This window comes from Eumetopias jubatus, unplaced genomic scaffold, assembly GCF_037043125.1.
Source record: "Eumetopias jubatus isolate StellerSeaLion01/CBP00866 unplaced genomic scaffold, mEumJub1_p1.0 scaffold_10, whole genome shotgun sequence".
NCBI lineage: Eukaryota > Metazoa > Chordata > Mammalia > Carnivora > Otariidae > Eumetopias > Eumetopias jubatus.
The window spans coordinates 98,802,988-98,938,672 of NW_028274816.1; the positions used below are offsets into that span (position 1 = coordinate 98,802,988).

Genomic DNA, 135,685 nt, shown 5'->3' on the forward strand with positions numbered 1-135,685 from the left:
TCACCTTCAGTGTTGCTACGGGAACGGGACCCAGACCGGCAACCGCACCTCAGCAAGAAGGCGAGGGTGGCATGCAAGGCCCCTGGAGTCCTTGCTGAACTTCACCTTTGGAGCACAGGTCTGTCAGCCTGGCCCAGCTCACAGGGAAGCAGCAGCTCGTGCAGCAGGACCATCGGTGATGGAGGTTGGCCTCTGCCTGTCTGGTTGTGTCATCATCGATGTCCAGGTCCCCTGTCCTGGGCTTTCTGCACAAGCGTTCCATTGCCACACAGGCCCCATGAGAAACCGAGGCTCACAGCCAGCTGTAAGCTCCCACCAGAAGCCCGCACCCCACGGGCTGGCCACACCCCCCCCCCACGGTGGAGGCACAGAGGACGGCCCCACTGAGTCCCCATGTGGATCGTTGTTCCATTATTGCATTACTAGCGTCTCAAGGGCAGAGTTGCCTTCAGCTTAGCAACCTCCTCAGTGGCAGCCTCAGGAGAGCCATCTGGGACACAGCTGGCTGAACCGGAACCAGGGGGCCCGGGTCTGCATGTCACCTGCGCCACCCTTTAGGTGCCGCTGTGACCTCGAGCCCACTACCTAACCTCTTTGGGCCTCAGATTCATCATCAGTAAAAAGGAAAGTGGGGATAATGCTAATATCTGCCTTAAAGGATTGCTCTGAGGACGAATTTAGATAATGCCCTGAAAGCGAGGAGCAAAGCAACCGTTTAAAGAGAGAAAAAGATAGTTTACCACCATCGTAATCTGGTTTGCGAACAGAGCACAAGGAAGGGTGCAAAGGAAGACTCAAAGTGTCCACAGGGGTGTCTGTGTCAGGAGGTGTCCTCTGGCCTGTCCGCCTGGGTCAGCCCACGTGTGGAGGGCTACCAGGCCCCACCGATGTGGCCTTTGGCTCCTCCAAGATGGGAGAACACACAGAAAGCCAGATGTTGGTCTTATAAGAGCTAGTTTTCTGACTGTTGCTTTATTTCTTTCTCCCGAAAATTCGAGAGTGTTCCCTGTGGATTAAGCTCCTTCTATCTATGGACTAGAATTGCAGGTTCCTGAGTTTAAAGGCATATGGCTGCAAGAGTAAGCAAGTGCTGCCTCAGGGCCGAGAGGCTTGGCTGGCCTCTGGGGGTCAGGGATCCGGACATCCCGAATACCTCTTGTGACCTTGATTACCAAGAGGGAATCGTGAGCTGCACTCCAGGGCTGCTATTCAGGGCTAGTGGCCCTGAGAAGGGATGTGAGTATCTGGGGCTCCGTGGGCCCGAGGCTGAGCTAGACTCTGGCTCTGGCACCCCCTTGCTCACCCCGGTGCCTGGTGCAGAACCCGGTCCACAGCGGATTCACAAGAGACCCTGGGTGAGTGAATGAACTTGGGCAGGCCTGTTTAACTGAACTTTAGTTGCCTCTCCTACAAACGCGCCCACGGGAGAATATCTGCGCTTACTCACTAAGCCGTTGTGGAGAGTAAACAGGACCACGTAGAGTCCAGTCTGGGGTCACACAGGCAGGAGTGAATCCTAGCTCGGCACGTTCTTAGCTATGTGATGTCAGGCAACCTCTTTGAGCCTTAGTTTCTTCATCAGCAAAATGGGAGTAATAATGAAACCCTCCTCACAGGAGTGGAGCTCAGTGCTTGACACACTATCTAAGACCTTATTAACATGATACATTATTTTTGTCCTGCTTAGGAAAGTGCTTTGGAAACGACAAAATACGTTGCATATATGAATGACTTTTTCTGTCCAAGGATCTCAATTCAGAGAACCAAATATATTTGGCTAGGGAAAACATTCATGCAATAAACCAAAATAACAATGATCATAATAATGGTAGGTAATCACGTTATTATCTATTACATGTCAGGCTACTTTACACACATCATTTCCTGGGAGCTCTGGGGTCGGTTCCTTCCCGTTTTATAGATAAGGAAACCCAGGCACAGAGAGGTTGAGTTACTTCCCCAGAGTCACAGAGCTAGGAAGCATGGCAACTAAGATTTCAAAGACCAGGGTCCCAGGTCATCTTTTGTGAACCTGGAACCTTCGGAGATTTGGCCCCAGCCTCCTGGGCAGGCCTTGTAAGAGGAGCTCTCCCTGCCTGAGAGTAGGGGTGGGGAAAAGACTTTGGAGAAGCAGGTCCCTCCTCCATCCTCCAAGCTCCAGGCTCAGGATTCTGATCCAGCCTCACCTTTCCCCAGCAGCCCAGACCTCATATGCTCTTACGTAACTCTGTGTTTCCCGCTCCCCTGCCCCCACGCTTTATATAAGACAGCTCAGCAAACACTGGAGGACCCCACTTGAACTCGCTGTTGTTCTCCTTGACGCTGGAGCCTGTCTTTGAGTGTGCGTGCATGCGTGAGCATACACTCATGCACATGTGCCCGTGTGTGTGATTTGTACATGCGAGTGTACTAGTCATGGGATGGAGGGCACCAATACACATGTGAGGACACAGACATGTCTTCATTGGCCTTTTTTTTTTCTTGCAGTGAGAACAAGGCTTCCCCACTAAGGCTTTCCTTTTTCAACAAATTCAGGCAACTTAACTCTTGAATGCCCTGCTCTTGCCCTGGTCACAGGGAGCAGCAGATCCATGTTAGTAGAGGAAAGTTCTCACAGTGCTGATTCTCACTTGGTCAGCCAGGAAAGTGTCTAAGCCTCTATTCCTCCTGGAACTCCCACTTACCAGTCACTTGGGGTTTTAAGGGAACCCCTGCGGCTGTCTGAGCTGAGTCCTGCAGGCATTGGGTCAGCCAGGCTCCAGACACCTGTGCCAAACAAGGCCAGATACACAGGCTACCCACATCATTCAAGGCTGCTCTCCCCAGATGGCGCTGGACTACCTGCCTGTCCAAGCTATCAACAGAATGTTCTCCACATTGTAGGTTTTGCCCCATGGACACTTCACAAGTAGTCTCTGGCCCCTTTACTCGCCTCACCTGTCAAACTGGACGAATTCTCCCAGGTCTGAGATTGGGGTGGGGAGGTGGGTGGGCAGGTGACACGTCCCAATGATGAGGATTCTGACTACCCAGGAGGGCTCAGGAGCCAGGAAGATTCTGGATTCTTCCTAGTCCGAGACCATCTATGCTTTTGTTGAGATACTGCCCCCTCTCCCGGGGTGCAACTCGGTGCTGAAGACAGGGGACTGTGTTCCCTTCACTTCTCTTCCCAAAGCCAAGAAAGGCTTCAGCCATCTTCCTTCTCATTCACCTTCACTTCCACGGGTGGCAAAAGAGAGGCTAGGGAGAAATCCATTAGAGCCCTCTCCCCCACCCCCAATCTTCCAAGCACCAAGGTGCCTGCCTGGGGTTAGGACAATGGGGTCTATACATAAGCTACAAAGCCCAGCGTTCCTTCCTCCTATCTGCCCACCCACCCCAGCCCACCCCAGACCAGACAGCAGAGCCACCCATTCCCTCTTGGCCAGTGAGTGCCCACTCCCTCTTGGCCAGTGAGTGCCCATGTTCTTAGGCATTAACACTGCTTTGAGTTAATTGTGCATCTGCAAGAGATGGCAGGGTTCTGGGCAGCAGGGGGCAACTCATAATGGGAGGTTCGAAAATTCCCTCCACAGGGTGGCATTTGGAAGCCTTTTCTGCGTTTTAAACATCCTGGGTCCTTTGCACCACAAAGCCTTCACCTGAACTTGCTTTCCCCGCTCCCCAGACAGCAAGGGCATATTTTCAGCGCCCCACTACTCCTCGTTCACACTCGACAAGGGTGGGGTCCAAACCAGCCCTTAGAGGAGGCTTTAGGCCCTGTAATGTAACTAGATCTAGCCACCCCCCCCATTAAATTGTATTTGTTCACAGTCCTGAGGTATTAATTTTGCTGTTCGCCCCTTTTGCACTTAAGTCACTGAATTTTTTTTTTTTTAATCTCACGGAATAGATTAAAATTTCCCAAAGATTTAAATATTCTCCCTGCGGGACCAGCCCTATCCCCTCCGGAGCTATAGCCTCCTTAGCCTCGGGGGACAGGGGTCTCAGGAGCCCCGGACCTGCCCCTGGGCTCCGCAGTCAGGCAGCCAGGCGGCCCAGGGGGTACACACCGCCCTCCCGCCCCTGCCCCAAGCAACAACACATCCCAACACTTGCACACACACCCCGCCGAGGTGCGGGTGGGAAGCCGCCGGAAGCCAGAAGGCTGCAGTTTTATCACAAGGTTTCTTTTCAAAAGCTAAATCAGGCCAACAAGCTCAGCGACTCGGATTCTCCAACGACTTCCCCCACCCCGCCCCACCTACAGACACCCCAAACTCCCACGCACGTGACCTCGGCCCCGGGCGGCCTCGCACGACCTCTCCCACCCAGCCACGCCGAGGCGCACACAGGGCCAGCCGGGTGTGGAAGTCCCTCCCCGCGCCGCTGCCTCGAGACCCGCGGTGTCCCGGTCCTGGCGGGGGGAGGGGGCCCGAGGTCCGTGGCTGTCCCTCGCGCGGCCGGCCCGGCGGCGGCAAAGCCCGCGCGGGGCACGAGGGTCCTGGTCTCCCTTCTCGTCTGCTTGAGGGCCGGGCTGGCGGTGCGCGGGCCGGGGCGGCCTCAGTACAGCCCCAGGATGGCGGCGCCCACGTCCTTGGAAGGCCGGCGCTCCTGCACCAGAAAGTTGATCATGCTCTCCGACTTGATGAGCAGGTTGCAGCCCAGGAAGAACACGCCGAAGACCACGGTGAGCGACAGCACGCAGAGCACAGCGATCTGCGCCACGCGCGACACCCACAGGCTGCGCAAGTCGGGCGCCAGCCCCGCGGGGACCCCGTCGCTGGCGGCCAGCGGCGCGCCCCCCTCCCCCCCCCCGGCAGCAGCCCAGCCACGTGCCCAGCCCGTGGCTGCGGTTCCCCAGGGCTGCCCCGCCGCTGCCGCCCAAGGCGCCCGCCGCCTCCAGGCCGCTGTGGTTCAGGAAGGTCGCATTCATCGCCGCTCGGCGCCCGGGGTCTCGGCGCGCGGGCCGGGGCGCACGGGGAGGCGGGCGGGCGCCCGCGCTCCCGGAGACGCTGGGCTCTGGCTGCGCGCGGGGAGAGGGGAAGGGGAAGGCGGGAGGCCGCCCGCGCGCCGGCACCCCTCGCGCCCCCTGCCCCTGGGCGCCGGGCGGGAAGCGGCGGCCCGGAGTGAGGAGCAACAGGCGGCGCGCGAGCTGGAGCCGGGGAGCCGATCGCTCGTCTCGCTCTCCGGCTGCGCTGCGCGAGCGCCCCGCCGCCCCTCCCCTAGCAACGGCCCCGCCCCCTCGGCCCCCCCCCCCCGGCCCCCTCGCCGCACCCCTCCCCCAGGCCCCGCTGCTCCCCCCTCCCTGCCCCCGAGTGCGGGCGCTGGAAGGGGTCGGAGAGGCGGGCAGCCCCGCCCGCGGGCCGGCGGCGGTCGAGCCCCGGGGGGCAGCGGCAGACTGTTTCGGGGTGGAAGATCTCCCCAAGGCGCCCATTCCGGGATTCGGTCCTCGTAGCCGTTAAGTTCTTCCTGAAGTCGGCCCTAAATCTCTTCTCCGCTCTTCCCCTCCTAGTAAATCTTCCTAGACATCAGGAGTAGCCGTGACCCGCGCGCGGCATTGGCTTCCCTCGCCTCTCTCTTCGCGCCGCCGCGGCGGTGGCGGGGGGTGCGGAGCGCTCCCGCAAGCCTCTCCCCGCTCCTCCCCGCCCCTCCCCGCCCCTCCCCGCTGTCCCTGGGCTGCAGGCTGTGGCGGCGGGGCGTGCTGCCTCCTTCCCACCTTGCCCCTACCCCGCCTCACTCGATTTTTTTTTTAATTTTAATTTAAGAAGAAGTTTATTTCGGTTTCCCCCCCTTCATTCCTTTTTACAAAAAACGCATCATTGTAAACTAGAGAGTATGGATTAGCAAAATTAAAAAAATCTAAGACCTCGTAATCCCACCACCCAGAGTCGTCGACCGTTACCAGCTTGGTATAAAATCTTCTGGGCTTTTTTCTTTGTGTGTCTCAATACATACGTATATTCAAATAAGGATTCACTGTTCATACCCACTGTTTTGTCCCTATTGTTTTGCAACCTTTTGTCATTTGTGTATTTTTAAGTAGTGATAAATATTCTTCTACAACAGTGGTTCTGAATATCCTGGAGGACTTGTTAAGACCCAGATGGCTGGGCCCAGACCAGAGTTTCTGAAGCAGTAGGTTGGGGATGGAGACCCCAGGATGTGCATTTCTAACAAATTCCCAGGGGAAGCTCTTGGTGCTACTCCTCCGGGTTGTGCTTTGAGAACCACTGATCTGTAATAGCAGTTTAAGTGAAGGGATGGTGTTTCAAGGTAGAAACTACACAATCTATTTTACGAAGGTGTTTATTTTGGGGTATTTTAGTTGTTCCCCCTTTTTTGTGTGGAAAGCAATATTACGGTCAAGACCCTGTAACAAAGTCTGTGCAGACTTTTCCATAGTCTAATTGTTTCCTTTATATTTTGAAAAATGGACCTGCAGAATCAGAAGGTTACATCCTATCAAATTGTTCTGCAGAAATATACCAGTGTAGGGGACACCTGCGTGGCTCAGTCGGTTGAGCATGAAACTCTTGATTTTGGCTCAGGTCATGATCTCAGGGGTCCTGGGATCCAGCGCTGCCTTGGGCTCCCCTCTCGAGGTGGGGGAGTCGGCTTAAGGATTTCTCTCCCTCTCCCTCTGCCCTTCCCACCCCCCCACCTCATGCACCTGTGTGTTCTCTCTCCTAAAATATATATAAATAAATCTTCTAAAAATGAATTGGAAATATACCAGTTTACACTCCAGCCCTGTGGGGAAGGGGGGCATTGCCCCCGATCCTGGTTATTGTCATTATTTTAGAAATCTGCCTGACTTTATGGGATGTGGGATGGTTTCTCACCCTGATGTAATTTGCATTGTTTGAGCTGTGGAGAAGAAGGGAAAGCGTTTAGCAGTCTTTTCCATAGTCCAGGCAGAAGATGCTGCAGGAGGCTTGGATGCTGCTCTTGGTGGCAGAGGGAGAGACCGGGGCATGGAAAGGCTTGGCGAGTGGGAGTGAGGGGACTCACGACGCCCCAGGGTGAAGCATCTCAAAGCCACGGCCCCACCATTAGAACTAATTCACGTGTGTGTGCCTCCTGGGAAGCTCTTACGTTTTTCATTTTAGAGACAAGGAAACTGACACACACACAGACACAGGAGAGATTGGGGGAAGAAGACCTGGCTCACCCTCCTGGGTCCTGGAAGAACCGCCTGGCACAAGGGTCTCCCGGCCCTGACCACCCCTGAGAGCCGGGATAGAACAGAGAGACAACAGGTTTCTGGCCAGATATTTTGCCCTCTGCTTTTGGCCAGTGGATTTCTTTAGAGAAATGCTTGGCTCTGTCCTTTGCCCAAGGTTCTCCCGAGACCAGCCCCTGAGCTTGGATATGCCCTGGACATGGAGTCTGTGCTCTTGACTCGATGCCGCGGGCGCGGAGGTCAAGCTGCCTGCTGTGCAGAAAGCAGGGGTGGGAGGAGGAATGCTGGGGACCAGAGAGGCCTGCCTACACCAGCAAGAGGCTGTGAGGGGACTGATGGCTGGCCTTTCCTTTATTAAACCCCTACTGTATGCTCGGGGCGTTAAATATATTAGTACCTCACTGAATTCTTTTTTTTTAAGATTTTATTTATTTATTTGACAGAGAGATAGAGAGAGCGCACAAATAGGCAGAGTGGCAGGCAGAGGGAGCGGGAGAAGCAGGCTCTCTGCTGAGCAGGGAGCTGGACGTGGGGCTCGATCCCAGGACCCCAGGATCATGACCCGAGCCGAAGGCAGCTGCTTAACTGACTGAGCCACCCAGGCGCCCCTGTACCCCCCTAAATTCTTACACCAGCCCTTGGGTTCCACTGGATTGTCTTCTTGAGATGAAGAAACTCAGAGTGGTTAATTGGCTTACTCAAGATCACACAGCTAGTTAAGTATCAGAACCAGAATTTGAGCCCAGATCTGTCTTGTTCCAAAGCTATGTTCTTAAGTATTCCTACCCTCCCCCTTCCATCATCCCTGAGCTGGTTTCTGTAGCTACCTGGGGGAAGAGGAAGATGTTGTCTTTGACCTGGGGCCGGGAAAGCAGAGAGAGAACATGGGCTTGTGGAAATAAACAAAGACCACCCAAATGAGAAGACGCAAAGGCTGCGTTCCGAGCCCACTACCCCAAGGGAGTCAGCTACCAATCACTTGAGTTCAGCCGAGAATTGAAGGCCTGCAGAAGAATAGGAAAGCTTTAGAGTGGGACAAAGGGAAGGCTTCAGGTTCTGATCAGAGGCTCTCTCGGCATGGAGAAGCTTTAGGTGTGCTAACTAGAAGGGGGGTACCCTATGTGATTGGTTAGGGGAGCCTATTGGACTTTTCCCAGTTTGTCCTACATTGGACGTGGGGGCAAAATTAGGGAGGCTGTCAGCTAGCGGTCCAGTCTGGGCTGTGTTTGGGCCAAGTGCTACAGGGGAGGCCTCGTGGCTGCTCCGAGAGGGGTTCGCCTCCTTAGCTGTTGCTGCAGGGAGCGGGTCAGAATTCTATTTTTACAGGTGGCGCAGCCATTGTCTGTGGGTATATTGAGTCTGTCAGACTGCTCGCCAGAGCTCTGGAAGAGGGGCCTTCCTGGCTCGGACCTGGACCGAGGCTCCTTATCTCATGCTCCTTCCTTCTGCTTCTCCTTTCTGCCCTTTCTGGAGCCACCGGTCCCAGTACGTCTGGTGGCTATTTGATGTGCATTAACTCTTAATTCTTTATTTTTTTAAGATCTTATTTATTTATTTGACAGAGAGAGCACAGCGAGAGAGGGAACACAAGCAGGGGGAGTGGGGGAGGGAGAAGCCGACTCCCCGCTGAGCAGGGAGCCCGATGCAGGACTTGATCCCAGGACCCTGAGATCATGACCTGAGCCAAAGGCAGCCGTTGACCCGACTGAGCTACCCAGGCGCCCCATCTCTTAATTCTTATGACAGCCCCGAAAGGGAAGCATCTTAGTTATTACTGCTGCATCACAGCTTATCCCCAATTGTAGCAAACATTTACGACTTCACACAGCTTTCGGGGGGCCCGGAAGCTGGACGCAGCTTAGCTGGGAACTTCCAGTCAGTGTCTCATGAGGTTGCAGCCAGGGTGGTGGCTGGCGCCACGGTCGCCTGAGAGCTTGCCTGGGGGTAGAGGATTGGCTTCTGAGAAAGCTCCCTGACATGGCACTTGTCTCGAGACCTCAGTTCCTGTCCATGTAGACCTTTCCACGGGGCTGACATACAGCTGGCTTGCCTCAGAGCCACTCTTGAAAAATGCGCCGGATGGATGGTGAGCAACTGGTGGGAGGGAGAGGGGCAGAAGAGTGAGGCTGCAGTGTAAAATGTGTTGGCTCTCTTTGTTATTTAAGTTTCACAGCCACCTTAGGGAGAGAAACCATTAGCCCCATTTGACGGATGAGAAAATGGAGGCTCAGGAAGGAGAGAGATTCTGCCGGAGGACACAGAGCTGGTTGGTGACTGACACAGCCAGAATGCAACCCTTTGCTACCTTAAAACCTGACCCCGGCTTTTTCCAGCACTTGGTGTGTGGACGGGTCTGGGGGGGCTTCATTGCTAGGGAAAGACCCCCCCCCAGTCCCCAGAGCTTGTGGGAGGCCTCGGGAGCCTAAGAAGTTGTCTGTCACCTGGGCTGCCTTCTCTGCTCCAGAGACAAGGAAGCCAGGGCCTCTGGGCCCAGCTGCCACCCACACAGAACTATTTTTACCCTCCACCTCAGTGACAAGTCGGCATCTTCCAGCTCTGGAAAGGCCATCTGGGCAGTCTGGCTGTTCCAGGAGGAGCCTCGACCCTGAGGCCAACGTTTATGCCCTGCTGTCCCCTGCAGCTGTTTCTAGAGGAACCTTTGGCTTTCTGGCATGTCATGGCTGCCCAGGGTCAGTCAGGTGCCTCCCTCGCCTGGATTCAGGGGTTAATAAAACCTCCTTAATTAGTATCACTTACTAGATGGACCTTTCTGAACTAAAACGTTTAAATCTGCAGATATTTTAAATTTTTCACATTTCAAACAATGTTAAAACGTGTCCTGGGCATAAGCCATTTTTTTTAAGGATTTTATTTATTTATTTGAGAGAGAGTATGAGCGGGTGGGGGGAGGGGAGGAGAGGGAGAAACAGACTCCCCACTGAGCAGGGAGCCTGACGTGAGGCTCGATCCCAGGGCCCCCGAGGTCATGACCTGAGCCGAAGGCAGACAGATGCTCAACCTACTGAGCCACCCAGGTGTCCCCTGCATGAGCCATTTTAATGATGAGATAAGAATGATTTTATTTTGCATCTTCAAACTACACACACACACACACACACACACACACACAGATGAAAAATGTAAATGGATGGCCATTGTATAACATACTTCAGGGGGAAGTCTAAGAACCTTTGCACATAATTCATTTTCTGAAGTGGTCTCAAACAACCCCCTAGGATCCTGATTACACTATTCATTTGTTTGGCAAACTCTCCCTGGAGCGGGCAAAGGTTGCCTTCTGCCAGGTTCCTATCCAAATGATCTCATGTTTCACACTGGCAGAGGGGAAGTTAATAATGATTTACTGCATCGCTCACAGAATTAAAATAAACACAGTTGCCCGGTTCAGCGTTTGTCCCGCACACCAAGTGGAGGGCAGTGGAGGGCCCCCAGGCAGCTCAGGCCATGGGAGCTTTACCCACAGCAGCGGGAGAGACACCTCAGAGGTGTCTGCGCAGGAGTAGAAACGGCCAGTTCCTGTGTACGCACCTCGGAACAGGTAACCGAGACAGGTATCACAGGGATCGTGGAGCTTCACGGCCCGCCTCTCGCCACCCGCCACCTCACCTCCCACCACCGGTCTGATTTGTGTTTTAGAGAGTACCTGGATTTTGGAGATCTAGGATCTGTTTCTGCCTCTGCCCCTAATTGGCTACTGTGACCGTGAGCAAGTCAGCCATCCTCCCTAGGCCTTGACTGGCTCATCTATAAATCAAAGGACCTGGATCAGATAATCTTCAATAAATCTACATTTACAAAAACAGGTGGTGGGCCAGATGGGCCATAGTCTACCTTTGCTTTACATTTCCTGTGGGGTTCAGAGAGCCTGGGGCCCAAGATCTGTGCCTGGTCTGCACCTAAAGCCCTGCCTGGGCCTCCATGATCCCATCCATAAAATAAGGAGCACGTTAATACCTGCATTCTACAAACTGCTCAACAGAGGTGACACTGACCTAAAGAGGTCTGATCAATACAGCACTTCTCGGGGACTTTAATACATTGGTGTGCATTGTCAATTTCCTGGGGGGGGGGGGATGCAGGATGCTTGGTTTAACTAACACAAAGTAATATTTTTTGCACCATGTACCACTCAGCACGGCTTGGGAAATGCCCCGTGAGCTCCCTGAACTCTCATTTCCTTCCCTGTAAAACAGGGGTGACCATAGCGCCTGCCCCCTGAACTGTCAGGAAGGCTGAATGGGGTAATGCCTGGAAACGGGCCTGGCACAGAGTAGATGTTCAGTAAATGCTGGCAGCTATTATTTATAATAAGGTTCTTCCTTTCCAGCTCTGACATTCTGGGTTTCCAACTGCAGCATGTAATTAAACTCCAAAGCATCTGGCTTCCCAAGTTGAAAGAACAAGCCCAGAGGAAGGAAAAAGGAAGAGAAAGATCCTTCTGGCTTGTCCATTTGTGCACCAGCCTCACTGCCCAGTTGTCACAACAGGGGAACATAGCGAGATGCCAACCCCTAACGACAAGGCTTGGGGGGGATTCTGGGGTTCTCTGCTTAGCTCAGATGCTGTGGAGCGTATTTCAGAGGCAGACTGGGGGGAGGTGGGATCAGTGCTGCTTTAGAGTCAAACAGGAGAACCCAACAGCATCCCCCGCATGGATCAGCTTCCCTTTCCCACTGTCTCGGGCACAGTGATCCCGACCACTTTCCGGTATGTGTGACATGCTGGGGGAGCAGTGAAAGGGAGAGCTGAGTCAGAAAAGGTAAATAGGAGAATTCAGGCCAAGAAAGGCAATCCGCAGAGAAAGAGCATCTGCTATGTCTCAGAAGCCCACAGGAGCGCCGGGCTGTGCTGGCGGGGACCCAGGGGTGGGGTGGTAGTATAGAGGGCCGTCAGGAGAGAAGGCTAAAGAGGGGGCGGGCACCAGGACCCCAGAGACTTTATCAGCCATACACGTCAATTACACTCCCCTGTATCACACACACACACTCACACTCACCGTCTTCTGTAGTTTTCAAAATTTGACCGTGAACATGTATACCTTTTATACGAAGCACGTTCATGTATACGAAGGAAAATAATGCTTTTGAAAAAGAAAAGAAAATGATCACCTCACAACCATGTGGAGGCCAGTTTGGAGGACTGCAACTGACCAGGTAAACGGTAATGATGAGTCACTCCACTCACAGACATCTCCCCAAAAGGATGGAAATCGGATACAAGTACCTGTGTGCGCGTGCTAACAGCGCGGTCGGCCGTCTATGGCCCACGGGCTACATTTGGCCACCCCCTGTTTTTGTAATAAAGTTTTAGTACAACAAACAAACAAAAAATAAATTCTTTCATGCATCCTGGCTGCTTTTGCACTACAACGGAAGAATTAAATCATCGCAACAGAGACCTCAGGTGCCACGAAAACTAGAACATGCATTATCTGGCCCTTGACAGGAAACACTTGCGAACTCCTGGTTCTTAATGATGAAAAATTGGAAGCAACCTAAATGTCCGAGAAAAGGGGTTGGTCAAACTACGAGAGTGCATTCCTGCAGCAAAGAGAATGCCAGGCCCTTGTTGAAAAATGATGCTGTGGCACAGTGACTCTCAAACTTGGCCGCACACTGGAACCCCCAGGGAGTCTAAAAGTCCCCTCCCTAGTCCAGCCCCATCCCTGATGTCTGGGCGGAGTGCAGACATCAGTATTTGTTAAACTTTTCCAGGGGGTTCTAACGCGGAGCCGCTGTTGCAGAGGAATATTCACTGACATAGAAATATGACCACTCTGTATTGTTGAGGGGAAAAAGCGCATAATCTAACAGTCTACCCTATGGCCGCTTTTTGGTCATTTTTATTGGTCATCTCTGCACGCACTCACTTCCCGGCCTCGCCTAGAGGAACAAGAGATGCCGAAACATCGACAGCGCTTGTCTCAGGATGATGTGGCTATGCGACATTTTAATTTTTTTTCTTTTTGGTTACCTGTATTTTCTATGTGTTTTACAATGAACATTGTATCTTGTACCAAGTATGAAAAAAGATCATCCGCTTAAAAAGTATACCTCTTGTTTTTTTTATTTTTATTTATTTATTTATTTATTAAGATTTTATTTATTTGACAGAGAGAGACAGCAAGAGAGGGAACACAAGCAGGGGGAGTGGGAGATGGAGAAGCAGGCTCCCCGCCGAGCAGGGAGCCCGATGTGGGGCTCGATCCCAGGACCCCGGGATCGTGACCCGAGCCGAAGGCAAGACGCCCAACGACTGAGCCACCCAGGCGCCCCAAGGATTATTGTTTTAAGAAACACACAGAGAGATAATATGTGAATAACAGTTGACAAAGTACAGAGAAGCACCCAGCAGCAGGGACCTATTATGAAATACGGCTGGGAGTGGGGAGAAGAGACTGCTGGGAGTCTTACCCCCAGCTCGGCCATTAGCTCACTCGAGTCCCTTCACTTCCCCAGGCCTCAGTTTCCCCATCTATGAAATGAAGCCGATGGGCCCAATGTTTAGCTTTGGCCTCCTTTTGCTTTGTCTTCACATGGGCAGCCCCGGGAGCCTTTCCCTGGTACCCGCATCCACCCCACCATGTGGCCGTAGGAGCATAAACTCAGCAGGATGGGCAGAACCCCAGAGCTGTTGGCCCCTGCAGAACCTAGAAAAGAAGAGGCCACCTCCCTTGGAGGATCAAGCTGCGTGATCCCAGGTGGGATGTTTTCTCCAGGAGAGAAGCCTCTGGAGGACTTCACTTACCCATGAACCATGGGCATGAGTTATCTGCTCACTGGCTGCTTTGACCTTGTTCTGATTAACTGGGCATTCTGGTGAGTTCTCTTCGGTCTGGTTATCTGCTGAGGACTCCAGTGGAGGTGGGGTACTGCTGCCTCCTGACACAGGCCTGTGGGCACAAATGGACCACGCACTGCATGGCTAGAGGTCACTTACCCCTCGATTCCTTGGTGCTGGCCTCTGCCCACTTGCCCTTCAAGCACCATCGCTATGGAGTATCAGTCCTAACACGGAGCCTCACGCAGTGTAAATGCTCAGCAAAAAAAGAGGGAAGACTTCCTTCCTGGACCGTCAGCGATGCTTAAAATTCTCTTGAAACACCAGGAGCTTTATCTTCAGAAGGTTCAGCTGAAATACCCACCACCTGCTAGCAACACCAACCAGTCGAACACATAACCTGAATAATACCCCAGCCCCAAAGAGAAAGAAAGACAATGCTGTTAAAATGAGCAGTACAGAGTAACAACTAAACCCACCATGTTGGTGTCAAACGTGGGTTTAAATCCTTGCTCTACCTCCCACTAGTTCTGTGACCTTGGATGAGTTACTTAACCTCCCAGCGTTAAAATTAAAAATGCTGGTGCCCAGCAACCCACACTTCCGGTATATGGGCCGCTGCTGCCGTCTAGTGGCCACTGGGTAGATTGCACAGCGGATTGGCCTGAAGACCATGACAAGAGTTTTGTTTTCCCCACTTGGGCATCGGCCTGACGCGGGGTTCTCAACCATGAGAGACCCACAACTCCCTTTTCATAGTATTATATTGTGTGTAACCGTAATATACCTGACAAAGGTATTGACATATACTAAACGACATATTTGTAGTGTACGATTTGATCATTTTTGACGTATGTAGATGCCCCTGAATCCAACATCGTAATCAAGATAGTGAACATCTCCTCACTCCCAAAAGTTTCCTTGTGCCCCTCGGTAATTCCTCCCTCTGCCCCTTCCTGCTGCCCCATCCCCAAGCAACTACTGATCTGCTTTCTGTCATTCTAGATTTACATTTTCTGGAGTTTCTCATAAATGGAACCATGCAGTATATGCCTGTTTCTTTTTGGTCTGGCTTCTTTCAGCATTATTTTGGAAATTTACCCATGTTGTTGTGTGTACCGATGCGTCATTCCTTTTGGTTGCCGAGTAGTATTCCATTATACCAACGTACTACAATGTGTTTCTCCATTCAGAAAGGTGGTAAATTTAAACATCAATAATAATGCCCTAAATAGAAGAGAAACTGAAGGAAAGTAATAAAATAATGGGTAAGTTCTGTGTAAATGCTCAGGCATGATCACACTGGAACATAGAACATGTAGTCAGATACTTCACCTGTACATACAGTTACAACACGACCCCACTTTGCTCTAAAACCCAGCGGTCGGCCACTCCGAGGGTACAATGCTGAGTGGCCTGATGCATGGGGGCTGAGAGTGGGCGGAGAGGGGGGACACAGGCAGATTTCAGCTCAGTGAAAAGATTTATTTCTCACAGGGCTGACCATCAGGAAGGCATGTTTCCTTTTAAATGATCAGCATTTGGCACAGCTAGATCTAACCCTAAACATGCATGCTCTTGACTAACAATGTTCAGGCCCCAGAGAGATACTTCACATCTTACTCTAGATAGATGGGGGGGCGGGGGGGAATGCATCTGCATGGAAAGGTTTAATGAAAGCTTAACAGGACCCCCGCTAGGTACTATCTCGGATTGCAGAGAGACTGAGCAGAGATGTACTTAGGTAAGAGAAAAAGACGAATTAATGAACTTGTCAGATCTTTCCTCTCGGCCCGAATGCAATAGATTTGAACACAAAGAAATGTCCCTTTCTAGTAGTACCGAGTGTACAATTTCTTCTTGCTTCATGTGCCTATTCGTGGTTCTGGGGGTACACATGAATTTGTACAGTATTTGCCTCCGTTGTAAATGGAAGCTGAGGAAATGTTTGCACTATCACATAAATCACATTACACATTACTCAAGTTTAAAAAAAAACTTTTTATTTATTTATTCATGAGAGACAGAGAGAGAGAGAGAGAGAGAGAGAGGCAGAGGGAGAAGCAGGCTCCCAAGGAGCAGGGAGCCTGACGCGGGACTCGATCCCAGGACCCTGGGATCATGACCTGAGCCGAAGGCAGACGCTTACCCATCTGAGCCACCCAGGCGCCCACATTACTCAAGTTTGTATATATATCTAGACTTTAAACATAACAATACTAATTCTTTACATTGGCAGCGAGATGGACATTGAATGCTAGAATTATGAATTTTAACATTTTCATTTAAAAAGTTACTTATTGGGATGCCTGGGGGCTCAGTTGGCTGAGCGTCTGCCTTCGGCTCAGATCATGATCCCAGGGTCCTGGGATCGAATCATGCATCGGGCTCGCCTGCTTCTGCCTCTCCCTCTCCCTGCCTCTCCCCCTGCTTGTGCTCTCTCTCTCAAATAAATAGAATCTTTTTAAAAAATGAAAGAAAGAAAATAAAAAGTTACTTATTTGGGGGGGGCACCTGGCTGGCTTCAGTCGGTTAGAGCATTTGACTCTTGATCTCGGAGTCATGAGTTTGAACACTACACTGGGGTTAGAGATTACTAATAATTAATTAATTAACTAAAAGTTACTTTTTAAAAAGATTGATTTATTTGAGAAAGAGAGCGAGAGAGAGAGGGAGGGAGGGAGAGTGTGCAAGCGAGCAGGGGGCAGAGGGAGAGGGAGAGACATCCTCAAGCAGATTCCCTGCTGAGCAGAGCTGAAGCAGGGCTCAGTCCCAGGACCCAGAGATCATGACCTGAGCCAAAACCAAGAGCTGGACGCTCAACCGACTGAGCTACCCAGGTGCCCCCAAATTTACTTATTTTTAAATAAAAATTTAAGTGAAGTGTATAATTTAAATAAAATTTAAGGTAAAGTGTAAAAATTAAGTTACTTAATAAAATTTAATTCAGGGACACCTGGGTGGCTCAGTCAGTTAAGCGGCTGCCTTCAGCTCAGGTCATGATCTTGGGGTCCTGGGATCAAGCCCCACTTCGGGCTCCTTGCTCAGCAGGGAGCCTGCTTCTCCCTCTGCCTATCACTCTCCCTGCTTGTGCTCTCTCTCTCTCTCTCTCTGATAAATACATTTTTTAAAAATTTAAAAAATAAAATAGAATTTAATTCAGCTTTTAAAGAGTAGAATCATATATTTGAAGTTGTGTCTATTTGATATAAAAATTTGATATTTATTAATTCTCATCTGTACTTTGCCTTTTGAATTATTAGATACTTTCCAATATGTAAAAAGCCTAAATTTGGGGGAAAACATTGGAAAAAACTAATAAAACATTTTTACGCAAATTTCTATTTTTGATGAAAATATATTTACGTTTTTGTTCTTTGAATACAGTTGTGTTTTTAGTCCTTAAATATTTTTTTAAAATCTTTGTAATCGTAATGTAATTAGTGATTTTGCTGAAAGGAAAAGAAGAAAAGTAAATTTCATAGACTAGTCATCATCATTGATGAATTAGGTATATGTTTATCACTCACTTGAACATTGTTTTTCGTTTTTATTTGAGAGAGACAGCGCGGGCATGGGGGGGAGGGTGGGCAGAGGGAGAGGGAGAAGCAGGGTCCCCGCTGAGCAGGGATCCCCCTGCTGGGCTGAATCCCAGGAAGCAGGGATCATGACCTAAGCCTGAGCCGAAGGCAGATGCTTAACCAGGCAGATGCTTAACTGAGCCACCCAGGCGCCCCTCCTTCCCATATTGTTAGCCCAAGCCGCAATGTCCCGCTGCCCTGCTGGGAAGGGGAGTCTGGAGGCAGAAGTACAGGGCAGCACTGTCCACCTAAAAGCTCTTCCTACCTTCTTACTGTCAGCCCCTGCCCTCCTATTTCAGAGGGTAGGGTGGCCACCAGTCACAGAACTTTCCTTTGCCTCCTTTCTGCTACAGTTGGTGGGAGTATCTCTCAGACTTCTTTGGTGATGAATGACACTAAGATGGGCCACCTTAATGGGGAGATGACAGATTGTTTGGTCACCACTTCCCAGAGGGTTAAGCCTACGCTCTCTACCAGGCAGGTCTCTCTTGGCTGCAAGTGACAGAAACTCACCTCTGCAGGAAGGGACGTTTAACGAATCGTAGGATCGCAGGAAGGGCAAGAGTGTGTTTAGGTCTCAGAAAGGGTGGACTCTAGGATTGGAATCTTGTCTGGACTCTGCTCCCTCTTCGGGGAGGTTTATACTCTCAGATGGGCTGTATCCACATGATTCCACACTGTCCGCTTCTGGCCTCACCCTTGAAGGCTTCCCGTGGGAAGCTGAGCTCCTCCCCTTAGTTTCAATTCAAAATGTAGTGGTGGCGCCCTAGGCACACCCTGTCCCCTGGAAGACAGGGCCCTGTGACCAGCAGTCTCCACTACTACCCAACGGGGGAAGGAGCTCCCCACAAAAGCAGTACCGTTCACTGAAGGGAAGGGAGGTGGGCAGCCAGCAGGACCAGAGCAATCTGCCCTGCCCCACCCAGGGATCTTCATCACAGTTATCACCGGTCCTTCCAGACCCATCTGTACTTTCTGCAGGAAGCTTGAATGGGCCTCAGTTTGCATGGTTAAGACCAGAGTATTTCCAGGAGAATGATGACGTCCCAGAACCGGGATTCCAGAAGGCAGGCTGGTCCAGCACTCCCACCTTCTTTAGGACATGGGGAGCTGTGAACTGGGCAGGGTTAGAGTATAGCTCAATTGGAAGGCCCTGGCCTTTCTGGGACCTGGGGTCAGAGAAGGCTGGGAGAGAGGTAAGCTTTGGAAGGGGAGGTGGGAATGCACCAGCCAGAAGGACTTTATTCCCCCATGGAAACCCCAAGAGGGGACTTCATGGGCAGAGATAGAACTCCCTGCTTCCCAAGGCTCAGTGACACCTGTCTCTGAAGGAACCTGTGGAGTCAGGGTAGAGTAGGGTTGCATGAGACATACTTATACTAAACAATTATTGGTGGCTTGTCCGAAATTCTAATGCAATCGGGCATCCTGTAATTTTATTTGCTAAATCTGGCAACTCTAGGGTAAGAGAGAGAAGCAAAAGAATGTTCACAAGCTCAGGCTGGTATGGAGTGAGTCTTAGAAGATATCTGTGAGGTAACAAGGCCATCAGGGTTGCCATCTTGTCCAAGCAGAAGTCGCCTGACTCTGAAGCCCGTGGATGGAGGAACCCAGGCCTTTGCCCTTGGGAACATACACTTAGTTTAAGGGGAAAGATACACACACACACTAACTGACAGAAATAGCCCCATTCTTTGCTTTCATTGCATTGACAGTTTTGAAGAATAGAGGCCAGTTATTTTATAGATTTTCCCTCAGTTTGGCTTTGTCCAACATTTCCCTGGGATTAGATACAAGTTATGCATCTCTGGCCAGAATACTATACAAGCGGTATGTGTCCTTCTTAGGGTATCACATCTAGAAGCATATATTCTTTCTCTGTCTCTCACTGGTGGTGTTAATTTTGATTGCAGGTTCCAAAACCTGTCCTGTTTCTTTGCTGCATACTTGCTGTTTTTCCCATGCAACTAATATAGGATCCGTGGGGAGACACTCTAAGAGCATGCGTAGATCCAGTTCTTCATCAAGCTTCCCACCACCTCAGATTTAGCATCCATTGATGATTCTTGCTCAAACCAATCTTTGATGGTAGCAGAATGATGATTTTCCAACTTCAGGACTACCTCCACATTTATCACTCACCCTTTTATTGTCAGGAAGAGTCCCCCCATCCCCCTTATGTGTCTATTTATTACTCTTAAGGATTCATGGATTCCTATCTCATTCAATAGATTATAATCTATCACTATCTTTATTTTGATGGTCAGATTGTCCCAGACTACCTTAGAAACCATTGTGCATTAGTTCTGGAGATATGACACCAAAAGCACAAGCAACAAAAGAAAAAATAGATAAATCAGTCTTCATCAAAACGTAATTCTTTTGTTTCAAAGAACACCATCAAGAAAGTGAAAGGTAGCCCACAGAATGTGAGAAAATATTTGCAAATCATGTATCTGGTAAAGAACTTTTACAACTCGATAATAAAAAGACAACTAAAAAATGGGCAAAGGATCTGAATACTAGACATTTTCCCAAGGATCTACAGATGGCCAATGAGCACCTGCAAAATCACTAGCCACCAGGGAAATAGAAATCAAAACCACCACATGATACCACTTCACACCGATTAGGATTAAGATTAGAAGATTTTTGATCAGAAAGTGTTGGTGAGAATGTGAAAAAAATTGAACCTTCATATGCAGACACTGCTGATGGCACAGCCAAAATGTCTGGCAGTTCCTCCAAAGTTTAAGATTTATTTATTTATTTATTTATTTATTGGAGGGGTGGAGGGGTGGAGGGAGAGAGGATCTCAAGCAGACTCCCGGCTGAGCGTGGAGCCCAGCCCTGGGCTCCATCCCACGACCCTGAGATCATGACCTGAGCCAAAATCAAGAGTCGGATGCTCAACTGACTGAGCCACCCAGGCTCCCCAGTTCCTCCAAAGTTTCAACCTTAAGTTACTCTATGACTCAGCAATTCCACTCCTCGGTACATGCCCAAAGAAATGAAAACATTTGTCCACATAAAACTTTCACGTGAATGTTCATAGCACCGTCATTCATAATAGCCCCAAAGTAGAAACAACCCACACGTCTATAAAATGGTAAGTATAGAAACAGACTGTGGTCTATCCACACAATGGAATATTATTCAGCCATAATGAGATCCTGATACATGCTACATCATGAATAAATCTTGAAAACATTGTTAAGTGAAAGAAGCCAGACACAAAGGCCTCATAGTCTATGACTCTATTTATGTGAAATATCCAGAAGAGGCAAATATAGTCTATAGAGACAGAAAGTAGATTTGCGGCAGGAGGGAAGTGGCACAGGGAGTGACTGCTAACAGGTATGGGGTTTCTCCTTGGGCTGATGAAAATGTTTTACAATTGACTGTGGTGATAGTTGTAAAGCTCCGCAAACACACTAAAGAACTACTGAATTGTACACTTTAAGTGAAGTGATGGTATGGCATAGTGAATTGTGTATTGTGAATTTTATCTCAACAAAGCTGTTACCAAAAATAATGTTCCAGATTTGGCCAGTGGGTGCCCCTTGGAGCTGATTCTCTTGTCCCCTTGACATGCTCCGATCCATATTTTGAGTGTTGCCTTACTTTGCAGCACAAGATAATCCAGACTTACCTCATGCCCTTTCCTACTCCAGTGTAGGAATTAACCTTTCCCCCGGAAGTCCTGCTTCCTGTTTGGGGGAAATGCAAAATCAAGATCGTATTTCCTTTAATCATCATGACAGCCCTATTAAGTAGGTATTAGAGTATCTTCCTTTTACAAATAGGGCCCAGAGAGACCCAAGTAAATTGTTCAAGGTCACACAGCAGCCCTGTCTGAAAGTAGGCAATGTGAAGCCAGAGCCCTTGCTCCTCACTCCTCCCCCTGCACAGAGAGCGTGAAGGCGAAGGTTATTTCTTCAGTGAGGTCACTTTTACTTGCTTTATGATATGCACCTTTGCGTGGAAATGAAAGCGTAGAACCCATAAACAGCTTCCTAGGACTTGCACAAGGCAGGGTATGCCCTTGGGAAAAGTCATGTGTCGTGTATCTGGGGGTGTGGGGTTGGGGGGAGTTCGCCGTCCGGTGTCCTGGCCCTTCCTCTGCAAGCATATGCTAAAATCCACACACACAAACACCAGTGAAGTACAGTTCTCATTAACCTCCTTTGCCATCCCCTCCCCCCACACCGTACCCAAATACTGCCCACAGCTAGGTGCCCATTACAAGAGTGAGAGTAGCTAAAAGGAGTGAAGATCTATAGATGGAAGGGGATCAGCCTTGGTTTTTCAATGTTGACACCGGGCAATGTGTACATGAAGATTCATGATAGTCTTCTCTCTTATTTTGTAAATATTTAAAGGTTTCTGTAATAAACGAGTATACAATAATAAATAAGAGGAAAGAGAAATAGCCAGGTGGGCAGCTGTGTGTGAGCGAGGACATATGGCTTCTCTCTCCAGATTCCTCAGGCGCTCAGAAAAGACCGGCGGCACATCTGGGAGAGCCTCAGAACCACGGACCCTCGATAGCACCTTCTCCCCTCCGAACATGACGGGGACACTACTCATGTCCTTGGTCAGCTGCCTCATTGCCATAAGTCAGGCCAGCCTCATCAATCGCTGTGACTTGGCCAGGGTGCTGCACAAGGAGGACTTGGATGGGTTTGAGGGCTACTCCCTCAATGACTGTGAGTGCTGCTTCACACACTCCCCCTCCCCCATTTCTCCTCCTCCTCTGGTCATGCCCTAGGTGGCCATCTTTCTCCCTGTCATTCATTTTTCAAAGCCAAGTTCAAAAAGGAGCCCTCCCCAAGAAGCCCTTCCCAACATTCCAGATTCAGTCCACAATTATTCGCTGAGCATTTCTTATGTACCGGGATCTATTTTCGGTGCTGGGGATGGAGACATCAACAAAGCCCCTTCCTCCATAGTGTTCACATTCTAGGGGGAGAGGCAGACAAGATGCAAACACACAACTATATATGAAGTACTTCCAGTAGTGATAAAGGTTATGCAGAAGAAGAAAGCCGGGGCCGTGATAGGTGATGTTGTCCTAGAAGGGGAAGTCGAGGAGGTGACATTGAGTGGCACTGGTCACCCAGGGTCTGGGGAAGAGTGCTCCAGGCAGAGGGAGCAGACAGTGCAAAGGCTTCATCCTCCTCCATGGTAGGAATAACTCCCTTTTGCCCAGAATTTGTGCACACCGGCCTTGTGCTGTCTTATTTCTCCTTTTATCTTGTTTTGTGGCCTTTTAAGGTAGGTATCTTCATTCTCCTACTATAGGCCCCTTGAAGGCAACATCTACATTTGACCCAGCTAAGTGTCCCGCACTTGGCTTTGCACAGTTCCTGACACACCGTAGGTGATCATTAAGTGCAGGAAGCATGGATGGACAGATAGGTGATGAGTGGTTGTACTGAGGGGCGGGTGGGTGGGACGAAGGGTGCGGGGAGAAGCACATGGGTGTTTCTAGCCCACTTGCCCCATCCAGCCTCTTAGGCCTAGTTCCTTTCTTCTGCTTCCTGATCTCCCTCTCTCCTCCATCCCACTCCTCCCTCAACTCGGCACCCTCTGAAAACCCTCTGCTCCCTGTTCAAAGGGCTGTGTCTGGCTTTGGTGGAAAGCAAATTCAACATATCAAAGGTAAATGAAAATGCGGACGGCAGGTTTGACTACGGAATCTTCCAGATCAACAGCCACTCCTGGTGCAATGATTACCAAAGTCACTCAGAGAACATCTGCCACGAGGACTGTCAAGGTCTGGCCAGGGCCCCAGGGTGGGAGAGGGAGGACCAGGCTCTACTCACAGGACTTCTCTTCCCACTCAAAGCCTGGGAATATCCCCAGAGGGATGGCCCCAGGAGTCCATTTCACCCAGCTTTTCATGCAATGGAAATTATTTTGATGCCCATGTTACAGATGAGCAAACTGAGGCTCATAGAACCAGTGCTGAATGCCAGGCTGGTGGCCCTGAAGGCTCAGCTCTAACCATCTAACCACTAACTTTGGCTAATGATCTGATTAAAGGCCAAGTGCAAACTCCCCACCTCAAAGCCACTCCAGGAGGCTCCATAGGTCAATGACTTGGACCTTCTCCCCTTCCTTCATACGCTGATTAATATCCCTGGACTCTTCACCCAAAGAGCCTTTCTCATCAGCCAAGATTACCTGGGTCTCTGTGCTCCTGTTTTGACATTTCCTTTCCCTAGAAATCCTCAAATGTGGGCTGAACCACCATCTACCCTAGTTAGGAAGTAAGATGATAAACAGTCGTCCTGCCCCCCCTGCCCTCACCCCCAACACCCCCGACCGCCATTGTAGGGATGTCTAAATGGTCCTCTGGAAGGGAGGTCCTCTTGCTTAATCTGGAAGTACTCAGCCCCTGGGTGGTGCGTGCCAGCGCAGGGACAGCCCGTGTCTGCCTCAGTCTTTGGGATTGTCCTCTGTGTTCTGACAGGTACTCTCTCTCTCTCCCTTTCAGACCTACTGAGCCCCAATATTCTCTCAACCATCAGCTGTGCAAAAAAGATTGTGTCCGGAGCAGGGGGGATGAAGAACTGGTGAGGAGGACACTGTGGGACTAAGTTAGTGGGCAGAGCCCCAGGAAGGATGTAATGACAGAGAAAGGCACACTAGGCAAGGACTAGACCCTTTCATAGTCTAGAAAGATGTGGAAGAGTGGCAGGGCTTGGGACTCTGACTTACAAGACCTGGGATCTGGGTCTTTCTCTGATGTATTAAAACTCTTTTGGGGGGCGCCTGGCTCAGTCAGTTAAGTGTCTGACTCCTGATTTTGGCTCAGGTCATGATCTCAGGGTCGTGGGATTGAGCCCTGCATCAGGCTACCCGCTCAGTGGGGAGTCTTCTTGGGATTCTCTCTCCCTCTCCCTCTGCTCCTCTCCTCATTCGTTCTTTCTCTCTCTCGAAAATAAATAAATCTTTTAAAAATTAAAAAAAAGAAAACTCTTTTAGATGCGGTAACAGAGTAACTTGAGTTAGGTGAGGGAGGTGTATCCTGAGGGGACCAGGTGTCTCACTGAGCAGACACAGGTGCGGCTGGACTTCAGGAAGAGAGCGCAAGCAGAGCTGGAAACTGTCAGCAACCTTTTCCTGGCAAGTTCCTGCTTCCTGGTGCATTTGTTTCACTACTTCCTTCATAGAGCAGCATTCTCTGCTCCACATTCCACAAGACTGACTAAGGCTGCCCCAAGTTGATGGGCTAATGTCCTAAGCGGCCACAGAGACTGCCCAGGCTCAGTCCCAGTCCAAGTGCCCGGGATAAAGAATCTGATTGGTTCAGCTTGGACCCAGTGTCCCTGCTTAGTTCAATCAGCTGGAGGCCTGGGAGGCCTGGGAGCAAGTGAGCTATACCATCACAGTTGCCACAGGGATCCCTCTCCCTGATTGGCAGCAACATTCTTTTTTTTTTTTTAATTTTTTTATTTTTATGTTAATCACCATATATTACATCATTAGTTTTTGGTGCAGTGTTCCATGATTCATTGTTTGTGCATAACACCCAGTGCTCCATGCAGAACGTGCCCTCCTCAATACCCATCACCAGGCTAACCCATCCCCCTACCCCCCTCCCCTCTAGAACCCTCAGTTTGTTTTTCAGAGTCCATCATCTCTCATGGTTCGTCTCCCCCTCTGACATACTCCCCTTCTCTTCCTCTCCTGTTATCTTCTTCTTTTTCTTTTTTCTTAAAATATGTTGCGTTATTTGTTTCAGAAGTACAGATCTGTGATTCAACAGTCTTGCACAATTCACAGTGCTCACCGTAGCACATACCCTCCCCGATGTCTATCACCCAGCCACCCCATCCCTCCCACCCCCAACCACTCCAGTAACACTCAGTTTGTTTCCTGAGATTAAGAATTCCTCATATCAGTGAGGTCATGTGATACATGTCTTTCTCTGATTGACTTATTTCACTCAGCATAACACCCTCCAGTTCCATCCACGTCGTTGCAAATGGCAAGATCTCATTCCTTTTGATGGCTGCATAATATTCCATTGTGTATATATACCACTTCTTCTTTATCCATTCATCTGTCGATGGGCATCTTGGCTCTTTCCACAGTTTGGCTATGGTGGACATTGCTGCTACAAACATTGGGGTACACGTACCCCTTCGGGTCCCTACATTTGTATCTTTGTGGTAAATACCCAGTAGTGCAATTGCTGGATCGAACGGTAGCTCTAATTTCAACTGTTTGAGGAACCTCCATACTGTTTTCCAGAGGGGTTGCACCAGCTTGCATTCCCACCAACAGTGTAGGAGGGTTCCCCTTTCTCCACATCCCCGCCAACATCTGTCGTTCCCTGACTTGTTAATTTTAGCCATTCTGACGGGTGTGAGGTGGTATCTCATTGAGGTTTTGATTTGGATTTCCCTGATGCCGAGCGATGTTGAGCACTTTTTCATGTGCCTGTTGGCCATTTGGATGTCTTCTTTGGAGAAATGTCTGTTCATGTCTTCTGCCCATTTCTTGATTGGATTATTTGTTCTTTGGGTGTTGAGTTTGATAAGTTCTTTATAGATTTTGGATACTAGCCCTTTATCTGATATGTCATTTGCAAATATTTTCTCCCATTCTGTCGGTTATCTTTTGGTTTTGTGGACTGTTTCTTTTGCTGTGCAAAAGCTTTTTATCTTGATGAAATCCCAATAGTTCATTTTTGCCCTGGCTTCCCGTGCCTTTGGCGATGTTTCTAGGAAGAAGTTGCTGCGGCTAAGGTCGAAAAGGTTGCTACCTGTGTTCTCCTTTAGGATTTGGATGGACTCCTGTCTCACGTTTAGGTCTTTCAACCATTTGGAGTCTATTTTTGTGTGTGCTGTAAGGAAATGGTCCAGTTTCATTCTTCTGCATGTGGCTTTCCAATTTTCCCAACACCATTTGTTGAAGAGACTGTCTTTTTGCCATTGGACATTCTTTCCTGCTTTGTCAAAGATAAGTTGACCATAGAGTTCAGGGTCCATTTCTGGGCTCTCGATTCTGTTCCATTGATCTATGGGTCTGTTTTTGTGCCAGTACCATACTGTCTTGATGATGACAGCTTTGTAATAGAGCTGGAAGTCCGGAATTGTGATGCCGCCAGCTTTGCTTTTCTTTTTCAATATTCCTCTGGCTATTCGGGGTCTCTTCTGGTTCCATACAAATTTTAGGATTATTTGTTCCATTTCTTTGAAAAAAGTGGATGGTATTTTGATGGGGATTGCATTGAATGTGTACATTGCTCTAGGTAGCATTGACATCCTCACAATGTTGGTTCTTCCAATCCATGAGCATGGAACGTGTTTCCATTTCTTTGTGTCTTCTTCAGTTTCTTTCCTGAGTATTTTATAGTTTTCTGAGTACAGATCCTTTGCCTCTTTAGTTAAATTTATTCCTAGGTATCCGAATAAATGAATCTGAATTCCTGTATGAGTTTTGGGGTGGAGTCTTTTGGGTTTTCCACAGAAAGTATCATATCATCTGCAAAGAGTGAGAGTTTGACTTCCTCTTTGCCGATTTGGATGCCTTTGATTTCTTTTTGTTGTCTGATTGCTGTGGCTAGGACTTCTAATACTATGTTGAATAGCAGTGGTGAGAGTGGACATCCCTGCCGCGTTCCTGACCTTAGGGGAAAAGCTCTCAGCTTTTCCCCATTGAGAATGATATTCGCTGTAGGTTTTTCGTAGATAGCTTTTATGATATTGAGGTATGTACCCTCTATCCCTATACTCTGAAGAGTTTTGATCAAGAAAGGATGCTGTACTTTGTCAAATGCTTTTTCTGCATCTATTGAGAGGATCATATGATTCTTGCTCTTTCTTTTGTTAATGTATTGTATCACGTTGATTGATTTGCGGATGTTGAACCAGCCTTGCAGCCCAGGAATAAATCCCACTTGGTCGTGGTGAATAATCCTTTTAATGTACTGCTGGATCCTATTGGCTAGTATTTTGGTGAGAATTTTTGCATCCATGTTCATCAAGGATATTGGTCTGTAATTCTCTTTTTTGATGGGGTCTTTGTCTGGTTTTGGGATCAAGGTAATGCTGGCCTCATAAAATGAGTTTGGAAGTTTCCCTTCCATTTCTATTTTTTGGAACAGTTTCAGGAGAATAGGTATTAATTCTTCTTGAAATGTCAGATAGAATTCCCCTGGGAAGCCATCTGGCCCTGGGCTTTTGTTTCTTGGGAGATTTTTGATGACTGTTTCAATTTCCTTAGTGGTTATAGGTCTGTTCAGGTTTTCTATTTCTTCCTGGTTCAGTTTTGGTAGTTGATACATCTCTAGGAAAGCACCCATTTCTTCCAGGTTATCTAATTTGCTGGCATAGAGTTGCTCATAATATGTTCTTATAATTGTTTGTATTTCTTTGGTGTTGGTTGTGATCTCTCCTCTTTCATTCATGATTTTGTGGATTTGGGTCATTTCTCTTTTCTTTTGGATCAGTCTGGCCAGGGGTTTATCAATCTTGTTAATTCTTTCAAAGAACCAGCTCCTAGTTTCGTGGATCTGTTCTACTGTTCTTTTGGTTTCTAGTTTATTGATTTCTGCTCTGATCTTTATGATTTCTCTTCTCCTGCTGGGTTTAGGCTTTATTTGCTGTTCTTTCTCCAGCTCCTTTAGGTGTAGGGTTAGGTTGTGTATTTGAGACCTTTCTTGTTTCTTGAGAAAGGCTTGTATTGCTATATACTTTCCTCTCAGGACTGCCTTTGCTGTATCCCAAAGATTTTGGACAGTTGTGTTTTCATTTTCATTGGTTTCCATGAATTTTTTTAATTCTTCTTTAATTTCTTGGTTGACCCATTCATTCTTTAGTAGGATGCTCTTTAGCCTCCATGTATTTGAGTTCTTTCCGACTTTCCTCTTGTGGTTGAGTTCTAGTTTCAAACCATTGTGGTCTGAAAATATGCAGGGAATGATCCCAATCTTTTGTTACCGATTGAGACCTGATTTGTGACCTAGGATGTGATCAATTCTGGAGAATGTTCCATGGGCACTAGAGAAGAATGTGTATTCCGTTGCTTTGGGATGGAATGTTCTGAATATGTCTGTGAAGTCCATTTGGTCAAGTGTGTCATTTAAAGTCTTTATTTCCTTGTTGATCTTTTGCTTAGATGATCTGTCCATTTCAGTCAGGGGGGTGTTAAAGTCCCCCACTATTATTGTATTGTTGTCAATGTGTTTCTTTGCTTTTGTTATTAATTGCCTTATATAATTGGCCGCTCCCATGTTCGGGGCATAGATATTTACAATTGTTAGATCTTCTTGTTGGATAGACCCTTTAAGTAGGATATAGTGTCCTTCCTCATCTCTTATTACAAACCAGAAACTACTTAATTAGTCCAGACAGATCTCAATTAGTAATATAATACTGCAGTAGTAGAGGGAATATAGGACTGTTGTAGTACAGGGGATATGGGACTGCTGTAATACAGGGAATATGGGACTGCTGTAGCACAGGGAATATGGGACTGCTGTAGTATAGGGAATATGGGACTGCTGTAGCACAGGGAATATGGGATTGCTGTAGTACAGGGAATATGGGACTGCTGTAGCACAGGGAATATGGGACTGCTGTAGTACAGGGAATATGGGACTGCTGTAGTATAGGGAATATGGGACTGCTGTAGCACAGGGAATATGGGATTGCTGTAGTACAGGGAATATGGGACTGCTGTAGTACAGGGAATATGGGACTGCTGTAGTATAGGGAATATGGGACTGCTGTAGCACAGGGAATATGGGATTGCTGTAGTACAGGGAATATGGGACTGCTGTAGTACAGGGAATATGGGACTGCTGTAGCACAGGGAATATGGGACTGCTGTAGTATAGGGAATATGGGACTGCTGTAGTACAGGGAATATGGGACTGCTGTAGTACAGGGAATATGGGACTGCTGTAGCACAGGGAATATGGGACTGCTGTAGTACAGGGAATATGGGACTGCTGTAGTACAGGGAATATGGGACTGCTGTAGTACAGGGAATATGGGACTGCTGTAGTACAGGGAATATGGGACTGCTGTAGTATAGGGAATATGGGACTGCTGTAGCACAGGGAATATGGGACTGCTGTAGTACAGGGAATATGGGACTGCTGTAGTATAGGGAATATGGGACTGCTGTAGCACAGGGAATATGGGACTGCTGTAGTATAGGGAATATGGGACTGCTGTAGCACAGGGAATATGGGACTGCTGTAGTACAGGGAATATGGGACTGCTGTAGTATAGGGAATATGGGACTGCTGTAGTACAGGGAATATGGGACTGCTGTAGTACAGGGAATATGGGACTGCTGTAGTATAGGGAATATGGGACTGCTGTAGCACAGGGAATATGGGACTGCTGTAGTACAGGGAATATGGGACTGCTGTAGTATAGGGAATATGGGACTGCTGTAGCACAGGGAATATGGGATTGCTGTAGTACAGGGAATATGGGACTGCTGTAGTACAGGGAATATGGGACTGCAGTAGTAGAGGGAATACAGAATTGGCCTTGCCTCTGGGCCATGGGTCATGTTTAAAGGCTACAGGAAAGCCCTGGAAAAGACAAGAGGAAGTTGAAACCAAATTTGGGCTCCTTTGCTTGCATTGGTCAATTTGGGTTCACTGTTTGTGGTGCTCATGGTGGAGCTTGGCTGCTGATGTTTCCCTCAAGGGTTGAAGATGATGTAAGAGCTCAGCAGCTTCCTTCCCTGTGCCTCTAAGGCATAGAGGCCAGAAGCACCAGGAAGCAGTTGTCAGGGGCAGCATAAGCAATATTCCAGGCCTGATCACAGAGGCCTGCTAGGAAGGTCTCCAAGGGTGATCTTGGCCAAGCCCAGGGGAGCCTCCAGAGAGCGCTCTAGGGCCTGATGTCCGGGACCATGCTAGAGGTCCAGGGTATGGTGTTGCATTTCCAAACGAGATAGCAATCGCCTGGTATTGCCAGGGAGAGGTGGTTACCAAACAGGAGATCCCTATCTTTCAGGACCTTCTCTGATCATTTTCTGCGGCTAATCGCCTCATCCCTTCTCCCCTCGGACCCCAACTCTCTTTCAGGCCGGCCAGCCTGCTTGTAATCCACATGACGTGCCTTTTTGCGTACCATTTTCTTCATCTCTTCCCTCACCAGATCATGTCTCCCATCTTCAAAATGATCTTCAGAACTCGCTTCACCCCACCGGTTTCCCCCAGCTTACTCTTTTATGTTCTTGCCTTTCCTTGACACCGCCACTCCTCAGCTTCCTTTTTGTTTACACTAGTGTGTCTGAGTGCTCTCTCAAATCTTGGGACTTTTCATGTCCCTCTGGCCTGTCATTCCTAATTACATTGTTTCTCAAGGACAAGGATTATATCTGTCCTGCCCTTTGACTCTCCCTAGTACAGACCAGCACTCAGCACGTTGGGTCAAAGAACAGAGAGTGGGATTGGCTGGGTCCAGATTGAGGTTTATCACTTGCTGTGTGACCTTGAACAAGCTACATAACCTTTCTGGGCTTCAGTTGTCTTATTTACAAAATGAAGATGATAATGGTCCTTTCCTCGTGGGGTTATTGACTTTGCAGAATGTCTTAGATGTGGCAAGTGCTCAGTAAATGCTGCCTGTCGGTATTATTATTCATATTCGTGTTAAATTATTAGAAACCCTGCCAAAACATGTGGCTTAAAGTGCCACTTACAAATTTTACAGTTCAGCGATGCTGTCAATTTAAATCGGTTACATGTTGGCGTCAGAAAACGTGTCTTTCCTGGCCGAAACACTGTTGATTACTCCTGTCTCGCTCATTTCCTCTCTCTTCCTTTGAGAGGCAGGTCCACGAGATCCAGTCTCACATGGGACACCTGGAGACCGGCAGACAAGCAGTCTCTGCACCATGAGTAATTAACTATGGAGACCAGAGTCCTTTCTCTGATGACACCATGCTAATGGGCTGGGTTTCCTGACCGCGTTTCTGCCTCAGGGGCTTAATGATTCAGCGCAGAATGAGTTCTGTTGTTCGGGTGGACAGAAGCACCCTCTGGCAAAGTCGCTGGCTTCCCTGATTGCACCCTGTGGAATCCCACCAGTCATACCCCCGTGACCCCTCCGCTCAACCTGACATGGCCCTATGGGAATGGACATTCTCTCCTCCACCTGTCTTCATCTAATTACCGAGCCCTTAGAGGACTGTGCTCCATACCAACTCAGAGATGTTGAACTGGAATCGGTCATTTCTTCTGAGCTGAGAACTGTGGCTTTTTTAGGAGGATTATTCAGAAACGAATAGCAATATTAATTAGTTTAGTTCCCACACCGTGGTTTCTTTGGAGAAGAGCTCTGCTTTTTGTTTCGTGGTTTCTTTGCCGTTGTAAGGAAAGGTCCTCTCTCGGAGCTGGTCAGACAGGCACCACTGGTTCCCCACACGCTGCGGAGGCCACCCCCTCACCTCCCTGCCCGGCTGTCAGCACGCCCGATTCTGACCACTCGTGCCTCCTTTCCACAGCCTCAAAAGCGTCTCTGGGTTCTGTGCCCACCTCGTTCTCATCCAAACTGTATATCAGCCGTAGGTTGGACAGGTCCACTGTCATGTCTTTCTGGGGCGAGAAGCAGTCTGGGTGCCTTTCTTCTGTGCACAGATTAGTGTCCAATCGGCTCTGTTTGCCTTCCCAACATTCCCGTTGTCGTATGATGAAAAATGGAAAAGCGGTAATTTCGACTGTTTATCAAAAGGGATAAGGAAAGTGAGTGTATTTATCATATCTTTATCTCTGTGGATTCTTTCCTGGGCCTTTCCTAGTGATATTTGGTCTATTTTGGGGACATCAGCGTCAGCCTGCCCATTCTTATGGAAAGCCTTAAGGGAGCACTTCTCTGTGTTTCACACACTAATCTTCCCCTTTGCTTTTTTTTTTTTCTTTTAACCTCATTACTGTAGGGAATTCAATTGGCAGCCTTTTTACTAGATATTTATAACTCGTATCTGGGAATAATCTCAAAGGAAAAGAGACCTCATTCTGTTTCAGAAGATCCTGCATTTTGCTTATTTTGTTTCTAAAGGCAAGAAATTTATTTCTACAGATTTATCTAGCTTTTTTAAAAATTGGCATTGTTATGGCTTTAACAGCTACATGTGTGTATGTGTTTAGAAAAACATTTACAGAGTACTTAGTATAACTTGAATTTTTTCCAGTTACTCACTAGTATATGTGTTTTTCTCCCTTTAAAATGTGTTTCTTTGAATTTATTGGATATGGAAAAAAGATGTGTTTAATGTATCCTTCTAATTTAAGTTCGCTGTCTCTTCCAGCAATTATTCTTTTTTCTCTTTTGTGCAGTAGTAGAAAACGAAATCCAAGCAAGCATAGACCAGATATTCAGCCATCTAGAACGTCTGGAGATTTTGTCCAGCAAGGAGCCCCTAACAAAAGACAGAATGCCAGACTGTGAGTGCACTGACACCCTCAGCCCGTGAGGGCTAGCCCAGGGGAGGCTAGCGAATATTCTGAAAGATCCATTTACACATTGAAAAACGAGACTCTGTAAAGATAAAGTTCCCCTAAAGGGCACGATGCCATTTCACTGATGCTTCCTCAAAATAAAAACCCTGTGAGGTTAGTGGCTCAGAAGCCTCATGTCTCCTTACGTTGGGTCATTTTGATATTGCCTGCCTACTTGAAGCCTACTGCTGTCGGAGAGGTTGGCTCTGGCCTTTGGTTCCCGCTGCCTTCTTGGGTTGAAATGAAATCTTGCCCTTAATCACTTCAGTCAGTCTGTTTATAATGAGATGCCAATCTTACGTTTGATACTCCCCCATGAAATTAAAATGAAAGCCCCCTCAACACCTCCACCCCAGCCCCTGCTCCCAAAAGTTTTATGAAACTTTGTTGATGCTTTACTCGAAAGATGCCCTTGGGCTTCTTCTTGGGAAGCAATATAGTCCATGGAAGGTCAGGGAGAGGTCCTTGAGCCTGCTTCCTGTCACCTGTTGCCTGTCATGCATCCAGACTCAGAGACCAGCAGAGCTTAAGTAAAGCTGCTGGAATCTCGTGGGCTACCACCCGACTGGAACCACAGGCTGCTGCTTTTTTTTCACCATCCTCGATCAAAATCAGGAGATTCTGTTGGAGATATCGCGAAGCATTGTCAGGAGAAGCAAGGAAGCATCTTCCTTGAATACAAAGCCTGGCCACTGCAGCGTGCTGCCTTGGGTTCCTGACATGTAGTCTCTCTCTCCATCAATTCCAGGCGTGTTGACCAGTTAAAGTATGATGTCCAGCACTTGCAGACCGCTCTCCAAAACTTCCAGCATCGGCGATACGCAAGGGAACAGCAGGAGAGACAGCGAGAGGAGCTTCTGTCTCGCACGTTCACCGCTAACGTAAGCCAGGCTCCGGGGTGGGGATCTGCAGGTACCTGGCAGCTCCCTGGAGCTGCAGCTGGGGTCTTGGAGCTTCATCCTTTTCGGGGGTGTCTGAAGCCGACCGAGGAGGAGGAGACCCACTGGAAGTGACAGTGGCCTTCGTGCATTGCCGCCAACACTAGACCTAGACAGGGAATCTCTTTGGCGAACACAGAAGCCCGAAAAGGAAGCAGTTACACTGAGGGAACGGGCAGAGGTGAAAATGACCTGGTTGGACTGAGAGGTGGAAGTTCATGTGGTGGAAAGGTTTTTTTCTGATCAGATAGAGACACGATGATGAGAACGGAGACCATTTGTCAGGAGGCAGCGTTCCAAAGCTGCCTTTCGGCGCTCAACATGGCTCTGTGTCTGTAGCTCCAGGATCGGATGCATGAAAATGTTTTTGCCTCGAATCTGAGCAGCAGTTTGGAGGAATTTGTTAACAGATATTTTGTTTTGGATGGATTGCTTAACTTTGAGCCTGTTTGAAAGTGGCCTGTTGGCCTGCATGTTTGATTTGGGGGACACCCTTGGCCCTGCCCTTGGATCTCGATAGGATCATTTCCTGCACACGGCTATAGAGCACATTGGCCTTTTTCATGTCCTGCATCATATATTTCCACCAAGCGAGGTGGGTTTGGCGGCCTTTGTTTTGTTTTGTTTCGTTTTACAGAGAGGTTCATTTTCTTTTCTTTTTTTTTTTTTAATTTTTTATTGTTATGTTAATCACCATATATTACATCATTAGTTTTTGGTGCAGTGTTCCATGATTCATTGTTTGTTCATAACACCCAGTGCTCCATGCAGAACGTGCCCTCCTCAATACCCATCACCAGGCTAACCCATCCCCCTACCCCCCTCCCCTCTAGAACCCTCAGTTTGTTTTTCAGAGTCCATCATCTCTCATGGTTCGTCTCCCCCTCTGACATACTCCCCTTCTCTTCCTCTCCTGTTATCTTCTTCTTTTTCTTTTTTCTTAAAATATGTTGCGTTATTTGTTTCAGAAGTACAGATCTGTGATTCAACAGCCTTGCACAATTCACAGTGCTCACCGTAGCACATACCCTCCCCGATGTCTATCACCCAGCCACCCCATCCCTCCCACCCCCAACCACTCCAGTAACACTCAGTTTCTTTCCTGAGATTAAGAATTCCTCATATCAGTGAGGTCATGTGATACATGTCTTTCTCTGATTGACTTATTTCACTCAGCATAACACCCTCCAGTTCCATCCACGTCGTTGCAAATGGCAAGATCTCATTCCTTTTGATGGCTGCATAATATTCCATTGTGTATATATACCACTTCTTCTTTATCCATTCATCTGTCGATGGGCATCTTGGCTCTTTCCACAGTTTGGCTATGGTGGACATTGCTGCTATAAACATTGGGGTACACGTACCCCTTCGGGTCCCTACATTTGTATCTTTGGGGTAAATACCCAGTAGTGCAATTGCTGGATCGAACGGTAGCTCTAATTTCAACTGTTTGAGGAACCTCCATACTGTTTTCCAGAGGGGTTGCACCAGCTTGCATTCCCACCAACAGTGTAGGAGGGTTCCCCTTTCTCCACATCCCCGCCAACATCTGCCGTTCCCTGACTTGTTAATTTTAGCCATTCTGATGGGTGTGAGGTGGTATCTCATTGAGGTTTTTATTTGGATTTCCCTGATGCCGAGCGATGTTGAGCACTTTTTCATGTGCCTGTTGGCCATTTGGATGTCTTCTTTGGAGAAATGTCTGTTCATGTCTTCTGCCCATTTCTTGATTGGATTATTTGTTCTTTGGGTGTTGAGTTTGATAAGTTCTTTATAGATTTTGGATACTAGCCCCTTATCTGATATGTCATTTGCAAATATTTTCTCCCATTCTGTCGGTTGTCTTTTGGTTTTGTGGACTGTTTCTTTTGCTGTGCAAAAGCTTTTTATCTTGATGAAATCCCAATAGTTCATTTTTACCCTTGCTTCCCTTGCCTTTGGTGATGTTTCTAGGAAGAAGTTGCTGCGGCTAAGGTCGAAAAGGTTGCTACCTGTGTTCTCCTTTAGGATTTGGATGGACTCCTGTCTCACGTTTAGGTCTTTCAACCATTTGGAGTCTATTTTTGTGTGTGCTGTAAGGAAATGGTCCAGTTTCATTCTTCTGCATGTGGCTGTCCAATTTTCCCAACACCATTTGTTGAAGAGACTGTCTTTTTGCCATTGGACATTCTTTCCTGCTTTGTCAAAGATAAGTTGACCATAGAGTTGAGGGTCCATTTCTGGGCTCTCGATTCTGTTCCATTGATCTATGGGTCTGTTTTTGTGCCAGTACCATACTGTCTTGATGATGACAGCTTTGTAATAGAGCTGGAAGTCCGGAATTGTGATGCCGCCAGCTTTGCTTTTCTTTTTCAGTATTCCTCTGGCTATTCTGGGTCTCTTCTGGTTCCATACAAATTTTAGGATTATTTGTTCCATTTCTTTGAAAAAAGTGGATGGTATTTTGATGGGGATTGCATTGAATGTGTAGATTGCTCTAGGTAGCATTGACATCTTCACAATGTTGATTCTCCCAATCCATGAGCATGGAACGTTTTTCCATTTCTTTGTGTCTTCCTCAATTTCTTTCATGAGTATTTTATAGTTTTCTGAGTACAGATCCTTTGCCTCTTTGGTTAGATTTATTCCTAGGTATCTAATGGTTTTGGGTGCAATTGTAAATGGGATCGACTCCTTGATTTGTCTCTCTTCTGTCTTGTTGTTGGTGTATAGGAATGCCACTGATTTCTGTGCATTGATTTTATATCCTGCTACTTTACTGAATTCCTGTATGAGTTCTAGCAGTTTTGGGGTGGAGTCTTTTGGGTTTTCCACATACAGTATCATATCATCTGCAAAGAGTGAGAGTTTGACTTCCTCTTTGCCGATTTGGATGCCTTTGATTTCTTTTTGTTGTCTGATTGCTGTGGCTAGGACTTCTAATACTATGTTGAATAGCAGTGGTGAGAGTGGACATCCCTGCCGCGTTCCTGACCTTAGGGGAAAAGCTCTCAGCCTTTCCCCATTGAGGATGATATTCGCTGTAGGTTTTTCATAGATGGCTTTTATGATATTGAGGTATGTACCCTCTATACCTATACTCTGAAGAGTTTTGATCAAGAAAGGATGTTGTACTTTGTCAAATGCTTTTTCTGCATCTATTGAGAGGATCATATGATTCTTGCTCTTTCTTTTGTTAATGTATTGTATCACGTTGATTGATTTGCGGATGTTGAACCAGCCTTGCAGCCCAGGAATAAATCCCACTTGGTCGTGGTGAATAATCTTTTTAATGTACTGTTGGATCCTATTGGCTAGTATTTTGGTGAGAATTTTTGCATCCATGTTCATCAAGGATATTGGTCTGTAATTCTCTTTTTTGATGGGGTCTTTGTCTGGTTTTGGGATCAAGGTAATGCTGGCCTCATAAAATGAGTTTGGAAGTTTCCCTTCCATTTCTATTTTTTGGAACAGTTTCAGGAGAATATGTATTAATTCTTCTTGAAATGTCTGATAGAATTCCCCTGGGAAGCCATCTGGCCCTGGGCTTTTGTTTCTTGGGAGATTTTTGATGGCTGCTTCAATTTCTTTAGTGGTTATAGGTCTGTTCAGGTTTTCTATTTCTTCCTGGTTCAATTTTGGTAGTTGATACATCTCTAGGAATGCACCCATTTCTTCCAGGTTATCTAATTTGCTGGCATAGAGTTGCTCATAATATGTTCTTATAATTGTTTGTATTTCTTTGGTGTTGGTTGTGATCTCTCCTCTTTCATTCATGATTTTGTGGATTTGGGTCATTTCTCTTTTCTTTTTGATAAGTCTGGCCAGGGGTTTATCAATCTTGTTAATTCTTTCAAAGAACCAGCTCCTAGTTTCGTTGATCTGTTCTACTGTTCTTTTGGTTTCTAGTTCATTGATTTCTGCTCTGATCTTTATGATGTCTCTTCTCCTGCTGGGTTTAGGCTTTATTTGCTGTTCTTTCTCCAGCTCCTTTAGGTGTAGGGTTAGGTTGTGTATTTGAGACCTTTCTTGTTTCTTGAGAAAGGCTTGTATTGCTATATACTTTCCTCTCAGGACTGCCTTTGCTGTATCCCAAAGATTTTGGACAGTTGTGTTTTCATTTTCATTGGTTTCCATGAATTTTTTTAATTCTTCTTTAATTTCTTGGTTGACCCATTCATTCTTTAGTAGGATGCTCTTTAGCCTCCATGTATTTGAGTTCTTTCCGACTTTCCTCTTGTGGTTGAGTTCTAGTTTCAAAGCATTGTGGTCTGAAAATATGCAGGGAATGATCCCAATCTTTTGGTACCGATTGAGACCTGATTTGTGACCTAGGATGTGATCAATTCTGGAGAATGTTCCATGGGCACTAGAGAAGAATGTGTATTCCTTTGCTTTGGGATGGAATGTTCTGAATATGTCTGTGAAGTCCATTTGGTCCAGTGTGTCATTTAAAGTCTTTATTTCCTTGTTGATCTTTTGCTTAGATGATCTGTCCATTTCAGTCAGGGGGGTGTTAAAGTCCCCCACTATTATTGTGTTGTTGTCAATGTGTTTCTTTGCTTTTGTTATTAATTGCCTTATATAATTGGCTGCTCCCATGTTCGGGGCATAGATATTTACAATTGTTAGATCTTCTTGTTGGATAGACCCTTTAAGTAGGATATAGTGTCCTTCCTCATCTCTTATTACAGTCTTTGTTTTAAAATCTAGTTTGTCTGATATAAGGATTGCCACCCCAGCTTTCTTTTGGTGTCCATTAGCATGGTAAATGGTTTTCCACCCCCTCACTTTCAATCTGGGGGTGTCTTTGGGTCTAAAATGAGTCTCTTGCAGACAGCATATTGATGGGTCTTGTTTTTTAATCCAATCTGATAGCCTGTGTCTTTTGATTGGGGCATTTAGCCCATTTACATTCAGGGTAACTATTGAAAGGTATGAATTTAGTGCCATTGTATTACCTGTAAGGTGACTGTTAACTGTCTGTTGTCTGTGTTCGTTTCTGCTCTTTGCTGCTTTTAGGTTCTCTCTTTGCTTAGAGGACCCCTCTCAATATTTCTTGGAGGGCTGGTTTCGTGTTTGCAAATTCCTTTAGTTTTTGTTTGTTCTGGAAGCTTTTTATCTCTCCTTCTATTTTCAATGATAGCCTAGCTGGATATAGTATTCTTGGCTGCATATTTTTCTCATTTAGTGCTCTGAAGATATCGTGCCAGTCCTTTCTGGCCTGCCAGGTCTCTGTGGATAGGTCTGTTGCCAATCTAATGTTTCTACCATTGTAGGTTACATATCTCTTCTCCCGAGCTGCTTTCAGGATTTTCTCTTTGTCTCTGAGACTCGTAAGTTTTACTATTAGATGTCGGGGTGTTGACCTATTATTTTTGATTTTGAGAGGGGTTCTCTGTGCCTCCTGGATTTTAATGCCTGTTTCCTTCCTCACATTAGGGAAGTTCTCTGCTATAATTTGCTCCAATATACCTTCTGCCCCTCTCTCTCTCTCTTCTTCTTCTGGGATCCCAATTATTCTAATGTTGTTTCGTCTTATCATATCACTTATCTCTCGAATTCTGCCCTCGTGATCCTGTAGTTGTTTCTCTTTTTCTCAGCCTCTTTATTTTCCCTCATTTGGTCTTCTATATCGCTGATTCTCTCTTCTGCCTCATTTATCCTAGCATTTAGTGCCCCCATTTTTTATTGCACCTCATCAATAACCTTTTTGATTTTGACTTGGTTAGATTTTAGTTCTTTTATTTCTCCAGAAAGGGCTTCTCTAATAACTTCCACGCTTTTTTCAAGCCCAGCTAGTATCTTTAAAGTCATGATTCTGAACTCTAGGTCCGACATCGTACTAATGTCCGTATTGAGTAGGTCCCTGGCTGACGGTACTACCTCTTGTTCTTTTTGCTGGGGTGATTTCTTTCGTCTTGTCATTTTGTCCAGAGGAGAATAGATGAATGAGAGAACAAAATGCTAACAGGTTTACAACATCCCCAGCAAATATACTGTATACAAATCAGAAAAGACCTGAAACCAGGGGAAAAGAAAGGGAAAGAAAGAAAAAAGAAAGAGAAAAAGAAAAAAAAAGATAAAAACAAAAACAAAACAATACAAAAAAGGCAGAATATGATCAAATATGATCAGGCTAGTGCATAGATCAGTGCCACACACTAGATTTTGGGCGTATTTTGGTCTGTTAGAAAAAAGTGCCTCCTAAAATTTTAAAGGAAGAAAGACATATATGTACAAAATAAGGGTTGATACAATGAAGGGATGGAAGATGACTGTAAAGATGAAAATTATAAAAGATCTTATAAAAGGACTTGGGAAGATAAGTTGTTTGAAAAAAGAAAGAAGATTTAAGAAGAAAAAAAAAAAAGGAAAAAGGGAGAGAATGTGATCAGGCAGGAGACTAGAACAAAGCCATACACTAGTGATTTAGGGTATATTTTGATCTGTTAGAAGAAACTGTACCTCAAAATTTTAAAGAGAGAACAACATATATATATGCCAAAAATAAGGGTAACTACTATGAAGGGATAAAATATGACTCTAAAAATGAAAAATAAAAAATGTTTTGTTTTTTTTTTAAAAAAGGGATTTATAAGATGTTGGTTGAAAAAGGGAAAAATAAAAATAAAAAAAAACAGTCAACAAAAATTAACTTTGATGAAATAATGAATCATGGTAAAAAAAAAAAAAAAAAAAAAACCATGAATCTATGTGCAGTATTCCCCTAGCGCTGGAGTTCTCCTATTCTCCTTGATCGATCAACTTGGTCTTGGCTTGCTGGCTGTTCGTGCTGATCTTCTGGGGGAGGGGCCTGTTGCTGTGGTTTCCAAATGTCTTTGCCGGAGGTGGAATTGCCCCGTCCTTGTCGGTCCGGGCTAAGGAAGCTGCTCCGGTTTGCTCTCAGGAGCTTTTGTTCCCTGCAAGCTCTCGGTACAGCTTTGGAGGACCAGGGTGAAAATGGTGGCCTCCCAATCTCCACTCGGAGGAGCTGAGAACTCGGGGCCCCGCTCCTCAGTGCGCCCCCAGAGAAAAGCAGTCACTCCCGTGTCCCCGGTCTCCGGCCGCACTCCGTGCTCACCCGGCCTATGATCGAGCGTTGCTATCTCTGGCACCCGACCCCGCGCGGAGTCTCCAAACCCAGCAGATCCCTGCAGTGCGTTCCCGCACTGCTCCTCCCCGGGCAGGAAGGGGAGTCTCCCCGGATCTGCTGCTTGTTGGGTCCCTGCTGGGGGAGCCGTGCCCCAACTGGGCCGCAGATCACAGTTTATGGCAACCCCGAGCTGAGAGCTCGCGCCTCTGCTCCGTCTCTGCAGCCGGCTTCCCTGCTCTGATACCTGGGAGCTCTGGCGCACTCAGGCACCCCCGGTCTCTCTGTGACCCCAAGGGTCCTGAGACCACACTGTCCCGGGAGGATTCCACCCCCCGCTTAGCCACTGCAGCGACGTCCCTCCGCCGAGCCAACTTCTAAAAGGTCCGATTTTGTGCTCCGCGGCTCTAGCACTTGCCAGAAGCAGCCGGCGGAGGCCCCTCCCCCGCCGTCTATCCTCGCGAATATCGCCTCGGATTCACTTCTCCGCACGCCCTACCTTCCAGTAAGTGGTCGCTTCTCTGTTCAGAGAGTTGTTGCTACTCTCCTGTTCGATCTCCTGTTGAGTTCGTAGGTGTTCAGAATGGTTTGATCCCTATTCAGCTGGATTCCTGAGACCAGACGAAATCTAGGTCTCCTACTCCTCCGCCATCTTGCTCCGCCTCCTCTATTCATTCACTTTTTCGAGAGGTTCATTTTCTAATGAGGTCTTAGCGTTCTGAGCCTGCCGTTAGAATTCAGATCAGTCCACATTTCACAGAGGTTTGTCTCTTTGCCGTGTCCCTGCTGGCAGTAAATTTCCCTGAGTATTTCAGAATGTGCCTGCATAGATTTTGCTTTTCTAGGGTAAGTAGTCACATATCAGTGGTTAACAATTCAAAAGTGTAATGAGGATGTGCTGGTGGTAGAGCGGTAAGCATAGTTCCTTTCCTTTTTTTATTTTTATTTTTTGTAGTTTCCAGGTTTTCATAGATGCCTTTCAAAAGCATAATGAACTATACAACACACTAAAAGGTTTGTGGGCTTTTGATAGTCATGGCATTGGGTATTCAGGCCTGTTTTAGGCCAGGGACGATCACTTAGAATTATTTTGTTTCTTATCAGCTTGGTGTGGTGTGGAGCACACGGTGCCCTTAGTAAAAATTGACTTGCCAAATGAACTACTTGCTGGTCATTCTGTGAGCTAAAACTAGGATACGTTTTTCCGAGTGATGATGCCCCATTAGCTATTAGAGGGTAAGAAAGATTTGTATATAAAAGGCATTCTGCAGATGCTGGTCAGATGAAGAGAAGTCGCTCATTGATTCATTCAAACGCTGGGGTCTTTCGCCCCCCCTGAGCATTGGCCATGTGCAGAACACTGTTGAATATGCTGAGAGTCAAGCTTGGGAAAAAAGGCAAAGCCGGGGCTCCTCCCTGGGAGACGCTCCTGTGTGAGTCGCAGGGACGGAGAGCAGGTGCGTGGGAAATGATTCCGAACTTGTGCAGCAAAAAAAGAGGTGGTTCAGCCTCTTGGTGGTGATTGAAGGAGGTGAGAAGGGCACTGCTTGCCAGGCTGAAGAGTGTGCCATGGTCAGGAGGCAGGAAAGCGGAACTACGGCCAGTCCCGACTGGCTTCTGTATACAGCCCCCTTTGGTGTAAACTTAGAGCCCCAGGACCAGTCTCAGGGTTTGTCTCCACTGGGTGGTTAAAGAGGGCAGGCTCCTCACTCAGTAGTGAGATGCAGGCCCCGCTGGACTTAGCAGCTCTGCCTGATCTCAGACAAGCTGTTCCACCTCTCTGGGTTTCAGTTTCTTCACCTCTAAAATGGGGACACTGTAGTAACTACGTCGTCACGTTAGAGTGACGATTAAGTGAGCTTAGGGTAATGCGCACACAGAGGGGAAAGCACTTGATCAGTGTCTGTTTTTCCCTCCCTTCCTTTCTTTACAGCCGTTTCTTGCCCGCTTAGGAGAATTGTCATTCAGGCTACCATTGGGCCTTCCTTGGAAATGGGCTCCTATATCCTGAGTCTCAATCTAATGGCAGGGATAAACTGTAGATAAAACAGCTGCAGAACCAAAGCAAACCTTTAATACTAATGTGTTAAGGGAAAGCCAAGGAGAGGAACACGTGGACCAAGCTAAGTTCATAGTCAGGGAAGTAGTCAGAGAAAGCCTTTAGGAGAAGGCCAGCGAGGCCTTGAAGGCCTGATGTTGTCTGTCCTAGGCGGTGGTCATGGTAGAGAGGCAGGAATGAACGGGCCTTGTGTAGCGGGACTTGTTTGCAGAGTGCCAAGTCGGAGGGAAGTTGCTCTTCCTCTGAGCGAACAGAGGCCACCCCAGGTCTTGGCTTAGCTTTCTCCTCTCTATTAGGTTCCTCTGATTCTTGCACCATTCCCTCTGGCTGTTCCTCTGGCTTGGCCTTGGCCAAAAGGCAGAGCGGCCAGATGCGGTAGGACCCCAGGAGCTGACCAGCCAGCAGAGCTAATCCAGTGCCTGCGTCTCTTTCACAGGACTCTGATACCACCATCCCAACGGATGACTCGCTGCAGTTCAACTCCTCCCTCCAGAAAATTCACCACAGCATGGATGACCTCATTGGAGGAGGGCACAGTATTCTGGAGGGACTGAGGGCCCAGAGACTGACCTTGAAGGTGGGGGCCCTTCTGGGGGACAGGGAAAAGGCCCTTTGTTTTGGCCTCATCCAATGGTTTGGTACCTGCGTTTACATTGTGGTTCCGTATCCTCACATTTTGAGATTTCGATGGAGTCTGGGATCCTTCCTATCAGAGCTGAATTATTGTGAGTCCACGGGTCACCACACTCTCTTCGCCAGCAGTTATTTCTTGTGCTTGCAGCGAAGCATAATTTAGCATCTCTCGGTGTCTAGGTCTTTTTCCATTTACCGAACCTGTCATGAAAGTGACTGCTACAAAAGGAACCAAAAAGACCAAGAAATTCCACAATTTCAGAAATGACAGAATCCGCGATTCCAAGAAGGCAGATGCGGCTGTATGGGGCACCTCCCCTTCCCATGGCTTCCCGGAGGGCCCCCCCCCCCCGCACACACAGACCGCCTTGGAACCGAGACCTTTTGTGCTCCTGTAACTGAGCCCCCGTGGGTGGGGTCTTAGGGCCGCCCTGGTAGACCAGCAGCAGACGGCTTCTAGAGCACCGGCTGTTGACCCACAGCACCGCTAGCACTCTCGTTAGTCACAGGTGTTTCTAGAAGCCCTGCCCCATTGGCTGAGACTCAAACCTACCCCCACCCCACCCCCAATCCCGGGAGTGGTTTACAGAAACATTACACAGATTCTGATGTCAGTCGTGGTGTTTCAGCCTCAGCCCTTTTCCTGTATCAGCCCTGTTGGATAATGGGGTGTGGGCTGTGCCTATTATCAGGGTGTGGTCCCCTGTGAACGAAGCACTCCCAGCCACTGAGCTGTTAGAAACAGTCAGTCGGAAGTGTGAGCTTTATCTTAGTTTTTGTTGCACCATGTTGAGCCTGTCAGCTCCGCAGGACTTCGGTACGTGGCTGGACAGCCCCTGCCATCTTTACTAAGGAGAGGGTCGGGCGAGCCGTGAGGGACACTTGACCTCCTGCCACTGGCCATGGTGCTTCGGATGGTCTAGAAGTGTGGTCTCTGACAGCTTCACAGGTGCCCCTCTTTCCGAGAGGCCACCTGCCGTAGTCTCAACTGATAAGTGATGACTCATCTGCCCTTTCTTTGGAAAACTGTCTATATCCCAGAAAAACAGTAAAACCGTTTTGTTTATTTATGTTAGAGAGTGTGTGCAAGAGCAGGGGTTAGGGGGAGCTTGCAGACGGAGAGGGAGAATCTTCAGCAGTCCCCATGCCCATCCGGCGCTTGATCCCACGACCCTGAGATCATGACCTGAGCTGAAATCAAGAGTTGGGACACTTACCAACTCAGCCCCCCAGGCGCCCCAGTAAAACCCTTTTAGAATAAGACTCACCGCACTGCACTAACGTCGACCTAGTGGGGATTAGTTAGAGCTTCTTGTGAAACCCAGTGTTCATTTCCCAGCAAAGTCTGGTGTCACGGGGGAGTCCAAGCAGCATCTGCCCCTAGGCTGTCCCCAGAAGGATAAGCCGGGAAGCCTGAGAGGCGGGTGGGTTTAGAATGTGAGTTTTCTAACACTTTCCTCCACGCACCTACCACTGCCTACCTTCCTTTTGTCTCCTGATGCGCGCCACCCACCTCCCACCCCACTTCCGTTAGGGGTTTCTCTGCCTAAACCATTGGAAAGGAACATAGAGAGCATGAAGGAACTGGGCCGTGATTTGGAGAAATTTGTGTTTGGAAAGGAATACCTTTTTTTTGAAATTTATGTTAATTTTCAGGTGATTGTAGAAGCTTGATACTTGCACTTTGTACAGTGATGAAATAATCTGCTCTCAGAGCTAAGCAGACTCTTTAGTGAGAGCCTAAATTTTACCATCACTGTCGTGGAAAAAACACATCTCTGGCCTCCTCTGGCAACGGTTAAGTTGGACTTGAGAGATCCCTCTCAGGCTTGTTCGTCATTGCCTGGGCTGAACCCAGGTTTTGAATTCCTGTCCTCACGTCGTTTTCACTTCTGCCTCTTGTCTCTTGCTCGTTAATGCATCGTTGGTTTAAAAAATGCACGGAGGGCGTTAGGCTAGGTGCCATCCATAAGGAAGCGGTGGGTGGTGTGTGTGGAAGTAGGTTAGGGTCTGCCCCAGGAGTCATTTATACTTGTTACTTCGTAAGAAATTGAGTGTGCTTAAAAACAAAACTTAGAAAGCAGAGAGGAAGGGCACGCTGGGTGGTGTGTGCTGTTGATTTAGGAGTAAAATAACCCTTTGGGTTTTGGTGGCGTTTATGTAAGGGGTGGCTGTGTTGGTGTGTGTCCTTCCATGTCACCCACGTCAGACCCTCTGGTAAACATGGATGTTGACCCACACGTTACACACCAAAGAATCCCAGAGGTTTCTACTCTACAAGGTGAATGGCCTGACAGCCAGGATTTCGGAGTTAGGGAGCAGAGGAAGAGTTTTTTGATGTTGCCCTTTCAAAAAAAGTACATAAAACATTCCAACATCAAAAAATTTTCTTGAGGTATAATGTCCATACAGGTGTACAGATGTAATTTGCCCGGGTCATTGAATTTTGGCAGATGCACACCCCTTTGTAATTCACACTGCTCTCCAGACAGAGACCATTTCCATGGGCCCTGGACAATCCCTCCTGCTTTTGCCAGCCAGATGATTCCTCCTTCCAGGGAACCATTGTTTTGATTATCTCACCATAAAGTAGTTTTGCCTCTTACTGAACTTCATTTAAATGGATTCGGAAGCGTGGCTTCCTCTCAGGAGTGTTTTCCAAGCTCTTTCATATTGTTCATGTCGGTCATTAGGTCCTTTTTTTTTTTTAAAGATTTTATTTATTTATTTGACAGAGAGAGAGACAGCGAGAGAGAGAGAGAGCAGGGGGAGTGGGAGAGGGAGAAGCAGGCCTCCACCGAGCATGGAGCCCGATGCGGGGCTCGATCCCAGGACCCTGGGATCATGACCCGAGCCGAAGGCAGCCGCTTAACCAACTGAGCCACCCAGGCGCCCGGTCATTAGGTCCTTTTAATTGTCAAGGAGTATCCCCATCATGCCGATTCACTGGACATTGTTTACCCATTCTCTGGTTGACGTACACCTGGATTATTGCCAGTGTTTGGATATTCTCCTGTGTTTTCCATCAGAAGCTTTATGTTTAATTCTGTGATCCATCTCAAATTCATTTTTGTGCATAATATGAATTGAGGGTCTTCTCACACACATATACGTATATGATACATAGGAGACGTGTGTGTGTATACATGTCCATGATACGTATGTGAGCTAGAGTCCATTGTTCCAGCACATTTGTGGAAAAAACTTTTCTTGCCTCCCTGCTTTGCTCTGGTACCTTAATCAAAAGTCATTTGACCGTAAGCGTCGATCTATTTCTGATTAATGCTGCATTTTATATGCTTTAGGCATGACCAGGAGACTGTCTATTGGTAAAGTCCCATTCCTTGGCAAGACGAGTTGATCGTTGTTTTTCGTTCTCTGCTTGTCTGCCCCAGGGGACTCAGAAGAAGATCCTCGACATCGCCAACATGCTGGGCTTGTCCAACACCGTGATGCGGCTCATTGAGAAGCGGGCTTTCCAGGACAAGTACTTTATGATTGGTGGGATGCTGCTCACCTGTGTGGTCATGTTCCTCGTGGTGCAGTACCTGACATGAGCCAGCCACGCCCCGAGGCCACCATCGTTCCCACGAGTGAGAGTCTGCGTGAAAGCGTGTGCGTGAGCGAGAGAGGGGGGCCCAGAGGCTGCCTTCTGAAATGTATGCCCTTCTTAACTGTGAAGACCACTTGGAAGTAATTGTGATCTGTAACCTAGTGGGAGTTTCAAACCTGCTCTGTGTTCTGTGATACCTTGGAGGGGGCAGTTAGTGCCACCACGCTGCACAGCGCTTAGGCAATGAAAAAAGTACCTGTTCTCTTTCTCTCTTTCTTGCCCTCACTGGGGGAGGAAGTGACGGTAAGGGTAAGGGAGGAAGAAGGAAGCAGGAAGGAGAGGATGGCTTTGCTGGTTTTGTCCACATAGCTGCCGCGCACCCTGGGAAGCCTTTCATAGTGAGCCTTGCAGATAGGACCGTCCACTTGGTCATCATCTGGCCTTTCTGGCCCCTAATGGGTAGGTCAGAGCAGAAGCAAAACGGAGGAGGGGAAAGAGGCCTTCTTTCCCTACATCATTGTAACATGGATTTCCATGCTCTTGGTACTAGCTGCCCCCATCCCCCAGGGACATGCAGATGACTAACTGCCGATACTTGTCACCCTTCCCTGGAAGCAGCTACCTAGAGGAAACAGAGGCACTGATGCTATTGCAGACAGCAAGTAAGATTTTCCACATTAGGGTGTTGGGTGTTGCTCCTTTCTAAAGTGAGGCCAGTATTATTCCCTGAGAATGTTTGGTCTTGAGACTGAAGACCCTAATCACTGGTTTTTTTTTCCAGTGGTTAATAGAGCGGGTGGTTTCTGCAGTTCCAGGACTGCAGCCTGGCATCATGCCCAGGCCCTGGTGGGCCTTTGCCCCTGAGAATGTCGCTGTATGCGGAGGTTAGTGTTGTGTCCATTAAAGCGTCTTCTGTAGTTTTAGCGTCTCTGATTCTCTGGCTGTCTTCCCTTCCCTGAAATCTAGCAGCTGCCAGCCAGGCCCCCATTCTGCCCAACCATTGTGGGCAGGCACCACCCTGGAGATGTCCCTGGCGTCCTGTGAGTCTCTGTTGTCAGGGACCGGCACCTTTTTCTCTCTCTGGCCAACCGTGGATCAAGGCTGCACCAGGACCTGGTGTATTGTGAAATTTATTGTAAAGCCAGCCTCTGTGTTGTGAGTGAGCACTGCAAGTTCCAGAAAGACCTGGTTGGCATGTGTTTTCATGTGTCACAGGCCCTACCAGCCCCTAAGCTCACTAGCCTTGTGGCAAGACATAAAATAATACTTGGAATTTCCCGGAACTGGAACCCGGGTCAGTATTAATCCACCTGGGATTTTCCTGCCTCACCTGCGTCCTATATGTGTTTTTTGTCACCTGGACGGTCACCTGTCTTCTCTTCCTTTTCTGTGTGTGTTCCATTCCACCTCCCTTATTTACCTCCCACCTGTTTCTGTAGCAGTTTTGTTGTTTTTAGGCGTACCTGCTGGCGAATGTGTCTTAGTTGTCACAGATTTTCAACATGAGTTTCCCCTGGTACTGATTTCACACTTGGTGGGCTGTTGCTCCTACCCCTCTGTGCTAACCGAAGGCCCTGGATTTCCAAGGAAAGGGGGATCTGGGACCCCGTCATAAAAGGGTTGCGGGTCCTTCCAGAGTGAGAACGGTGGCCTGGAGGGGAGACAGAGGAGTCTGGGCGTCTTCAGACCTAGGTCTGACTTTGGGGAGGTGAAATTTCCAGCACCTCCTAGCTCCCCTGCCAGCACAGGGATCTTAGCAGTCCATAAAAAGAGTTCCGTAAAATGGATTTTTAAACTGCACAGATCCAGTTGTCCTATCCCTTGGGCATCTAGGGATCCTGCCGAAGAGCACCCTTTAGAGGAAGGTGCATAAGGAACAACTAAGCCATTTGGAGCTGGACTCGGGGCGGGGGTGGGTGTGGAAACTCCCCCAACACCCCATCCTGCATGGCTGATGTGATAGATCTGTTTGTTAGGTACACCAGCGTGCTTCGACACTTGCCCTCCCAGTGAGCGCTGGTCTTGGTGAGCCAGAGGTAAGGCTTTCTGTCCTGCTGCACTTTGAGAGCCATTCTCCCGACTTTGTAATAAAAATTATGAAGACAGTTTGTGGGTCTCTACCACCTGGGGCTAGGAAACAGCCCCCACAGTGTGTCTGGAGACCCAGAGGCACTGAGATGGCACAAGCTGGCTTTCAGGGCCTTGTGAGAAACACACCTTGGCCTCACTGGGTGCTCCTGTCTCCACAGCAACCCCCCTCTTCCCCCCCCCCCCCCCCGCCAGAGCCTAAGGAAGTGGTCCAGGCTAGGGAAGGAGCACCCTCTAGTGGAGCTGGGGTGAAGCCTTAAGTCAAGCAGGTGAGAGAATCTCCAGGGGACAGCATCTTTGACCCTGTACGGGATTTGGGTGTGCCTGTGGCAGTTGAAGACAGGTGGGTTGTCAAAGAACTTGGGATTATCTTCATTCCATGGAAGTTTACTCCAGGTGTGACCACTTTAAGAAAAACCAAACTCAAAGACCCAAGTAAGTAGGAGAGTCTTGATTTTTATACGAGGCTTCACTGCTGGGATTTCCCAAAGTTTTTGCCCTGATGAATTCAAGTGGGTTTGATTTGCAGATTTGGATTGACACCCATTGTTTTTGAAACACGTCAGTTAAATAAAGTTGGGATTGATATTTTTTTTAGAAAAGTATCTTGTATAAGTATGGCCCCTTTTTTAAAGTTTCCAGGCCGGAGATTCTCAAACACTGCTCCGTGGCCAGGGGCTAGGCTGGCTGCCTTAGAAGCAGCGGGAAGCTTTTTTAAAATTATAGATTCCTGGGGGCCTATCCCAAACCTTCTAAATTAGAGTATTTTTTAAGTCTCTAAGGTAACTCTGATGTGTGTATTTTGGAACCACTGTCTTTTAGACATAAGGCTTTTGGCTTAATCAAAGATGATACCATTTGAAAATAAATGCTGAACTGGGCGGGCATATATGTGTAAAGAACAAAACTTATCGAGTCCAAAATAAAGTCTCATTTGTTTATATCCTCTCTTATTCCAGAAAAGATTTGAGGAAATTTACAGGAACTGACTAAAACAGTGCAATATGAAGAAATGAAGACCAAGAGCAAATCAGAGTAGAGTGTCATTACTAAGAAAAAAAAACCCAAATGCAAGTCATGAAGCCCTTCCAGAATTGTTCTGGGTCTGCTTCTGAACCCCAGCAGCCAGAGCAAAGAGAGAAGCATGATCCGTCACTGTGTCAGTGCGGGTGGGGATGCCATTTGCTCAGAGGAAAACCCGGACCCTTACTACTGCTAGCTTGTGTGTGGCCCTTCCTGGAAGTCAGGTCTCCCTCCCCTCTGCTCTTCACAAACCCTCCGAATCAGGTCATGTATTATCCCCATTGTGCAAGTGGCTGAGATTCAGTGACCTTCTCCAGGCCCCACATCTGTCTGGCTGTATAGCCCAAGCTCATGACCATGGTACTGAGGCGCCTCCCGTGCCCGGGATGAGGGGCAGGAGATGTAGGCAGGATGCCAGGATTGCGTGTAGGCTGTAAGGCACTTGAGCCTCACAGGGCAGGTTCTCTGTCCTAAAGTATTTTCCTAACTGAATTCGGGAGAGGGCATTTGTGGGGAAGTTTCTCAAGTGGAGAATGCGCGCTGTACTCAGGCCTCGCCACTAGGGAGCGACATAACCCTACCTGTGGCTGAGCTGTCCAGCACGGGGCTCTGGGCCTGAGGCCTCGTTTGTTTGGAAGAGGAGGAAACAGCCATACCCTTGGGTTGGTTCCTTTTACATACAAAATTCCCTGCCGAGTGGTGGTTCTGGGCTGTTGCTTGGGGTTCTCAGGATATGGCCACAAAAGACCTGAAATCTATTAGTTCTGATTTTCAGACTCGCCTTCCGTTCAGTCTTTCCCTCAGCACGTGGACATTCTTGCAAACAAGCATGGAAAACATTTCTCAAAGCGTGTGTTCATTCCTACTCCCCTTTTTATGTCCTTTCATTTCACGTGGCACTTGGGATAGGAGGGAGGTGGGATGGGGCCAGGGCATCTGGTAGGTCCTTGGCGCCCTCCAGTGCAGTTGGTTAGTTCCCTGCCTCAGGAACCCCTCTGTGAGCATGCCCTCCCCACCTCCCTACATCCTTCTGGCACAGGGTGCTCAATCTTGGCTCTACACGGGGATTACTTCCGGAGCTTTGTGGGTCTTACCCTGATTTGATGTAATTGGCCTGGGTGCACCCTGGGCATGAGGAGTTTTGAGGGTTGTCCAAACGATTAAAACGTGTAGACAAGGGTGAGAAAGACTGCTTTAGTCCTAGGGCTTTCTACCCGAGGTGAGGCGGTCCCCCCCGCCCCCCAGGAACTTCCCTGTGGCCACACCAGGGACCCACCGCCCTGAGCAGCGGGGGTGGGCTTCGGGAGGCTGGAAGCTTGACTCTCCCATCAGGTGGGGGAAGGGGCCAAATCCTTCCTGGCCAGTGGGGCCCCCTCATTGACTGGTGCCTCTGTGTCAGTTGAGTGGAGCAGCTCAGTGGGACGAGCCAGCCTCGCGCTGCCACCTCTGGTGCACCTCTCAGCCCTCCCCACCACCCCCTCCCCAGTTCTGCATCCTCCCCAGACCGCTTGGGCTTCTTGGAACCTTCTGTATCTTTGCACAAGATGTTTCCTCTGGCGTGTGCCACAGACTCCCCCACAATGCCACGTCCCCTCCAAGAAGCCTGTCCTGCCACCCCGCAACATACCCCTGGCACCGCACGTCTGGGGGACGGTGGCGGGAAGGGCTTCACTACGGGGACTTGTGTGCATCCTGTGTACGGAGAGGTAGGTGTTCAGTCGTGACTGGGGCTACTGGCCTGCAGGAGGGCACTTGGTGAGCCCAGCCCAGGCAGGTAACCGATTTCTGAGAAATGAGTACAATGGCTCAGCAAAGCTTTTGTGGCCAGGCCAGGAGGAAGCCAGAAGGTTCAAGGCCACTGATGCCACTAGCCGTGTGCTATGGTTGAAGTAAAAGGGTGTGGGTCTTCGTGAGCAAGAGTGCATCAAGGATTGTTAGGGGAGAGGCCAGTAGGGTGACCAGTTCCTGTTGGTTTTAAAGCTCAGGGTCCTGACTCCTCGTAACCTCCCCAGGCTGGGGCGAATCCGGATGGTTGGCCACCGTGGCTACGCTAGAGGCTGAGACAACCCTGACAGATGCAGAGCACCCAGGAATGGGGGCCTGTGACCTTGGAGGCTGACCCCTGACCTAGAGATTCCACTAGTGGGGGCTCATCGGCCCCTCCTCCTGGGCACCTGTGATGCCTCCCAGAGAGTCGACGTGGCCTTGACTGGGCCCTACAGCCGAGCCTGCCCAGCGCCCCAGTCCTTTCGGACACAGCCACCAGAGCCCGGCATGCACCTGGCACCCTGTTCAGTGTCTCAGGGCCCAGGTGGGTTGGAAGCAGCCCCTGTCTGTGCAGCTGCAGTAAGGAGCAGTGAGGGCCCGGAATCCAGGGTGCAGGCGGCAGCCTCAGCTTTGGGGTAACCCCCATCCCGTGTCCCTTCCCACAGCAGATGCGGGGCCCAAGTGACCTGGTGTTTGTAGAGACCCAGAGGTCTGGGGCCGCGGCTGCTTCCTGGAGAGCTTGCCAAGTCCGGATTCGGGGTCTTGCCCCCAGAGCTGCGGAGCTGCTTGATCTGGGAGGCGGCCCGGGGCTCAGGGTATTTGTGTGAATTTTCTGAGAGTCTCCTGCGCAGCCAAGGTTGAGAGCACTGCTCTAAATGCCTCCCAGGTGTGACCGGTGGTTATTCCTGTCTAACTGGGAGGACAGGAAGGGCTCACGTGAAACACCTGGAGGACAGAGTGACCTGCGGATGTGTCCAGGGTAAGGGACAAGAGTCTAGAGTGGCTGTCACAGTGGGCTAACTAGGAGGGCTTCCTGGGAGAGCGAGGTGCTGGCCACAGTTACCGAGCTCTGACCAGCCTGGAGCCACCAAAGGCAGGGAGCGCTGCTGGGAGGGCTGACGCTGGTGTCCCCTTGGCTCACAGCTCCCTGACACAGGTGTTGCCGCTCGGAGGCCCGAGAAGCCTGAGGCGGAGCCGGGTCGCTGATGGGCAGTAACTCCTCAGAGGCAAGCGGGTGCGCCCGCCTTGGGCAGCCGGGAGGCCATGCCACCCCCTCCCTCCCTGGTCCAGCCAGCGCAATGGGCTCCCCGTTCCTGCCCCTGGGACCGTGTGGGCAGAGCCCACTGTCTGGCTCTACCCACCTCCAGGCCTGCTCTACGAAGAGTTTCCCGTGCCCAGGGCGTGTGCAGAGACGGAGGCAAGGAATCGGGAAGTTGGACCCCTGTGGGAGGAGAAGACTCACCGCTGCCCCTCCGACCTGTCCACATTGGCGTGAATATCAGCAGATAAAACCCTGAACTCTCCTGCATGTTGTCCAAATGCTGGGTGCTGTATGCACGGGGCGGGTGTAAATTCAGTGTCCGTGAGAATTTTTTCCACGAAACTTTTTCCTTCCCCCTCCTTTACTCCCTTGGCAGAGGGCAGCCTCTCTCGGAAGCAGAGCCTCTCGGAAGAAGAGCAGAATTCCAGAATGGAAGTCATGGCCACCTCCTTCCATGAGAAAACACCTTGGAATCAATTTTCTGAGGTCCCCCATTTGGAGGGAACAGCATTTAATGAACGATGTAGAGGGCCTGAGATACTTAAGGGGGAAAAAAAGCTCAATCCTAGTATTGTACCCTCTTACTACAAAAAGTCAATTTAATAATGACAAGGGGGCGCCTGGGTGGCTCAGCCGGTTGAGCATCTGACTCCTGGTTTCAGCTCAGGTCATGAACTCGGGGTGGTGGGAGCGAGCCCCTCATTGGGCTCCACGCTCAGTGGGGAGTCTGCATGTCCCTCTCCCTCCCGCTCTGCCCCTCCCCCTGTTCACACTCTCCCCCCTTTTCTAAAATAAATCTTTTTTGTAAAAGACAGGAGATATCACAGGGTGGTGTTAGGTGCCAAGCAAGTGGATTGGACACCAGAGACCATGTTCAGAGGACAGTTTGTCTAGACAGAGGTGGGAGTGGTGACGGAGTCCTTTCTGGAGGAGGGAGGATTTGAGCTGGGTAGAGAATGGATTCGTGGCCAGAGCTGTGGTACTGACTGATATTCCTGGGGACTCAGGGAGGAGAGCTCAGTTCTCAGCTGTCTGGGTTTGGGGTGTCCTGTGGAAAGAGTGGGGAAGTATTGTGTGGGAAGCAGTAAGGGGGTGACAGGAGGCACTGGTGTGGATACCAGCAGGGGTCCCTAGCTGTCCTCCTGAAACCAGAAATGTGGGAAGGAGCCCCGCTCACGCCCTGGACTCTGGACCCAGGAGCTCAGTAAAGGGGTGCATGCTCGTACGGCATCCTCATCTGGTGTAAGTGTGCAGGAGAGGGTGTGCTGAGGCTCTCGGTGGCCAGTCTCAGGAGCACCCAGCAACCTGGACTCCTCCGACCTGGTGAGACCGCCAAATGGGCTTGGGTATGGGGGGCTGGCACTGCTGCATAGCCTGAGGTCCCCTAACAGCTCATTTTCTTGATGGTGACATGCAGATGAGACCTAGTGGAGAAGTCAGCCTGGTGTGGGGTGCGGACAGGCTCAGCTGTCCTGGGAGGACCTGACCCCCAAGGACCCTGTTGCACTTTTTGAGATGTGACCTAGGGTGATGGAGGTGGTGCCATACTGTTTGGGATGCAGATGTTAGACGTGGTTTAGAATCCTGATTTTTCCACTCTTAGCAGGGCAGGCTTGGGCCTGATCACCCTAACCTGTTTCTCTGTGTGTATCATGGGAATAATAATAATACAGAATGGTGGTTCATATGGCCACACTCGGAGCTTTGCCAGGAAGTGGCTTTGATTTGTAAGGAGGCAGAAGAGTTTATGTTGGGAATCGAGCAGGCCTGGGTATGCAGCTCAGCTCCATCCCTTACTAATTGTGTGACCTTGAGCAAGTCACATCACTCAAGCCTCTGTTCTCCTCTAGGGATGAATAGTGCCCATCTCCCAGGCCGGCTGGGGGCCAGCGAACACTGCAATGTAGCTAAAGTGCTTACTGCACAGGCTGGGCCATAAGGAGACAGTAGCTGAAGTTGTTAATCCGCATTGCAGAAGACCTGAGTCTGGTCGCTTCCTCTTCAATTTGATGTGGTGGTTAGTCAAGGATCTGATATCCCCGCAGAAAGTACCACCAGTCTCCTCCAGTTGGACTGTGTTTGGGAATAGGTATCGTGTGGATATAATACTGAGTTTGGTGTCAGAAGACCTGAATTCAGGTCCCCACTTGATTACCGCCGTCTCTTTCTCGATCTCAGTGCCCTCGTGTGAAACGGGGATGGTTCATACTGACCTTCCTCAGAGTTGTCGTGAGGACAGAATGATCGGGCATGTGGGGACCAGTGAGGATGCTCTGGACTGTGAGAAGCAGCACCCCAACTCCAAATAGCTAAACACTGAGAGCTTGTGGAGCTGGGGCAGGCTGCAGGGTTGGGTGATTCAGGGCTCGGGGCCCTCACGCCTCAAGGGCAGGCTGGGGACAGCCTCGGTTCCCCGAGGGTAGTGGAATTCGGGGGGAGGATGGAGGAGAGGCCAGCGTGATGGTTGAAAGTTCAGACTGGAATTGTTGCCCGCTCAGGTTCCTTAGTTTATTCACTCAGTAACTGGTACTTGAGCACCCACTACGTACCAGTCATGGGGCTGGGCCTTGGAGCACCAACATGATTTCACAAGGTCCCATATGTATGAGTGATCTACTGTTGTAGAGCAAAACAAAGATAAGGGACAGTTGACAAAGAAAAGGTAAAAACAGAAAGTCAACATGGGTTGGGGAGATGAGGAAGGCCCAAGAAGACCTCGAAGAAAAGGCTGCCATGGCAAGCAGGAGGCAGAGAACAAATGAGGAAAGGCAATTCTTACAAGATGGTGAAGGTGCCATTGTAGGTGCTGGGCTCTGGCACAGGCACTCTGTGGGGCCTCTGCTTTGGGCTGAAACCAGTACACGACAGCGTCTCATCTTTGCAGATACAGAGCTCACATATGTTGATGTTCGTGGTAGCATTCTCTGCTGGTTGCTCAGTTAAAGTTGTGTAGGACTTTTCTGGGGTATATTTTACAAAATGCAGCACTGAATGCTGGGTCGTTGGGGGAAAAACTGTCTCAGATGATTCTGGTTGCGGACGTACAGTAATTTCCAGGTCCATAGGTGGAAACGTGACTTTAGTCAGGTTTGGATGTTGACTCTGAACCTGTTCTGGATGGGCAAGTGTCATCTCAAGGTCCTTTGGAGGAGGAGCTATAGTCTTCTTCATGGTTGTAGAACGTGCAGCCTCTGTAATCGGTTTTGGAGTAATGATAAGCCCCAAGTCCACATGATGAAATGTGGTGCTGCGTGATGCTGGATGCTGACCTTGATCCTTACTTGGAGGTGGAGCTGTCACCTCCTGATGAAATGGATATTGAACTACAACCTCCTTAGGTGGCTCTGGAGGCTGAGCTGGGGTCTCTTGCATGGTTGGAGAAGTTTCAGTCTCTGTAGTAGGTTCTGGATTTATGGTAAGCCCCAGGTCCAAAGGTTTAACCGTGACTTTATTTAAGGTTGGATGCTGAAACTGAACCTGCTCTGACTGTGGAAATGTCACCTCAAGGTCCTTTGGAGGAGTTGTAGTCTGCTGCAGGGTTGTAGACTCTTTAACCTCTGTAGTAGATTCTGGAGTTATGGTAAGCTCCAGATCCAAAGGTTGAACTGTCACATTTGGTGACCACCAATGCTGAGCTTGATCCTGATGTGGTGTTGGAACTGCTGCCTCTTGATATATGTGAGGTTGGGATACAAGTTCCTTAGTCGGCTCTGGATGCTGATCTGGGATCTCATGCATGGCTGGAGAAGGTTCAACCTCGGCAGCAGATTCTGGAGTTATGGTAAGTTCCAGGTCCAAAGGTTTAACTGTGACTTTATTTAAGGTTGGACGGTGAGACTGAACCTGCTCTGAATGTGCAAGTGTCACCTCAAGGTCTTTTGGAGGAGATGTAGTCTTTTTCAGGGTTGTAAACTGTTCAACTTCTTTAGTGGGTTCTGGACTTAGAGTAAGCTCCAGGTCCAAAGGTTGAACTGTTACATTGGGTGATGATGGATGCTGAGCTTGATCTTGACCTGGTGTCTGAAAAATCTTCTCCTGATATACTGGAGATTGAGCTACAACAACCTCCTTAGGTGGCTCTGGAGGCTGAATTGGGGTCCCCCGCCTAGGTAGAGAAAGTTCAGTGTCCTTAGTGAATTCTGGAGTTATGGTAAGCCCCAGGTCCAAAGGTTGAACTGTGACTTCAGCCAAAGTTGGATGCTGAGTCTGAACCTGCTCTAGGTGTGCAAATGTCACTTCGAGGTCCTTTGGAGGAGCTATAGTTTTCTTCAGGGCTGTAGAATGTTCAAACTCTGTAGTGGGTTCTGGAGTTACGGTAAGCTCCAGGTCTAAAGGTTGAGCTGTGACTTCAGTCAAATGTGGTTGCTGAGCCTGAACGTGCTCTGGATGTGGAAGTGTCACCTCGGGGTCCTCTGGAAGAGATAGAGTCTGCTGCAGGGCCTTGGAATGCTCAGCCTCTGTAGTAGGTTCTGGAGTTACAGTAAGCTCCAGATCAACAGGTTTAACAGTGGCACTGGGCAAGTTTGAATGCTGAGCTTGCTCTTGTCCTAGAGGTGGAACTGTCACCTATTATGGACTGGAGGTTGTGCTACAACCTCCTTAGGTGGTTCTGGAGGCTGAGCTAGAGCCTCTTGCTGGGTTGGAGAAGGTTCTACCTCCTTAAGGGGCTCTAGAGGTAGACATGGGGCTTCTTGCAGGACTGGAGAGGATTCTACCTTCTCAGGAGACTGTGGAAGCTGAGAATGGGTCTCTTGAGAGACTGGAAAAGGTCCCACTTTGTCAGGGAGATCTAGAGGCTGAGGTGGGGCTTCCTGCTGCGCTAGAGATGGTTCTACCTTCTCAGGGGGCTCTGAAGGCTGAGGTGGGGCCTCTGGCTGTGTGGGAGAAGATTCCACCTCCTTAGGGGGCTCAGGAGATATAGCTGGGGCCTGCTGGGGGACAGGGGACTGAGCTGGGGCCTCCTGCTGGGTTGGAGAAAGTTCTACCTCCTTAAGGGGCCCAGGAGATTTAGCTGGGGCCTGTTGGTGAACTGGAGACTGAGCTAGAGCCTCCTGCTGGGTTGAAGATTCTGCCTCATTAGGGGGCTCTAAAGGCTGAGCAGGGGCTTCCTGCTGGACTGGGTATGGTTCTACCTTCTCAGGGGGCTCTGGAGGCTGAGATGGGGACTCTGGCTGTGTGGGAAAAAGTTCTACCTCCTTAGGGGGCTCAGGAGATATAGCTAGGGCCTGCTGGGGGACAGGAGACTGAGCTGGAGCCTCCTGCTGGGGTGGAGGTTTGACCTCCTCAGTGGGCTTTGGAGGATGAGCTGAGACTGCATGTTCATTTGCAGATGGTTCAATCTCCTTAGGGGGCTCTGATGGCTCAGCTAGGACCTCCTGTTGGCCTGAAGCAGGTTCTACCTCGTTAGGAGGGTCCGGAGTCTGAGCTAAGAGCTCCTGTTGGCCTGGAAGAGATTCATTTTTGGGGATCTCTGGAGACTGGGAAAGAGGCTTGAACTGGATTGAAGAAAATTCAATCTGCTCAGGGGGAACTGGAGCCTGAGCAGGGACCTCCTGTTGCACTGGAGAAAGTTCAACCTTAGTTGGTACTGGAGTTATGGAAGCCTCCAGATCTATAGGTTGAACTGTGATACTGGGCAACATTGGATGCTGAGCTTGACCGGGACCTAGAGGTGAGAATGTCACCTCATGATGTACTGGAGCCTGAGATACAATATCTGTAGAGGACTCTGGAGGCTGAGCTGGGTGCTCATACTGAACTGAAGAAGGCCCAATCCCCTCACTGGGCTTTGGACGCTGAGCTGGGACCGCGTGCTGGACTAGAGAAGGTTCTACACCCACAACAGACACTTGAGACAGAGCTGAGGTCCACTGCTGCCTTGGAGGAAGTTCAATTTCCTCAGGAAGATCTTCAGGCTGAATTGGGACTCCCTGCTGCACTGGAAAAGGTTCAAAATTTTCAGGGGGTGCTGGAAGCTGATCTGGGACCTCCCGCTGGATTGGAGATGGTTCAATTTCCTCAGGAAGATCTTCAGGCTGACTTGGGACTTCCTGTTGGATTGGAGAAGGTTCAACATTTTCAGGGGGGGCTGGATGATCTCGGGCCTCCTGCTGGATTGGAGAAGGTTCCAACTGCTCAGGGAACACCGCAGACTGAGCTGAGGCCTCTTGTTGGAGTAAAAAATTTCAACCTCATTAGTGGACCCTGGAGTTATGGTTAGTGCCAGATCCACAGGTTTAACAGTGACACTGGGCAACAGCAGAAGCTGAGCTTGACTCTGACCTAGAGGAGAAACTGTTACCACATGATGCTCTGGAGAGTAAGCTGGGACCTCCTCCTGTTGGGTTGGAGGAGGTTCAACCTCACCGGAAGGCTCTGGATGCTGAGCTATGGCTTCCTGCTGGATGGCAGAAGGGTTAACTTCCTCAGAGGTCTGTAGCTGCTGACTTGGGGCCTCCTGATGGGTTGCAGGTTTAACCTCCCCAAGGGGATTTGGATGCTGACCTGTGGCCTCTGAATGGCCTGGAGAACGTTCAATCCCCTCAAGAGACTCTGGATACTCAGTTGGGGTCTCTGGTTGGGTTGGAAAAGGCTCACCTTCCTCTGGGACCTGAGGGTGCTGAACTGGGGACTCCTCCTGGGTTGTAGAAGGTTTGATCCCCTCAGAGGTCTGCAGGTGCTCAGCTGGGGCTTCTTGTTGGGTTGGAGAAGGTGCAACCTGCTCAGATGTCTGTGGATCCCCACCCTGGCTCTCGTCCTGGGTTGAAGATTCACCCTTCTCAGGGGTCTGTGGAAATTGGGCTGGAGCCTCCTCCTGGGATGGAGACAGTTTTCCTTCCTCAGGGGCTTGTGGATGCTGGACTGGGCTCTCCTGCTGGGTTGAAGGTTTAACTTTCTCAGGAGTCTGTGGATGATGACCCTGGCTCTCCTCCTGTATTGAGGAAGGTTCGGCCTCTACAGGGGTCTGTGGAAGCTCAGCTGGGGCCTCCTGCTGGGGTGGAAAAGGTTCACCCTCTTCCTGGGTCTCTGGAGGTTTGGCCAGGGCCTCCTCCTGGGTTGAATATGGTTCACCCTCGGGGCTCTGTGATTGCTGAGCCAGGGCCTCCTGTTGGGTTGTGGGAGGGTTAACTTCTCCAGGACCCTCGGGATGCTGAACTGGGGTTTCCTGCTGTGTTGGAGGTTTCTCCTGTGTGGTAGATTCTGGGGATTCAGTTGGAGTCTCCTGTTGAACTGGCAAAGGTTCAGCTTCCTCAGGGGACTGTGGAGGCAGAGTTGGGGCTTCATGCTGCATTGCAAAGGGTTCCACATTAAGGGGCACAGAGGGCTGAGCTGCAGCCTCATCCTGAACTGGCAAAGGTCCCACCTCTGTAATGGGTTCTGGTGTTATAGTAACCTGCACATCTGCAGGTTTAACACTGACATTGGACAGGTTTAAATATTGAACATGATGGTGACCTGGAGGCAAAACGGTCACCTCATGATGCCCTAGAGGTTGAGCTGGGTGCTCCTGCTGGGTTGGAGAAGGTTCCACCTCCCCAGAAGGCAGCTCTGGAGGCTGAGCTGGTTGTTCCTGCAGGGTTGCTGAAGATTCTATCTCTCCTGGAGACTGAGCTGGGTTCTCTTGCTGGGTTGAGGATTCTGCCTCATTAGGGAGCTCTGCAGCCTGAGCTGAGGTCTCCTCCTGGGTTGAGGAAGATTCAGCTTCTCCAAAAGGCTCTGGAAGTGGAGCTGGGGGCTCCTGCTGAGCTAGAGAATGTTCTGCCTCTTCAGGATTCTCTGGGGGCTGAGCTGGGATCTCCTGCTGAGTCAGAGAGAGTTCAGATTCCTCACTAGGCTCAGAAAGCAGAGCTGGTGGTTCCTGTATGCTTGGAGGCTTAGCTTCCTCAGGAGGCTCTGAAGGCTGAGCTGGGGTCTCCTGCTGAGTTAGAAAAGGTTCAACCCGCCCAGGAGACTGAGAAGGCTGAGCTGGTTGCTGCTCACTTGAAGGCTCAACCGCCTCTGGAGGCTTAGCTGAGGTCTCTTGCTGGGTTGGAGAAGGTTCTGCTTCCTCAGTCTGCTCAGGAGGCTGAGGTGGAGCCTCCTGCTGGGCTGTAGAAGATTCAACCTCCTTAGCCGGCTCTGGAGTTATGGTAAGTTCCACATCCGCAGATTTATGTGTAACACTGGAAAACCGTAAATAAGTTAGATAGTGGCTTATAGGTTGACTTATCACCTCATCACTTACTGAAGGTTGAAGTAGGTACTCCATAGGAAACTATGGAACTAGAGTTGGGGCCTTCTGCTGGACTGGACTAGGTCCAGCCTCCTCGGGGCGCTCTGCAGGCCTCTGGCAGGGCTGGGGCGGGCCCACCCTCCTCGGGGCGCTCTGCTGGCTGAGCCGTGTCCGGAAACGGAAGCAAAGTTTCAGTCAACTCCTTAGGCAGGGCCAACATCTGGGCTGGAGCTGAGGACCCCAAGTAATGAAAGCCCCCCGCCTCTGCTGGGGGTGTAAATACCTGGGGCGATTCGGGCGGGAATTCAGAGGAGTGCGAAGACCAGGGCTCAGTGGGCCCCAGGAGGTCGGCGGTCAGCTGGGCAGGGTCCAGGGCCCACTCCGGAGGCTGAGCTGCCTGGAGCAGCAGACACGATTGCCACGTGAGGAGGAGCAGCAGGACCCAGAGGCGCAGCCGGGACATGACACGCGGAGGCTCTGGGGCGCACTGAACCAGGTCAGGGCCTCTAGCTGGACTGCGGTGGGCCCAGCCTCCTCGGGGCGCTCCGCTGGCTGAGCCGGCACCTCCGGCTGGGCTGGGATGGGCCCAGCTTCCTCGGGGATCTCTGCTGGCCAAGCCGGCACCTCCAGCTGGGCTGGGATGGGCCCAGCTTCCTCGGGGAGCTCTGCTGACCAAGCCGGCACCTCCAGCTGGACTGGAGTGTGCCCAGCCACCTCGGGGATCTCCCGCTGCGCGCGAGTGGGAGTCGAAGTGTTATGTCAGCCCCGTGATGCGCGCACCGTTAACAACTGCGAGCCCCTCCCCTGCCTATGTCCCACCCTTTATTTAATGACACCTTTATTAGCTGGGCACAGACGGGCACCGTGCCCCTCGGAGCAAGCCCTTTTTCCAGAATCACCGGGGCCCAAGCCTCCCTTCCCCCTACAAAGGGCACAATCACCTCCTGCTGCTCACAGCTTGGCAGGATGGCCCCAGACTCCAGCGGCTCTGAGGTGGGAGGGGGGAGTTGCAGTTTCCCAGGGACACCACAGGACCTGGCGTCCCCGGAAATTAAAAAATGCTAGTCCAATTCTGACGGATTGAACTCGGCCTCTTCAAAGCTTAAATCCGAGAGACACTCTTCCTCCCCTTGGCCATCCTGCTTCCAAGAAAAGTAGCTGACCTGCAGAATAAGCATCAGTCAGGGCAGTGGGGAAGGGAACACATTTTATAGATAGTTATTCTAAAATGTTGCCATTTCCTCTAAATTCTCAATATGCATGTCTGAGTATTAAGTCGCCACTCTGTTAGGAGGAGGGTGCCTACCACTGAATCAGTGATGGCTCCCAAATTTCTGTAGGAGGGGTTTTGGGGTGGGGGTTGGGGGGGCAGGTGAGCATTTCATTCTGGGAATGAGGGTCTGAAACCAAGAGAATAGCCCCCTATTTACACTGGTATGGGAAAACTTGCCCCATTCCACCTTGACTCAACACAGCCGTCAGTCTAGAAAAAGTAACAACACCGCTTTTCAGAGGTCTGACCCTGTTTGTTCACATGGAGAAGGCACTTAGGATGTTCAAGTTAGCATGCTAAACAATTTTCTTGAAATAGTGTAACTAGCACCCAGTTTACATCCTTCACAGCCCTTTTTATGATCTGTTTTATTTGAGTCCTTGTTTATGGTCTGGCACAAGCTCTAGCACGCAAACTGTAAGAGAGAAGGGTTTTATCTTATTCCCAGCGTCTAGCACATAGTAATGGTTTTTAAACGGAACTGATTCCAAGACTGGCCTTATTTAGGAATGGATCTGTTGTTACAATCAGGTTTCTGAAATCTTTAGCATCAATACAGAATCTCTTTCTCTCACATTTCACAGAAAGCTAGACTTCTTAAAGTGTAAACTTGGGTAAGTCTGAAGTTCCCTTGACTGGCTTGATTTAAATTGAATTAAAATAACTATTTTGCACAAAAAAAACCTTCAAATACTTTTTCAGAAAGTAACCATCTTTCCTTTCTCCACTCTTCCCTTCAAAACAAACAAACTTTGCAACTTTGGAGTGAGTTCAATCATCAGAAATCCAGCCGCAAATTCAGTTTTCAATGACACGAAACACATTCTTTTCTCCTCTTTTTTTTTTTTAAACATTCTATATGCAGTACGTTAATATCTTCTTTTAGAAATTACTTTGGCAACTTAATCCCTAATTCAGGGCATTGATAGAAGTGATTTACAGAAAAGTTCTTCAGTAAAATATTTCATACAAGATATGTATGAGATGCTGACATCTGGGTAATACACCTTATTTGAAAGGCCTAATGGTTTTCAAACACTGTAGCATAATCTCACTTAAGGTCAGAGTTACTCTGTTCCCAAATCCCTGAGACTCTGTTTGAGGGGAGCTCTAAAAGGCTGTGTCCTCTCCTATGTCCACAACAGTGGGAGTGTTCTGATGCAATTTGCTCTCCAAATTTTAAATAAGGGGTCAGAGCCAAGGGCCAGGACTTCAGGAAAAGCCCCAGAAACTCTCTGCACTCAAAAGCAGTTTCAGAGTTTTACATTTCCCAAAGGATGATAGAGCGAACTGTACGTGCCAAAGTCTTCCAAATCCTGCCGGTTGCTTTAAATTATGGCTACACTGGCTGTGGAACCCTCGAGCTCTAATCTCCACATACTTGAATTAAATCCTGTAGCTCCTCTTCGGTTCTGGCATCTGTAATCTCTTCACAGGGTCTATATTCCACAGCTATTTTACCACTTTCTGAAATAAAGTTAACAAGTAGCATATCAAAATTTTTCTTGTTCTAAAACTTGCTGTATATAACTGGGATAGCACCCAGTAATTAGACATTCTTTTGATTTTTTTTAAAACTATTTTATTTATTTATTCGAGAGAGAGAGTGCACAAGCAGGGGGAACAGGAGAGGGTGAGGGAGAAGCAAGCAACCTGCTGAGTAGGGAGCCTGATGAGGGGCTCAATCCCAGGACCCTGGGATCATGACCTGAGCCGAAAGCAGACCTTAACCAAATGAGCCACTCAGATGCCCCAGAGACATTCTTTTGATTTCTAAAAGCAGAAAATAAAAGCATTTTCCCAGAAGTTTTCTCATCTCAAGCTTCAGTTTTTATCATGACTATTTTTTAAAAAGATTTTATTTATTTATTTGAGAGAAAGAACACGAGCAGGGGGGAGGGGCAGAGGGAGAGGGAGAAGCAGACTCCCCACTGAGCAAGGCAGTCCGACATAGGGCTTCATCCCAGGACCCTGGGATCATGACCTGAGCGGAAGGCAGACGCTTAACTGACTAAGCCACCCAGCCATCACTATCATAACTATTTGTGAAAAAATATATATGAAGTTATCAACCATGTGGTTAAAAAAACTTTATGATCTCAGAGATAGGAACTAAGGAATAATGACATAGGAAGTTAAAACTGTGGAAGCAAAAATGTTCAATCATAGTATGATTGAACAGTAAGACATTAGGTAGGGGTAAATTTGAGTTCAAACCTGGAATAGAGACCACTGGACTATGGCTGATACTTCACATTAGAAACAAGGCAAGTATCTACTCCCTGGGAACCAAAATCCCACCAGATACAATGAACAATGCTTTGGAAGGGGGTGGGCAGGGCATGCATTTGAACACTTTATTGGCAGAAACAGGCCCGTGTAACTTAGAGACAATACAATTTACCTTAAGGCAAACTAGAGCTGCAAGACTTTTTAGTCTAAGGAATTTTGAATGTGTACAAGGGCTACCATGGCATATTATGGAGAGGTCAACAACCCAAACGCTTAGTTTGGTTCTTAAAGGTTGTCATTCAGAATTGACAGCTAATGGAGAGTCTACCTGATGACCAGGGAAGTCAGTCTTCACGGGAAGACTTGCCCAGGCTGGAAACCTGAGATCAATCCAGGGTCAACTCTTAAAGCAAATAAGGCCTCTGGGAAACTTAGCTAGGATTTCTTAGTCTTTAAGACTCAAGGCTCTGAGGCAGGGGAGCAACTGTTTGGGGACTCTAGTAATTATAAAATTTCCAGAAAAAAAGGCACCTGGGTAGCTCAGTTGGTTGAGTGTCCCACTCTTGATTTCGGCTCAGGTTATGATCTCAGGATTGTGAGATCAAGCCCTGCATGGGGCACCATGCTGGGTGTGGAGCGTACTTAAGATTCTCTCTCTCCCTCTTCCTCTCCTCCTCCCCTGTCTCCCTCTGCCTCCCTCTTTTATTTAAAATAAAATAAAATAAAATAAAATAAAATAAAATAATAAAATAAAATAAAATAAAATAAAATAAAATAAAATAAATTTCCTTCGAGCCTGGATTGATTCTCTCTCTCCCTCTCCCTCTACTCCTCCCCTGCCTCCCTCTTTTATTTAAAATAAAAGAATATTTTAAAAAAATAAAAATTCCTTTGAGCACAGCCTGTAACATTCATACCACTGTAGAACTCCATAGGGAATACAATCAACATTATTCAGTAGGATGGCCACTTTCAAGGTTCACAAAAATGTAGCTGATCATTACATAAGAATCATGGTCACCCAATATGTCAGTGCCAGAAACAAAAACTGAAACTGAGTTGATTCCAAAAGCATAATCTAATAAATTCTCCAACAGGAAAATAATAAGTTAACATATTTTGTCTGCTTACCACGTTTCAGAGATAGTTCTAAGCTTTTTATATTCATCATCTCATTTATTCTTACTATACCTCCCATGAGGTAAGCTGAATTATTAACCTTATTTTGCAGGTAAAGAAATTGCACTTTCGTTGGGAACCGCAAACTAGACCAATCCCGCCATCCTACCACCACTGCGCATGCGCGGCTAAGTTCAAGTACCAGTGCGCCTGCGCAAGGCGCGCCCGCGCTTTTTAAAAAAGGGCTCGTGCGAGGGGCGGGACCAGCCCAGCGCGAGTGGGGCGAGGGCTGTTCCCGGCCCCTCCCACTCTGGGCGGGTCTCTGACTACTTCCCCTCCCGCAGCCCCACCACCTCGAAGTCGTGTTTAGTGCTTCTCTTTAAGTGTATTTTTAGGATAGAGTCCAAAGGCTGAGCTTACAGGATCCTAGGGTACGGATATCTTTAGAGCAGCCGGTTTCAAAATCCTTAAAAAGTGTTCCTTGATTTTCCTACGTAATTTTGGTGAATTGCTTAAGTGTGCTTGTTGGGATGAGAGGATGTGGGAGTTTGGCAGGCAGGGTGAGAAGGAGGTACAAATTTGGAAAAAATCAGAGTGAGTCCAAGTAGGGCACCAACACTGGAGTTCATGGTGCCCTTGCAAAAGGGCCGTTCTAAGCACCCAGTCAGCTATTTTGAGGACTAACACACTAAGAGGGAAAACAGGTCCTAATGATCCTTATTTTAATTCTAGAAAGCCTGAGCCAGAAGGGACCTTACAAAACATCTCTTGAGGTTTCTAAACAATGGTCTTCAGACTGGTGCTGGTCTGTTAGGAAGTTTTCACCAGTCCTTGGCAAAACAAGAAAAGGATAATATAATCAGGGTTTAAATTTTTTTTTCATAAAACAAAATCTATTCCATTTTATTATGCTACAAATATGACCTTCATTTTCTTTCTTTTTAAATTTATTTTTTATTATTTATTTTTAAAATATTTTATTTGAGAAAGCAAGAGAGAGAGCACAAGCTGGGGGAAGGGGTAGAAGGAGAAGGAGAAGCAGACTCCCTGCTGAGCCGGGAGCCTGATGGGAGACTCGATCCCAGGAGCCCCCAAGATCATGACTGAGCCCAAGGAAGACACTTAACCAACGGAGCCACCCAGGCGCTCCAATGACGTTCATTTTTCATGTTAAAAATTGTTTTACGATAGCTGTTTTGATTAATACTTACTTGGGTATTAAAATAAAAAGTTGGGAATCTTAATACGGTGTTAGCTTTTTTGACGTTTTAGTGGTCCGTGAGATCTAAAAGTTAAGGCTCAGAAGTAGGGACATCCGTGGCCCAAGTGGGACAGTTTAGTCAAACAGTGCTGATGGTAGCTATGTGCAGGACATTTCTCCAACGGCCCCTTTTCTGTTTTGCATTGTCCTTATGCGGGTTTTTGTCCACATCAGCACCTTCAGATCCCAAACAGAGATGCCTTTTTTTTTTTAACATCTAGATTTTAGCCCATTCTCTGAAACCACCCAAATCATTGGCACCTGGCACCATCTATTGGCCCCAACACCACTTTCTCCACCTCGATATCCAAGACCCTTAGCCCCACCCATTACCTACCTCTGAACTTTCTCTTTTACTTTGAATATAGTTGGCTTTGGAGGAATAACTGGGATCCTGATGCTGTTTCAAACCAAAAGTTGTAGATTTTATTACCCATTTCATTATCCATTGTATTCATTGTATGTATCCACTCATTGTACCCATTAATTGTGTATGTCTCTGGGTAGATTATGAACACCTCAGGAACAATAGTTATGGTTTATTTTCCTTCTTCTAGTACCTACCACACTCCTACGAGATTAGGTATTCAGATATATCTGGAATTAAAAATGAATTAACTCAACACATTCTTTGCACAAGGAATGCTTTAATAATTCCCAAAATATAACAACTTCTTCACTGTGGTCTTCTTGGTTTGCAATGACAGTCAGGAACCAGAGGCCTAGGCCCAGATGGGTGCAAGGAGGAAGCCTGAGAAAACCATCTATTTCTGGAGCTCTGGTCAGTTTTCTTTGTAAATGGGAAGGAAAGAAAATAACACGAAGTGGAGGCAAGAGGAAGAGGAAATGAAGATTCCCGAATGAGAAAAGGAGCTCTGAAATGACTCCACAGCAGCCCTTCCCCCATCTCATCCCAAGAAGCATCCTGTCATCCAGTAGGAGAGGGGCCGGCCTGCACAGTGCAACCTCCACGCTACCCTGCAGAGAGAAAGATTGGTTCTTGCTTTACCGTTTAGTAAGCTCCTTCTCCACATACATGGCCCAACTCTTTGTGAGTCTCTTAGGCAGAGCAGTACTCAGAACTTCCTTCATTGCTAGGTTTCTGGTCTGTCCCCCTGTGGCCCCTCTGATTCTTCCTTTAAATTTCCCTTATCTCTGGTGTTTGTCCGCTTCCCCCATTCAGTATGCTTCCACATTTTCAAATCCTATCTCCCTCTGAAGTGGGAGATCACCATTTTACGAGGCTGAGATTTACTAAATAAATAAAAAGATAAATAATCAATCAATCAATCTCAGGCGCAACTACTGACTCTCCCTTCAGAAAGGGTCAGCCCTAATAGTCATCCGTGTCCCCTCTGCTTGGTATTTCTAGAGTAGACAAGGCACGTGACTCCTCCATCCTCACAGACGCCTAGAGAGGACTAGAAAGGTCTAGTCCTTGCCTAGTGTGCCTTCCTCTCTCACTACATCCTGTAGATATCCGGTTTGAAATTCAGAAGAGTGAAGTAACCATCCCAATGTCCACCACTGGTAAGCTGACAGCTTTGGGTTATCTGCTCAGCTGAGAAGCTATACACCATTTACAGAAAATGTTGCTGCCACGGATGCCTGGGTGGCTCAGTTGGTTAAATGTCTGCCTTCGGCTCAGGTCATGATCCCAGGGTCCTGGGATCGAGTCCCACACCGAGCCCCAAATCAGAGTCCCTGCTCGGCAGAGAGTCTTCTTCTCTCTCCTTCTCCCCCCCGCTTGTGTGCTCGCTCTCTCACTCTCAAATAAATAAATAAAATCTTAGAAATAAAAAACAATGTTGCTGGCAGAGGCTTGTGGCAATATGGCGGAGGAGTAGGAGACCTAGATTTCGTCTGGTCTCAGGAATTCAGCTGAATAGGGATCAAACCATTCTGAACACCTACGAACTCAACAGGAGATCGAACAGGAGAGTAACAACAACTCTCTGAACAGAGAAGCGACCACTTACTGGAAGGTAGGGCGTGTGGAGAAGTGAATCCGAGGCGATATTCGGGAGGATAGACGGCGGGGGAGGGGCCTCCGCAGGCCGCTTCTGGCAAGTGCTAGAGCCGCGGAGCACAAAATCGGACCTTTTAGAAGTTGGCTCGGCGGAGGGACGTCGCTGCAGTGGCTAAGCGGGGGGTGGAATCCTCCCGGGACAGTGTGGTCTCAGGACCCTTGGGGTCACAGAGAGACCGGGGGTGCCTGAGTGCGGCAGAGCTCCCAGGTATCAGAGCAGGGAAGCCGGCTGCAGAGACGGAGCCGAGGCGCAGGCTCTCAGCTCGGGGTGGCCATAAACTGTGATCTGCGACCCAGTCGGGGCACGGCTCCCCCAGCAGGGACCCAACAAGCGGCAGATCCAGGGAGACTCCCCTTCCTTCCCGGGGAGGAGCGGTGCGGGAACGCACTGCAGGGATCTGCTGGGTTTGGAGACTCCGAGCGGGGTCGGGTGCCAGAGATAGCAACGCTCGATCATAGGCCGGGTGAGCACGGAGTGCGGCCGGAGACCGGGGACACGGAAGTGACTGCTTTTCTCTGGGGGCGCACTGAGGAGCGGGGCCCTGAGTTCTCAGCTCCTCCGAGTGGAGATTGGGAGGCCACCATTTCTGCCCTGGTCCTCCAAAGCTGTACCGAGAGCTTGCAGGGAACAAAAGCTCCTGAGAGCAAACCGGAGCAGCTTCCTTAGCCCGGACCGACAAGGACGGGGCAATTCCGCCTCCGGCAAAGACATTTGGAAACCACAGCAACAGGCCCCTCCCCCAGAAGATCAGCACAAACAGCCAGCAAGCCAAGACCAAGTTGATCGATCAAGGAGAATAGGAGAACTCCAGCGCTAGGGGAATACTGCACATAGATTCATGGCTTTTTTTTTTTTTTTTACCATGATTCATTATTTCATCAAAGTTAATTTTTGTTGACTTTTTTTTTTAATTTTCTTTTTCCCTTTTTCAACCAACATCTTATAAATCCCCTTTTTAAAAAAAAAAAAAAAACAACATTTTTTATCTTTCATTTTTAGAGTCATATTTTATCCCTTCATAGTAGTTACCCTTATTTTTGACATATATATATAAGTTGTTCTCTCTTTAAAATTTTGAGGTACAGTTTCTTCTAACAATAAAAATATACCCTATATCACTAGTGTATGGCTTTGTTCTAGTCTCCTGCCTGATCACATTCTCTCCCTTTTTCCTTTTTTTTTTTCTTAAATCTTCTTTCTTTTTTCAAACAACTTATCGTACCAAGTCCTTTTATGAAACCTTTTATAATTTTCATCTTTACAGTCATCTTCCATCCCTTCATTGTATCAACCCTTTTTTGTACATATATGTCTTTCTTCCTTTAAAATTTTAGGAGGCACTTTTTTCTAACAGACCAAAATACGCCCAAAATCTAGTGTGTGGCACTGATCTATGCACTAGCCTGATCATATTTGATCATATTCTGCCTCTTTTGTATTGTTTTGTTTTTTGTTTTTATCTTTCTTTGTCTTTTTCTTTTCTTTTTCTCTTTCTTTTTTCTTTCTTTCCCTTTCTTTTCCCCTGGTTTCAGGTCTTTTCTGATTTGTATACAGTATATTTGCTGGGGACGTTGTAAACCTGTTAGCATTTTGTTCTCTCATTCATCTATTCTCCTCTGGACAAAATGACAAGACGAAAGAAATCACCTCAGCAAAAAGAACAAGAGGTAGTACCGTCAGCCAGGGAACTACTCAATACGGATATTAGTACGGTGTCGGACCTAGAGTTCAGAATCATGACTTTAAGATACTAGCTGGGCTTGAAAAAAGCGTGGAAGTTATTAGAGAAACCCTTTCTGGAGAAATAAAAGAACTAAAATCTAACCAAATCGAAATCAAAAGGCTATTGATGAGGTGCAATCAAAAATGGGGGCACTAAATGCTAGGATAAATGAGGCAGAAGAGAGAATCAGCGATATAGAAGACCAAATGATGGAAAATAAAGAGGCTGAGAAAAAGAGAAACAACTACAGGATCACGAGGGCAGAATTCGAGAGATAAGTGATATGATAAGACGAAACAACATTAGAATAATTGGGATCCCAGAAGAAGAAGAGAGAGAGAGAGGGGCAGAAGGTATATTGGAGCAAATTATAGCAGAGAACTTCCCTAATGTGAGGAAGGAAACAGGCATTAAAATCCAGGAGGCACAGAGAACCCCTCTCAAAATCAATAATAATAGGTCAACACGCCGACATCTAATAGTAAAACTTACAAGTCTCAGGGACAAGGAGAAAATCCTGAAAGCAGCTCGGGAGAAGAGATATGTAACCTACAATGGTAGAAACATTAGATTGGCAACAGACCTATCCACAGAGACCTGGCAGGCCAGAAAAGACTGGCAAGATATCTTCAGAGCACTAAACGAGAAAAATATGCAGCCAAGAATACTATATCCAGCTAGGCTGTCATTGAAAATAGAAGGAGAGATAAAAAGCTTCCAGAACAAACAAAAACTAAAGGAATTTGCAAACACGAAACCAGCCCTCCAAGAAATATTGAGAGGGGTCCTCTAAGCAAAGAGAGAACCTAAAAGCAGCAAAGAGCAGAAACGAACACAGACAACAGACAGTTAACAGTCACCTTACAGGTAATACAATGGCACTAAATTCATACCTTTCAATAGTTACCCTGAATGTAAATGGGCTCAATGCCCCAATCAAAAGACACAGGCTATCAGATTGGATTAAAAAACAAGACCCATCCATATGCTGTTTGCAAGAGACTCATTTTAGACCCAAAGACACCCCCAGATTGAAAGTGAGGGGGTGGAAAACCATTTACCATGCCAATGGACACCAAAAGAAAGCTGGGGTGGCAATCCTTATATCAGACAAACTGGATTTTAAAACAAAGACTGTAATAAGAGATGAGGAAGGACACTATATCCTACTTAAAGGGTCTATCCAACAAGAAGATCTAACAATTGTAAATATCTATGCCCCGAACATGGGAGCGGCCAATTATATAAGGCAATTAATAACAAAAGCAAAGAAACACATTGACAACAATACAATAATAGTGGGGGACTTTAACACCCCCCTGACTGAAATGGACAGATCATCTAAGCAAAAGATCAACAAGGAAATAAAGACTTTAAATGACACACTGGACCAAATGGACTTCACAGACATATTCAGAACATTCCATCCCAAAGCAACGGAATACACATTCTTCTCTAGTGCCCATGGAACATTCTCCAGAATTGATCACATCCTAGGTCACAAATCAGGTCTCAATCGGTACCAAAAGATTGGGATCATTCCCTGCATATTTTCAGACCACAATGGTTTGAAACTAGAACTCAACCACAAGAGGAAAGTCGGAAAGAACTCAAATACATGGAGGCTAAAGAGCATCCTACTAAAGAATGAATGGGTCAACCAAGAAATTAAAGAATTAAAAAAAACTCATGGAAACCAATGAAAATGAAAACACAACTGTCCAAAATCTTTGGGATACAGCAAAGGCAGTCCTGAGAGGAAAGTATATAGCAATACAAGCCTTTCTCAAGAAACAAGAGAGGTCTCAAATACACAACCTAACCCTACACCTAAAGGAGCTGGAGAAAGAACAGCAAATAAAGCCTAAACCCAGCAGGAGAAGAGAAACCATAAAGATCAGAGCAGAAATCAATGAACTAGAAACCAAAAGAACAGTAGAACAGATCAACGAAACTAGGAGCTGGTTCTTTGAAAGAATTAACAAGATTGATAAACCCCTGGCCAGACTGATCCAAAAGAAAAGAGAAATGACCCAAATCCACAAAATCATGAATGAAAGAGGAGAGATCACAACCAACACCAAAGAAATACAAACAATTATAAGAACATATTATGAGCAACTCTATGCCAGCAAATTAGATAACCTGGAAGAAATGGGTGCATTCCTAGAGATGTATCAACTACCAAAACTGAACCAGGAAGAAATAGAAAACCTGAACAGACCTATAACCACTAAGGAAATTGAAACAGTCATCAAAAATCTCCCAACAAACTAAAGCCCAGGGCCAGATGGCTTCCCAGGGGAATTCTATCTGACATTTCAAGAAGAATTAATACCTATTCTCCTGAAACTGTTCCAAAAAATAGAAATGGAAGGGAAACTTCCAAACTCATTTTATGAGGCCAGCATTACCTTGATCCCAAAACCAGACAAAGACCCCATCAAAAAAGAGAATTACAGACCAATATCCTTGATGAACATGGATGCAAAAATTCTCACCAAAATACTAGCCAATAGGATCCAACAGTACATTAAAAGGATTATTCACCACGACCAAGTGGGATTTATTCCTGGGCTGCAAGGCTGGTTCAACATCCGCAAATCAATCAACGTGATACAATACATTAACAAAAGAAAGAGCAAGAATCATATGATCCTCTCAATAGATGCAGAAAAAGCATTTGACAAAGTACAACATCCTTTCTTGATCAAAACTCTTCAGAGTATAGGGATAGAGGGTACAAACCTCAATATCATAAAAGCCATCTATGAAAAACCTACAGCGAATATCATTCTCAATGGGGAAAGGCTAAGAGCTTTCCCCCTAAGGTCAGGAACGCGGCAGGGATGTCCACTCTCACCACTGCTATTCAACATAGTATTAGAAGTCCTAGCCACAGCAATCAGACAACAAAAAGAAATCAAAGGCATCCAAATCGGCAAAGAGGAAGTCAAACTCTCACTCTTTGAAGATGATATGATACTTTCTGTGGAAAACCCAAAAGACTCCACCCCAAAACTCATACAGGAATTCAGATTCATTTATTCAGATACCTAGGAATAAATTTAACTAAAGAGGCAAAGGATCTGTACTCAGAAAACTATAAAATACTCAGGAAAGAAACTGAAGAAGACACAAAGAAATGGAAACACGTTCCATGCTCATGGATTGGAAGAACCAACATTGTGAGGATGTCAATGCTACCTAGAGCAATGTACACATTCAATGCAATCCCCATCAAAATACCATCCACTTTTTTCAAAGAAATGGAACAAATAATCCTAAAATTTGTATGGAACCAGAAGAGACCCCGAATAGCCAGAGGAATATTGAAAAGGAAAAGCAAAGCTGGCGGCATCACAATTCCGGACTTCCAGCTCTATTACAAAGCTGTCATCATCAAGACAGTATGGTACTGGCACAAAAACAGACACATCGATCAATGGAACAGAATCGAGAGCCCAGAAATGGACCCTCAACTCTATGGTCAACTTATCTTTGACAAAGCAGGAAAGAATGTCCAATGGCAAAAAGACAGTCTCTTCAACAAATGGTGTTGGGAAAATTGGACAGCCACATGCAGAAGAATGAAACTGGACCATTTCCTTACAGCACACACAAAAATAGACTCCAAATGGTTGAAAGACCTAAACGTGAGACAGGAGTCCATCCAAATCCTAAAGGAGAACACAGGTAGCAACCTTTTCGACCTCAGCCGCAGCAACTTCTTCCTAGAAACATCGCCAAAGGCACGGGAAGCCAGGGCAAAAATGAACTATTGGGATTTCATCAAGATAAAAAGCTTTTGCACAGCAAAAGAAACAGTCCACAAAACCAAAAGATAACCGACAGAATGGGAGAAAATATTTGCAAATGACATATCAGATAAAGGGCTAGTATCCAAAATCTATAAAGAACTTATCAAACTCAACACCCAAAGAACAAATAATCCAATCAAGAAATGGGCAGAAGACATGAACAGACATTTCTCCAAAGAAGACATCCAAATGGCCAACAGGCACATGAAAAAGTGCTCAACATCGCTCGGCATCAGGGAAATCCAAATCAAAACCTCAATGAGATACCACCTCACACCCGTCAGAATGGCTAAAATTAACAAGTCAGGGAACGACAGATGTTGGCGGGGATGTGGAGAAAGGGGAACCCTCCTACACTGTTGGTGGGAATGCAAGCTGGTGCAACCCCTCTGGAAAACAGTATGGAGGTTCCTCAAACAGTTGAAATTAGAGTTACCGTTCGATCCAGCAATTGCACTACTGGGTATTTACCACAAAGATACAAATGTAGGGACCCGAAGGGGTACGTGTACCCCAATGTTTGTAGCAGCAATGTCCACCATAGCCAAACTGTGGAAAGAGCCAAGATGCCCATCGACAGATGAATGGATAAAGAAGAAGTGGTATATATACACAATGGAATATTATGCAGCCATCAAAAGGAATGAGATCTTGCCATTTGCAACGACGTGGATGGAACTGGAGGGTGTTATGCTGAGTGAAATAAGTCAATCAGAGAAAGACATGTATCACATGACCTCACTGATATGAGGAATTCTTAATCTCAGGAAACAAACTGAGTGTTACTGGAGTGGTTGCGGGTGGGAGGGACGGGGTGGCTGGGTGATAGACATTGGGGAGGGTATGTGCTACGGTGAGCACTGTGAATTGTGCAAGACTGTTGAATCACAGATCTGTACTTCTGAAACAAATAACGCAACATATTTTAAGAAAAAAGAAAAAGAAGAAGATAACAGGAGAGGAAGAGGAGGGGAGTATGTCAGAGGGGGAGACGAACCATGAGAGATGATGGACTCTGAAAAACAAACTGAGGGTTCTAGAGGGGAGGGGGGTAGGGGGATGGGTTAGCCTGGTGATGGGTATTGAGGAGGGCACGTTCTGCATGGAGCACTGGGTGTTATGCACAAACAATGAATCATGGAACACTGCACCAAAAACTAATGATGTAATATATGGTGATTAACATAAAAATAAAAAAATTAAAAAAAAAAAAAGAATGTTGCTGCCAATCAGGGAGAGGGATCCCTGTGGCAACTGTGATGGTATAGCTCACTTGCTCCCAGGCCTCCCAGGCCTCCAGCTGATTGAACTAAGCAGGGACACTGGGTCCAAGCTGAACCAATCAGATTCTTTATCCCGGGCACTTGGACTGGGACTGAGCCTGGGCAGTCTCTGTGGCCGCTTAGGACATTAGCCCATCAACTTGGGGCAGCCTTAGTCAGTCTTGTGGAATGTGGAGCAGAGAATGCTGCTCTATGAAGGAAGTAGTGAAACAAATGCACCAGGAAGCAGGAACTTGCCAGGAAAAGGTTGCTGACAGTTTCCAGCTCTGCTTGCGCTCTCTTCCTGAAGTCCAGCCGCACCTGTGTCTGCTCAGTGAGACACCTGGTCCCCTCAGGATACACCTCCCTCACCTAACTCAAGTTACTCTGTTACTGCATCTAAAAGAGTTTTCTTTTTTTTAATTTTTAAAAGATTTATTTATTTTCGAGAGAGAGAAAGAACGAATGAGGAGAGGAGCAGAGGGAGAGGGAGAGAGAATCCCAAGAAGACTCCCCACTGAGCGGGTAGCCTGATGCAGGGCTCAATCCCACGACCCTGAGATCAGGACCTGAGCCAAAATCAGGAGTCAGACACTTAACTGACTGAGCCAGGCGCCCCCCAAAAGAGTTTTAATACATCAGAGAAAGACCCAGATCCCAGGTCTTGTAAGTCAGAGTCCCAAGCCCTGCCACTCTTCCACATCTTTCTAGACTATGAAAGGGTCTAGTCCTTGCCTAGTGTGCCTTTCTCTGTCACTACATCCTTCCTGGGGCTCTGCCCACTAACTTAGTCCCACAGTGTCCTCCTCACCAGTTCTTCATCCCCCCTGCTCCGGACACAATCTTTTTTGCACAGCTGATGGTTGAGAGAAGATTGGGGCTCAGTAGGTCTGAAAGGGAGAGAGAGAGAGTACCTGTGAGAACACAGAGGACAATCCCAAAGACTGAGGCAGACACGGGCTGACCCTGCGCTGGCACGCACCACCCAGGGGCTGAGTACTTCCAGATTAAGCAAGAGGACCTCCCTTCCAGAGGACCATTTAGACATCCCTACAATGGCGGTCGGGGGTGTTGGGGGTGAGGGCAGGGGGGGCAGGACGACTGTTTATCATCTTACTTCCTAACTAGGGTAGATGGTGGTTCAGCCCACATTTGAGGATTTCTAGGGAAAGGAAATGTCAAAACAGGAGCACAGAGACCCAGGTAATCTTGGCTGATGAGAAAGGCTCTTTGGGTGAAGAGTCCAGGGATATTAATCAGCGTATGAAGGAAGGGGAGAAGGTCCAAGTCATTGACCTATGGAGCCTCCTGGAGTGGCTTTGAGGTGGGGAGTTTGCACTTGGCCTTTAATCAGATCATTAGCCAAAGTTAGTGGTTAGATGGTTAGAGCTGAGCCTTCAGGGCCACCAGCCTGGCATTCAGCACTGGTTCTATGAGCCTCAGTTTGCTCATCTGTAACATGGGCATCAAAATAATTTCCATTGCATGAAAAGCTGGGTGAAATGGACTCCTGGGGCCATCCCTCTGGGGATATTCCCAGGCTTTGAGTGGGAAGAGAAGTCCTGTGAGTAGAGCCTGGTCCTCCCTCTCCCACCCTGGGGCCCTGGCCAGACCTTGACAGTCCTCGTGGCAGATGTTCTCTGAGTGACTTTGGTAATCATTGCACCAGGAGTGGCTGTTGATCTGGAAGATTCCGTAGTCAAACCTGCTGTCCGCATTTTCATTTACCTTTGATATGTTGAATTTGCTTTCCACCAAAGCCAGACACAGCCCTTTGAACAGGGAGCAGAGGGTTTTCAGAGGGTGCCGAGTTGAGGGAGGAGTGGGATGGAGGAGAGAGGGAGATCAGGAAGCAGAAGAAAGGAACTAGGCCTAAGAGGCTGGATGGGGCAAGTGGGCTAGAAACACCCATGTGCTTCTCCCCGCACCCTTCGTCCCACCCACCCGCCCCTCAGTACAACCACTCATCACCTATCTGTCCATCCATGCTTCCTGCACTTAATGATCACCTACGGTGTGTCAGGAACTGTGCAAAGCCAAGTGCGGGACACTTAGCTGGGTCAAATGTAGATGTTGCCTTCAAGGGGCCTATAGTAGGAGAATGAAGATACCTACCTTAAAAGGCCACAAAACAAGATAAAAGGAGAAATAAGACAGCACAAGGCCGGTGTGCACAAATTCTGGGCAAAAGGGAGTTATTCCTACCATGGAGGAGGATGAAGCCTTTGCACTGTCTGCTCCCTCTGCCTGGAGCACTCTTCCCCAGACCCTGGGTGACCAGTGCCACTCAATGTCACCTCCTCGACTTCCCCTTCTAGGACAACATCACCTATCACGGCCCCGGCTTTCTTCTTCTGCATAACCTTTATCACTACTGGAAGTACTTCATATATAGTTGTGTGTTTGCATCTTGTCTGCCTCTCCCCCTAGAATGTGAACACTATGGAGGAAGGGGCTTTGTTGATGTCTCCATCCCCAGCACCGAAAATAGATCCCGGTACATAAGAAATGCTCAGCGAATAATTGTGGACTGAATCTGGAATGTTGGGAAGGGCTTCTTGGGGAGGGCTCCTTTTTGAACTTGGCTTTGAAAAATGAATGACAGGGAGAAAGATGGCCACCTAGGGCATGACCAGAGGAGGAGGAGAAATGGGGGAGGGGGAGTGTGTGAAGCAGCACTCACAGTCATTGAGGGAGTAGCCCTCAAACCCATCCAAGTCCTCCTTGTGCAGCACCCTGGCCAAGTCACAGCGATTGATGAGGCTGGCCTGACTTATGGCAATGAGGCAGCTGACCAAGGACATGAGTAGTGTCCCCGTCATGTTCGGAGGGGAGAAGGTGCTATCGAGGGTCCGTGGTTCTGAGGCTCTCCCAGATGTGCCGCCGGTCTTTTCTGAGCGCCTGAGGAATCTGGAGAGAGAAGCCATATGTCCTCGCTCACACACAGCTGCCCACCTGGCTATTTCTCTTTCCTCTTATTTATTATTGTATACTCGTTTATTACAGAAACCTTTAAATATTTACAAAATAAGAGAGAAGACTATCATGAATCTTCATGTACACATTGCCCGGTGTCAACATTGAAAAACCAAGGCTGATCCCCTTCCATCTATAGATCTTCACTCCTTTTAGCTACTCTCACTCTTGTAATGGGCACCTAGCTGTGGGCAGTATTTGGGTACGGTGTGGGGGGAGGGGATGGCAAAGGAGGTTAATGAGAACTGTACTTCACTGGTGTTTGTGTGTGTGGATTTTAGCATATGCTTGCAGAGGAAGGGCCAGGACACCGGACGGCGAACTCCCCCCAACCCCACACCCCCAGATACACGACACATGACTTTTCCCAAGGGCATACCCTGCCTTGTGCAAGTCCTAGGAAGCTGTTTATGGGTTCTACGCTTTCATTTCCACGCAAAGGTGCATATCATAAAGCAAGTAAAAGTGACCTCACTAAAGAAATAACCTTCGCCTTCACGCTCTCTGTGCAGGGGGAGGAGTGAGGAGCAAGGGCTCTGGCTTCACATTGCCTACTTTCAGACAGGGCTGCTGTGTGACCTTGAACAATTTACTTGGGTCTCTCTGGGCCCTATTTGTAAAAGGAAGATACTCTAATACCTACTTAATAGGGCTGTCATGATGATTAAAGGAAATACGATCTTGATTTTGCATTTCCCCCAAACAGGAAGCAGGACTTCCGGGGGAAAGGTTAATTCCTACACTGGAGTAGGAAAGGGCATGAGGTAAGTCTGGATTATCTTGTGCTGCAAAGTAAGGCAACACTCAAAATATGGATCGGAGCGTGTCAAGGGGATAAGAGAATCAGCTCCAAGGGGCACCCACTGGCCAAATCTGGAACATTATTTTTGGTAACAGCTTTGTTGAGATAAAATTCACAATACACAATTCACTATGCCATACCATCACTTCACTTAAAGTGTACAATTCAGTAGTTCTTTAGTGTGTTTGCGGAGCTTTACAACTATCACCACAGTCAATTGTAAAACATTTTCATCAGCCCAAGGAGAAACCCCATACCTGTTAGCAGTCACTCCCTGTGCCACTTCCCTCCTGCCGCAAATCTACTTTCTGTCTCTATAGACTATATTTGCCTCTTCTGGATATTTCACATAAATAGAGTCATAGACTATGAGGCCTTTGTGTCTGGCTTCTTTCACTTAACAATGTTTTCAAGATTTATTCATGATGTAGCATGTATCAGGATCTCATTATGGCTGAATAATATTCCATTGTGTGGATAGACCACAGTCTGTTTCTATACTTACCATTTTATAGACGTGTGGGTTGTTTCTACTTTGGGGCTATTATGAATGACGGTGCTATGAACATTCACGTGAAAGTTTTATGTGGACAAATGTTTTCATTTCTTTGGGCATGTACCGAGGAGTGGAATTGCTGAGTCATAGAGTAACTTAAGGTTGAAACTTTGGAGGAACTGGGGAGCCTGGGTGGCTCAGTCAGTTGAGCATCCGACTCTTGATTTTGGCTCAGGTCATGATCTCAGGGTCGTGGGATGGAGCCCAGGGCTGGGCTCCACGCTCAGCCGGGAGTCTGCTTGAGATCCTCTCTCCCTCCACCCCTCCACCCCTCCAATAAATAAATAAATCTTAAACTTTGGAGGAACTGCCAGACATTTTGGCTGTGCCATCAGCAGTGTCTGCATATGAAGGTTCAATTTTTTTCACATTCTCACCAACACCTTCTGATCAAAAATCTTCTAATCTTAATCCTAATCGGTGTGAAGTGGTATCATGTGGTGGTTTTGATTTCTATTTCCCTGGTGGCTAGTGATTTTGCAGGTGCTCATTGGCCATCTGTAGATCCTTGGGAAAATGTCTAGTATTCAGATCCTTTGCCCATTTTTTAGTTGTCTTTTTATTATCGAGTTGTAAAAGTTCTTTACCAGATACATGATTTGCAAATATTTTCTCACATTCTGTGGGCTACCTTTCACTTTCTTGATGGTGTTCTTTGAAACAAAAGAATTACGTTTTGATGAAGACTGATTTATCTATTTTTTCTTTTGTTGCTTGTGCTTTTGGTGTCATATCTCCAGAACTAATGCACAATGGTTTCTAAGGTAGTCTGGGACAATCTGACCATCAAAATAAAGATAGTGATAGATTATAATCTATTGAATGAGATAGGAATCCATGAATCCTTAAGAGTAATAAATAGACACATAAGGGGGATGGGGGGACTCTTCCTGACAATAAAAGGGTGAGTGATAAATGTGGAGGTAGTCCTGAAGTTGGAAAATCATCATTCTGCTACCATCAAAGATTGGTTTGAGCAAGAATCATCAATGGATGCTAAATCTGAGGTGGTGGGAAGCTTGATGAAGAACTGGATCTACGCATGCTCTTAGAGTGTCTCCCCACGGATCCTATATTAGTTGCATGGGAAAAACAGCAAGTATGCAGCAAAGAAACAGGACAGGTTTTGGAACCTGCAATCAAAATTAACACCACCAGTGAGAGACAGAGAAAGAATATATGCTTCTAGATGTGATACCCTAAGAAGGACACATACCGCTTGTATAGTATTCTGGCCAGAGATGCATAACTTGTATCTAATCCCAGGGAAATGTTGGACAAAGCCAAACTGAGGGAAAATCTATAAAATAACTGGCCTCTATTCTTCAAAACTGTCAATGCAATGAAAGCAAAGAATGGGGCTATTTCTGTCAGTTAGTGTGTGTGTGTATCTTTCCCCTTAAACTAAGTGTATGTTCCCAAGGGCAAAGGCCTGGGTTCCTCCATCCACGGGCTTCAGAGTCAGGCGACTTCTGCTTGGACAAGATGGCAACCCTGATGGCCTTGTTACCTCACAGATATCTTCTAAGACTCACTCCATACCAGCCTGAGCTTGTGAACATTCTTTTGCTTCTCTCTCTTACCCTAGAGTTGCCAGATTTAGCAAATAAAATTACAGGATGCCCGATTGCATTAGAATTTCGGACAAGCCACCAATAATTGTTTAGTATAAGTATGTCTCATGCAACCCTACTCTACCCTGACTCCACAGGTTCCTTCAGAGACAGGTGTCACTGAGCCTTGGGAAGCAGGGAGTTCTATCTCTGCCCATGAAGTCCCCTCTTGGGGTTTCCATGGGGGAATAAAGTCCTTCTGGCTGGTGCATTCCCACCTCCCCTTCCAAAGCTTACCTCTCTCCCAGCCTTCTCTGACCCCAGGTCCCAGAAAGGCCAGGGCCTTCCAATTGAGCTATACTCTAACCCTGCCCAGTTCACAGCTCCCCATGTTCTAAAGAAGGTGGGAGTGCTGGACCAGCCTGCCTTCTGGAATCCCGGTTCTGGGACGTCATCATTCTCCTGGAAATACTCTGGTCTTAACCATGCAAACTGAGGCCCATTCAAGCTTCCTGCAGAAAGTACAGATGGGTCTGGAAGGACCGGTGATAACTGTGATGAAGATCCCTGGGTGGGGCAGGGCAGATTGCTCTGGTCCTGCTGGCTGCCCACCTCCCTTCCCTTCAGTGAACGGTACTGCTTTTGTGGGGAGCTCCTTCCCCCGTTGGGTAGTAGTGGAGACTGCTGGTCACAGGGCCCTGTCTTCCAGGGGACAGGGTGTGCCTAGGGCGCCACCACTACATTTTGAATTGAAACTAAGGGGAGGAGCTCAGCTTCCCACGGGAAGCCTTCAAGGGTGAGGCCAGAAGCGGACAGTGTGGAATCATGTGGATACAGCCCATCTGAGAGTATAAACCTCCCCGAAGAGGGAGCAGAGTCCAGACAAGATTCCAATCCTAGAGTCCACCCTTTCTGAGACCTAAACACACTCTTGCCTTTCCTGCGATCCTACGATTCGTTAAACGTCCCTTCCTGCAGAGGTGAGTTTCTGTCACTTGCAGCCAAGAGAGACCTGCCTGGTAGAGAGCGGAGGCTTAACCCTCTGGGAAGTGGTGACCAAACAATCTGTCATCTCCCCATTAACGTGGCCCATCTTAGTGTCATTCGTCACCAAAGAAGTCTGAGAGATACTCCCACCAACTGTAGCAGAAAGGAGGCAAAGGAAAGTTCTGTGACTGGTGGCCACCCTACCCTCTGAAATAGGAGGGCAGGGGCTGATAGTAAGAAGGTAGGAAGAGCTTTTAGGTGGACAGTGCTGCCCTGTACTTCTGCCTCCAGACTCCCCTTCCCAGCAGGGCAGCGGGACATTGCGGCTTGGGCTAACAATATGGGAAGGAGGGGCGCCTGGGTGGCTCAGTTAAGCATCTGCCTGGTTAAGCATCTGCCTTCGGCTCAGGCTTAGGTCATGATCCCTGCTTCCTGGGATTCAGCCCAGCAGGGGGATCCCTGCTCAGCGGGGACCCCGCTTCTCCCTCTCCCTCTGCCCACCCTCCCCCCCATGCCCGCGCTGTCTCTCTCAAATAAAAACGAAAAACAATGTTCAAGTGAGTGATAAACATATACCTAATTCATCAATGATGATGACTAGTCTATGAAATTTACTTTTCTTCTTTTCCTTTCAGCAAAATCACTAATTACATTACGATTACAAAGATTTTAAAAAAATATTTAAGGACTAAAAACACAACTGTATTCAAAGAACAAAAACGTAAATATATTTTCATCAAAAATAGAAATTTGCGTAAAAATGTTTTATTAGTTTTTTCCAATGTTTTCCCCCAAATTTAGGCTTTTTACATATTGGAAAGTATCTAATAATTCAAAAGGCAAAGTACAGATGAGAATTAATAAATATCAAATTTTTATATCAAATAGACACAACTTCAAATATATGATTCTACTCTTTAAAAGCTGAATTAAATTCTATTTTATTTTTTAAATTTTTAAAAAATGTATTTATCAGAGAGAGAGAGAGAGAGCACAAGCAGGGAGAGTGATAGGCAGAGGGAGAAGCAGGCTCCCTGCTGAGCAAGGAGCCCGAAGTGGGGCTTGATCCCAGGACCCCAAGATCATGACCTGAGCTGAAGGCAGCCGCTTAACTGACTGAGCCACCCAGGTGTCCCTGAATTAAATTTTATTAAGTAACTTAATTTTTACAATTTACCTTAAATTTTATTTAAATTATACACTTCACTTAAATTTTTATTTAAAAATAAATAAATTTGGGGGCACCTGGGTAGCACAGTCGGTTGAGCGTCCAGCTCTTGGTTTTGGCTCAGGTCATGATCTCTGGGTCCTGGGACTGAGCCCTGCTTCAGCTCTGCTCAGCAGGGAATCTGCTTGAGGATGTCTCTCCCTCTCCCTCTGCCCCCTGCTCGCTTGCACACTCTCCCTCCCTCCCTCTCTCTCTCGCTCTCTTTCTCAAATAAATCAATCTTTTTAAAAAGTAACTTTTAGTTAATTAATTAATTATTAGTAATCTCTAACCCCAGTGTAGTGTTCAAACTCATGACTCCGAGATCAAGAGTCAAATGCTCTAACCGACTGAAGCCAGCCAGGTGCCCCCCCCAAATAAGTAACTTTTTATTTTCTTTCTTTCATTTTTTAAAAAGATTCTATTTATTTGAGAGAGAGAGCACAAGCAGGGGGAGAGGCAGGGAGAGGGAGAGGCAGAAGCAGGCGAGCCCGATGCATGATTCGATCCCAGGACCCTGGGATCATGATCTGAGCCGAAGGCAGACGCTCAGCCCACTGAGCCCCCAGGCATCCCAATAAGTAACTTTTTAAATGAAAATGTTAAAATTCATAATTCTAGCATTCAATGTCCATCTCGCTGCCAATGTAAAGAATTAGTATTGTTATGTTTAAAGTCTAGATATATATACAAACTTGAGTAATGTGGGCGCCTGGGTGGCTCAGATGGGTAAGCGTTTGCCTTCGGCTCAGGTCATGATCCCAGGGTCCTGGGATCGAGTCCCGCATCAGGCTCCCTGCTCCTTCGGAGCCTGCTTCTCCCTCTGCCTCTCTCTCTCTCTCTCTCTCTCTGTCTCTCATGAATAAATAAATAAAAAGTTTTTTTTTAAACTTGAGTAATGTGTAATGTGATTTATGTGATAGTGCAAACATTTCCTCAGCTTCCATTTACAACGGAGGCAAATACTGTACAAATTCATGTGTACCCCCAGAACCACGAATAGGCACATGAAGCAAGAAGAAATTGTACACTCGGTACTACTAGAAAGGGACATTTCTTTGTGTTCAAATCTATTGCATTCGGGCCGAGAGGAAAGATCTGACAAGTTCATTCATTCGTCTTTTTCTCTTACCTAAGTACATCTCTGCTCAGAGTCTCTCTGCAATCCGAGATAGTACCTAGCGGGGGTCCTGTTAAGCTTTCATTAAACCTTTCCATGCAGATGCATTCCCCCCCGCCCCCCCATCTATCTAGAGTAAGATGTGAAGTATCTCTCTGGGGCCTGAACATTGTTAGTCAAGAGCATGCATGTTTAGGGTTAGATCTAGCTGTGCCAAATGCTGATCATTTAAAAGGAAACATGCCTTCCTGATGGTCAGCCCTGTGAGAAATAAATCTTTTCACTGAGCTGAAATCTGCCTGTGTCCCCCCTCTCCGCCCACTCTCAGCCCCCATGCATCAGGCCACTCAGCATTGTACCCTCGGAGTGGCCGACCGCTGGGTTTTAGAGCAAAGTGGGGTCGTGTTGTAACTGTATGTACAGGTGAAGTATCTGACTACATGTTCTATGTTCCAGTGTGATCATGCCTGAGCATTTACACAGAACTTACCCATTATTTTATTACTTTCCTTCAGTTTCTCTTCTATTTAGGGCATTATTATTGATGTTTAAATTTACCACCTTTCTGAATGGAGAAACACATTGTAGTACGTTGGTATAATGGAATACTACTCGGCAACCAAAAGGAATGACCCATCGGTACACACAACAACATGGGTAAATTTCCAAAATAATGCTGAAAGAAGCCAGACCAAAAAGAAACAGGCATATACTGCATGGTTCCATTTATGAGAAACTCCAGAAAATGTAAATCTAGAATGACAGAAAGCAGATCAGTAGTTGCTTGGGGATGGGGCAGCAGGAAGGGGCAGAGGGAGGAATTACCGAGGGGCACAAGGAAACTTTTGGGAGTGAGGAGATGTTCACTATCTTGATTACGATGTTGGATTCAGGGGCATCTACATACGTCAAAAATGATCAAATCGTACACTACAAATATGTCGTTTAGTATATGTCAATACCTTTGTCAGGTATATTACGGTTACACACAATATAATACTATGAAAAGGGAGTTGTGGGTCTCTCATGGTTGAGAACCCCGCGTCAGGCCGATGCCCAAGTGGGGAAAACAAAACTCTTGTCATGGTCTTCAGGCCAATCCGCTGTGCAATCTACCCAGTGGCCACTAGACGGCAGCAGCGGCCCATATACCGGAAGTGTGGGCTAATGGGCACCAGCATTTTTAATTTTAACGCTGGGAGGTTAAGTAACTCATCCAAGGTCACAGAACTAGTGGGAGGTAGAGCAAGGATTTGAACCCACGTTTGACACCAACATGGTGGGTTTAGTTGTTACTCTGTACTGCTCATTTTAACAGCATTGTCTTTCTTTCTCTTTGGGGCTGGGGTATTATTCAGGTTATGTGTTCGACTGGTTGGTGTTGCTAGCAGGTGGTGGGTATTTCAGCTGAACCTTCTGAAGATAAAGCTCCTGGTGTTTCAAGAGAATTTTAAGCATCGCTGACGGTCCAGGAAGGAAGTCTTCCCTCTTTTTTTGCTGAGCATTTACACTGCGTGAGGCTCCGTGTTAGGACTGATACTCCATAGCGATGGTGCTTGAAGGGCAAGTGGGCAGAGGCCAGCACCAAGGAATCGAGGGGTAAGTGACCTCTAGCCATGCAGTGCGTGGTCCATTTGTGCCCACAGGCCTGTGTCAGGAGGCAGCAGTACCCCACCTCCACTGGAGTCCTCAGCAGATAACCAGACCGAAGAGAACTCACCAGAATGCCCAGTTAATCAGAACAAGGTCAAAGCAGCCAGTGAGCAGATAACTCATGCCCATGGTTCATGGGTAAGTGAAGTCCTCCAGAGGCTTCTCTCCTGGAGAAAACATCCCACCTGGGATCACGCAGCTTGATCCTCCAAGGGAGGTGGCCTCTTCTTTTCTAGGTTCTGCAGGGGCCAACAGCTCTGGGGTTCTGCCCATCCTGCTGAGTTTATGCTCCTACGGCCACATGGTGGGGTGGATGCGGGTACCAGGGAAAGGCTCCCGGGGCTGCCCATGTGAAGACAAAGCAAAAGGAGGCCAAAGCTAAACATTGGGCCCATCGGCTTCATTTCATAGATGGGGAAACTGAGGCCTGGGGAAGTGAAGGGACTCGAGTCAGCTAATGGCCGAGCTGGGGGTAAGACTCCCAGCAGTCTCTTCTCCCCACTCCCAGGCGTATTTCATAATAGGTCCCTGCTGCTGGGTGCTTCTCTGTACTTTGTCAACTGTTATTCACATATTATCTCTCTGTGTGTTTCTTAAAACAATAATCCTTGGGGCGCCTGGGTGGCTCAGTCGTTGGGCGTCTTGCCTTCGGCTCGGGTCACGATCCCGGGGTCCTGGGATCGAGCCCCACATCGGGCTCCCTGCTCGGCGGGGAGCCTGCTTCTCCATCTCCCACTCCCCCTGCTTGTGTTCCCTCTCTTGCTGTCTCTCTCTGTCAAATAAATAAAATCTTAATAAATAAATAAATAAATAAAAATAAAAAAAACAAGAGGTATACTTTTTAAGCGGATGATCTTTTTTCATACTTGGTACAAGATACAATGTTCATTGTAAAACACATAGAAAATACAGGTAACCAAAAAGAAAAAAAATTAAAATGTCGCATAGCCACATCATCCTGAGACAAGCGCTGTCGATGTTTCGGCTTCTCTTGTTCCTCTAGGCGAGGCCGGGAAGTGAGTGCGTGGAGAGATGACCAAAAAAATGACCAAAAAGCGGCCATAGGGTAGACTGTTAGATTATGCGCTTTTTCCCCTCAACAATACAGAGTGGTCATATTTCTATGTCAGTGAATATTCCTCTGCAACAGCGGCTCCGCGTTAGAACCCCCTGGAAAAGTTTAACAAATACTGATGTCTGCACTCCGCCCAGACATCAGGGATGGGGCTGGACTAGGGAGGGGACTTTTAGACTCCCTGGGGGTTCCAGTGTGCGGCCAAGTTTGAGAGTCACTGTGCCACAGCATCATTTTTCAACAAGGGCCTGGCATTCTCTTTGCTGCAGGAATGCACTCTCGTAGTTTGACCAACCCCTTTTCTCGGACATTTAGGTTGCTTCCAATTTTTCATCATTAAGAACCAGGAGTTCGCAAGTGTTTCCTGTCAAGGGCCAGATGATGCATGTTCTAGTTTTCGTGGCACCTGAGGTCTCTGTTGCGATGATTTAATTCTTCCGTTGTAGTGCAAAAGCAGCCAGGATGCATGAAAGAATTTATTTTTTGTTTGTTTGTTGTACTAAAACTTTATTACAAAAACAGGGGGTGGCCAAATGTAGCCCGTGGGCCATAGACGGCCGACCGCGCTGTTAGCACGCGCACACAGGTACTTGTATCCGATTTCCATCCTTTTGGGGAGATGTCTGTGAGTGGAGTGACTCATCATTACCGTTTACCTGGTCAGTTGCAGTCCTCCAAACTGGCCTCCACATGGTTGTGAGGTGATCATTTTCTTTTCTTTTTCAAAAGCATTATTTTCCTTCGTATACATGAACGTGCTTCGTATAAAAGGTATACATGTTCACGGTCAAATTTTGAAAACTACAGAAGACGGTGAGTGTGAGTGTGTGTGTGTGATACAGGGGAGTGTAATTGACGTGTATGGCTGATAAAGTCTCTGGGGTCCTGGTGCCCGCCCCCTCTTTAGCCTTCTCTCCTGACGGCCCTCTATACTACCACCCCACCCCTGGGTCCCCGCCAGCACAGCCCGGCGCTCCTGTGGGCTTCTGAGACATAGCAGATGCTCTTTCTCTGCGGATTGCCTTTCCTGGCCTGAATTCTCCTATTTACCTTTTCTGACTCAGCTCTCCCTTTCACTGCTCCCCCAGCATGTCACACATACCGGAAAGTGGTCGGGATCAGTGTGCCCGAGACAGTGGGAAAGGGAAGCTGATCCATGCGGGGGATGCTGTTGGGTTCTCCTGTTTGACTCTAAAGCAGCACTGATCCCACCTCCCCCCAGTCTGCCTCTGAAATACGCTCCACAGCATCTGAGCTAAGCAGAGAACCCCAGAATCCCCCCCAAGCCTTGTCGTTAGGGGTTGGCATCTCGCTATGTTCCCCTGTTGTGACAACTGGGCAGTGAGGCTGGTGCACAAATGGACAAGCCAGAAGGATCTTTCTCTTCCTTTTTCCTTCCTCTGGGCTTGTTCTTTCAACTTGGGAAGCCAGATGCTTTGGAGTTTAATTACATGCTGCAGTTGGAAACCCAGAATGTCAGAGCTGGAAAGGAAGAACCTTATTATAAATAATAGCTGCCAGCATTTACTGAACATCTACTCTGTGCCAGGCCCGTTTCCAGGCATTACCCCATTCAGCCTTCCTGACAGTTCAGGGGGCAGGCGCTATGGTCACCCCTGTTTTACAGGGAAGGAAATGAGATTTCAGGGAGCTCACGGGGCATTTCCCAAGCCGTGCTGAGTGGTACATGGTGCAAAAAATATTACTTTGTGTTAGTTAAACCAAGCATCCTGCATCCCCCCCCCCCAGGAAATTGACAATGCACACCAATGTATTAAAGTCCCCGAGAAGTGCTGTATTGATCAGACCTCTTTAGGTCAGTGTCACCTCTGTTGAGCAGTTTGTAGAATGCAGGTATTAACGTGCTCCTTATTTTATGGATGGGATCATGGAGGCCCAGGCAGGGCTTTAGGTGCAGACCAGGCACAGATCTTGGGCCCCAGGCTCTCTGAACCCCACAGGAAATGTAAAGCAAAGGTAGACTATGGCCCATCTGGCCCACCACCTGTTTTTGTAAATGTAGATTTATTGAAGATTATCTGATCCAGGTCCTTTGATTTATAGATGAGCCAGTCAAGGCCTAGGGAGGATGGCTGACTTGCTCACGGTCACAGTAGCCAATTAGGGGCAGAGGCAGAAACAGATCCTAGATCTCCAAAATCCAGGTACTCTCTAAAACACAAATCAGACCGGTGGTGGGAGGTGAGGTGGCGGGTGGCGAGAGGCGGGCCGTGAAGCTCCACGATCCCTGTGATACCTGTCTCGGTTACCTGTTCCGAGGTGCGTACACAGGAACTGGCCCTTTCTACTCCTGCGCAGACACCTCTGAGGTGTCTCTCCCGCTGCTGTGGGTAAAGCTCCCATGGCCTGAGCTGCCTGGGGGCCCTCCACTGCCCTCCACTTGGTGTGCGGGACAAACGCTGAATCGGGCAACTGTGTTTATTTTAATTCTGTGAGCGATGCAGTAAATCATTATTAACTTCCCCTCTGCCAGTGTGAAACATGAGATCATTTGGATAGGAACCTGGCAGAAGGCAACCTTTGCCCGCTCCAGGGAGAGTTTGCCAAACAAATGAATAGTGTAATCAGGATCCTAGGGGGTTGTTGGAGACCACTTCAGAAAATGAATTATGTCCAAAGGTTCTTAGACTTCCCCCTGAAGTATGTTATACAATGGCCATCCATTTACATTTTTCATCTGTGTGTGTGTGTGTGTATGTGTGTGTAGTTTGAAGATGCAAAATAAAATCATTCTTATCTCATCATTAAAATGGCTCATGCAGGGGACACCTGGGTGGCTCAGTAGGTTGAGCATCTGTCTGCCTTCGGCTCAGGCCATGACCTCGGGGGCCCTGGGATCGAGCCTCACGTCAGGCTCCCTGCTCAGTGGGGAGTCTGTTTCTCCCTCTCCTCCCCTCCCCCCACCCGCTCATACTCTCTCTCTCAAATAAATAAATAAAATCCTTAAAAAAATGGCTTATGCACACGACACGTTTTAACATTGTTCGAAATGTGAAAAATTTAAAATATCTGCAGATTTAAACGTTTTAGTTCAGAAAGGTCCATCTAGTAAGTGATACTAATTAAGGAGGTTTTATAAACCCCTGAATCCAGGCGAGGGAGGCACCTGACTGACGCTGGGCAGCCATGACATGCCAGAAAGCCAAAGGTTCCTCTAGAAACAGCTGCAGGGGACAGCAGGGCATAAACGGTGGCCTCAGGGTAGAGGCTCTTCCTGGAACAGCCAGACTGCCCAGATGGCCTTTCCAGAGCTGGAAGATGCCGACTTGTCACTGAGGTGGAGGGTAAAAATAGTTCTGTGTGGGTGGCAGCTGGGCCCAGAGGCCCTGGCTTCCTTGTCTCTGGAGCAGAGAAGGCAGCCCAGGTGACAGACAACTTCTTAGGCTCCCGAGGCCTCCCACAAGCTCTGGGGGATGGGGGGGGTCTTTCCCTAGCAATGAAGCCCCCCCAGACCCGTCCACACACCAAGTGTTGGAAAAAGCCGGGGTCAGGTTTTAAGGTAGCAAAGGGTTGCATTCTGGCTGTGTCAGTCACCAACCAGCTCTGTGTCCTCCGGCAGAATCTCTCTCCTTCCTGAGCCTCCATTTTCTCATCCGTCAAATGGGGCTAATGGTTTCTCTCCCTAAGGTGGCTGTGAAACTTAAATAACAAAGAGAGCCAACACATTTTACACTGCAGCCTCACTCTTCTGCCCCTCTCCCTCCCACCAGTTGCTCACCATCCATCTGGCGCATTTTTCAAGAGTGGCTCTGAGGCAAGCCAGCTGTATGTCAGCCCCGTGGAAAGGTCTACATGGACAGGAACTGAGGTCTCGAGACAAGTGCCATGTCAGGGAGCTTTCTCAGAAGCCAATCCTCTACCCCCAGGCAAGCTCTCAGGCGACCGTGGCGCCAGCCACCACCCTGGCTGCAACCTCATGAGACACTGACTGGAAGTTCCCAGCTAAGCTGCGTCCAGCTTCCGGGCCCCCCGAAAGCTGTGTGAAGTCGTAAATGTTTGCTACAATTGGGGATAAGCTGTGATGCAGCAGTAATAACTAAGATGCTTCCCTTTCGGGGCTGTCATAAGAATTAAGAGATGGGGCGCCTGGGTAGCTCAGTCGGGTCAACGGCTGCCTTTGGCTCAGGTCATGATCTCAGGGTCCTGGGATCAAGTCCTGCATCGGGCTCCCTGCTCAGCGGGGAGTCTGCTTCTCCCTTCCCACTCCCCCTGCTTGTGTTCCCTCTCTCGCTGTGCTCTCTCTGTCAAATAAATAAATAAGATCTTAAAAAAATAAAGAATTAAGAGTTAATGCACATCAAATAGCCACCAGACGTACTGGGACCGGTGGCTCCAGAAAGGGCAGAAAGGAGAAGCAGAAGGAAGGAGCATGAGATAAGGAGCCTCGGTCCAGGTCCGAGCCAGGAAGGCCCCTCTTCCAGAGCTCTGGCGAGCAGTCTGACAGACTCAATATACCCACAGACAATGGCTGCGCCACCTGTAAAAATAGAATTCTGACCCGCTCCCTGCAGCAACAGCTAAGGAGGCGAACCCCTCGGAGCAGCCACGAGGCCACCCCTGTAGCACTTGGCCCAAACACAGCCCAGACTGGACCGCTAGCTGACAGCCTCCCTAATTTTGCCCCCACGTCCAATGTAGGACAAACTGGGAAAAGTCCAATAGGCTCCCCTAACCAATCACATAGGGTACCCCCCTTCTAGTTAGCACACCTAAAGCTTCCCCATGCCGAGAGAGCCTCTGATCAGAACCTGAAGCCTTCCCTTTGTCCCACTCTAAAGCTTTCCTATTCTTCTGCAGGCCTTCAATTCTCGGCTGAACTCAAGTGATTGGTAGCTGACTCCCTTGGGGTAGTGGGCTGGGAACGCAGCCTTTGCGTCTTCTCATTTGGGTGGTCTTTGTTTATTTCCACAAGCCCATGTTCTCTCTCTGCTTTCCCGGCCCCAGGTCAAAGACAACATCTTCCTCTTCCCCCAGGTAGCTACAGAAACCAGCTCAGGGATGATGGAAGGGGGAGGGTAGGAATACTTAAGAACATAGCTTTGGAACAAGACATATCTGGGCTCAAATTCTGGTTCTGATACTTAACTAGCTGTGTGATCTTCAGTAAGCCAATTAACCACTCTGAGTTTCTTCATCTCAAGAAGACAATCCAGTGGAACCCAAGGGATGGTGTAAGAATTCAGGGGGGTACAGGGGTGCCTGGGTGGCTCAGTCAGTTAAGCAGCTGCCTTCGGCTCGGGTCATGATCCTGGGGTCCTGGGATCGAGCCCCACGTCCAGCTCCCTGCTCAGCAGAGAGCCTGCTTCTCCCTCTCCCTCGGCCTGCCACTCTGCCTATTTGTGCGCTCTCTCTATCTCTCTGTCAAATAAATAAATAAAATCTTAAAAAAAAAAAAGAATTCAGTGAGGTACTAATATATTTAACGCCCCGAGCATACAGTAGGGGTTTAATAAAGGAAAGGCCAGCCATCAGTCCCCTCACAGCCTCTTGCTGGTGTAGGCAGGCCTCTCTGGTCCCCAGCATTCCTCCTCCCACCCCTGCTTTCTGCACAGCAGGCAGCTTGACCTCCGCGCCCGCGGCATCGAGTCAAGAGCACAGACTCCATGTCCAGGGCATATCCAAGCTCAGGGGCTGGTCTCGGGAGAACCTTGGGCAAAGGACAGAACCAAGCATTTCTCTAAAGAAATCCACTGGTCAAAAGCAGAGGGCAACATATCTGGCCAGAAACCTGTTGTCTCTCTGTTCTATCCCGGCTCTCAGGGGTGGTCAGGGCCGGGAGACCCTTGTGCCAGGCGGTTCTTCCAGGACCCAGGAGGGTGAGCCAGGTCTTCTTCCCCCAATCTCTCCTGTGTCTGTGTGTGTGTCAGTTTCCTTGTCTCTAAAATGAAAAACGTAAGAGCTTCCCAGGAGGCGCACACACGTGAATTAGTTCTAATGGTGGGGCCGTGGCTTTGAGATGCTTCACCCTGGGGCGTCGTGAGTCCCCTCACTCCCACTCGCCAAGCCTTTCCATCGCCCGGTCTCTCCCTCTGCCACCAAGAGCAGCATCCAAGCCTCCTGCAGCATCTTCTGCCTGGACTATGGAAAAGACTGCTAAACGCTTTCCCTTCTTCTCCACAGCTCAAACAATGCAAATTACATCAGGGTGAGAAACCATCCCACATCCCATAAAGTCAGGCAGATTTCTAAAATAATGACAATAACCAGGATCGGGGGCAATGCCCCCCTTCCCCTCAGGGCTGGAGTGTAAACTGGTATATTTCTAATTCATTTTTAGAAGATTTATCTATATATATTTTAGGAGAGAGAACACGCAGGTGCATGATGTGGGGGTGGGAGGGGCAGAGGGAGAGGGAGAGAAATCCTTAAGCCGACTCCCCCACCTCGAGAGGGGAGCCCAAGGCAGCGCTGGATCCCAGGACCCCTGAGATCATGACCTGAGCCAAAATCAAGAGTTTCATGCTCAACCGACTGAGCCACGCAGGTGTCCCCTACACTGGTATATTTCTGCAGAACAATTTGATAGGATGTAACCTTCTGATTCTGCAGGTCCATTTTTCAAAATATAAAGGAAACAATTAGACTATGGAAAAGTCTGCACAGACTTTGTTACAGGGTCTTGACCGTAATATTGCTTTCCACACAAAAAAGGGGGAACAACTAAAATACCCCAAAATAAACACCGTCGTAAAATAGATTGTGTAGTTTCTACCTTGAAACACCATCCCTTCACTTAAACTGCTATTACAGATCAGTGGTTCTCAAAGCACAACCCGGAGGAGTAGCACCAAGAGCTTCCCCTGGGAATTTGTTAGAAATGCACATCCTGGGGTCTCCATCCCCAACCTACTGCTTCAGAAACTCTGGTCTGGGCCCAGCCATCTGGGTCTTAACAAGTCCTCCAGGATATTCAGAACCACTGTTGTAGAAGAATATTTATCACTACTTAAAAATACACAAATGACAAAAGGTTGCAAAACAATAGGGACAAAACAGTGGGTATGAACAGTGAATCGTTATTTGAATATACGTATGTATTGAGACACACAAAGGAAAAAGCCCAAAAGATTTTATACCAAGCAGGTAATGGTCGAGGACTCTGGGTGGTGGGATTACGAGGTCTTAGATTTTTTTAATTTTGCTAATCCATACTCTCTAGTTTACAATGATGCGTTTTTTGTAAAAAGGAATGAATGGGGGAACCCGCAATAAACTTCTTCTTAAATTAAAATAAAAAAAAAAATCGAGTGAGGCAGGGTAGGGGCAGGGTGGGAAGGACGCAGCACGCCCCGCCACCACAGCCTGCAGCCCTGGGACAGCGGGGAGGGGCGGGGAGGGGCGGGGAAGCGGGGAGGGGCGGGGAAGCGGGGAGGGGCGGGGAAGCGGGGAGGGGCGGGGAAGCGGGGAGGGGCGGGGAAGCGGGGAGGGGCGGGGAGGGGCGGGGAGGGGCGGGGAGGGGCTTGCGGGAGCGCCCCCCACCCCTCGCCACCGCCGCTGCGGCACGAAGAGAGAGGCGAGGGAAGCCAATGCCGCGGGTCACGGCTACTCCTGATGTCTAGGAAGATTTACTAGGAGGGGAAGAGCGGAGAAGAGATTTAGGGCCGACTTCAGGAAGAACTTAACGGCTACGAGGACCGAATCCCGGAATGGGCGCCTTGGGGAGATCTTCCACCCCGAAACAGTCGGCCGCTGTCCCCCAGGGCTCGACCGCCGCCGGCCCGCGGGCGGGGCTGCCCGCCTCTCCGACCCCTTCCAGCGCCCGCACTCGGGGGCAGGGAGGGGGGAGCAGCGGGGCCTGGGGGAGGGGGGCGGCGAGGGGGCCGGGGGGGGCCGAGGGGGCGGGGCCGTTGCTAGGGGAGGGGCGGCGGGGCGCTCGCGCAGCGAAGCCGGCGAGCGAGACGAGCGATTGGCTCCCCGACTCCAGCTCGCGGGCCGCCTGTTGCTCCACACGCCAGACAGCCGCTTCCCGCCCGGCGCCCAGGGGCAGGGGGCGCGAGGGGTGCCGGCGCGCGGGCGGCCTCCCGCCTTCCCCTCTCCCCGCGCGCAGCCAGAGCCCAGCGTCTCCGGGAGCGCGGGCGCCCGCCCGCTTCCCCGTGCGCCCGGGCCCGCGCACCGAGACCCCGGGCGCCGAGCGGCGATGAATGCGACCTTCCTGAACCACAGCGGCCTGGAGGCGGCGGGCGCCTTGGGCGGCAGCGGCGGGGCCGCCTTGAGGAACCGCAGCCACGGGCTGGGCACGTGGCTGGGCTGCTGCCGGGGGGCGGGGGGGAGGGTGGCGCGTCGCTGGCCGCCAGCGACGGGTTCCCCGCGGGGCTGGCGCCCGACTTGCGCAGCCTGTGGCTGTCGCGCGTGGCGCAGATCGCTGTGCTCTGCGTGCTGTCGCTCACCGTGGTCTTCGGCGTGTTCTTCCTGGGCTGCAACCTGCTCATCAAGTCGGAGAGCATGATCAACTTTCTGGTGCAGGAGCGCCGGCCTTCCAAGGACATGGGCGCCGCCATCCTGGGGCTGTACTGAGGCCGCCCCGGCCCGCGCACCGCCAGCCCGGCCCTCAAGCAGACGAGAAAGGAGACCAGGACCCTCGTGCCCCGCGCGGGCTCTGCCGCCGCCTGGCCGGCCGCGCGAGGGACAGCCACGGACCTCGGGCCCCCTCCCCCCGCCAGGACCAGGACACCGCGGGTCTTGAGGCGGCGGCGCGGGGAGGGACTTCCACACCCGGCTGGCCCTGTGTGCGCCTCGGCGTGGCTGGGTGGGAGAGGTCGTGCGAGGCCGCCCGGGGCCGAGGTCACGTGCGTGGGAGTTTGGGGTGTCTGGAGGTGGGGCGGGGTGGGGGAAGTCGTTGGAGAATCCGAGTCGCTGAGCTTGTTGGCCTGATTTAGCTTTTGAAAAGAAACCTTGTGATAAAACTGCAGCCGTCTGGCTTCCGGCGGTTTCCCACCCGCACCTCGGCAGGGTGTGTGTGCACGTGTGTTGGGATGTGTTGTTGCCTGGGGCAGGGGCGGGAGGGCGGTGTGTACCCCCTGGGCCGCCGGGCCTCCTGACTGCGGAGCCCAGGGGGCAGGTCCGGGGCTCCTGAGACCCCACTCCCCCGAGGCTAAGGAGGCTATAGCTCCGGAGGGGATAGGGCTGGTCCCGCAGGAGAATATTTAAATCTTTGGGAAATTTTAATCTATTCCGTGAGATTAAAAAAAAAAATTCAGTGACTTAAGTGCAAAAGGGGCAAACAGTGGCCCGGGTCTGCATGTCACCTGCGCCACCGTTTAGGTGCCGCTGTGACCTCGAGCCCACTACCTAACCTCTTTGGGCCTCAGATTCATCATCAGTAAAAAGGAAAGTGGGGATAATGCTAACATCTGCCTTAAAGGATTTCTCTGAGGACGAATTTAGATAATGCCCTGAAAGCGAGGAGCAAAGCAACCGTTTAAAAAGAGAAAAAGATAGTTTACCACCATCGTAATCTGGTTTGCGGAACAGAGCACAAGGAAGGGTGCAAAGGAAGACTCAAAGTGTCCACAGGGGTGTCTGTGTCAGGAGGTGTCCTCTGGCCTGTCCGCCTGGGTCAGCCCACGTGCGGAGGGCTACCAGGCCCCACCGATGTGGCCTTTGGCTCCTCCAAGATGGGAGAACACACAGAAAGCCAGATGTTGGTCTTATAAGAGCTAGTTTTCTGACTGTTGCTTTATTTCTTTCTCCCGAAAATTTGAGAGTGTTCCCTGTGGATTAAGCTCTTTCTATCTATGGACTGGAATTGCAGGTTCCTCAGTTTAAAGGCATATGGCTGCAAGAGTTAGCAAGTGCTGCCTCAGGGCCGAGAGGCTTGGCTGGCCTCTGGGGGTCAGGGATCCGGACATCCCGAATACCTCTTGTGACCTTGATTACCAAGAGGGAATCGTGAGCTGCACTCAAGGGCTGCTATTCAGAAATCCTACTAAAGTCTTTTGTATAAAACATGTGTGTGCGTGCGTGTGTGTGCGCGTGCACGGGCGCACATGCATGTTCCCGCGGGCATGTGCACACATATGTCTTTTCCCTCACTTTGGAATGCTCGGTGTGGACCATTTTTTTCTGTACCCATAACCACCACATGTCACCCTTTGCCTCTGAAACGTCCCTAAATGCTCGGGGCTGCTCTTGGTCTGTTGCTGGCTTGGGGTCTGGGGAGGTTCAGGGAGGGGGACTCCCAGCAGCGAGCTGAGCACGTGTGAAGTGGGCTCCAACAAGCAAGCGGGGAAGTGAGCAGACGTTCTGGGGTCAGCCCTCCCTCTGTCCCCCCTTCCAGGGGCTGTCTTGCTAGTGAGGGCACCTGACCCCAGAAATTGCATCCCTGACTCAGAGGGAGGGAAGCAGAGGGTCTGACTTAGTCCTTGATATTGGTGGAACCAGCGCCCAGCCCCAGGGCTAGTGGCCGTGAGAAGGGATGTGAGTATCTGGGGCTCCGTGGGCCCGAGGCTGAGCTAGACTCTGGCTCTGCCACCCCCTTGCTCACCCCGGTGCCTGGTGCAGAACCCGGTCCACAGCGGATTCACAAGAGACCCTGGGTGAGTGAATGAACTTGGGCAGGCCTGTTTAACTGAACTTTAGTTGCCTCTCCTACAAACGCGCCCACGGGAGAATATCTGCGCTTACTCACTAAGCCGTTGTGGAGAGTAAACAGGACCACGTAGAGTCCAGTCTGGGGTCACACAGGCAGGGGTGAATCCTAGCTCGGCACGTTCTTAGCTATGTGATGTCAGGCAAGTTCTTTGAGCCTTAGTTTCTTCATCAGCAAAATGGGAGTAATAATGAAACCCTCCTCACAGGAGTGGAGCTCAGTGCTTGACACACTATCTAAGACCTTATTAACATGATCCATTATTTTTGTCCTGCTTAGGAAAGTGCTTTGGAAACGACAAAATACGTTGCATATATGAATGACTTTTTCTGTCCAAGGATCTCAATTCAGAGAACCAAATATATTTGGCTAGGGAAAACATTCATGCAATAAACCAAAATAACAATGATCATAATAATGGTAGGTAGTCACGTTATTATCTATTACATGTCAGGCTACTTTACACACATCATTTCCTGGGAGCTCTGGGGTCGGTTGCTTCCCGTTTTATAGATGAGGAAACCCAGGCACAGAGAGGTTGAGTTACTTCCCCAGAGTCACAGAGCTAGGAAGCATGGCAACTAAGATTTCAAAGACCAGGGTCCCAGGTCATCTTTTGTGAACCTGGAACCTTCGGAGATTTGGCCCCAGCCTCCTGGGCAGGCCTTGTAAGAGGAGCTCTCCCTGCCTGAGAGTAGGGGTGGGGAAAAGACTTTGGAGAAGCAGGTCCCTCCTCCATCCTCCAAGCTCCAGGCTCAGGATTCTGATCCAGCCTCACCTTTCCCCAGCAGCCCAGACCTCATATGCTCTTACGTAACTCTGTGTTTCCCGCTCCCCTGCCCCCACGCTTTATATAAGACAGCTCAGCAAACACTGGGGGACCCCACTTGAACTCGCTGTTGTTCTCCTTGACGCTGGAGCCTGTCTTTGAGTGTGCGTGCATGCGTGAGCATACACTCATGCACATGTGCCCGTGTGTGTGTGTATTTGTACATGCGAGTGTACTAGTCATGGGATGGAGGGCACCAATACACATGTGAGGACACAGACATGTCTTCATTGGCCTTTTTTTTTTTCTTGCAGTGAGAACAAGGCTTCCCCACTAAGGCTTTCCTTTTTCAACAAATTCAGGCAACTTAACTCTTGAATGCCCTGCTCTTGCCCTGGTCACAGGGAGCAGCAGATCCATGTTAGTAGAGGAAAGTTCTCACAGTGCTGATTCTCACTTGGTCAGCCAGGAAAGTGTCTAAGCCTCTATTCCTCCTGGAACTCCCACTTACCAGTCACTTGGGGTTTTAAGGGAACCCCTGCGGCTGTCTGAGCTGAGTCCTGCAGGCATTGGGTCAGCCAGGCTCCAGACACCTGTGCCAAACAAGGCCAGATACACAGGCTACCCACATCATTCAAGGCTGCTCTCCCCAGATGGCGCTGGACTACCTGCCTGTCCAAGCTATCAACAGAATGTTCTCCACATTGTAGGTTTTGCCCCATGGACACTTCACAAGTAGTCTCTGGCCCCTTTACTCGCCTCACCTGTCAAACTGGACGAATTCTCCCAGGTCTGAGATTGGGGTGGGGAGGTGGGTGGGCAGGTGACACGTCCCAATGATGAGGATTCTGACTACCCGGGAGGGCTCAGGAGCCAGGAAGATTCTGGGTTCTTCCTAGTCCGAGACCATCTATGCTTTTGTTGAGATACTGCCCCCTCTCCCGGGGTGCAACTCGGTGCTGAAGACAGGGGACTGTGTTCCCTTCACTTCTCTTCCCAAAGCCAAGAAAGGCTTCAGCCATCTTCCTTCTCATTCACCTTCACTTCCACGGGTGGCAAAAGAGAGGCTAGGGAGAAATCCATTAGAGCCCTCTCCCCCACCCCCAATCTTCCAAGCACCAAGGTGCCTGCCTGGGGTTAGGACAATGGGGTCTATACATAAGCTACAAAGCCCAGCGTTCCTTCCTCCTATCTGCCCACCCACCCCAGCCCACCCCAGACCAGACAGCAGAGCCACCCACTCCCTCTTGGCCAGTGAGTGCCCATGTTCTTAGGCATTAACACTGCTTTGAGTTAATTGTGCATCTGCAAGAGGTGGCAGGGGTCTGGGCAGCAGGGGGCAACTGGTAATGGGAGGTTCCAAATTCCCTCCACAGGGCAGCATTTGGAAGCCTTTTCTGCATTTTAAACATCCTGGGTCCTTTGCACCACAAAGCCTTCACCTGAACTTGCTTTCCCCGCTCCCCAGACAGCAAGGGCATATTTTCAGCGCCCCACTACTACTTGTTCACACTCGACAAGGGTGGGGTCCAAACCAGCCCTTAGAGGAGGCTTTTGGCCCTGTAATGTAACTAGATCTAGCCACCCCCCCATTAAATTGTATTTATTCACAGTCCTGAGGTATTAATTTTGCTGTTCGCCCCTCTTGCACTTAAGTCACTGAATTTATTTTTTTTTAATCTCACGGAATAGATTAAAATTTCCCAAAGATTTAAATATTCTCCCTGCGGGACCAGCCCTATCCCCTCCGGAGCTATAGCCTCCTTAGCCTCGGGGGAGTGGGGTCTCAGGAGCCCCGGACCTGCCCCCTGGGCTCCGCAGTCAGGCGGCCAGGCGGCCCAGGGGGTACAAACCGCCCTCCCGCCCCTGCCCCAGGCAACAACACATCCCAACACACGTGCACACACACCCCGCCGAGGTGCGGGTGGGAAGCCGCTGGAAGCCAGACGGCTGCAGTTTTATCACAAGGTTTCTTTTCAAAAGCTAAATCAGGCCAACAAGCTCAGCGACTCGGATTCTCCAACGACTTCCCCCACCCCGCCCCACCTACAGAGACCCCAAACTCCCACGCACGTGACCTCGGCCCCGGGCGGCCTCGCACGACCTCTCCCACCCAGCCACGCCGAGGCGCACACAGGGCCAGCCGGGTGTGGAAGTCCCTCCCCGCGCCGCTGCCTCGAGACCCGCGGTGTCCCGGTCCTGGCGGGGGGAGGGGGCCCGAGGTCCGTGGCTGTCCCTCGCGCGGCCTGCCCGGCGGCGGCAGAGCCCGCGCGGGGCACGAGGGTCCTGGTCTCCCTTCTCGTCTGCTTGAGGGCCGGGCTGGCGGTGCGCGCGCCGGGGCGGCCTCAGTACAGCCCCAGGATGGCGGCGCCCATGTCCTTGGAAGGCCGGCGCTCCTGCACCAGAAAGTTGATCATGCTCTCCGACTTGATGAGCAGGTTGCAGCCCAGGAAGAACACGCCGAAGACCACGGTGAGCGACAGCACGCAGAGCACAGCGATCTGCGCCACGCGCGACACCCACAGGCTGCGCAAGTCGGGCGCCAGCCCCGCGGGGACCCCGTCGCTGGCGGCCAGCGGCGCGCCCCCCTCCCCCCCCCCAGGCAGCAGCCCAGCCACGTGCCCAGCCCTTGGCTGCGGTTCCCCAGGGCTGCCCCGCCGCTGCCGCCCAAGGCGCCCGCCGCCTCCAGGCCGCTGTGGTTCAGGAAGGTCGCATTCATCGCCGCTCGGCGCCCGGGGTCTCGGCGCGGGCCGGGGCGCACGGGGAGGCGGGCGGGCGCCCGCGCTCCCGGAGACGCTGGGCTCTGGCTGCGCGCGGGGAGAGGGGAAGGCGGGAGGCCGCCCGCGCGCCGGCACCCCTCGCGCCCCCTGCCCCTGGGCGCCGGGCGGGAAGCGGCGGCCCGGAGTGAGGAGCAACAGGCGGCGCGCGAGCTGGAGCCGGGGAGCCGATCGCTCCTCTCGCTCTCCGGCTGCGCTGCGCGAGCGCCCCGCCGCCCCTCCCCTAGCAACGGCCCCGCCCCCTCGGCCCCCCCCCCGGCCCCCTCGCCGCACCCCTCCCCCAGGCCCCGCTGCTCCCCCCTCCCTGCCCCCGAGTGCGGGCGCTGGAAGGGGTCGGAGAGGCGGGCAGCCCCGCCCGCGGGCCGGCGGCGGTCGAGCCCCGGGGGGCAGCGGCAGACTGTTTCGGGGTGGAAGATCTCCCCAAGGCGCCCATTCCGGGATTCGGTCCTCGTAGCCGTTAAGTTCTTCCTGAAGTCGGCCCTAAATCTCTTCTCCGCTCTTCCCCTCCTAGTAAATCTTCCTAGACATCAGGAGTAGCCGTGACCCGCGCGCGGCATTGGCTTCCCTCGCCTCTCTCTTCGCGCCGCCGCGGCGGTGGCGGGGGGGTGCGGAGCGCTCCCGCAAGCCTCTCCCCGCCCCTCCCCGCCCCTCCCCGCTGTCCCTGGGCTGCAGGCTGTGGCGGCGGGGCGTCCCTCCCACCTTGCCCCTACCCCGCCTCACTCGATTTTTTTTTAAATTTTAATTTAAGAAGAAGTTTATTTCGGTTTCCCCCCCTTCATTCCTTTTTACAAAAAACGCATCATTGTAAACTAGAGAGTATGGATTAGCAAAATTAAAAAAATCTAAGACCTCGTAATCCCACCACCCAGAGTCGTCGACCGTTACCAGCTTGGTATAAAATCTTCTGGGCTTTTTTCTTTGTGTGTCTCAATACATACGTATATTCAAATAAGGATTCACTGTTCATACCCACTGTTTTGTCCCTATTGTTTTGCAACCTTTTGTCATTTGTGTATTTTTAAGTAGTGATAAATATTCTTCTACAACAGTGGTTCTGAATATCCTGGAGGACTTGTTAAGACCCAGATGGCTGGGCCCAGACCAGAGTTTCTGAAGCAGTAGGTTGGGGATGGAGACCCCAGGATGTGCATTTCTAACAAATTCCCAGGGGAAGCTCTTGGTGCTACTCCTCCGGGTTGTGCTTTGAGAACCACTGATCTGTAATAGCAGTTTAAGTGAAGGGATGGTGTTTCAAGGTAGAAACTACACAATCTATTTTACGAAGGTGTTTATTTTGGGGTATTTTAGTTGTTCCCCCTTTTTTGTGTGGAAAGCAATATTACGGTCAAGACCCTGTAACAAAGTCTGTGCAGACTTTTCCATAGTCTAATTGTTTCCTTTATATTTTGAAAAATGGACCTGCAGAATCAGAAGGTTACATCCTATCAAATTGTTCTGCAGAAATATACCAGTGTAGGGGACACCTGCGTGGCTCAGTCGGTTGAGCATGAAACTCTTGATTTTGGCTCAGGTCATGATCTCAGGGGTCCTGGGATCCAGCGCTGCCTTGGGCTCCCCTCTCGAGGTGGGGGAGTCGGCTTAAGGATTTCTCTCCCTCTCCCTCTGCCCTTCCCACCCCCCCACCTCATGCACCTGTGTGTTCTCTCTCCTAAAATATATATAAATAAATCTTCTAAAAATGAATTGGAAATATACCAGTTTACACTCCAGCCCTGTGGGGAAGGGGGGCATTGCCCCCGATCCTGGTTATTGTCATTATTTTAGAAATCTGCCTGACTTTATGGGATGTGGGATGGTTTCTCACCCTGATGTAATTTGCATTGTTTGAGCTGTGGAGAAGAAGGGAAAGCGTTTAGCAGTCTTTTCCATAGTCCAGGCAGAAGATGCTGCAGGAGGCTTGGATGCTGCTCTTGGTGGCAGAGGGAGAGACCGGGGCATGGAAAGGCTTGGCGAGTGGGAGTGAGGGGACTCACGACGCCCCAGGGTGAAGCATCTCAAAGCCACGGCCCCACCATTAGAACTAATTCACGTGTGTGTGCCTCCTGGGAAGCTCTTACGTTTTTCATTTTAGAGACAAGGAAACTGACACACACACAGACACAGGAGAGATTGGGGGAAGAAGACCTGGCTCACCCTCCTGGGTCCTGGAAGAACCGCCTGGCACAAGGGTCTCCCGGCCCTGACCACCCCTGAGAGCCGGGATAGAACAGAGAGACAACAGGTTTCTGGCCAGATATTTTGCCCTCTGCTTTTGGCCAGTGGATTTCTTTAGAGAAATGCTTGGCTCTGTCCTTTGCCCAAGGTTCTCCCGAGACCAGCCCCTGAGCTTGGATATGCCCTGGACATGGAGTCTGTGCTCTTGACTCGATGCCACGGGCGCGGAGGTCAAGCTGCCTGCTGTGCAGAAAGCAGGGGTGGGAGGAGGAATGCTGGGGACCAGAGAGGCCTGCCTACACCAGCAAGAGGCTGTGAGGGGACTGATGGCTGGCCTTTCCTTTATTAAACCCCTACTGTATGCTCGGGGCGTTAAATATATTAGTACCTCACTGAATTCTTTTTTTTTTAAGATTTTATTTATTTATTTGACAGAGAGATAGAGAGAGCGCACAAATAGGCAGAGTGGCAGGCAGAGGGAGCGGGAGAAGCAGGCTCTCTGCTGAGCAGGGAGCTGGACGTGGGGCTCGATCCCAGGACCCCAGGATCATGACCCGAGCCGAAGGCAGCTGCTTAACTGACTGAGCCACCCAGGCACCCCTGTACCCCCCTGAATTCTTACACCATCCCTTGGGTTCCACTGGATTGTCTTCTTGAGATGAAGAAACTCAGAGTGGTTAATTGGCTTACTGAAGATCACACAGCTAGTTAAGTATCAGAACCAGAATTTGAGCCCAGATATGTCTTGTTCCAAAGCTATGTTCTTAAGTATTCCTACCCTCCCCCTTCCATCATCCCTGAGCTGGTTTCTGTAGCTACCTGGGGGAAGAGGAAGATGTTGTCTTTGACCTGGGACCGGGAAAGCAGAGAGAGAACATGGGCTTGTGGAAATAAACAAAGACCACCCAAATGAGAAGACGCAAAGGCTGCGTTCCCAGCCCACTACCCCAAGGGAGTCAGCTACCAATCACTTGAGTTCAGCCGAGAATTGAAGGCCTGCAGAAGAATAGGAAAGCTTTAGAGTGGGACAAAGGGAAGGCTTCAGGTTCTGATCAGAGGCTCTCTCGGCATGGGGAAGCTTTAGGTGTGCTAACTAGAAGGGGGGTACCCTATGTGATTGGTTAGGGGAGCCTATTGGACTTTTCCCAGTTTGTCCTACATTGGACGTGGGGGCAAAATTAGGGAGGCTGTCAGCTAGCGGTCCAGTCTGGGCTGTGTTTGGGCCAAGTGCTACAGGGGAGGCCTCGTGGCTGCTCCGAGAGGGGTTCGCCTCCTTAGCTGTTGCTGCAGGGAGCGGGTCAGAATTCTATTTTTACAGGTGGCGCAGCCATTGTCTGTGGGTATATTGAGTCTGTCAGACTGCTCGCCAGAGCTCTGGAAGAGGGGCCTTCCTGGCTCGGACCTGGACCGAGGCTCCTTATCTCATGCTCCTTCCTTCTGCTTCTCCTTTCTGCCCTTTCTGGAGCCACCGGTCCCAGTACGTCTGGTGGCTATTTGATGTGCATTAACTCTTAATTCTTTATTTTTTTAAGATCTTATTTATTTATTTGACAGAGAGAGCACAGCGAGAGAGGGAACACAAGCAGGGGGAGTGGGGGAGGGAGAAGCCGACTCCCCGCTGAGCAGGGAGCCCGATGCAGGACTTGATCCCAGGACCCTGAGATCATGACCTGAGCCAAAGGCAGCCGTTGACCCGACTGAGCTACCCAGGCGCCCCATCTCTTAATTCTTATGACAGCCCCGAAAGGGAAGCATCTTAGTTATTACTGCTGCATCACAGCTTATCCCCAATTGTAGCAAACATTTACGACTTCACACAGCTTTCGGGGGGCCCGGAAGCTGGACGCAGCTTAGCTGGGAACTTCCAGTCAGTGTCTCATGAGGTTGCAGCCAGGGTGGTGGCTGGCGCCACGGTCGCCTGAGAGCTTGCCTGGGGGTAGAGGATTGGCTTCTGAGAAAGCTCCCTGACATGGCACTTGTCTCGAGACCTCAGTTCCTGTCCATGTAGACCTTTCCACGGGGCTGACATACAGCTGGCTTGCCTCAGAGCCACTCTTGAAAAATGCGCCAGATGGATGGTGAGCAACTGGTGGGAGGGAGAGGGGCAGAAGAGTGAGGCTGCAGTGTAAAATGTGTTGGCTCTCTTTGTTATTTAAGTTTCACAGCCACCTTAGGGAGAGAAACCATTAGCCCCATTTGACGGATGAGAAAATGGAGGCTCAGGAAGGAGAGAGATTCTGCCGGAGGACACAGAGCTGGTTGGTGACTGACACAGCCAGAATGCAACCCTTTGCTACCTTAAAACCTGACCCCGGCTTTTTCCAACACTTGGTGTGTGGACGGGTCTGGGGGGGCTTCATTGCTAGGGAAAGACCCCCCCCATCCCCCAGAGCTTGTGGGAGGCCTCGGGAGCCTAAGAAGTTGTCTGTCACCTGGGCTGCCTTCTCTGCTCCAGAGACAAGGAAGCCAGGGCCTCTGGGCCCAGCTGCCACCCACACAGAACTATTTTTACCCTCCACCTCAGTGACAAGTCGGCATCTTCCAGCTCTGGAAAGGCCATCTGGGCAGTCTGGCTGTTCCAGGAAGAGCCTCTACCCTGAGGCCACCGTTTATGCCCTGCTGTCCCCTGCAGCTGTTTCTAGAGGAACCTTTGGCTTTCTGGCATGTCATGGCTGCCCAGCGTCAGTCAGGTGCCTCCCTCGCCTGGATTCAGGGGTTTATAAAACCTCCTTAATTAGTATCACTTACTAGATGGACCTTTCTGAACTAAAACGTTTAAATCTGCAGATATTTTAAATTTTTCACATTTCGAACAATGTTAAAACGTGTCGTGTGCATAAGCCATTTTTTTAAGGATTTTATTTATTTATTTGAGAGAGAGAGTATGAGCGGGTGGGGGGAGGGGAGGAGAGGGAGAAACAGACTCCCCACTGAGCAGGGAGCCTGACGTGAGGCTCGATCCCAGGGCCCCCGAGGTCATGGCCTGAGCCGAAGGCAGACAGATGCTCAACCTACTGAGCCACCCAGGTGTCCCCTGCATGAGCCATTTTAATGATGAGATAAGAATGATTTTATTTTGCATCTTCAAACTACACACACATACACACACACACACACAGATGAAAAATGTAAATGGATGGCCATTGTATAACATACTTCAGGGGGAAGTCTAAGAACCTTTGGACATAATTCATTTTCTGAAGTGGTCTCCAACAACCCCCTAGGATCCTGATTACACTATTCATTTGTTTGGCAAACTCTCCCTGGAGCGGGCAAAGGTTGCCTTCTGCCAGGTTCCTATCCAAATGATCTCATGTTTCACACTGGCAGAGGGGAAGTTAATAATGATTTACTGCATCGCTCACAGAATTAAAATAAACACAGTTGCCCGGTTCAGCGTTTGTCCCGCACACCAAGTGGAGGGCAGTGGAGGGCCCCCAGGCAGCTCAGGCCATGGGAGCTTTACCCACAGCAGCGGGAGAGACACCTCAGAGGTGTCTGCGCAGGAGTAGAAAGGGCCAGTTCCTGTGTACGCACCTCGGAACAGGTAACCGAGACAGGTATCACAGGGATCGTGGAGCTTCACGGCCCGCCTCTCGCCACCCGCCACCTCACCTCCCACCACCGGTCTGATTTGTGTTTTAGAGAGTACCTGGATTTTGGAGATCTAGGATCTGTTTCTGCCTCTGCCCCTAATTGGCTACTGTGACCGTGAGCAAGTCAGCCATCCTCCCTAGGCCTTGACTGGCTCATCTATAAATCAAAGGACCTGGATCAGATAATCTTCAATAAATCTACATTTACAAAAACAGGTGGTGGGCCAGATGGGCCATAGTCTACCTTTGCTTTACATTTCCTGTGGGGTTCAGAGAGCCTGGGGCCCAAGATCTGTGCCTGGTCTGCACCTAAAGCCCTGCCTGGGCCTCCATGATCCCATCCATAAAATAAGGAGCACGTTAATACCTGCATTCTACAAACTGCTCAACAGAGGTGACACTGACCTAAAGAGGTCTGATCAATACAGCACTTCTCGGGGACTTTAATACATTGGTGTGCATTGTCAATTTCCTGGGGGGGGGGGATGCAGGATGCTTGGTTTAACTAACACAAAGTAATATTTTTTGCACCATGTACCACTCAGCACGGCTTGGGAAATGCCCCGTGAGCTCCCTGAACTCTCATTTCCTTCCCTGTAAAACAGGGGTGACCATAGCGCCTGCCCCCTGAACTGTCAGGAAGGCTGAATGGGGTAATGCCTGGAAACGGGCCTGGCACAGAGTAGATGTTCAGTAAATGCTGGCAGCTATTATTTATAATAAGGTTCTTCCTTTCCAGCTCTGACATTCTGGGTTTCCAACTGCAGCATGTAATTAAACTCCAAAGCATCTGGCTTCCCAAGTTGAAAGAACAAGCCCAGAGGAAGGAAAAAGGAAGAGAAAGATCCTTCTGGCTTGTCCATTTGTGCACCAGCCTCACTGCCCAGTTGTCACAACAGGGGAACATAGCGAGATGCCAACCCCTAACGACAAGGCTTGGGGGGGATTCTGGGGTTCTCTGCTTAGCTCAGATGCTGTGGAGCGTATTTCAGAGGCAGACTGGGGGGAGGTGGGATCAGTGCTGCTTTAGAGTCAAACAGGAGAACCCAACAGCATCCCCCGCATGGATCAGCTTCCCTTTCCCACTGTCTCGGGCACACTGATCCCGACCACTTTCCGGTATGTGTGACATGCTGGGGGAGCAGTGAAAGGGAGAGCTGAGTCAGAAAAGGTAAATAGGAGAATTCAGGCCAGGAAAGGCAATCCGCAGAGAAAGAGCATCTGCTATGTCTCAGAAGCCCACAGGAGCGCCGGGCTGTGCTGGCGGGGACCCAGGGGTGGGGTGGTAGTATAGAGGGCCGTCAGGAGAGAAGGCTAAAGAGGGGGCGGGCACCAGGACCCCAGAGACTTTATCAGCCATACACGTCAATTACACTCCCCTGTATCACACACACACATTCACACTCACCGTCTTCTGTAGTTTTCAAAATTTGACCGTGAACATGTATACCTTTTATACGAAGCACGTTCATGTATACGAAGGAAAATAATGCTTTTGAAAAAGAAAAGAAAATGATCACCTCACAACCATGTGGAGGCCAGTTTGGAGGACTGCAACTGACCAGGTAAACGGTAATGATGAGTCACTCCACTCACAGACATCTCCCCAAAAGGATGGAAATCGGATACAAGTACCTGTGTGCGCGTGCTAACAGCGCGGTCGGCCGTCTATGGCCCACGGGCTACATTTGGCCACCCCCTGTTTTTGTAATAAAGTTTTAGTACAACAAACAAACAAAAAATAAATTCTTTCATGCATCCTGGCTGCTTTTGCACTACAACGGAAGAATTAAATCATCGCAACAGAGACCTCAGGTGCCACGAAAACTAGAACATGCATCATCTGGCCCTTGACAGGAAACACTTGCGAACTCCTGGTTCTTAATGATGAAAAATTGGAAGCAACCTAAATGTCCGAGAAAAGGGGTTGGTCAAACTACGAGAGTGCATTCCTGCAGCAAAGAGAATGCCAGGCCCTTGTTGAAAAATGATGCTGTGGCACAGTGACTCTCAAACTTGGCCGCACACTGGAACCCCCAGGGAGTCTAAAAGTCCCCTCCCTAGTCCAGCCCCATCCCTGATGTCTGGGCGGAGTGCAGACATCAGTATTTGTTAAACTTTTCCAGGGGGTTCTAACGCGGAGCCGCTGTTGCAGAGGAATATTCACTGACATAGAAATATGACCACTCTGTATTGTTGAGGGGAAAAAGCGCATAATCTAACAGTCTACCCTATGGCCGCTTTTTGGTCATTTTTTTGGTCATCTCTCCACGCACTCACTTCCCGGCCTCGCCTAGAGGAACAAGAGAAGCCGAAACATCGACAGCGCTTGTCTCAGGATGATGTGGCTATGCGACATTTTAATTTTTTTTCTTTTTGGTTACCTGTATTTTCTATGTGTTTTACAATGAACATTGTATCTTGTACCAAGTATGAAAAAAGATCATCCGCTTAAAAAGTATACCTCTTGTTTTTTTTATTTTTATTTATTTATTTATTTATTAAGATTTTATTTATTTGACAGAGAGAGACAGCAAGAGAGGGAACACAAGCAGGGGGAGTGGGAGATGGAAAAGCAGGCTCCCCGCCGAGCAGGGAGCCCGATGTGGGGCTCGATCCCAGGACCCCGGGATCGTGACCCGAGCCGAAGGCAAGACGCCCAACGACTGAGCCACCCAGGCGCCCCAAGGATTATTGTTTTAAGAAACACACAGAGAGATAATATGTGAATAACAGTTGACAAAGTACAGAGAAGCACCCAGCAGCAGGGACCTATTATGAAATACGGCTGGGAGTGGGGAGAAGAGACTGCTGGGAGTCTTACCCCCAGCTCGGCCATTAGCTCACTCGAGTCCCTTCACTTCCCCAGGCCTCAGTTTCCCCATCTATGAAATGAAGCCGATGGGCCCAATGTTTAGCTTTGGCCTCCTTTTGCTTTGTCTTCACATGGGCAGCCCCGGGAGCCTTTCCCTGGTACCCGCATCCACCCCACCATGTGGCCGTAGGAGCATAAACTCAGCAGGATGGGCAGAACCCCAGAGCTGTTGGCCCCTGCAGAACCTAGAAAAGAAGAGGCCACCTCCCTTGGAGGATCAAGCTGCGTGATCCCAGGTGGGATGTTTTCTCCAGGAGAGAAGCCTCTGGAGGACTTCACTTACCCATGAACCATGGGCATGAGTTATCTGCTCACTGGCTGCTTTGACCTTGTTCTGATTAACTGGGCATTCTGGTGAGTTCTCTTCGGTCTGGTTATCTGCTGAGGACTCCAGTGGAGGTGGGGTACTGCTGCCTCCTGACACAGGCCTGTGGGCACAAATGGACCACGCACTGCATGGCTAGAGGTCACTTACCCCTCGATTCCTTGGTGCTGGCCTCTGCCCACTTGCCCTTCAAGCACCATCGCTATGGAGTATCAGTCCTAACACGGAGCCTCACGCAGTGTAAATGCTCAGCAAAAAAAGAGGGAAGACTTCCTTCCTGGACCGTCAGCGATGCTTAAAATTCTCTTGAAACACCAGGAGCTTTATCTTCAGAAGGTTCAGCTGAAATACCCACCACCTGCTAGCAACACCAACCAGTCGAACACATAACCTGAATAATACCCCAGCCCCAAAGAGAAAGAAAGACAATGCTGTTAAAATGAGCAGTACAGAGTAACAACTAAACCCACCATGTTGGTGTCAAACGTGGGTTCAAATCCTTGCTCTACCTCCCACTAGTTCTGTGACCTTGGATGAGTTACTTAACCTCCCAGCGTTGAAATTAAAAATGCTGGTGCCCAGCAACCCACACTTCCGGTATATGGGCCGCTGCTGCCGTCTAGTGGCCACTGGGTAGATTGCACAGCGGATTGGCCTGAAGACCATGACAAGAGTTTTGTTTTCCCCACTTGGGCATCGGCCTGACGCGGGGTTCTCAACCATGAGAGACCCACAACTCCCTTTTCATAGTATTATATTGTGTGTAACCGTAATATACCTGACAAAGGTATTGACATATACTAAACGACATATTTGTAGTGTACGATTTGATCATTTTTGACGTATGTAGATGCCCCTGAATCCAACATCGTAATCAAGATAGTGAACATCTCCTCACTCCCAAAAGTTTCCTTGTGCCCCTCGGTAATTCCTCCCTCTGCCCCTTCCTGCTGCCCCATCCCCAAGCAACTACTGATCTGCTTTCTGTCATTCTAGATTTACATTTTCTGGAGTTTCTCATAAATGGAACCATGCAGTATATGCCTGTTTCTTTTTGGTCTGGCTTCTTTCAGCATTATTTTGGAAATTTACCCATGTTGTTGTGTGTACCGATGGGTCATTCCTTTTGGTTGCCGAGTAGTATTCCATTATACCAACGTACTACAATGTGTTTCTCCATTCAGAAAGGTGGTAAATTTAAACATCAATAATAATGCCCTAAATAGAAGAGAAACTGAAGGAAAGTAATAAAATAATGGGTAAGTTCTGTGTAAATGCTCAGGCATGATCACACTGGAACATAGAACATGTAGTCAGATACTTCACCTGTACATACAGTTACAACACGACCCCACTTTGCTCTAAAACCCAGCGGTCGGCCACTCCGAGGGTACAATGCTGAGTGGCCTGATGCATGGGGGCTGAGAGTGGGCGGAGAGGGGGGACACAGGCAGATTTCAGCTCAGTGAAAAGATTTATTTCTCACAGGGCTGACCATCAGGAAGGCATGTTTCCTTTTAAATGATCAGCATTTGGCACAGCTAGATCTAACCCTAAACATGCATGCTCTTGACTAACAATGTTCAGGCCCCAGAGAGATACTTCACATCTTACTCTAGATAGATGGGGGGGCGGGGGGGAATGCATCTGCATGGAAAGGTTTAATGAAAGCTTAACAGGACCCCCGCTAGGTACTATCTCGGATTGCAGAGAGACTGAGCAGAGATGTACTTAGGTAAGAGAAAAAGACGAATTAATGAACTTGTCAGATCTTTCCTCTCGGCCCGAATGCAATAGATTTGAACACAAAGAAATGTCCCTTTCTAGTAGTACCGAGTGTACAATTTCTTCTTGCTTCATGTGCCTATTCGTGCTTCTGGGGGTACACATGAATTTGTACAGTATTTGCCTCCGTTGTAAATGGAAGCTGAGGAAATGTTTGCACTATCACATAAATCACATTACACATTACTCAAGTTTAAAAAAAAACTTTTTATTTATTTATTCATGAGAGACAGAGAGAGAGAGAGAGAGAGAGAGAGAGAGGCAGAGGGAGAAGCAGGCTCCCAAGGAGCAGGGAGCCTGATGCGGAACTCGATCCCAGGACCCTGGGATCATGACCTGAGCCGAAGGCAAACGCTTACCCATCTGAGCCACCCAGGCGCCCACATTACTCAAGTTTGTATATATATCTAGACTTTAAACATAACAATACTAATTCTTTACATTGGCAGCGAGATGGACATTGAATGCTAGAATTATGAATTTTAACATTTTCATTTAAAAAGTTACTTATTGGGATGCCTGGGGGCTCAGTTGGCTGAGCGTCTGCCTTCGGCTCAGATCATGATCCCAGGGTCCTGGGATCGAATCATGCATCGGGCTCGCCTGCTTCTGCCTCTCCCTCTCCCTGCCTCTCCCCCTGCTTGTGCTCTCTCTCTCAAATAAATAGAATCTTTTTAAAAAATGAAAGAAAGAAAATAAAAAGTTACTTATTTGGGGGGGGCACCTGGCTGGCTTCAGTCGGTTAGAGCATTTGACTCTTGATCTCGGAGTCATGAGTTTGAACACTACACTGGGGTTAGAGATTACTAATAATTAATTAATTAACTAAAAGTTACTTTTTAAAAAGATTGATTTATTTGAGAAAGAGAGCGAGAGAGAGAGGGAGGGAGGGAGAGTGTGCAAGCGAGCAGGGGGCAGAGGGAGAGGGAGAGACATCCTCAAGCAGATTCCCTGCTGAGCAGAGCTGAAGCAGGGCTCAGTCCCAGGACCCAGAGATCATGACCTGAGCCAAAACCAAGAGCTGGACGCTCAACCGACTGAGCTACCCAGGTGCCCCCAAATTTACTTATTTTTAAATAAAAATTTAAGTGAAGTGTATAATTTAAATAAAATTTAAGGTAAAGTGTAAAAATTAAGTTACTTAATAAAATTTAATTCAGGGACACCTGGGTGGCTCAGTCAGTTAAGCGGCTGCCTTCAGCTCAGGTCATGATCTTGGGGTCCTGGGATCAAGCCCCACTTCGGGCTCCTTGCTCAGCAGGGAGCCTGCTTCTCCCTCTGCCTATCACTCTCCCTGCTTGTGCTCTCTCTCTCTCTCTCTCTGATAAATACATTTTTTAAAAATTTAAAAAATAAAATAGAATTTAATTCAGCTTTTAAAGAGTAGAATCATATATTTGAAGTTGTGTCTATTTGATATAAAAATTTGATATTTATTAATTCTCATCTGTACTTTGCCTTTTGAATTATTAGATACTTTCCAATATGTAAAAAGCCTAAATTTGGGGGAAAACATTGGAAAAAACTAATAAAACATTTTTACGCAAATTTCTATTTTTGATGAAAATATATTTACGTTTTTGTTCTTTGAATACAGTTGTGTTTTTAGTCCTTAAATATTTTTTTAAAATCTTTGTAATCGTAATGTAATTAGTGATTTTGCTGAAAGGAAAAGAAGAAAAGTAAATTTCATAGACTAGTCATCATCATTGATGAATTAGGTATATGTTTATCACTCACTTGAACATTGTTTTTCGTTTTTATTTGAGAGAGACAGCGCGGGCATGGGGGGGAGGGTGGGCAGAGGGAGAGGGAGAAGCGGGGTCCCCGCTGAGCAGGGATCCCCCTGCTGGGCTGAATCCCAGGAAGCAGGGATCATGACCTAAGCCTGAGCCGAAGGCAGATGCTTAACCAGGCAGATGCTTAACTGAGCCACCCAGGCGCCCCTCCTTCCCATATTGTTAGCCCAAGCCGCAATGTCCCGCTGCCCTGCTGGGAAGGGGAGTCTGGAGGCAGAAGTACAGGGCAGCACTGTCCACCTAAAAGCTCTTCCTACCTTCTTACTATCAGCCCCTGCCCTCCTATTTCAGAGGGTAGGGTGGCCACCAGTCACAGAACTTTCCTTTGCCTCCTTTCTGCTACAGTTGGTGGGAGTATCTCTCAGACTTCTTTGGTGACGAATGACACTAAGATGGGCCACGTTAATGGGGAGATGACAGATTGTTTGGTCACCACTTCCCAGAGGGTTAAGCCTCCGCTCTCTACCAGGCAGGTCTCTCTTGGCTGCAAGTGACAGAAACTCACCTCTGCAGGAAGGGACGTTTAACGAATCGTAGGATCGCAGGAAAGGCAAGAGTGTGTTTAGGTCTCAGAAAGGGTGGACTCTAGGATTGGAATCTTGTCTGGACTCTGCTCCCTCTTCGGGGAGGTTTATACTCTCAGATGGGCTGTATCCACATGATTCCACACTGTCCGCTTCTGGCCTCACCCTTGAAGGCTTCCCGTGGGAAGCTGAGCTCCTCCCCTTAGTTTCAATTCAAAATGTAGTGGTGGCGCCCTAGGCACACCCTGTCCCCTGGAAGACAGGGCCCTGTGACCAGCAGTCTCCACTACTACCCAACGGGGGAAGGAGCTCCCCACAAAAGCAGTACCGTTCACTGAAGGGAAGGGAGGTGGGCAGCCAGCAGGACCAGAGCAATCTGCCCTGCCCCACCCAGGGATCTTCATCACAGTTATCACCGGTCCTTCCAGACCCATCTGTACTTTCTGCAGGAAGCTTGAATGGGCCTCAGTTTGCATGGTTAAGACCAGAGTATTTCCAGGAGAATGATGACGTCCCAGAACCGGGATTCCAGAAGGCAGGCTGGTCCAGCACTCCCACCTTCTTTAGAACATGGGGAGCTGTGAACTGGGCAGGGTTAGAGTATAGCTCAATTGGAAGGCCCTGGCCTTTCTGGGACCTGGGGTCAGAGAAGGCTGGGAGAGAGGTAAGCTTTGGAAGGGGAGGTGGGAATGCACCAGCCAGAAGGACTTTATTCCCCCATGGAAACCCCAAGAGGGGACTTCATGGGCAGAGATAGAACTCCCTGCTTCCCAAGGCTCAGTGACACCTGTCTCTGAAGGAACCTGTGGAGTCAGGGTAGAGTAGGGTTGCATGAGACATACTTATACTAAACAATTATTGGTGGCTTGTCCGAAATTCTAATGCAATCGGGCATCCTGTAATTTTATTTGCTAAATCTGGCAACTCTAGGGTAAGAGAGAGAAGCAAAAGAATGTTCACAAGCTCAGGCTGGTATGGAGTGAGTCTTAGAAGATATCTGTGAGGTAACAAGGCCATCAGGGTTGCCATCTTGTCCAAGCAGAAGTCGCCTGACTCTGAAGCCCGTGGATGGTGGAACCCAGGCCTTTGCCCTTGGGAACATACACTTAGTTTAAGGGGAAAGATACACACACACACTAACTGACAGAAATAGCCCCATTCTTTGCTTTCATTGCATTGACAGTTTTGAAGAATAGAGGCCAGTTATTTTATAGATTTTCCCTCAGTTTGGCTTTGTCCAACATTTCCCTGGGATTAGATACAAGTTATGCATCTCTGGCCAGAATACTATACAAGCGGTATGTGTCCTTCTTAGGGTATCACATCTAGAAGCATATATTCTTTCTCTGTCTCTCACTGGTGGTGTTAATTTTGATTGCAGGTTCCAAAACCTGTCCTGTTTCTTTGCTGCATACTTGCTGTTTTTCCCATGCAACTAATATAGGATCCGTGGGGAGACACTCTAAGAGCATGCGTAGATCCAGTTCTTCATCAAGCTTCCCACCACCTCAGATTTAGCATCCATTGATGATTCTTGCTCAAACCAATCTTTGATGGTAGCAGAATGATGATTTTCCAACTTCAGGACTACCTCCACATTTATCACTCACCCTTTTATTGTCAGGAAGAGTCCCCCCATCCCCCTTATGTGTCTATTTATTACTCTTAAGGATTCATGGATTCCTATCTCATTCAATAGATTATAATCTATCACTATCTTTATTTTGATGGTCAGATTGTCCCAGACTACCTTAGAAACCATTGTGCATTAGTTCTGGAGATATGACACCAAAAGCACAAGCAACAAAAGAAAAAATAGATAAATCAGTCTTCATCAAAACGTAATTCTTTTGTTTCAAAGAACACCATCAAGAAAGTGAAAGGTAGCCCACAGAATGTGAGAAAATATTTGCAAATCATGTATCTGGTAAAGAACTTTTACAACTCGATAATAAAAAGACAACTAAAAAATGGGCAAAGGATCTGAATACTAGACATTTTCCCAAGGATCTACAGATGGCCAATGAGCACCTGCAAAATCACTAGCCACCAGGGAAATAGAAATCAAAACCACCACATGATACCACTTCACACCGATTAGGATTAAGATTAGAAGATTTTTGATCAGAAGGTGTTGGTGAGAATGTGAAAAAAATTGAACCTTCATATGCAGACACTGCTGATGGCACAGCCAAAATGTCTGGCAGTTCCTCCAAAGTTTAAGATTTATTTATTTATTGGAGGGGTGGAGGGGTGGAGGGAGAGAGGATCTCAAGCAGACTCCCGGCTGAGCGTGGAGCCCAGCCCTGGGCTCCATCCCACGACCCTGAGATCATGACCTGAGCCAAAATCAAGAGTCGGATGCTCAACTGACTGAGCCACCCAGGCTCCCCAGTTCCTCCAAAGTTTCAACCTTAAGTTACTCTATGACTCAGCAATTCCACTCCTCGGTACATGCCCAAAGAAATGAAAACATTTGTCCACATAAAACTTTCACGTGAATGTTCATAGCACCGTCATTCATAATAGCCCCAAAGTAGAAACAACCCACACGTCTATAAAATGGTAAGTATAGAAACAGACTGTGGTCTATCCACACAATGGAATATTATTCAGCCATAATGAGATCCTGATACATGCTACATCATGAATAAATCTTGAAAACATTGTTAAGTGAAAGAAGCCAGACACAAAGGCCTCATAGTCTATGACTCTATTTATGTGAAATATCCAGAAGAGGCAAATATAGTCTATAGAGACAGAAAGTAGATTTGCGGCAGGAGGGAAGTGGCACAGGGAGTGACTGCTAACAGGTATGGGGTTTCTCCTTGGGCTGATGAAAATGTTTTACAATTGACTGTGGTGATAGTTGTAAAGCTCCGCAAACACACTAAAGAACTACTGAATTGTACACTTTAAGTGAAGTGATGGTATGGCATAGTGAATTGTGTATTGTGAATTTTATCTCAACAAAGCTGTTACCAAAAATAATGTTCCAGATTTGGCCAGTGGGTGCCCCTTGGAGCTGATTCTCTTATCCCCTTGACACGCTCCGATCCATATTTTGAGTGTTGCCTTACTTTGCAGCACAAGATAATCCAGACTTACCTCATGCCCTTTCCTACTCCAGTGTAGGAATTAACCTTTCCCCCGGAAGTCCTGCTTCCTGTTTGGGGGAAATGCAAAATCAAGATCGTATTTCCTTTAATCATCATGACAGCCCTATTAAGTAGGTATTAGAGTATCTTCCTTTTACAAATAGGGCCCAGAGAGACCCAAGTAAATTGTTCAAGGTCACACAGCAGCCCTGTCTGAAAGTAGGCAATGTGAAGCCAGAGCCCTTGCTCCTCACTCCTCCCCCTGCACAGAGAGCGTGAAGGCGAAGGTTATTTCTTTAGTGAGGTCACTTTTACTTGCTTTATGATATGCACCTTTGCGTGGAAATGAAAGCGTAGAACCCATAAACAGCTTCCTAGGACTTGCACAAGGCAGGGTATGCCCTTGGGAAAAGTCATGTGTCGTGTATCTGGGGGTGTGGGGTTGGGGGGAGTTCGCCGTCCGGTGTCCTGGCCCTTCCTCTGCAAGCATATGCTAAAATCCACACACACAAACACCAGTGAAGTACAGTTCTCATTAACCTCCTTTGCCATCCCCTCCCCCCACACCGTACCCAAATACTGCCCACAGCTAGGTGCCCATTACAAGAGTGAGAGTAGCTAAAAGGAGTGAAGATCTATAGATGGAAGGGGATCAGCCTTGGTTTTTCAATGTTGACACCGGGCAATGTGTACATGAAGATTCATGATAGTCTTCTCTCTTATTTTGTAAATATTTAAAGGTTTCTGTAATAAACGAGTATACAATAATAAATAAGAGGAAAGAGAAATAGCCAGGTGGGCAGCTGTGTGTGAGCGAGGACATATGGCTTCTCTCTCCAGATTCCTCAGGCGCTCAGAAAAGACCGGCGGCACATCTGGGAGAGCCTCAGAACCACGGACCCTCGATAGCACCTTCTCCCCTCCGAACATGACGGGGACACTACTCATGTCCTTGGTCAGCTGCCTCATTGCCATAAGTCAGGCCAGCCTCATCAATCGCTGTGACTTGGCCAGGGTGCTGCACAAGGAGGACTTGGATGGGTTTGAGGGCTACTCCCTCAATGACTGTGAGTGCTGCTTCACACACTCCCCCTCCCCCATTTCTCCTCCTCCTCTGGTCATGCCCTAGGTGGCCATCTTTCTCCCTGTCATTCATTTTTCAAAGCCAAGTTCAAAAAGGAGCCCTCCCCAAGAAGCCCTTCCCAACATTCCAGATTCAGTCCACAATTATTCGCTGAGCATTTCTTATGTACCGGGATCTATTTTCGGTGCTGGGGATGGAGACATCAACAAAGCCCCTTCCTCCATAGTGTTCACATTCTAGGGGGAGAGGCAGACAAGATGCAAACACACAACTATATATGAAGTACTTCCAGTAGTGATAAAGGTTATGCAGAAGAAGAAAGCCGGGGCCGTGATAGGTGATGTTGTCCTAGAAGGGGAAGTCGAGGAGGTGACATTGAGTGGCACTGGTCACCCAGGGTCTGGGGAAGAGTGCTCCAGGCAGAGGGAGCAGACAGTGCAAAGGCTTCATCCTCCTCCATGGTAGGAATAACTCCCTTTTGCCCAGAATTTGTGCACACCGGCCTTGTGCTGTCTTATTTCTCCTTTTATCTTGTTTTGTGGCCTTTTAAGGTAGGTATCTTCATTCTCCTACTATAGGCCCCTTGAAGGCAACATCTACATTTGACCCAGCTAAGTGTCCCGCACTTGGCTTTGCACAGTTCCTGACACACCGTAGGTGATCATTAAGTGCAGGAAGCATGGATGGACAGATAGGTGATGAGTGGTTGTACTGAGGGGCGGGTGGGTGGGACGAAGGGTGCGGGGAGAAGCACATGGGTGTTTCTAGCCCACTTGCCCCATCCAGCCTCTTAGGCCTAGTTCCTTTCTTCTGCTTCCTGATCTCCCTCTCTCCTCCATCCCACTCCTCCCTCAACTCGGCACCCTCTGAAAACCCTCTGCTCCCTGTTCAAAGGGCTGTGTCTGGCTTTGGTGGAAAGCAAATTCAACATATCAAAGGTAAATGAAAATGCGGACGGCAGGTTTGACTACGGAATCTTCCAGATCAACAGCCACTCCTGGTGCAATGATTACCAAAGTCACTCAGAGAACATCTGCCACGAGGACTGTCAAGGTCTGGCCAGGGCCCCAGGGTGGGAGAGGGAGGACCAGGCTCTACTCACAGGACTTCTCTTCCCACTCAAAGCCTGGGAATATCCCCAGAGGGATGGCCCCAGGAGTCCATTTCACCCAGCTTTTCATGCAATGGAAATTATTTTGATGCCCATGTTACAGATGAGCAAACTGAGGCTCATAGAACCAGTGCTGAATGCCAGGCTGGTGGCCCTGAAGGCTCAGCTCTAACCATCTAACCACTAACTTTGGCTAATGATCTGATTAAAGGCCAAGTGCAAACTCCCCACCTCAAAGCCACTCCAGGAGGCTCCATAGGTCAATGACTTGGACCTTCTCCCCTTCCTTCATACGCTGATTAATATCCCTGGACTCTTCACCCAAAGAGCCTTTCTCATCAGCCAAGATTACCTGGGTCTCTGTGCTCCTGTTTTGACATTTCCTTTCCCTAGAAATCCTCAAATGTGGGCTGAACCACCATCTACCCTAGTTAGGAAGTAAGATGATAAACAGTCGTCCTGCCCCCCCTGCCCTCACCCCCAACACCCCCGACCGCCATTGTAGGGATGTCTAAATGGTCCTCTGGAAGGGAGGTCCTCTTGCTTAATCTGGAAGTACTCAGCCCCTGGGTGGTGCGTGCCAGCGCAGGGTCAGCCCGTGTCTGCCTCAGTCTTTGGGATTGTCCTCTGTGTTCTCACAGGTACTCTCTCTCTCTCCCTTTCAGACCTACTGAGCCCCAATCTTCTCTCAACCATCAGCTGTGCAAAAAAGATTGTGTCCGGAGCAGGGGGGATGAAGAACTGGTGAGGAGGACACTGTGGGACTAAGTTAGTGGGCAGAGCCCCAGGAAGGATGTAGTGACAGAGAAAGGCACACTAGGCAAGGACTAGACCCTTTCATAGGCTAGAAAGATGTGGAAGAGTGGCAGGGCTTGGGACTCTGACTTACAAGACCTGGGATCTGGGTCTTTCTCTGATGTATTAAAACTCTTTTGGGGGGCGCCTGGCTCAGTCAGTTAAGTGTCTGACTCCTGATTTTGGCTCAGGTCCTGATCTCAGGGTCGTGGGATTGAGCCCTGCATCAGGCTACCCGCTCAGTGGGGAGTCTTCTTGGGATTCTCTCTCCCTCTCCCTCTGCTCCTCTCCTCATTCGTTCTTTCTCTCTCTCGAAAATAAATAAATCTTTTAAAAATTAAAAAAAAGAAAACTCTTTTAGATGCGGTAACAGAGTAACTTGAGTTAGGTGAGGGAGGTGTATCCTGAGGGGACCAGGTGTCTCACTGAGCAGACACAGGTGCGGCTGGACTTCAGGAAGAGAGCGCAAGCAGAGCTGGAAACTGTCAGCAACCTTTTCCTGGCAAGTTCCTGCTTCCTGGTGCATTTGTTTCACTACTTCCTTCATAGAGCAGCATTCTCTGCTCCACATTCCACAAGACTGACTAAGGCTGCCCCAAGTTGATGGGCTAATGTCCTAAGCGGCCACAGAGACTGCCCAGGCTCAGTCCCAGTCCAAGTGCCCGGGATAAAGAATCTGATTGGTTCAGCTTGGACCCAGTGTCCCTGCTTAGTTCAATCAGCTGGAGGCCTGGGAGGCCTGGGAGCAAGTGAGCTATACCATCACAGTTGCCACAGGGATCCCTCTCCCTGATTGGCAGCAACATTCTTTTTTTTTTTTTAATTTTTTTATTTTTATGTTAATCACCATATATTACATCATTAGTTTTTGGTGCAGTGTTCCATGATTCATTGTTTGTGCATAACACCCAGTGCTCCATGCAGAACGTGCCCTCCTCAATACCCATCACCAGGCTAACCCATCCCCCTACCCCCCTCCCCTCTAGAACCCTCAGTTTGTTTTTCAGAGTCCATCATCTCTCATGGTTCGTCTCCCCCTCTGACATACTCCCCTCCTCTTCCTCTCCTGTTATCTTCTTCTTTTTCTTTTTTCTTAAAATATGTTGCGTTATTTGTTTCAGAAGTACAGATCTGTGATTCAACAGTCTTGCACAATTCACAGTGCTCACCGTAGCACATACCCTCCCCAATGTCTATCACCCAGCCACCCCGTCCCTCCCACCCGCAACCACTCCAGTAACACTCAGTTTGTTTCCTGAGATTAAGAATTCCTCATATCAGTGAGGTCATGTGATACATGTCTTTCTCTGATTGACTTATTTCACTCAGCATAACACCCTCCAGTTCCATCCACGTCGTTGCAAATGGCAAGATCTCATTCCTTTTGATGGCTGCATAATATTCCATTGTGTATATATACCACTTCTTCTTTATCCATTCATCTGTCGATGGGCATCTTGGCTCTTTCCACAGTTTGGCTATGGTGGACATTGCTGCTACAAACATTGGGGTACACGTACCCCTTCGGGTCCCTACATTTGTATCTTTGTGGTAAATACCCAGTAGTGCAATTGCTGGATTGAACGGTAGCTCTAATTTCAACTGTTTGAGGAACCTCCATACTGTTTTCCAGAGGGGTTGCACCAGCTTGCATTCCCACCAACAGTGTAGGAGGGTTCCCCTTTCTCCACATCCCCGCCAACATCTGTCGTTCCCTGACTTGTTAATTTTAGCCATTCTGACGGGTGTGAGGTGGTATCTCATTGAGGTTTTGATTTGGATTTCCCTGATGCCGAGCGATGTTGAGCACTTTTTCATGTGCCTGTTGGCCATTTGGATGTCTTCTTTGGAGAAATGTCTGTTCATGTCTTCTGCCCATTTCTTGATTGGATTATTTGTTCTTTGGGTGTTGAGTTTGATAAGTTCTTTATAGATTTTGGATACTAGCCCTTTATCTGATATGTCATTTGCAAATATTTTCTCCCATTCTGTCGGTTATCTTTTGGTTTTGTGGACTGTTTCTTTTGCTGTGCAAAAGCTTTTTATCTTGATGAAATCCCAATAGTTCATTTTTGCCCTGGCTTCCCGTGCCTTTGGCGATGTTTCTAGGAAGAAGTTGCTGCGGCTAAGGTCGAAAAGGTTGCTACCTGTGTTCTCCTTTAGGATTTGGATGGACTCCTGTCTCACGTTTAGGTCTTTCAACCATTTGGAGTCTATTTTTGTGTGTGCTGTAAGGAAATGGTCCAGTTTCATTCTTCTGCATGTGGCTTTCCAATTTTCCCAACACCATTTGTTGAAGAGACTGTCTTTTTGCCATTGGACATTCTTTCCTGCTTTGTCAAAGATAAGTTGACCATAGAGTTGAGGGTCCATTTCTGGGCTCTCGATTCTGTTCCATTGATCGATGTGTCTGTTTTTGTGCCAGTACCATACTGTCTTGATGATGACAGCTTTGTAATAGAGCTGGAAGTCCGGAATTGTGATGCCGCCAGCTTTGCTTTTCTTTTTCAATATTCCTCTGGCTATTCGGGGTCTCTTCTGGTTCCATACAAATTTTAGGATTATTTGTTCCATTTCTTTGAAAAAAGTGGATGGTATTTTGATGGGGATTGCATTGAATGTGTACATTGCTCTAGGTAGCATTGACATCCTCACAATGTTGGTTCTTCCAATCCATGAGCATGGAACGTGTTTCCATTTCTTTGTGTCTTCTTCAGTTTCTTTCCTGAGTATTTTATAGTTTTCTGAGTACAGATCCTTTGCCTCTTTAGTTAAATTTATTCCTAGGTATCTGAATAAATGAATCTGAATTCCTGTATGAGTTTTGGGGTGGAGTCTTTTGGGTTTTCCACAGAAAGTATCGTATCATCTGCAAAGAGTGAGAGTTTGACTTCCTCTTTGCCGATTTGGATGCCTTTGATTTCTTTTTGTTGTCTGATTGCTGTGGCTAGGACTTCTAATACTATGTTGAATAGCAGTGGTGAGAGTGGACATCCCTGCCGCGTTCCTGACCTTAGGGGGAAAGCTCTTAGCCTTTCCCCATTGAGAATGATATTCGCTGTAGGTTTTTCATAGATGGCTTTTATGATATTGAGGTTTGTACCCTCTATCCCTATACTCTGAAGAGTTTTGATCAAGAAAGGATGTTGTACTTTGTCAAATGCTTTTTCTGCATCTATTGAGAGGATCATATGATTCTTGCTCTTTCTTTTGTTAATGTATTGTATCACGTTGATTGATTTGCGGATGTTGAACCAGCCTTGCAGCCCAGGAATAAATCCCACTTGGTCGTGGTGAATAATCCTTTTAATGTACTGTTGGATCCTATTGGCTAGTATTTTGGTGAGAATTTTTGCATCCATGTTCATCAAGGATATTGGTCTGTAATTCTCTTTTTTGATGGGGTCTTTGTCTGGTTTTGGGATCAAGGTAATGCTGGCCTCATAAAATGAGTTTGGAAGTTTCCCTTCCATTTCTATTTTTTGGAACAGTTTCAGGAGAATAGGTATTAATTCTTCTTGAAATGTCAGATAGAATTCCCCTGGGAAGCCATCTGGCCCTGGGCTTTAGTTTGTTGGGAGATTTTTGATGACTGTTTCAATTTCCTTAGTGGTTATAGGTCTGTTCAGGTTTTCTATTTCTTCCTGGTTCAGTTTTGGTAGTTGATACATCTCTAGGAATGCACCCATTTCTTCCAGGTTATCTAATTTGCTGGCATAGAGTTGCTCATAATATGTTCTTATAATTGTTTGTATTTCTTTGGTGTTGGTTGTGATCTCTCCTCTTTCATTCATGATTTTGTGGGTTTGGGTCATTTCTCTTTTCTTTTGGATCAGTCTGGCCAGGGGTTTATCAATCTTGTTAATTCTTTCAAAGAACCAGCTCCTAGTTTCGTTGATCTGTTCTACTGTTCTTTTGGTTTCTAGTTCATTGATTTCTGCTCTGATCTTTATGGTTTCTCTTCTCCTGCTGGGTTTAGGCTTTATTTGCTGTTCTTTCTCCAGCTCCTTTAGGTGTAGGGTTAGGTTGTGTATTTGAGACCTCTCTTGTTTCTTGAGAAAGGCTTGTATTGCTATATACTTTCCTCTCAGGACTGCCTTTGCTGTATCCCAAAGATTTTGGACAGTTGTGTTTTCATTTTCATTGGTTTCCATGAGTTTTTTTTAATTCTTTAATTTCTTGGTTGACCCATTCATTCTTTAGTAGGATGCTCTTTAGCCTCCATGTATTTGAGTTCTTTCCGACTTTCCTCTTGTGGTTGAGTTCTAGTTTCAAACCATTGTGGTCTGAAAATATGCAGGGAATGATCCCAATCTTTTGGTACCGATTGAGACCTGATTTGTGACCTAGGATGTGATCAATTCTGGAGAATGTTCCATGGGCACTAGAGAAGAATGTGTATTCCGTTGCTTTGGGATGGAATGTTCTGAATATGTCTGTGAAGTCCATTTGGTCCAGTGTGTCATTTAAAGTCTTTATTTCCTTGTTGATCTTTTGCTTAGATGATCTGTCCATTTCAGTCAGGGGGGTGTTAAAGTCCCCCACTATTATTGTATTGTTGTCAATGTGTTTCTTTGCTTTTGTTATTAATTGCCTTATATAATTGGCCGCTCCCATGTTCGGGGCATAGATATTTACAATTGTTAGATCTTCTTGTTGGATAGACCCTTTAAGTAGGATATAGTGTCCTTCCTCATCTCTTATTACAGTCTTTGTTTTAAAATCCAGTTTGTCTGATATAAGGATTGCCACCCCAGCTTTCTTTTGGTGTCCATTGGCATGGTAAATGGTTTTCCACCCCCTCACTTTCAATCTGGGGGTGTCTTTGGGTCTAAAATGAGTCTCTTGCAGACAGCATATGGATGGGTCTTGTTTTTTAATCCAATCTGATAGCCTGTGTCTTTTGATTGGGGCATTGAGCCCATTTACATTCAGGGTAACTATTGAAAGGTATGAATTTAGTGCCATTGTATTACCTGTAAGGTGACTGTTAACTGTCTGTTGTCTGTGTTCGTTTCTGCTCTTTGCTGCTTTTAGGTTCTCTCTTTGCTTAGAGGACCCCTCTCAATATTTCTTGGAGGGCTGGTTTCGTGTTTGCAAATTCCTTTAGTTTTTGTTTGTTCTGGAAGCTTTTTATCTCTCCTTCTATTTTCAATGACAGCCTAGCTGGATATAGTATTCTTGGCTGCATATTTTTCTCGTTTAGTGCTCTGAAGATATCTTGCCAGTCTTTTCTGGCCTGCCAGGTCTCTGTGGATAGGTCTGTTGCCAATCTAATGTTTCTACCATTGTAGGTTACATATCTCTTCTCCCGAGCTGCTTTCAGGATTTTCTCCTTGTCCCTGAGACTTGTAAGTTTTACTATTAGATGTCGGCGTGTTGACCTATTATTATTGATTTTGAGAGGGGTTCTCTGTGCCTCCTGGATTTTAATGCCTGTTTCCTTCCTCACATTAGGGAAGTTCTCTGCTATAATTTGCTCCAATATACCTTCTGCCCCTCTCTCTCTCTCTTCTTCTTCTGGGATCCCAATTATTCTAATGTTGTTTCGTCTTATCATATCACTTATCTCTCGAATTCTGCCCTCGTGATCCTGTAGTTGTTTCTCTTTTTCTCAGCCTCTTTATTTTCCATCATTTGGTCTTCTATATCGCTGATTCTCTCTTCTGCCTCATTTATCCTAGCATTTAGTGCCCCCATTTTTGATTGCACCTCATCAATAGCCTTTTGATTTCGATTTGGTTAGATTTTAGTTCTTTTATTTCTCCAGAAAGGGTTTCTCTAATAACTTCCACGCTTTTTTCAAGCCCAGCTAGTATCTTAAAGTCATGATTCTGAACTCTAGGTCCGACACCATACTAATATCCGTATTGAGTAGTTCCCTGGCTGACGGTACTACCTCTTGTTCTTTTTGCTGAGGTGATTTCTTTCGTCTTGTCATTTTGTCCAGAGGAGAATAGATGAATGAGAGAACAAAATGCTAACAGGTTTACAACGTCCCCAGCAAATATACTGTATACAAATCAGAAAAGACCTGAAACCAGGGGAAAAGAAAGGGAAAGAAAGAAAAAAGAAAGAGAAAAAGAAAAGAAAAAGACAAAGAAAGATAAAAACAAAAAACAAAACAATACAAAAGAGGCAGAATATGATCAAATATGATCAGGCTAGTGCATAGATCGGTGCCACACACTAGATTTTGGGCGTATTTTGGTCTGTTAGAAAAAAGTGCCTCCTAAAATTTTAAAGGAAGAAAGACATATATGTACAAAAAAGGGTTGATACAATGAAGGGATGGAAGATGACTGTAAAGATGAAAATTATGAAAGGTTTCATAAAAGGACTTGGTACGATAAGTTGTTTGAAAAAAGAAAGAAGATTTAAGAAAAAAAAAAAGGAAAAAGGGAGAGAATGTGATCAGGCAGGAGACTAGAACAAAGCCATACACTAGTGATTTAGGGTATATTTTTATTGTTAGAAGAAACTGTACCTCAAAATTTTAAAGAGAGAACAACTTATATATATATGTCAAAAATAAGGGTAACTACTATGAAGGGATAAAATATGACTCTAAAAATGAAAGATAAAAAATGTTGTTTTTTTTTTTTTTTTAAAGGGGATTTATAAGATGTTGGTTGAAAAAGGGAAAAAGAAAATTAAAAAAAAAAGTCAACAAAAATTAACTTTGATGAAATAATGAATCATGGTAAAAAAAAAAAAAAGCCATGAATCTATGTGCAGTATTCCCCTAGCGCTGGAGTTCTCCTATTCTCCTTGATCGATCAACTTGGTCTTGGCTTGCTGGCTGTTTGTGCTGATCTTCTGGGGGAGGGGCCTGTTGCTGTGGTTTCCAAATGTCTTTGCCGGAGGCGGAATTGCCCCGTCCTTGTCGGTCCGGGCTAAGGAAGCTGCTCCGGTTTGCTCTCAGGAGCTTTTGTTCCCTGCAAGCTCTCGGTACAGCTTTGGAGGACCAGGGCAGAAATGGTGGCCTCCCAATCTCCACTCGGAGGAGCTGAGAACTCAGGGCCCCGCTCCTCAGTGCGCCCCCAGAGAAAAGCAGTCACTTCCGTGTCCCCGGTCTCCGGCCGCACTCCGTGCTCACCCGGCCTGTGATCGAGCGTTGCTATCACTGGCACCCGACCCCGCTCGGAGTCTCCAAACCCAGCAGATCCCTGCAGTGCGTTCCCGCACCGCTCCTCCCGGGGGAGGAAGGGGAGTCTCCCCGGATCTGCTGCTTGTTGGGTCCCTGCTGGGGGAGCCGTGCCCCGACTGGGCCGCAGATCACAGTTTATGGCCACCCCGAGCTGAGAGCCTGCGCCTCGGCTCCGTCTCTGCAGCCGGCTTCCCTGCTCTGATACCTGGGAGCTCTGCCGCACTCAGGCACCCCCGGTCTCTCTGTGACCCCAAGGGTCCTGAGACCACACTGTCCCGGGAGGATTCCACCCCCCGCTTAGCCACTGCAGCGACGTCCCTCCGCCGAGCCAACTTCTAAAAGGTCCGATTTTGTGCTCCGCGGCTCTAGCACTTGCCAGAAGCGGCCTGCGGAGGCCCCTCCCCCGCCGTCTATCCTCCCGAATATCGCCTCGGATTCACTTCTCCACACGCCCTACCTTCCAGTAAGTGGTCGCTTCTCTGTTCAGAGAGTTGTTGTTACTCTCCTGTTCGATCTCCTGTTGAGTTCGTAGGTGTTCAGAATGGTTTGATCCCTATTCAGCTGTATTCCTGAGACCAGACGAAATCTAGGTCTCCTACTCCTCCGCCATATTGCCACAAGCCTCTGCCAGCAACATTGTTTTTTATTTCTAAGATTTTATTTATTTATTTGAGAGTGAGAGAGCGAGCACACAAGCGGGGGGGAGAAGGAGAGAGAAGAAGACTCTCTGCCGAGCAGGGACTCTGATTTGGGGCTCGGTGTGGGACTCGATCCCAGGACCCTGGGATCATGACCTGAGCCGAAGGCAGACATTTAACCAACTGAGCCACCCAGGCATCCGTGGCAGCAACATTTTCTGTAAATGGTGTATAGCTTCTCAGCTGAGCAGATAACCCAAAGCTGTCAGCTTACCAGTGGTGGACATTGGGATGGTTACTTCACTCTTCTGAATTTCAAACCGGATATCTACAGGATGTAGTGAGAGAGGAAGGCACACTAGGCAAGGACTAGACCTTTCTAGTCCTCTCTAGGCGTCTGTGAGGATGGAGGAGTCACGTGCCTTGTCTACTCTAGAAATACCAAGCAGAGGGGACACTGATGACTATTAGGGCTGACCCTTTCTGAAGGGAGAGTCAGTAGTTGCGCCTGAGATTGATTGATTGATTATTTATCTTTTTATTTATTTAGTAAATCTCAGCCTCGTAAAATGGTGATCTCCCACTTCAGAGGGAGATAGGATTTGAAAATGTGGAAGCATACTGAATGGGGGAAGCGGACAAACACCAGAGATAAGGGAAATTTAAAGGAAGAATCAGAGGGGCCACAGGGGGACAGACCAGAAACCTAGCAATGAAGGAAGTTCTGAGCACTGCTCTGCCTAAGAGACTCACAAAGAGTTGGGCCATGTATGTGGAGAAGGAGCTTACTAAACGGTAAAGCAAGAACCAATCTTTCTCTCTGCAGGGTAGCGTGGAGGTTGCACTGTGCAGGCCGGCCCCTCTCCTACTGGATGACAGGATGCTTCTTGGGATGAGATGGGGGAAGGGCTGCTGTGGAGTCATTTCAGAGCTCCTCTTCTCATTCGGGAATCTTCATTTCCTCTTCCTCTTGCCTCCACTTCGTGTTATTTTCTTTCCTTCCCATTTACAAAGAAAACTGACCAGAGCCCCAGAAATAGATGGTTTTCTCAGGCTTCCTCCTTGCACCCATCTGGGCCTAGGCCTCTGGTTCCTGACTGTCATTGCAAACCAAGAAGACCACAGTGAAGGAGTTGTTATATTTTGGGAATTATTAAAGCATTCCTTGTGCAAAGAATGTGTTGAGTTAATTCATTTTTAATTCCAGATATATCTGAATACCTAATCTCGTAGGAGTGTGGTAGGTACTAGAAGAAGGAAAATAAACCATAACTATTGTTCCTGAGGTGTTCATAATCTACCCAGAGACATACACAATTAATGGGTACAATGAGTGGATACATACAATGAATACAATGGATAATGAAATGGGTAATAAAATCTACAACTTTTGGTTTGAAACAGCATCAGGATCCCAGTTATTCCTCCAAAGCCAACTATATTCAAAGTAAAAGAGAAAGTTCAGAGGTAGGTAATGGGTGGGGCTAAGGGTCTTGGATATCGAGGTGGAGAAAGTGGTGTTGGGGCCAATAGATGGTGCCAGGTGCCAATGATTTGGGTGGTTTCAGAGAATGGGCTAAAATCTAGATGTTAAAAAAAAAAAGGCATCTCTGTTTGGGATCTGAAGGTGCTGATGTGGACAAAAACCCGCATAAGGACAATGCAAAACAGAAAAGGGGCCGTTGGAGAAATGTCCTGCACATAGCTACCATCAGCACTGTTTGACTAAACTGTCCCACTTGGGCCACGGATGTCCCTACTTCTGAGCCTTAACTTTTAGATCTCACGGACCACTAAAACGTCAAAAAAGCTAACACCGTATTAAGATTCCCAACTTTTTATTTTAATACCCAAGTAAGTATTAATCAAAACAGCTATCGTAAAACAATTTTTAACATGAGAAATGAACGTCATTGGAGCGCCTGGGTGGCTCCGTTGGTTAAGTGTCTGCCTTGGGCTCAGTCATGATCTTGGGGGCTCCTGGGATCGAGTCTCCCATCAGGCTCCCGGCTCAGCAGGGAGTCTGCTTCTCCTTCTCCTTCTACCCCTTCCCCCAGCTTGTGCTCTCTCTCTTGCTTTCTCAAATAAAATATTTTAAAAATAAATAATAAAAAATAAATTTAAAAAGAAAGAAAATGAAGGTCATATTTGTAGCATAATAAAATGGAATAGATTTTGTTTTATGAAAAAAAAATTTAAACCCTGATTATATTATCCTTTTCTTGTTTTGCCAAGGACTGGTGAAAACTTCCTAACAGACCAGCACCAGTCTGAAGACCATTGTTTAGAAACCTCAAGAGATGTTTTGTAAGGTCCCTTCTGGCTCAGGCTTTCTAGAATTAAAATAAGGATCATTAGGACCTGTTTTCCCTCTTAGTGTGTTAGTCCTCAAAATAGCTGACTGGGTGCTTAGAACGGCCCTTTTGCAAGGGCACCATGAACTCCAGTGTTGGTGCCCTACTTGGACTCACTCTGATTTTTTCCAAATTTGTACCTCCTTCTCACCCTGCCTGCCAAACTCCCACATCCTCTCATCCCAACAAGCACACTTAAGCAATTCACCAAAATTACGTAGGAAAATCAAGGAACACTTTTTAAGGATTTTGAAACCGGCTGCTCTAAAGATATCCGTACCCTAGGATCCTGTAAGCTCAGCCTTTGGACTCTATCCTAAAAATACACTTAAAGAGAAGCACTAAACACGACTTCGAGGTGGTGGGGCTGCGGGAGGGGAAGTAGTCAGAGACCCGCCCAGAGTGGGAGGGGCCGGGAACAGCCCTCGCCCCACTCGCGCTGGGCTGGTCCCGCCCCTCGCACGAGCCCTTTTTTAAAAAGCGCGGGCGCGCCTTGCGCAGGCGCACTGGTACTTGAACTTAGCCGCGCATGCGCAGTGGTGGTAGGATGGCGGGATTGGTCTAGTTTGCGGTTCCCAACGAAAGTGCAATTTCTTTACCTGCAAAATAAGGTTAATAATTCAGCTTACCTCATGGGAGGTATAGTAAGAATAAATGAGATGATGAATATAAAAAGCTTAGAACTATCTCTGAAACGTGGTAAGCAGACAAAATATGTTAACTTATTATTATTTTCCTGTTGGAGAATTTATTAGATTATGCTTTTGGAATCAACTCAGTTTCAGTTTTTGTTTCTGGCACTGACATATTGGGTGACCATGATTCTTATGTAATGATCAGCTACATTTTTGTGAACCTTGAAAGTGGCCATCCTACTGAATAATGTTGATTGTATTCCCTATGGAGTTCTACAGTGGTATGAATGTTACAGGCTGTGCTCAAAGGAATTTTTATTTTTTTAAAATATTCTTTTATTTTAAATAAAAGAGGGAGGCAGGGGAGGAGTAGAGGGAGAGGGAGAGAGAGAATCAATCCAGGCTCGAAGGAAATTTATTTTATTTTATTTTATTTTATTTTATATTATTTTATTTTATTTTATTTTATTTTATTTTATTTTATTTTAAATAAAAGAGGGAGGCAGAGGGAGACAGGGGAGGAGGAGAGGAAGAGGGAGAGAGAGAATCTTAAGTACGCTCCACACCCAGTATGGTGCCCCATGCAGGGCTTGATCTCACAATCCTGAGATCATAACCTGAGCCGAAATCAAGAGTGGGACACTCAACCGACTGAGCTACCCAGGTGCCTTTTTTTCTGGAAATTTTATAATTACTAGAGTCCCCAAACAGTTGCTCCCCTGCCTCAGAGCCTTGAGTCTTAAAGACTAAGAAATCCTAGCTAAGTTTCCCAGAGGCCTTATTTGCTTTAAGAGTTGACCCTGGATTGATCTCAGGTTTCCAGCCTGGGCAAGTCTTCCCGTGAAGACTGACTTCCCTGGTCATCAGGTAGACTCTCCATTAGCTGTCAATTCTGAATGACAACCTTTAAGAACCAAACTAAGCGTTTGGGTTGTTGACCTCTCCATAATATGCCATGGTAGCCCTTGTACACATTCAAAATTCCTTAGACTAAAAAGTCTTGCAGCTCTAGTTTGCCTTAAGGTAAATTGTATTGTCTCTAAGTTACACGGGCCTGTTTCTGCCAATAAAGTGTTCAAATGCATGCCCTGCCCACCCCCTTCCAAAGCATTTTCATTGTATCTGGTGGGATTTTGGTTCCCAGGGAGTAGATACTTGCCTTGTTTCTAATGTGAAGTATCAGCCATAGTCCAGTGGTCTCTATTCCAGGTTTGAACTCAAATTTACCCCTACCTAATGTCTTACTGTTCAATCATACTATGATTGAACATTTTTGCTTCCACAGTTTTAACTTCCTATGTCATTATTCCTTAGTTCCTATCTCTGAGATCATAAAGTTTTTTTAACCACATGGTTGATAACTTCATATATATTTTTTCACAAATAGTTATGATAGTGATGGCTGGGTGGCTTAGTCAGTTAAGCGTCTGCCTTCCGCTCAGGTCATGATCCCAGGGTCCTGGGATGAAGCCCTATGTCGGACTGCCTTGCTCAGTGGGGAGTCTGCTTCTCCCTCTCCCTCTGCCCCTCCCCCCTGCTCGTGTTCTTTCTCTCAAATAAATAAATAAAATCTTTTTAAAAAATAGTCATGATAAAAACTGAAGCTTGAGATGAGAAAACTTCTGGGAAAATGCTTTTATTTTCTGCTTTTAGAAATCAAAAGAATGTCTCTGGGGCATCTGAGTGGCTCATTTGGTTAAGGTCTGCTTTCGGCTCAGGTCATGATCCCAGGGTCCTGGGATTGAGCCCCTCATCAGGCTCCCTACTCAGCAGGTTGCTTGCTTCTCCCTCACCCTCTCCTGTTCCCCCTGCTTGTGCACTCTCTCTCTCGAATAAATAAGTAAAATATTTTTTAAAAAAATCAAAAGAATGTCTAATTACTGGGTGCTATCCCAGTTATATACAGCAAGTTTTAGAACAAGAAAAATTTTGATATGCTACTTGTTAACTTTATTTCAGAAAGTGGTAAAATAGCTGTGGAATATAGACCCTGTGAAGAGATTACAGATGCCAGAACCGAAGAGGAGCTACAGGATTTAATTCAAGTATGTGGAGATTAGAGCTTGAGGGTTCCACAGCCAGTGTAGCCATAATTTAAAGCAACCGGCAGGATTTGGAAGACTTTGGCACGTACAGTTCGCTCTATCATCCTTTGGGAAATGTAAAACTCTGAAACTGCTTTTGAGTGCAGAGAGTTTCTGGGGCTTTTCCTGAAGTCCTGGCCCTTGGCTCTGACCCCTTATTTAAAATTTGGAGAGCAAATTGCATCAGAACACTCCCACTGTTGTGGACATAGGAGAGGACACAGCCTTTTAGAGCTCCCCTCAAACAGAGTCTCAGGGATTTGGGAACAGAGTAACTCTGACCTTAAGTGAGATTATGCTACAGTGTTTGAAAACCATTAGGCCTTTCAAATAAGGTGTATTACCCAGATGTCAGCATCTCATACATATCTTGTATGAAATATTTTACTGAAGAACTTTTCTGTAAATCACTTCTATCAATGCCCTGAATTAGGGATTAAGTTGCCAAAGTAATTTCTAAAAGAAGATATTAACGTACTGCATATAGAATGTTTAAAAAAAAAAGAGGAGAAAAGAATGTGTTTCGTGTCATTGAAAACTGAATTTGGGGCTGGATTTCTGATGATTGAACTCACTCCAAAGTTGCAAAGTTTGTTTGTTTTGAAGGGAAGAGTGGAGAAAGGAAAGATGGTTACTTTCTGAAAAAGTATTTGAAGGTTTTTTTTGTGCAAAATAGTTATTTTAATTCAATTTAAATCAAGCCAGTCAAGGGAACTTCAGACTTACCCAAGTTTACACTTTAAGAAGTCTAGCTTTCTGTGAAATGTGAGAGAAAGAGATTCTGTATTGATGCTAAAGATTTCAGAAACCTGATTGTAACAACAGATCCATTCCTAAATAAGGCCATTCTTGGAATCAGTTCCGTTTAAAAACCATTACTATGTGCTAGACGCTGGGAATAAGATAAAACCCTTCTCTCTTACAGTTTGCGTGCTAGAGTTTGTGCCAGACCATAAACAAGGACTCAAATAAAACAGATCATAAAAAGGGCTGTGAAGGATGTAAACTGGGTGCTAGTTACACTATTTCAAGAAAATTGTTTAGCATGCTAACTTGAACATCCTAAGTGCCTTCTCCATGTGAACAAACAGGGTCAGACCTCTGAAAAGCGGTGTTGTTACTTTTTCTAGACTGACGGCTGTGTTGAGTCAAGGTGGAATGGGGCAAGTTTTCCCATACCAGTGTAAATAGGGGGCTATTCTCTTGGTT

The 135,685-nt window shown here is 48.1% G+C and overlaps 7 protein-coding genes and 3 pseudogenes across 7 annotated transcripts in view; 5 read left to right on the forward strand and 5 right to left on the reverse strand.

Moving 5' to 3' along the window:
• Positions 1-4,542: 4,542 nt before the first annotated feature.
• Positions 4,543-4,915, reverse strand: LOC148163381 (reprimo-like protein; annotated as a pseudogene).
• A 17,202-nt stretch (positions 4,916-22,117) lies between these two features.
• On the forward strand, positions 22,118-24,132 carry LOC148163382 (lysozyme-like protein 6). Its single transcript, XM_088027062.1, has 3 exons — positions 22,118-22,256; positions 23,168-23,326; positions 24,050-24,132. The coding sequence occupies exons 1-3, from the start codon at positions 22,118-22,120 to the stop codon at positions 24,130-24,132; spliced, it is 381 nt and encodes a 126-aa protein (XP_087883188.1).
• A 6,309-nt stretch (positions 24,133-30,441) lies between these two features.
• On the forward strand, positions 30,442-49,397 carry LOC148163383 (Golgi SNAP receptor complex member 2-like; annotated as a pseudogene).
• Positions 49,398-56,180: 6,783 nt separating this feature from the next.
• LOC148163384 (leucine-rich repeat-containing protein 37A2-like) lies at positions 56,181-57,188 on the reverse strand. Its single transcript, XM_088027274.1, has 2 exons — positions 56,778-57,188; positions 56,181-56,660 (listed from the first exon to the last, which is right to left on the reverse strand). Exons 1-2 carry the CDS (start codon positions 57,167-57,169, stop codon positions 56,207-56,209), a joined length of 846 nt encoding a protein of 281 aa, XP_087883400.1. The 5' UTR covers positions 57,170-57,188; the 3' UTR covers positions 56,181-56,206.
• A 2,073-nt stretch (positions 57,189-59,261) lies between these two features.
• LOC148163385 (uncharacterized) lies at positions 59,262-66,449 on the reverse strand. The gene is made up of 6 exons (XM_088027063.1): positions 66,437-66,449; positions 62,570-62,631; positions 62,208-62,372; positions 61,927-62,040; positions 61,187-61,454; positions 59,262-61,015 (listed from the first exon to the last, which is right to left on the reverse strand). The coding sequence occupies exons 1-6, from the start codon at positions 66,447-66,449 to the stop codon at positions 59,262-59,264; spliced, it is 2,376 nt and encodes a 791-aa protein (XP_087883189.1).
• A 1,987-nt stretch (positions 66,450-68,436) lies between these two features.
• LOC148163386 (lysozyme-like protein 6) lies at positions 68,437-79,186 on the reverse strand. Its single transcript, XM_088027275.1, has 4 exons — positions 79,048-79,186; positions 77,978-78,136; positions 77,176-77,254; positions 68,437-68,506 (listed from the first exon to the last, which is right to left on the reverse strand). The coding sequence occupies exons 1-4, from the start codon at positions 79,184-79,186 to the stop codon at positions 68,437-68,439; spliced, it is 447 nt and encodes a 148-aa protein (XP_087883401.1).
• A 17,265-nt stretch (positions 79,187-96,451) lies between these two features.
• Positions 96,452-96,828, forward strand: LOC114203904 (reprimo-like protein). The gene is given in 2 exon segments (XM_028097176.2): positions 96,452-96,568; positions 96,571-96,828. Coding segments are annotated over 2 exon segments (375 nt in total).
• A 5,188-nt stretch (positions 96,829-102,016) lies between these two features.
• LOC148163387 (reprimo-like protein) lies at positions 102,017-102,390 on the reverse strand (annotated as a pseudogene).
• A 17,163-nt stretch (positions 102,391-119,553) lies between these two features.
• On the forward strand, positions 119,554-130,299 carry LOC148163388 (lysozyme-like protein 6). The gene is made up of 4 exons (XM_088027276.1): positions 119,554-119,692; positions 120,604-120,762; positions 121,486-121,564; positions 130,230-130,299. The coding sequence occupies exons 1-4, from the start codon at positions 119,554-119,556 to the stop codon at positions 130,297-130,299; spliced, it is 447 nt and encodes a 148-aa protein (XP_087883402.1).
• Positions 130,300-132,286: 1,987 nt separating this feature from the next.
• The window catches only part of LOC148163389 (uncharacterized), an 11,887-nt gene continuing 8,488 nt past the window's right edge, over positions 132,287-135,685 (forward strand). The window contains 1 exon segment of the mRNA XM_088027064.1: positions 132,287-132,299. Within this exon segment, the coding sequence (XP_087883190.1) occupies positions 132,287-132,299 (13 nt within the window).

Excerpts from the sequence above, each read along its gene's own strand:
- LOC148163388 (XM_088027276.1), top strand. The coding sequence starts at position 119,554 with ATGACGGGGACACTACTCATGTCCTTGGTCAGCTGCCTCATTGCCATA. Across the intron at positions 119,693-120,603 it reads GGGCTACTCCCTCAATGACT|GGCTGTGTCTGGCTTTGGTG; the intron begins GTGAGTGCTGCT and ends CCCTGTTCAAAG. Across the intron at positions 121,565-130,229 it reads GCAGGGGGGATGAAGAACTG|GGTAGCGTGGAGGTTGCACT; the intron begins GTGAGGAGGACA and ends TTCTCTCTGCAG.
- LOC148163385 (XM_088027063.1), bottom strand. Across the intron at positions 62,041-62,207 it reads CCATCCCAGCCCAGCCGGAG|GCAGCTCAGCCTCCGGAGTG; the intron begins GTGCCGGCTCAG and ends CTGCTGCTCCAG. Across the intron at positions 61,016-61,186 it reads GAATCCTGAAGAGGCAGAAC|CAGCAACCCTGCAGGAACAA; the intron begins ATTCTCTAGCTC and ends AGATAGAATCTT.
- LOC148163386 (XM_088027275.1), bottom strand. The coding sequence starts at position 79,186 with ATGACGGGGACACTACTCATGTCCTTGGTCAGCTGCCTCATTGCCATA. Across the intron at positions 78,137-79,047 it reads GGGCTACTCCCTCAATGACT|GGCTGTGTCTGGCTTTGGTG; the intron begins GTGAGTGCTGCT and ends CCCTGTTCAAAG. Across the intron at positions 77,255-77,977 it reads CTGCCACGAGGACTGTCAAG|ACCTACTGAGCCCCAATCTT; the intron begins GTCTGGCCAGGG and ends TCTCCCTTTCAG.
- LOC148163384 (XM_088027274.1), bottom strand. The coding sequence starts at position 57,169 with ATGCATGAGATCCCAGATCAGCATCCAGAGCCGACTAAGGAACTTGTA. Across the intron at positions 56,661-56,777 it reads GAGACCCCAGCTCAGCCTCC|GGACTTGGGGCTTATCATTA; the intron begins AGAGCCACCTAA and ends ATTTCATCATGT.
- LOC148163382 (XM_088027062.1), top strand. The coding sequence starts at position 22,118 with ATGACGGGGACACTACTCATGTCCTTGGTCAGCTGCCTCATTGCCATA. Across the intron at positions 22,257-23,167 it reads GGGCTACTCCCTCAATGACT|GGCTGTGTCTGGCTTTGGTG; the intron begins GTGAGTGCTGCT and ends CCCTGTTCAAAG. Across the intron at positions 23,327-24,049 it reads CTGCCACGAGGACTGTCAAG|ACCTACTGAGCCCCAATATT; the intron begins GTCTGGCCAGGG and ends TCTCCCTTTCAG.